This window comes from Jaculus jaculus, chromosome 21, assembly GCF_020740685.1.
Source record: "Jaculus jaculus isolate mJacJac1 chromosome 21, mJacJac1.mat.Y.cur, whole genome shotgun sequence".
NCBI classification, from domain to species: domain Eukaryota; kingdom Metazoa; phylum Chordata; class Mammalia; order Rodentia; family Dipodidae; genus Jaculus; species Jaculus jaculus.
The window spans coordinates 5,363,855-5,502,508 of NC_059122.1; the positions used below are offsets into that span (position 1 = coordinate 5,363,855).

A 138,654-nucleotide genomic window follows, 5' to 3' on the forward strand; every position below is an offset into this window, starting at 1 on the left:
GACCAGTGGTTTTCCAGGCCACGTGTCGCACTGGGCAGAGCACATCTCACTAGTCTTGGTGTTTCTAACCCTTGGCACGATGTGCGATGGTGTTAGGTTGTGGTAAACGATTGTTGGATTAAACTACATTTTTTCCAAAGCATATTTATGCCTCACGTGGCTCTTCATGGTCCCAAGTTGGCAAGGCGTCCTCCTGCCCTTCAGTTGTACGATGCGGGACGGACAGACCTGCGGGCTGAGCTTTCTGCCACCTGATATTCGGAGCTTTCCATTAGCAGGAAAGATACTCAAGCCGCGTGTGATGGCACACCCCTTTAATCCAAGCTCTTGGGAGGCAGAGGTAGGAGGATCACCGTGAGTTCAAGGCCACCCCGAGACTACAGAGTGAATTCCAGGTCAGCCTGGGCTAGAGTGAGACCCTACTTGGAGGAAAAAAAACAGATGCTCAAGAATTTTCCCTACATTGTAACTTAACCTCTTGTTATTGACTCAGCCTCTTTTGGTTTTGGGTCTTGTTCCCTGATACTGTTATTCACTATCCTCCAAAACTAATTCCCACTTGTATTCCTTTTTACATATATAGTAATAATATATATAATATATATTATATAAATATAACATATATATAGAATATATACTATGTATAGAACATATAATATATACTTATGTATTTACATATCATATATATTTATTTATATATATATATTTTCAAGGTAGGGTCTCACTCTGGCCCAGGCTGACCTGGAATTCACTATGTAGTCTCAGGGTGGCCTTGAACTCACAGTGATCCTCCTACCTCTGTCTCCGAAGTGCTGGGATTTAAGGTGTGCGCCACCACACCCAGCTTCCTTTTAAGATATTCTTATTTATCTATTCCTTTCACAGAGAAAGAGGGAGAAAGAGAGAGAGAGAGAGAATAGGCACACCAGGGCCTCCAGCCACTGCAAACAAACTCCAGAACTACCTTGTGCACCTGGCTTACGTGGGTCCTGGGGAATCGAACCTGGGTCCTGTGGCCTTGTAGGCAAACGCCTTAACTGCTAAGCCATCCCTCTGAGCCTGCTTCAGTGGTGCCGTGCCTGGGAGATGTGGATCTGAGGTTTTAGTGGAGTCCACACCACAGGCACTGGCATTTTTGCCCACATGGGTCACGCTAGAAACCTGGGGGGAAGCAGAGGCCTTCTGGACAGGAGCACATGGCTTCTACCCCTGGGCAGATGTCACACCCCATACATCCACTGCCCGTGTTCTCCCAGTTTATGTATGTACTGGCTTTAAAGGGGCGTGGAGAGCAAGGAGTGTCTGTCCCTGACCTTCAGCACCTGTCAGCCCCGCAACAGAGGAAGTAAAGATTAACTGTGAGCTAACATTTAGTTGAGGATTTGACTGGAAATCATTGAATGCAGAGGAAATTCTAATTTGAGTGTTTGGCTTCAGTTAAAACAGAGCAATGTGTTCTCCAGAAAAAGCCACATGTAAAGGACACCCAGGGCCAGCTTGCGATGACCTTTGCTCTTTGACTCTCTAGAGGGGGCATGTGTTATTTTCTTTTAACTTAAAGAAGACCGGGTGTGTTGGTGTACACCTTTAATCCCAGCACTTGGGAGGCAGAGATAGGAGGATCGCCATGAGTTGGAGACAGCCTGAGACTACAGAGTGAATTTCAGATCAGCCTGGGCCAGAGTGAGACCCTACCTCCAAAAATTAAAAAAAAAAAAGAAAAAGAGTTATCAAGTTTCAATTGTACTTATCCATATTTTTATTTATTTATTTATGAGAGAGGGGTAAATAGAGAATGGATGTGTCAGTACCTCCAGCCACTGCAAACAAGACTCCAAACACGCGTATCACATTATGTGTGTGGCTTTACCTGGGTACTAGGGAATCGAACCTGGGTCCTCTGGCTTTGCAGGCAAACACTTTTAACCACCAAGCCATCTCTCCAGCCCTGTTTTTTTTTTTTTGTTTGTTTTGTTTTTGTTTTTGTTTTTTGAGGTAGGGTCTCACTCTAGCCCAGGCTGACCTGGAATTCACTCTGTAGTCTCAGGCTGCCCTCGAACTCAGGGCGATCCTCCCACCTCTGCCTCCCAAGTGCTGGGACTAAAGGCGTGCGCCACCACGGGCCTGGCTAAGTTTCCTATTTTGTAGAAAGCTACAGAACCTGGATAGGTGACCTTGGTGCTGGAGGGGTGCCTGAGGAACAGAACCCTCCTCCTAATAATAGCCTTTTCTTTCTTCTCACTCGCAGGCCTTCTTCCAAGGCAAACTGAAAGTCACGGGTAACATGGGCCTGGCCATGAAGCTCCAGAACTTTCAGCCCCAGCCGGGCAAGGCTAAGCTGTGAAGCGCCCCCTCTGGCAACCGTGGCCAACCGAATGAGATATATAGATACCTCACTATCCATATATTTCATCGCCCCAACTTAGAGGGAAGCTACGCGTTGGCGCGTGACATGAGGTGGATTTGTTGTGTAATAGGCGTGACCAGTTGTGATCTCCCTAAGCTCTGCGTGTGCGGGGTCCTGATGATATATACTGCTGTTGCTTTGTGGACTTGCATAGAACTAACTAATTGTGCACGACAGATTAATAGCAATTATGGTGTGGGGTCAGTTGGATACAGTGAAGAGCAGTGAAATCGGAAGACTTGTAAACAAAGCTCTTGTTTTGCCTAGGAGTGTTTCTAAGGGTGATTCTACTGAAGATCTGACCCAAGAGTTTTCTTTAGAACCAGGGGAGAAACAATACGGGCAGCTGACTAGAAGGCCATGTTAAGCACCTAATTACATCCATCACTTTCTTATTAATAGTTCTTAGGATCCTGTACTGAGAGTTAAAAAAAAAATTTCATTAAAATTTTGCATTTCCTGTCGGGCGTGGTGGCGCACGCCTTTAATCCCAGCACTTGGGAGGCAGAGGTAGGAGGATCACCGGGAGTTCGAGGCCACCCTGAGACTACATAGCGAAGTCCAGGTCAGCCTGGGCTAGAGTGAAACCCTACCTTGAAAACAAACAAAGAAACAAAAAAATTTTGCATTTCCTGCCATCAAAAGTGATGTTTTTCTTCCCAAATAAAATAAAAGAATTACAGTCAGAGCTTGGGGTGGGAAATCGGATAGCAGAAGCAGGCCTATTTTTAAAGTGATATATTTTTTAAATGGGTTTCTTTCTTGGAAAATCAGGGTACTAGAGTCGTAAGCTACTGTTGCTAACAATAATTGAATAAAGTTTGCTTTCATATTATAATATTAGTAAGTCTATACACTCAATACACTTATTATAATTTTCCTTTTTCATATGCTTAACTATCTGCATTTATCTTTTGAGTTTTTTTTCTAATTCTATTTCTTATAACTTAGATACAGTTTAGAAATGATACTTTTGGAAGAACATTAATAGAAAATTAAAATAGCCCTTGCTGGACTCCTTTGTTTTTATTGTGTGTGTGTGTTCTTTATTTTATTTACTTATTGTTTTTACAGTATCTAATCTTGGAGAGTCTCTTAATTAATTTTTGTTTTATTTTTATTTATTTATTTGAGAGCAACAAGCAGACAGAGAAAGAGGCAGAGAGAGAATGGGCACGCCAGGGCCTCCAGCCACTGCAAACAAACTCCAGACACGTGCGCCCCCTTGTGCATCTGGCTAACGTGGGTCCTGGGGAATCGAGCCTCGAGCCGAGGGCCTTAGGCTTCACAGGCAAGCGCTTAACCGCTAAGCCATCTCTCCAGCCCGCTGTTTATTTTTGTTGAGGGTTTCCTAGGGAAAGAGAAAACGTTGGGATTTCACAATCTAAAGGTTATGTAGACAGCGTCTACTGCTTGCTCTCGCATAATTGCTAGCTATTCAGTTATGGAGGCTGTGTGTGTAGCAGGAATGAAGTTAGGGGCTGGAGAGACGCCTTAACGGTTAAAGCATTTGCCTGAAAGCCAAAGGACCCAGGTTCGATTCCCCAGCATGTAAGCCAAGATGCACAAGGTGGTGTATGCGTCTGGAGTTTGTTTACAGTGGCTGAAGATTGACAGTTGACCAGGCAACTTGCCCCTCTCGGGCAGGTAAATAATTGCCTGCTTGGCCTGTTTACTAAGCAATTAAAAATGAGGATTGGGGGCTGGAGAGATGGCTTAGAGGTTAAGCGCTTGCCTGTGAAGCCTAAGGACCCCGGTTCAAGGCTCAGTTCCCCAGGTCCCACGTTAGCCAGATGCACAAGGGGGCGCACGCGTCTGGAGTTCGTTTGCAGAGGCTGGAAGCCCTGGCGCGCCCATTCTCTCTCTCTCCCTCTACCTGTCTCTCTCTCTGTGTCTGTCGCTCTCAAATAAATAAATAAAATTTTAAAAAAATAAATAAAATAATAAATAAATAAATTTAAAAAAAATGAAGATTGGGCTGGAGAGATGGCTTAGCGGTTAAGCACTTGCCTGTGAAGGGTAAGGACCCCGGTTCGAGGCTCGATTCCCCAGGACCCACATTATCCAGATGCACAAGGGGGCGCACGCATCTGGAGTTCGTTTGCAGAGGCTGGAAGCCCTGGCGCGCCCATTCTCTCTCTCTCCCTCTATCTGTCTTTCTCTCTGTGTCTGTCGCTCTCAAATAAATAAATAAAAAGTGAACTAAAAATATAAAAAAAAATATGAGGATTTATGGCATTGGGAAGATGGCTCCGTGGTTAAAGGCATCGGATTTCTCAGCCACCTATGTCAAGCTACATGAGCATTTGTAACTGCAAGAGACCATAGCCTGTGCATGCATGTCTCTGCACACATACACACACATGCACAAATGATTTAAGAAAAGAGCATTTAAGTTTTTTTTTTTATTAAAGGCATGCGCCACCACACCCAGCTTATTTTTTTTTCAATTATTTATTTGAGAGAGAGAGATTGAGAGGAAGAAAGATGAGAGAGAGAGAGAGAGAGAGGGAGAGAGAGAGAATTGGCATGCCAGGGCCTTAGCCATGGCAATCGGACTCCAGATGCATGCGCCACCTTGTGTGCCTGTCGTTTTGTGCATCTGGCTTACATGGGTTCTGGGGAGTCGAACCTGCGTCCCTAGCCTTTGCAGGCAAATGCCTTAAATCACTAAGCCATCTCTTCAGCCCTATTTTTTTTTTCAATATTTTAAAATATTTTATTTTTAGGCCAGGCGTGGTGTCGCATGCCTTTAATCCCAGCACTCTGGAGGTAGAGATAGGAGGATCGCCATGAGTTTGAGGCCAGCCTGAGACTACATAGTTTTGTATGTTCTCTTTCTCTTTGTGTGGGTGGATTTTTAAGGTGGGGTCTCACTCTAGTCATCCTGACCTGGAATTCACTATGTAGTCTCAGGGTGGCCTCGAACTCAGGGAGATCTTCCTACCTCTGCCTCCCGAATACTGGGATTAAAGGCGTGCGTCACCACCCCCAGCTTCTAAGCTTGAATTTTCTGCACTCTTTTTTCCCTCTCTGGCCCCAGGTAACAAGAGATATGGAAACGTAGGCAGAGGGGAGCTAGCTGGCAAAACCTGGTAAGTGGATTTAGGAGCAAGATTGACTGCCATAAACTGGTCAATCACAAGGTGGGCCCTAGCTGGACCGAGAATGAGACAAGCAGGATTCAGGTGTCTTTTTTTTTTTTTTTTTCCAGGTAAGGTCTCACTCTAGTCCAGGGTGACCTGGAATTCACTATGTAGTCTCAGGCTGGCCTCGAACTCACGGCAATCCTCTTACCTCTGCCTCCCGAGTGCTGGGATTAAAGGCGTGCGCCACCACGCCCGGCTTCAGGTGTCTTTTGACAGGTGTCTTTTGAACTTGTTAAGGGTGTGGTGCCTGAGAGATCTCCAAGTGGAGATAATAAGGAAGCTGTTGCATTGACCAGATGAGCTCAGAGCGAGGGTCACTTTGGAGGTACACGTTTGAAACTCAAAAATATAAGGGTTGTATTGAAAACTTTCAGTATGAACATCGTTGCCTGGGGTGAGATGATTGAGGTAAGCTTTTAGGAAGAGCCAAAGAGATGGAGGGAAGATCTCTCTCTTTTTTTTTAAATTTATTTTAGAGTGACAGACAGAAAGAGGTAGAGAGAGAGAATGAACTCACCAGGGCCTCCAGCCATTGTAAACAAACTCCAGACGCTTGCTCCACCTTGTGGGTCTGGCTTACGTGGGTCCTGGGGAATCGCGCCTGGGTCCTTTGGCTTTGCAGGCAAGCGCCGTAACCGCCAAGCCGCCCCTCTAGCCCACATCTATGGCTCTAAAGGGCAAGCACACCCCAGGTAGTTAGTACAAAATGCTTCATGTTATTTGAGAAGAAATTGGTACTTAGAAACATTTGGAAACAATCCTTTGAATTCACATAGTCAGCTGGCTTCAGGATTGAGGGCAATTTGCTTTTATTGACCCGTCTGCGTTGTTTTCATTTTCCTCAAGAACTGTTAACATACAATGGTTTTGGTAATAAGTGAGCATACAGGCTGATTTGGTATGAGTTCAGTAGGTTTGGATGTAGGCCAGAGATTTCAGTTCCAGCTGCCCCATGCCATGGTGGGTTTTTCAACACTAAAGAAATCACTCGATGTTCCCGACGAAAGAAGCAGCCATCACAAGAGTGAACCTCCAACCAATTATCCTGCGGGCTGAGCTTACCACAAGAGCACACACTACATGTGGGCCCAAGCAGCCGATGAGGGGCTTGAAAGATTTATTTGCGCTCGGGAACCACAGCCAATTCTGGCCAAGTTTTTTAAGAGTTCCTCTCAATAGAAAAAAATAGGGCTGGAGAGATGGCTTAGCAGTTAAGCGCTTGCCTGTGAAGCCTAAGGATCCCGGTTCGAGGCTCGATTCCCCAGGACCCACATTAGCCAGATGCACAAGGGGGCGCACGCGTCTGGAGTTCGTTTGCAGGGGCTGGAGGCCCTGGCGCGCCCATTCCCTCTCTCTCTGCATCTTTCTCTCTCTTTCACTCTCAAATAAATAAAAAGTAAACAAAAAAAAATTAAAAAAGAAAAAACAAAACAAAAAAAACCTTCTGGAAAGGTCTAGGCCTAGATCTGTCTAGAGATGGCTTCAACAAGCAGCTTTTCAGTTCTTGTAAAAGCAGAGAATATTGGGCTAGATTTCTGGCTGTGATTCCATCTAGCTGGAAGTTTTAATCTGGCATGGATTGTTTTTTTTTTTAAGCATTAATTTTGAAAAATACTGCAGTGGGGTTAGAGAGATGGCTTAATGGTTAAGGCACTTGCCTGCAAAACCTATGGGCCCAGGTTCGATTCCCCAGGACCCACATAAGCCAGATGCACATGGTGGCGCATGCGTCTGGAGTTCGTTTGCAGCGGCTGGAGGCACATCATTCTCCTCTCTCTTTTCTTTTTTTCTTTTTCTCTAATAAAAAAATATATTTCTTTAAAGTACTGCAAAAATGATGTGAACTTGACCATCCTGTTGTCTTTAAAAAATAAAATTAGACATTTTTGTTTGTTTGTTTTTTGAGATAGGGACGCTAGCCCAGGCTGACCTGGGATTCACTATGTAGTTTTAGGGTGGTCTTGAACTTGTGGCTCTCCTCCTACCTCTGCCTCCTGAATGCTGGGATTAAAGGTGTGCACTGCCACACCCAGCTAGACAGATTTTTATATATTTTTTATTTATTTGAGAGAGGGAAAGAGAGAATGGGCGTGCCAGGGCCTCCAGCCACTGCAGACAAACTCCATATGCATGAGCCCCCTTGTGCATCTGGCTTATGTGGGTCCTGGGGAATCGAACCTGGGTCCTTTGGCTTTGCAGACAAGCACTGTAACTGCTAAGCCATCTCTCCAGCCTGGTTCTGCTGTCGAAATTTCAATACTGTTGCTGTCCACACTACGGTATCGGCAGCACAGTAACTTGTCATACTTGACCTTTAGTTGCTGCATTTGTGGCTGTAACTAAGTACCACTGGGGGAAATGATTTTACCGTGCTGTTTCTTTAAATCGCAGACAGAAGGCCTGGGCTGTAGCTCAGTGGTAGAGTGCCTGTCAAGTATGCCTAAGGCCATGGGTTTGACCACAGCACAGCAAAGAGCTGGAGAGGTTACTTCAGCGGTTAAGGCACTCGCCTGAGAAACCTAAGGACCCATGTTTGACTCTCCAGATCCCACGTAAGCCAGATGTACAAAGACGAGGCAAGCGCATGGTCGCATGTGCCCACTAGGTGGCGCAAGCGTCTGGAGTTCGATTGCAGTGTCTGAGGCCCTGGCTTGCCAATCCTCTCTCAAAATAAATAAAAACTGAATTGCGGGTAGAGAGGCAGTAACTACTAGTTTTCTAACCAACTACCCAGTAATAGTAGGGTTTGTTTTTTTCTTCTGAGTTAATAATTTGCTTTTTGGGGCATGGTATCTCCTGCAGTATGTTTCTGTTTCCAATGAGGTACTTTAGAACAACAAAAAGAAATCATGGAGAGTTTTTTTTTTTAATTTTTTTTTTACTGTTTATTTATTTGAAAGCAACAGACAGAGAGAAAGAGGCAAACAGACAGACAGAGAGGGAGAGAATGGGTGCGCCAGGGCCTCCAGCCACTGCAAACGAACTCCAGATGCGTGCGCCCCCTTGTGCATCTGGCTTACGTGGGTCCTGGAGAATTGAGCCTCGAACCGGGGTCCTTAGGCTTCATAGGCAAGCACTTAACCGCTAAGCCGTCTCTCCAGCCCGGAGTGTTTTTTTTTTTTTTTTAACTTTATTTTTATTTATTTGAGAGAGAGAGAGAATGGGCACGCCAGGGCCTCCATCCGCTGCAAACGAACTCTAGATGCATGTGCCCCCTTGTGCAGCCAGTTTATGTGGGTCCTGGAGAGTCGAACTGGCATCCTTTGGCTTTGCAGGCAAATGCTTTAACTGCTAAGCCATCTCTCCAGTCCCCACATGGAGAGTTTTGAACGCGAAGACGTAGTACCACCAGGTAACCGTTGACTTAGGCAGGCTGAAAGACACTTGAAGTTTGGCAAAATGCTATCCAAGAGGACGATGTAATACCAGTTCACAAATGGTTGAGAGCTGGAAAGGTCAAGAGGGGCACGTTATTTGCTTAGTTATTAGAAGTAAAGGAAGAAACACAGGAAGTAATTTCTGGTTGAAAACCAATTGAATTTCCCGACAATAGAAACTGGACATGAGGTCTGGAGAGTTGGCTTAGTGGTTTAAGGAGCTTGCTTGCGCAGCCTAAGGACCAAGGTTCGAATCTCCAGGTCCCACGTAAGCCAGATGCACAAGGGGGCACGTGTGTCTGGAGTTTGTCTGCAGTGGCTGGAGGCCCTGGACCACGCATTTCCCCCCCCCCAATAAATAGATAATAAAAAATAAATCTTAAACAAAAATAAAACTGAACCTGAGGGCTAGAGGGATGGCTTAGTGATTTAAGGTACTAATCTGCAAAGCCAAAGGACCCAAGTTCAACTGCCCAGGTCATATGGAAGCCAGATGCACATGATATTAACATTATTCTAGAGTTGGTTTGCAGCAGCTGAAGGCCCTGGCATGCTCATTCTTTCTCTAATCATCTCTCTCTCTCTCTCAAATAAATAAGATAAATTTTTAAAAGTAAAAAAAAAAAAACAATATAAGGTACTAAAAAAAAACAAAACAAAACTGGATATGAGCCATGGATGGTGGTGCACACCTTTAATCCCAACACTCAGGAGGCAGAAGTAGGAGGAGTGTCATGAGTTCAAAGCCACCTGAGACTCCATAGTCAATTCCAGGTCAGCCTGGGCTAGAGTGAGACCCTACCTCGAAAAACCAAAGAGAAATAAATAGGGCTGGAGGGATGGCTTAGAGGTTAAGTCATTTGCCTGCACAGCCTAAGGACCCAGGTTAGAATCTCCAGGTCCCACATAAGCCAGATGCACAAGGGGGCACATGCGTCTGTAGTCCATTTGCAGTGGCTAAAGGCCCTAGCACGCCCATTCTCTCTCTCCCTCTTTCTCTCTGTTATATTAAAAACAAAACAAAACAAAAACACTACAGGAGGGCTGGAGAGATGGCTTAGCGGTTAAGGCACTTGCCTGTGATGCCTAAGGACCCAAGTCCCACTCTCCAGGCCCCACATAAGCCAGATGCACAGTGATGCAAGTGTACAATGTCACACATGCACACAAGAAGGCACATGTGTCTGGAGTTCGTTTTCAGTGGCTGGAGGCCCTGGTGCATCTATTCTCTTTCTCTTGTTTTTCTCTCTCTCTTACTCAAAAACTAAAATAAAATACAAAGTGCTGGAGTCTCCACATGCCAAAGCTTTCTGAACTCCTGTTTCATTTCTCCTGCCTCCTGCCTCTCAGATGAGCTCACATGAATAGATTAAGTAAATCTGGAAAACCCCTGAAATTAAAAACTTCCTGTTTTAGCTGGGTGTGGTGGCACATGCCTTTAATCCCAGCACTCGGGGAGGCAGAGGTGGGAGGATCGCCGTGAGTTCCAGTCCACCCTGAGACTCCATAGTGAATTCCAGGTCAGCCTGGGCTAGAGTGAGACCCTACCTCGAAAAACAAAAACAAAACAAAACAAATCTCCCTGTTTTAAACATCCGTAAGTTTGTCGTGGAGATGTAACTCAGCAATAGAGTTCTAGAGGCCCTGGGTTTGATCCCAGCCGCCACCACCCCACCCCAACCCCCAAGAAAGAGAAGAAAAACCCAGACTCCATAACCTTTATTATATCTGCAAGGTCCTTTGTGTGTTGTACAGTCACAGGGTCTAGGGACGAAGGGGTGTGGACCACCTGGACCATGGAAGATTGGCATTCTACCTATCACAGTGATGGTTTTTAATATTAGAAAGGGAGAGGGCTGGAGGGACGGCTTAGCGGTTAAGGTATTTGCAATGCCAAAGGACCCAGGTTCGATTCCCCAGGACCCACGTTAGCCCGATGCACAAGGGGGCGCACGCGTCTGGAGTTCGTTTGCAGCGGCAGGCCCATTTTCTCTCTCCCCTTCTCTCTCTCTTCCTCTTTCTCTGTCAAATAAATAGAAAGGGGGTGCATACCATCAATCCCAGTATTTAGAGGCTGTGAGATAGGAAGGTTGCTGTGAGTTGGAGACCAGCCTGGGGCTTCATATTCCAGTAATATGGGCTAGAGTGAGCTCCTGCCTTCTTGGCCTGGCCTCAATAGAGTGGAGTGGTCAAAGCCCTGGGTTCAATCCCCAAGTAGCAGATGGAATCCATAGACGTCAAACAGCTGTGATTTGATCATGCTGCTGTCATAGGTCAGTATTTGGGACTTTTAATTTATTTATTATTTTTGATACACAAAGAAGTAGAGAGAGAGAGAATGGGTGTGCCAGGGCATCCAGCCACTGCAAACTAGCTTCCAGAAGCATGTGCCACCTTGTGCATCTGGCCTACATGGGTCCTGGGAAATCGAACCTGGGTCCTTTGGCTTTGCAGGCAAACGCCTTAACCGCTAAGCCATCCCTCCAGCCCTGGGACTTTTTTATTTTTTATATTAGTTATGTACATAGTGTGTATACAGCCAGGTTGGTACCATCGTTAGCCTCCTCCCTGTCCTCCCCCCTCCGCAGAGACCCTCTATGTTGGGGAATGCGGGTTGTGCATTGTGGGATTAAGCATCAGTTATGGGGGAGAGGCAATGTCTCTGTGCATCATGTCCCAACTTGAGGCTCTGACATTCTTTCCGTCCCCTCTTCCACGAACTTCCCTGAGCCATGCTGGGTTTGTTTTAGGTCTACTTCAGTGATGAGGTCTAGGAAGCCTCTGTGTCTCTGGATTTTTGGTTTGGTAGGAGTTGAGTGTTCTCTGTGTTGATCTCCTTCACCCTTGTGCTGGTACCAGGTTCACCAAGAAAGCAGCGTTGTTGCTTATTTCCCCAGTTACTCTATGGTTTCAGCTGGGGCCCTGGTGAGGTGCGATGGGCTGATTCTCTCCTCAGGTTCTGCGTCCATCTGAAAAAGAGAAGCAGATTCTCCAGCGGAGAGTGAAGTGAGCACCAGATAAATGGGACAACCATTATGATTTTAGAGGGAATATAATAGGTGTAGGCCCTCTTGTAGCCCGTGATCTGTGGGAGCTTGATACTGGAGAGCCGGCTCATTTTTGGATACGGTTTGGACTTGTTTCCCAGCTCCAGCTATGGGTCCTGTTCCACTGAGCGGATCCCTTAGCCAAATTAAGAGCAGTTGGTTACCCACGATGGCTGTGTGCCACTACTGCACTTGGATGAACGTCACGTCAGGTTGTTTGCTGCTGAGTGGCTTAGACCTCGAGTTGCTTGGACAGATGTTGGTCATTTCCCCCCAGGCGCTTGTAACACCTTCTGGCACCAGACAAGCTAACTGTCTGGGGACTGACTCTCGTCCGGATCCCAGCCAGGTCACTCCACGATCCGTACCAGCAGCATCTGGTGTCTTCGGCAGTAGGGTCACTAACCTTTGATGGGTCATCAAGTACTCTGACAGAAACCTGTCTTGTTTTGGGAAACCCTGTAGGTCTCTCTGATCAACAGCTCATTGTGGATGTTAACTGCATGCTGGTACCAGGAGTTACAGGCCAGTGCCAAGGGAAAAGAAGGAAGAAAAAGATAGGTAATATGAAAAAGAGAAAGAGACAGAGAGAGAGAAAAAAAAAAAAAAAAACCAGACGATTAAGGTTAGTCTTCATCATACCCTCTTGACCCTGGGTGTTTTTATTTTATATGGAAAGGTCTTGGGCCAAGTTCAAGACGAGTTATTTCCTTCTGGGATGACTGGCACCTGTTTTTTTTTTTTTTAATTTTTTATTTATTTATTTGAGAGCGACAGACACAGAGAGAAAGACAGATAGAGGAAGAGAGAGAGAATGGGCGCGCCAGGGCTTCCAGCCTCTGCAAACGAACTCCAGACGCGTGCGCCCCCTTGTGCATCTGGCTAACGTGGGACCTGGGGAACCGAGCCTCGAACCGGGGTCCTTAGGCTTCACAGGCAAGCGCTTAACCGCTAAGCCATCTCTCCAGCCCGACTGGCTCCTTTTATGTCCCTTCTCATAATCAACGCCCCCTCCCCCAGAGCCTTCATGTTTAGCTGTTGCCATTACATCTGTCATTTGCCTTCTTGTGTTTCCTTCCATTTCTAGTTAGAAGACACTGGCAGAACTGACAGTTTTTCCCTTCCTTCCTTCCTTTCTTTCCTTTCTTTTGTTCGTTCATTTTTCAAGGTACGGTTTCACTCTAGCTCCAGGCTGACCTGGAATTCACCCTGTTAGTCTCAGGGTGGCCTCGAACTTAGGGCGATCCTATCCTCCTACCTCTGCCTGTCTCTCCGCCCACTGCAAGCGAGCTCCAGACGCACGCGCCCCCTTGTGCATCTGGCTTACGTGGGTCCTGAGGAATCGAACCTGGGTTCTTTGGCTTTGCAGGCAAGTGCCTTAACCGCTAAGCCATCTCTCCATCCCCCTCCATCTTATTTGTTGGGACAGGGTCTCTCACTGAGCCGGTGGCTTACCAGTTTGACCAGACTAGCTAGTCAGGGAGCCACCTATCTTGGCCTCATGAAGCCTGGATCTCTGTGGGTTCTAGAGATCCAAACTCAGGTCTTCATGCTTTTTATGGCAAACACTTTGCCAACTGCTCCTGACCTCCTCCCCAACCCTGTCCCCCAGGATCTCACTGTGTGGCCCAGCTGGCCTCAAACATGCTATCCTGCCTGGACTACACCTGTCATCTTTTTAAAATTTAATTCACTTATTTATTTGCAAGCAGAGAGAGAAATAGAGAGAGGAGATAGAGGGAGAGAGATTGGGCGCGCCAGGGCCTCCAGTCACTGCAAACGAACTCCAGATGCCTGTGCCCCCTTGTGCATCTGGCTTACATGGGTCCTGGGGACCTGAACCTGGGTCCTTTGGCTTTGCAGGCAAGTGCCTTAATTAATTGCTAAGCCATCCCCTCTTCCGCGAATTACCCTGAGCCATGATGGGTTCGTTTTAGCTCTACTTCAGTGATGAGGTCTTGGGAGCCTCTGTTTCCCTGGATCTCTTGTTTGGTAGGAGTTGAGCGTTCTCTGTCTATCTCCTTCACCCTTGTGCTGGTACCAGATTCACTGAGAAAGCAGCTCTTGCTCATTTCTCCCATTAGTCTATGATTTCAATTGGGGCCTTGGTGATAATGTTTTTATTTTTATTTGAGAGAGGTGGGGGGAGAGAGAAAACAAAATGGGCACGCCATGGCCTCCAGCCACTGCAAATAAGCTCTAGACACATGTGCCACCTTGTGCGTTTGGCTTACATGGGTCCTGGGGAATCAAACCTGGGTCCTTTGGCTTTGCAGGTAAGCGCCTTAACTGCTACGCCATCCCTCCAGCCCTCCACCTGTCTTTTTATTTATTTTTTTATTTTTATTATTATTTTTTTTCTTTTTGGTTTTTCGAGGTAGGGTCTCACTCTGGTCCAGGCTGACCTGGAATTAACTCTGTAGTCTCAGGGTGGCCTTGAACTCATGGCGATCCTCCTACCTCTGCCTCCCAAGTGCTGGGATTAAAGGCGTGCGCCACCACGCCCGGCAACCTGTCTTTTTATTTGTCTGTCTTCTAGATGTTGGGTGACAGCTGCTTTTTGTGGCACACTTAACCACATGCTGCTGCTGTGCACTGTCCCATTAATGCAGGATTGCGTCGGGCAGCTTTATTATTTTCATTTGGATCCAGGTCTGCATCCACAGCTTCCAGTTGACACAAAGCACTGTGCCACTATTAAAAAAAAAAAAAAAGAGGGCTGGAGAGATGACTTAGCGGTTAAGCGCTTGCCTGTGAAGCCTAAGGACCCGGTTTGAGGCTCGGTTCCCCAGGTCCCACGTTAGCCAGATGCACAAGGGGGCGCACGCGTCTGGAGTTCGTTTGCAGAGGCTGGAGGCCCTGGCGCGGCCATTCTCTCTCTCTCCCTCTATCTGTCTTTCTCTCTGTGTCTGTCGCTCTCAAATTAAAATAAATAAATAAATAAATAAATAAATAAAAAGAAAAAAAAAAAAAGAAAAGAAAGAGCTGAGCCGGGCTTGGTGGCGCACGCCTTTAATCCCAGAGGCAGAGGCCGGAGGATCGCCGTGAGTTTGAGGCTGCCCTGAAACTCCATAGTGAATTCCAGGTCAGCCTGAGCCACAGTGAGATCTGCCTTGCAAAACAAAACAGTACAAAACAAAACAAAACAAAAATGCTGTTCTTTTAGCGCCACTTGAATCTAGATTTAGTGTCCAGAGGCATGAGATACATCTCTCTTGGGCTCTGTCCAGTCCTGCGTGAATCATAACCAGCTCTCAAGTTTGAGCTCAGACGGGACTGGAATTTGAGGCCAAAGAAGGCAAAATATTTCCCTTTCCCGTCCTTACTAAGTTCTTGAGTTATGCATGTCATGGAAACAGGCCAGTTGTGGGTTCAAATCCAGGCCCTACCTTGCCTGTTCCCATGACATGCTTGTCTCATCCTGGAGAGGGCCGTGGCCGCAGAATGCCGGCTCTGCCGGCTAACGGCTGCTCCCCTTAGTCATTCACCCTGGCAGAGGCTGACGCCTTGGGAAGATTGGCAACGATCGCATGGGTAGGTATGTAAAAGCGGGGTTCCCCGGGCAGTCAAGGAGGACTGGAGCAACTTAACAAGAGCCTTCCTTCCTCCCTCCCTCCCTCCCTCCCTCCCTCCCTTTCTTCTTTCTTTCTTTGATTTCTTTTCTTTCTTTTTTTTTGGTTTTCAAGGTAGGGTTTTGTTCCAGCCCAGGCTGACCTGGAACCCACTATGTCATCTCATGGTGGCCTCAAACTCACAGCGATCCTCCTATCTCTGCCACCCGAGTGCTAGGACTAAAGGCATGCGCCACTACGCCCAGGCATTCTTTAAAAACAAGTTTTTAAACTTTTTTTGAGGGGGTGGGGAGACAGAGGGAGAGAGAGAGGGGCGGGGGAGAGGGCGCGAGCGAGAGAGAAATGGGGCTGGAGGGATGGCCTAGTGGTTAAGGCATTTGTCTGCAAAGCCAAAGGACCCAGGTTTGATTCCCCAGGACCCACGTTAGCCAGATGCACAAGGGGGCGCACGAGTGTTTGCAGTGGCTCCTGGCTCGCCCATTCTCTCTCGCTCGCTCGCTCTCTCTTTCGCTCTGTCAAAAAAAAACAACAATATATATATGTGTGTGTGTGTGTGTATATATGTATATGTATATGTATATGTATATGTATATGTATATGTGTATGTGTATGTGTATGTGTATGTGTATGTGTATGTGTATGTGTATATATATTTAAAAAAGAGAGAGAGAGAGGGCTGGAGAGATGGCTTAACGGTTAAGCGCTTGACCCCGGTTTGAGGCTCGATTCCCCAGGACCCACGTTAGCCAGATGCACAAGGGGGTGCACGCGTCTGGAGTTCGTTTGCAGTGGCTGGAGGCTCTAGCATGCCCATTCTCTCTCTCTCTTAAAAAAACATTTTGTTTATTTTAATTTATTTATTTGAGAGCGACAGAGAGAGAAAAAGGCAGAGAGAGAGCGCGCACGCGCGCATCTGCTTTAAATGGGTCTTGGGGAATTGAACTTGGGTCCTTTCACTTCACAGGCAAACGCTTTAACCTCTAAGCCATCTCTCCAGCCTGAGCATCTCATGCTTTCAGGGTCTTGGCAGTTTCAGTCAGCCAGTGGTTCATTTATCTGACCTTACCCCGTCTCCCAGAGCCAGGTGAGGTGCCTACTGCCCACTGGCCAGAGCAGGGACGAAAGACCAGCACCACCTGAAACCGCCTTGCACCACCCGTGAAAAGGCCCTGGCGCCAAATAATGTTGTTTCAGCTGCTCTTGGTTACAGCGCCTTTGCTTGGGAACGTTTTCAGCTCCCGGGTGCTGCCAGGGCGGCCTGTTCACGCCCCGATCTGCGCACACTCAGGGCTCCCCGGGCCCAGTTTACCATCCTTTAAGACTCTCCAGGTCTTGGGGCCCAGGGCCAGCAAGGGGCGGTGGGCAGAGGCTGTGGAAGTTTCTCCTTTACTCCACCCCACTTCTCCGGAAGGGGCCCACAGCAGCAAAGGTCCCACGACCCCAGGGTGGGCGAGGGAAGCAAAAGGGACTGTGTGCATGCATGGAACTTTGGCAATAATAAATAATAATAAATTTTTGCAGCATGAGGCCCGGACTGGAAGGAGTCATTCATCTCCTGTGGTTGGGGTGGGGAGGGTCCTCGGTTCAGGTGCGGAAGGGAGGACCCTTGGAGTGGTGCAGTGTTCCCTTCCAGCCCCCAACCCCCCCCAACATCTGGGGGTGGGGACATAGTGCGCGCGGGTGCACGGTGGGGTGGGGGGGGGATGGTGGTTGGTGGTCGCGGTGGCCTGCGCGTCCCGGGATCGCGGCTCTCCCTCCCGGTGGGGACCTGGGCTGTCCAGCGGAGGCCCAGCGTCCAGCGGGGAGACGGGGCGGGGCGAGTAAGCCCCAAGACAAAACTTGGCGTCGCCGAGCGCGCTGCACCAGTCGAATGGCAGGAGAGGGCGCCGGAGGAGCGCAGCCGAGACCCCGGTGTGGAGCGCGGTTGGGCCGGCTGCAGGTACTCTGGGGATGGGTGGGTTGGGGGACGTTGTGGGGATGCGAGGGACACCCCCTTCTTCCCTCCAAGGGGCGCTCCTTCCCCGCTGGCTGGTCCCCGGGCCCCTTCTCTCCCCCCCACACCAGCCAGCTGCGCACATCTGGAAAGCATCAGAGCGCACGGGGAAGGGGACGTGTGCATGCGCCCACCCGGGAGAATCCACGGGGGAGTGCGCTGTGGAAGGTGGTACCAGGGAGGGGCCTGGACACTTCCTCCCCACCACACACTCCGTATCGAGAGCTCCCCTTACCCACCCCACCCATGGGTGTTTCCACTTCCGTGCACCCAGTCCATGGTCAGACCACTTTACGCGCAGAGAAAAAGCAAGGGTATGCGTACAGTGTCAGGCCCAACCGTGGGAGCGCTCTCCTTCGACCCAGCCAGGTTGAGGGCGGGGCTCTCTCTGCTCCTGGGCTGGCCCAGGCTCTCAGCGGGTGGCCTGGAGTCCATCTGTCCGTCCGTCCTGTCTGTCTGTCTGTCTGAGCAGCTGCCTTGCAGCCAGGCCATGTGGACCTAGGAAAAGACAGGGATGGTGCAAAGATTGAGCGAGGAGAAAGAAGGTCAGCTCCTTCCTGCTTCAATGTTGTGTGGGTTGTGGGACCAAACAGCCTGCCCTGGGGCTAAGATGGTTGGGTCGGAATACCTGACGTGTCTTCAGGTAGAAAAAAGGGGGTTGGGTCCTGAGCGTGCGCGCGCGCTGGCCCCCCACCCCCCGGGGTTGGGGCTGGGGCGGGGGCAGTGGCGGCTGAACTGCTGGATGAAAATTGTGGGGTTGGACAACCAGGGTGAGTGCGTGCTAAGGGAAGATGCCAGGTAGGGGAGGCACCCCTGATGCGTGCTGGCAGGGGCCCCCTGGGTGGAGCCATACCCCCCACCTCACCCTCCCACACTGGAAAGGCAAAAGTAAGCCAAGAGAGGTGTGGGCCTGGGGTTGCCCTGGGAAACTCACCGGTGGCTGGTCTTGGGGGGGGTTCCGCCTCCTCCTGGTCCGTCTCAGGGCCCAGGGTCTGCTCCGCTGCCGCCCACTTTACTAAGTTGGTAAGTGTCAGGTTCACTTGACTGTTTTCACGGGGTGGAAGCTCGTCAGAATCCTCCCGTGCTAATCTCCCTTCCCATGCCTCCCTCTTTCCTGTCCGGCTCTCTCCACGTTGCTAATAATGCCTTTACATCGGAATGGGCATGCCAGGGCCTCCAGCCACTGCAAAAGAACTCCAGACGCGCGCGCTCCACTTTGTGCATCTGACTTAAGTGGGATCTGGAGAATCGAACCTGGGTTCTTAGACGTTGCAGGCAAGCACCTTAACTACTAAGCCATCTCTCCAGCCCTGGGTTTGTTTGTTTGTTCGTTTGTTTTTGAGGTAGGGTCTCACTCTAGCACAGGTTGACCTGGAATTCACTATGGAGTCTCAGGATGGCCTCGAACTCATGGCCGATCCTCCTACCTCTGCCTCCCGAGTGCTGGGAATAAAGACATGCGTCACCACACACATCTGGCTTGTCCTATTTTTTTTTTTAATTTTTGTTGTTGTTGCTGTTTATTTATTTGAAAGCGACAGACAGAGAGAGAAAGAGAGAGGGAGAAAAAGAATGGGCGCGCCAGGGCCTCCAACTACTGCAAACGAACTCCAGATGCATGCAGCCCCTTGCGCATCTGGCTAACGTGGGTCCTGGGGAATCGAGCCTCAAACCCGGGTCCTTAGGCTTCACAGGCAAGTGCATAACTGCTAAACCATCTCTCTCCAGCTTGTCCTGTTTTTTTTTTCTAATTTTTCGAGGTATGGTCTCACTCTAGTCCAGGCTGACCTGGAATTCACTCTTGTAGTCTCAGGGTGGCCTTGAACTCACGGCGATCCTCCTACCTCTGCCTCCCAAGTGCTGGGATTAAAGGTGTGCGCCACCATGCCCAGCTTGTCCTGTTTTTTTTTTTTTTTTTTTTTTTTTTTAAACATATTTAGCTATAAGGTAAAGGCATCAGATATCAGATCTGATAACATTTCCAGGTCTGGTCCAACTCCATCTTCCACCAGTTCACTCAGCAACCATTTTCCCGAGCAGCCAGTCCACGCATGGAGAGCCAGGCGAGGTTCAGCGAAACTTTGAAGAAGATCAAGCCGGGACCCAGGAGTGGGGTGTGGAGTACCCTAACCCAGCTAAAAAAAAAAAAAAAAAAAAGAAGGGGTTTCTCAGGGCCACAGGGAGCTGAGATTTCTCCCTTCCGCAGCAGTGGGAGTATTGTGTGTTTGAGTTCCCAGCCCCATGAACCAGGAACACAGCTGTTGGTGAACTTTCTATACCAGCAAGCCCAGTACAGAGCAGCTCCGTGTCTCTTCTCTGAACTGGAGTGCAGGAAAAAGATGGTGCTGGGGTTGAGGAACTGACCCTTGATTTGATTTTTTTTTGTTGTTGTTTGGTTTTTCGAGGTAGGGTCTCACTCTGGTCCAGGCTGACCTGGAATTAACTCTGTCATCTCAGGGTGGCCTTGAACTCATGGCAATTCTCCTACCTCTGCCTCCCGAGTGCTGAGATTAAAGGCGTGCGCCACCACGCCCGGCTAACCGACCCTTGATTTGAATCTCCCTTCTTTCTCTCCTTCCTTAGTGCTGCCTTATTCCCTTTATTCCCGCCTCCCCCCACACACTTAATCAGCCTTTGAGGTTTGGGGGGGACGGGATTTCCACCTACTCCATCCCCTCAACTAGCGCTTGGCACCTGCTTGCCACTGAACCATGAAGCATTTCCCTTAGGCTCACCAGGCAGTAGAGCTGGAAATGGTGTCCCTTTGTCTCTGAAGCTCTCTGCTCCAGGAGGAGCTGACATTAAGCTGTCCCTGAGCGGACAGTTGTCCCTCACCAGGTAGACTTGAAACTCTTGGAGACCAGGGGTGTGATTCTCACAGAAGGCACTGTGGATAAACATTCTCTCAATTCTTTTTTTCTTTTTTTTTCGGGTAGGGTCTCCTTCTGGTCCAGGCTGACCTGGAATTCACTATGTAGTCTCAGGGTGGCCTCGAACTCCTGGCGATCCTCCTACCTCTGCCTCCCGAGTGCTGGGATTAAAGGTGTGCACTGCCACGCCAGGCTCTATCTTCTCAATTCTTAGGTGAGCCAACAGAAGTCTGTGACTCTGAGGGAGGTCAAGGTCACAGCCACCCAGGTTCCTGATGGCGGCTGGGAAGTTGGGAGTGTAGTTGCCCCTGGGACCACTACTCTCTAAGTCATATTTATTCTTTTTTTTTTTTTTTAATAAAAGGCTTATTTTTGCCGGGTGTGGTGGCGCACGCCTTTCATCCCAGCACTCGGGAGGCAGAGGTAGGAGGATTGCCGTGAGTTCGAGGCCACCCTGAGACTCCATAGCGAATTCCAGGTCAGCTTGGGCCAGAGTGAGACCCTACCTGGAAAAAAGGAAAAAAAAAAAAAAGATTTATTTTCATTTATTTATTAGAGACTGAGAGAGGGAAAGAAAGAGAGAGAGAATGGGTGCACCAGGGCCTCCAGCCACTGCAAACAAACTCAAGAGGCATGCACCACCTTGTGCATCTGGCTTACATGGGACCTGGAGAATCGAACCCTGGCCCTTAGGCTTCACAGGCAAGCACCTTAACTGCTAAGTCATCTCTCCAGCCCAATTTAATTTTTTTTTGTTTTGTTTTTTTTCAAGGTAGGGTCTTGGTCTAACCCAGGCTGACCTGGAACTCACTCTGTAGCCCTAGGCTGGCCTTGAACTCACAATGATCCTCTTACCTCTGCCTCTCGAGTACTGGGATTAAAGGCATGTGCCAACATGCCTGATCCATTTTTTAAAAATTTTCACTGGCACGTCAGGGCCTCCAGCCACTGCAGTCGAACTCCAGACTCACGTGCCACCTTTGTGCATCTGGCTTACATGGGATCTGGGGAGTTGAACATGGGTCCTTAGGCTTTGCAGGTAAATGTCTTAACCACTAAGTCATCTCTCCAGCCCCCTCCCCGCCCCATATCCATTCTTCTCTCTGGCCCTGGATCCCAGCCCTTATTCTTCATCCACAAGCTAGCATCTCTGCCCACAGCCACCTCTTTCACCTGGCTGTCACACAGTGTCACCCATGGCCACCACCCCCACAGCCTGCCTGTTACATTCAACAGCTCCTCACTGTCCAGAATCAAGACTCAACAGTCCCTGGCCCAGCCTGGCCTGGACTTGTGGCCACTGTGCCTGCTGGGGTCACACACCCAGTCCCAACCTGTCACCAGACATTCTAGTGAGCTTCATGGAGTGGGCCACACCCTTGGTATACATACACCAACCCCCCTTTTTATTTTAATTTATTTCTCAATTTTTATTAGCATTTTCCATGATTAGAAAAAATATCCCATGATAATACCCTCCCTCACCCCCACCACTTACCCCTTTGAAACTCCACTCTCCTCATATCATATCCCCTCCCCATCTCAATCAGTCTCTCTTTTATTTTGATGTCATCATCTTTTCCTCCTGTTATGAGGGTCTTGTGTAGGGAGTGTCAGGCACTGTGAGGTCATGGATATCCAGGCCATTTTGTGTCTGGAGGAGCACGTTGTAAGGAGTCCTACCCTTCCTTTGGCTCTTACATTCTTTCCGCCACCTCTTCCGCAATAGACCCTGAGCCTTGGAAGGTGGGATCGAGATGTTACTCAGTACTCCAGTCACTTATTTCCAGTGCTGTGACACCTTCTGAGTCATCCCAAGGTCACCGCCATCTGAAAAGATTCTCTACCCAAAGTGAGAGTAGCATTAATATAAGTGTAGGAATATTAAGAGAAGTGCTTATTCGGTGGTTTGGTGAGCATAGTATATACATTTTTCCAGACATCAGCAGATGTTACACCCCTAGGGCTCATGACTAGCCCTGTTTTAAGTTTTCAGTATCAGGGATGTATTCCCTCCCATGGAGCGGGCCTCCAGTCCAATTGGAGGGCGGTTGGTTTCCACCATGACAGACGTGCCACTATTGCACCCATTGGCTCATTTGGCCTGGCTGGCTAATTATAAAGCTTTCAGTGTCCACTGTTGAGTATCTTCACTGGTCATTTCTCTTTCTCCCATTGAACTACATGTAGAATGGCTTCTACCAGCTTTCTGTCAGCTGGTCTACATGGAGAAGGTTATCAGCTCAGTTCCAGCAGGATTTCTCAGTGGCCTTGCAGCCCAAGTATGTGGAGTCTTCAGCAATAGGGTCTTACCATCTATTCCTGGTGGGAAACCAAGGTCCCCCCACTTTTTTTTTGAGGTAGGGTCTCACTCTAGCCCAGGCTGACCTGGAATTCACCATGGAGTCTCAGGCTGGCCTCGAACTCACGGTGATCCTCCCACCTCTGCCTCCCGAGTGCTGGGATGAAAGGTGTGCGCCACCACGCCTGGCCCCCTTTTGTTTTTGCATGAAACTTGTCCTTCCACATGGCTAGCCCGGGCCTCACTTCCTCTGGGAAGCCTTCTGTGGCAAAGCTAGGCCCTCCTCTGGGCCCCTGTGGACTCTCAAGCTTCTCTCCCTCATATTTTGGGTGACTCACCTTACTACACGTAAGGCCCGAGAGAAGAATTATCTAATAGAAACAATGTGAGTCCCCAGAACCCTATGTGCTTGGTGCAAGGGCAGTGGAGACAGTGGCCCCGGGGTTGGTTTGGGTCCCTCAGCAGCCATTAACAGTAGCTGGTCCTAGAGGGCCTCAGCTCCCCAATCTCTTAAGTGATGAAAATATTTTCAATATGGTTTAGAATGTATACATACATTAAACATTTTTACAGATACAGCTTGCAGATTTTTTTAAAACTTTTTTTTAGAGAGAACCAGAGAGAGACAGAGAATTGGCATGTCAGGGCCTCAGCCACTGCAAGTGAACTCCAGACACCTGCGCCACCTAGTGGGCGTGTGCGACCCTGTGCTTGCCTCACCTTTGTGCGTCTGGCTTACGTGGGTCCTGGGGAATCGAACCTTGGTCCTTAGGCTTTGCAGGCAAGTGCCTTAACCACTAAGCCATCTCTCCATCCCAGCTTGCAGATTTAAAAAAATATTTTTTGTTCTTTTCATTTAAATTTTAATTTTTTTAAATTTTTATTTATTTATTAGAGAAAGAGAGAGAGAGAGAGAATGGACATGCTATGCCAGGGCCTCTAGCCGTTGTAAACAAACTCCAGCTGCATGTATCACCCTGTGCATCTGGCTTACGTGGGACGTGGAGCATCGAACCTGGGTCCCTAGGCTTCACACTTACTTACTTACTTGAAAGAGGCAGACAAAGAAAGATGCAGAATGGGTGCACCAAATCTCCCAGCCGCTGGAAACGAGCTCCAGATGCGTGCGCCAACCCGTGCATCTGGTTTACGTGGGTCCTATGGAATCAAATCTGGGGCCTTTGGCTTTGCAGGCAAGCGCCTTAACCACTAAGCCATCTCTCCAAGCCCCAGCTTGCAGACTTGCTGTGAGTGAAATCTCGGGGTTGGGGGAGTTGCTGGGCCCATACCCCCTTCCCGAGCTCTTGTCTTCAGGGGTCAGATGGACAAGGAGCGAGGCGGCTTGCTGGGGGATTGTGCTGACTGCCCACGCTGGGAAGAGACTGCGGAGCCAGCTTGAAGGGATGACTGGTGATCTGTAGACTGGCACGTAGTGAGGTGTGGCAGAGCGAGCAGAGGTCCAGGCTCTGCTATGGGTGCTGCTGCCCGCCGATCTCTGGAGCCCAGGAGCAGCGTGTGACACTGCTGAGTCCCCTGGTTCTCTGCTAGGCCGGGGGACTGTGGCTCAAGTGTGCTTAGGCCGCGTGGACTGCGTGAGCAGGAAAGCCTGGCTGTTGCCTTTCTAATTTCCTACCTTCTTCCTGGGGGTGGGGTCTTGTCTTTCTAGAAACTTCTTCCTTTTTGGTTTTTCGAGGTAAGGTCTCACTCTAGTCCAGGCTGACCTGGAACTCACTATGTAGTCTCAGGGTGGCCTCGAACTCACGGTGATCCTCCTCCCTCTGCTTCCTCCTGAGTGCTGGGATGAAAGGCGTGCGCCACCACGCCTGGCAACAACTAGAAACCTCTCTACACAGCCTCCCCAGTCTGAGTGGGTGGGGTTTGAGGGTCTAGGGCCGGCCACTCCATGCAGATGCCGGATGGGGACAGGGTCCATTTTACCTGTGTCCCCAGGGCCCGGGAGAGGGACGGCTGCAAGACTGGGCAGTAGAGGCAATGGGGGCCCAGGTGTGGTGGCGCACGCCTTTCATGCCAGCACTCGGGAGGCCTAGGTAGGAGGATCTCCGTGAGTTCGAGGCCACCCTGAGACTCCATAGTGAATTCCAGGTGAGCCTAGGCTAGATAGACCCTACCTCAAAAAAATTAAGACAAGATATAGGGGCTGTAGAGATGGCTTAGCAGTTAAGGTGTTTGCCTGCAAAGCCAAAGGACCCAGGTTCAATTCCCCAGGACCCACATAAATCAGATGCACAAGGTGGTGCATGCATCTGGAGTTCATATGTAGTGGCTGAAGGCCCTGGTGCGTCCATTTTCTCTCTCTCCCTCTTTCTCATCTATCTATGTATTGGCCTCTCTCTCTCAAACAAATAAAACCAAAGAAGATTCTTTAAAAGAAAGAAAGAAAGAAAGAAAGAAAGGAAGGAAGGAAGGAAGGAAGGAAGGAAGGAAGGAAGGAAGGAAGGAAGGAAGGAAGGAAGAAAGAAAGAGGCTGGCGAGATGGCTTAGCAGTTAAGGCACTTGCCTGCAAAGCCAAAGGACCTTGGTTCAATTCCCCAGGACCCACATAAGCCAGATGTATAAGGTGGCACATGTGTCTGCAGTTCGTGTGCAGAGGCTAGAGGCCCTGGCGGACCCATTTTCTCACTCTCTCTCTCTTTCCCGCTCTCTGTCTGCCTCTTTCTCTTTCATCTTCTCACATAAATAATAAATAAGTAAATAATTTTTTTTTTTAAATAAAGAAGACACTTTTTTTTTTCCCCTTTTTCGAGGTAGGGTTTCACTCTAGCCCAGGCTGACCTGGAATTCACTATGGAGTCTCAGGGTGTGGCCTCGAACTCATGGCGATCCTCCCACCTCTGCCTCCCGAGTGCTGGGATGAAAGGCGTGCGCCACCACACCCGGCTAGAAGAAGACACTTCTGCGTATTCACAGCTACACTCAGCCAGGGCTCAACCCTGGATAATCTAAGAATCTCCCACAACATCAAACACTAGACTGGTTTCTTGGAAAAGAAGCTGCTGGTTGCCCAAGAGTGGGGAAGGATTCTGGGGCAGATGGAATAACATGCAAAGGTCTGGAGGGGGAGCTGCTCTGCCCTCTGGTGTAGCTGGGCCTGTGACAAAAGACGGAGTTGGAAGCGTGGCAGAGCTGTCTTTGAGGAGCCGACTGTGGAGGCCCAGGGACACACCCGCTGGGGGAGGACCCCAGGGCTGCCCACAGTGCCCGGGCAACAGGGCTTCAACCCAGTCCAACCAAGCAAGCCTCAGCTTTCCCTTCTGTGAAATGGGAGCATACAGTTCTTGAAGTGGCCTGGTTGAGGACTGTAGAAGGGTTTAACAGACCTGGCTAAGGAAAAGGGCTTCATAGGACCCGCCCTTCACACACACAGGACAGCCCTGATTGGGGGTGAGGGGTGGCGGCTGAGGGGCAAAGGGCAGGGCCCAGATCAGGCTTTATCTTGTTGACTTCTGGGGCTGGAGAGATGGCTTAGCGGTTAAGGCGCTTGCCTGCAAAGCCGAAGGACCCGGGTTCGATTTCCCAGGACCCAGGACCCACGAAAGCCAGATGCACGAGGCGGTGCACGCGTCTGGAGTTCGTTTGCAGTGGCCGGAGGTCCTGACCTGCCCATTCTCTCTCTCTACCTGCCTCTTCCTCTCTTTCTGTCTCAAATTGAATAAATTAAAACATATCTTGGCTGGGCGCACTGGTGCACGCCTTTAATCCCAGCACTCAGGAGGCAGAGGTAGGAGGATCACTGTGAGTTCAGGGGCCAGCCTGAGACTCCATAGTGAATTCCAGGTCAGCCTGGGCTAGAGTGAGACCCTACCTCAGAAAACAAACAAACAAAAATATATAAATATATATACATATATATGTATAAGATTATATATATTATATATGTATAAGATTATACATATAAATATAATTATATATGTATATTATATATGTATAAGATTATACATATAAATATATATGTATATTATATATATTATGTATATGTATAAGATTTTATAAATATATAGTATTTATGTATAAGATTATACATATAAATATAATTATATATGTATATTATATATGTATAAGATTATACATATAAATATATATGTATATTATATATATTATGTATATGTATAAGATTTTATAAATATATAGTATTTATGTATAAGATTATACATATAAATATAATTATCTGTGTATATTATCTATATTGTGTATATGTCTAAGATTTTATAAATATATAGTATTTATGTATAAGATTATACATATACATATAAATATAATTATCTGTGTATATTATCTATATTGTGTATATGTATAAGATTTTATAAATATATAGTATCTATGTATAAGATTATACATATAAATATAATTATCTGTGTATATTATCTATATTGTGTATATGTATAAGGTTTTATAAATATATAGTATCTATGTATAAGATTATACATATAAATATAATTATCTGTGTATATTATATATATTGTGTATATGTATAAGGTTTTATAAATATATAGTATCTATGTATAAGATTATACATATAAATATAATTATCTGTGTATATTATATATATTATGTATATGTATAAGATTTTATAAATATATAGTATTTATGTATAAGATTATATATATAATCCATATATATATATGTATATATATATATATAAATCTTGTGGATTTCTGAGGGCCCCCGGCCATACATGCAATATATATACGCTGGTGACTCCCCTGGCACCGAGGTGAATCTGAGCTGCTCCTCTCCCAGGCACCATGGCCCAGGACACGGTTCCACTGCTGCTGTTGTCACTGCAGCTGCTACTCGGCCCCGTCCTTGCGGTGAAGGCCCCGGCATCCGGCCGGAGCGGCACCCACAGCCTGGGCCCCGAGGAGAGTGAATTTGCGGAGGAGGAGCCCGTGCTGGTCCTGAGCCCCGAGGAGCCAGCCCCCCCTGGCCCGGTCACCATTGACTGCCCCCGAGAGTGCGCCTGCTCCCAGGAGGGCGTCGTGGACTGTGGTGGCATTGACCTGCGTGAGTTCCCTGGTGACCTGCCGCAGCACACCAACCACCTCTCCCTGCAGGTGAGGTCGATGTTGCGCCAACCGTGCCCAGTGGCTGCCATCCCCGGACTCCCCACAACCCCGGCAACCCTGCTCACCTCTGACATTCATAGCTCCCCACTGCCACCCCCAGATTCACGGTGTCATAGGCAGTCAGCTTTGTGGAATTCTGGTCCCGCCTTTAGGGCGCCTCTCTTGTGTCCCAGCTACAGTGCCCTGAGATGTTATTATAAGTTTGATATTCATGGTTAGGAATCTGAGCTAAGGTCCAGCCCATGAGAATCAGTGCTGTCCACTCTCTGGACATACAGGGTGCTTCAGGCACTGTTTCATTATAGAGCAAGAAAATGGGGCTGGACAGATGGCTTAGCGGTTAAGCGCTTGCCTGTGAAGCCTAAGGACCCCGGTTCGAGGCTCGGTTCCCCAGGTCCCACGTTAGCCAGATGCACAAGGGGGCGCACGCGTCTGGAGTTCGTTTGCAGAGGCTGGAGGCCCTGGCGCGCCCATTCTCTCTCTCTCCCTCTATCTGTCTTTCTTTCTGTGTCTGCCGCTCTCAAATAAATAACAAAAAAAATTAAAAAAAAAAAGAAAATGAAGCTGGGTGTGGCAGTGCCCACCTTTAATCCCAGAGCTAGGCAGAGGTAGGAGGATCGCCGTGAGTTCGAGGCTACCCTGAGACTACATAGTGCATTCCGGGTCAGCCTGGGCTAGAGTGAGACCCTACCTTGAAAAACCATAAAAGAAAGAAAATGAGTTGCTGGGTGTGGTGGCGCACGCCTTTAATCCCAGCACTTGGGAGGCAGAGGTGGGAGGATCACCATGAGTTCGAGGCCACCCTGAGACTCCATAGTGAATTCCAGGTCAGCCTGGGCTAGAGTGAAACCCTACCTCAAAAAACCAATGGGGGGGGGGGCGGTGGAAGAAGGAAAGAAAAGACAATGAGAACCAAACTCTAGTACGCAGGAGGCTCTGAGCCCAGAGTGTTGATGCATGCTGAGGCCTTCCCATCTAGGTGGACACTGGTCCCGCCCAGGACAGTCCTGGAGGGAGAAAGGGACCATCACACTCTTTTTTATTTTCTCAAAATTTTTATTAACAACTTCCATGACTGTAAACAATATCCCATGGTAATGCCCTCCCTCCCTCCCCCCAGTTTCCCTTTGAAACTCCACTCTCCATCATATCCCCGCCCCATCTCAATCAGTCTCTCTTTTATTTTGATGTCATGATCTTTTCCTCCTATTATGAGGGTCTTGTGTAGGTAGTGTCAGGCACTGTGAGGTCATGGATATCCAGGCCATTTTGTGTCTGGAGGGAGCACGTTGTAAGGAGTCCTACCCTTCCTTTGGCTCTTACGTTCTTTCCGCCAGACTATCACACCCTTTCCAGAGATCTGGTGACCTGCCTGGGCCCACATCCAACGGAGGAACTTGGGTCCCACTCTGCCCCTCAGGTTAATTGCAGTATGGGAGCGAGACAGTGACTTCAATGGAGAAGTCAAATAGAAAGAACTGGAAGGGCTTGTGCTATGGGGCCCAGAGCAGGCTCCTAATCCAGTCCAGGACGGCCTCCTGAGCAGGTGGAACCTGGCGTTCCAAGGGGAGCGTGGGGACTGTAAGGCAAAGAAGGGAACAGCTGTAAAAAGATGCTGTCACCAAGCAGATACCCCTGGGGACAAGTCTGAAGGGCTGTGGCTAACCCTGTGTAGGCTCTTTCAAGTTCTTCTTTTTCTTCCTTCCTTCCTTTTTTTTTTTTTTTCAAGGTAGGGTCTCACTGTAGCTCAGGCTGACCTGGAATTCACTCTGTAGTCTCAGGGTGGCCTCGAACTCACGGGGCGATCCTCCTACCTCTGCCTCCCGAGTGCTGGGATTAAAGGCGTGCGCCACCCACGCCTAGCTTTTTACAATTTTTCAAAATTTAATTTATTTTACTTATTTGAGAGAGAGTGAAGCTGAAAGAGTAGAGAGAGAACAGGCATGCCAGGGGCCTTCAGCTGCTGTAAACAAACTCCAGATGTGGGGCTGGGGAAATGGCTTAGCAGTTAAGGTGTTTGCCTGTGAAGCCGAAGGACCCTGGTTTGATTGCCCAGGACCCACTTAAGCACAAGGTGGCACGTGTGTCTGGAGTTCGTTTGCAGTGGCTGGGGGCCCTGGCGCACGCCTATTCTCTTTCTCTCTGCCTCTTCCTCTCTCTCTCAAATAAATAAATATTAAAAAACAACTGCAGATGCCACCGTGCACGTCTGGCTTATATGGGCCCTGGGGATTCGAACCTGGGTCCTTTGGCTTTGCAGGCAATACCTTAACCACTGAGCCATCCCTCCAGGCTCTTTAAAAAGAGAAAGATCCACACATTTGTAATCACTGCTACAGGCCCAGGGTCTGTCTTCCACATGGGAGAATCCCAAGGCAGATGCCCCAGAGAGAGATGCTCCCGGGGCCAAGCAAGATAGGCTCCGGAGCCCGTGCCCTCCATCCTGATGTCCCGCTGTCTCCCGTCAGAACAACCAGCTGGAGAAGATCTACCCAGAAGAGCTGTCCCGGCTGCAGCGCCTGGAGACTCTCAACCTTCAGAACAACCGCCTGACTTCCCGAGGTAAGTGAGGGGCTCCAGAGCCTGGGGGAACCACGGGGACAGCTTGGCCCTGTGGGCTCTGGCGTGCGGGAAGGCTTGGGTCTGGCCTGGCTGGCAGTGTGGCTCTTTGATGTTGGCCCGAGAGGCCCAGCCTTTAGAGCAGCCAAGCTCCCTGGGACTCTGCAATTCACAGAGGCCTTTAGAACCAAAGAGCAAACATTTTCAATCTTTTCTTTTTTTTTTTTTTTCTTTCTGAAGGCAACCATTGTGTAGAATTAGCATAGAACAATTTTACATTATTGTTATTAATTTCATTTTTTGGCTTTTTAAATTTTTAATTTAATTTTATTATTATTATTATTATTTTTGTGTGTGGTTTTTCAATGTAGGGTCTCACTCTGGCCCAGGCTGACCTGGAATTCACTATGGAGTCTCAGGGTGGCCTCGAACTCACGGCGATCCTCCTACCTCTGCCTCCCGAGTACTGGGGTTAAAGGTGTGCGCCACCACGTCTGACTGCTTTTTACTTTTTTTTTTTTTTTTTTTTCTCAAGGTAGGGTCTCACTCTGGCCCAGGCTGACCTGGAACTCACTATGTAGTCTCAGGGTGGCCTCAAACTCATGGTGATCCTCCTACCTCTGCCTCCTGAGTGCTGGGATTAAAGGTGTGCACCACCACATCTGGCTCAACGTTTTACATTATTTCTATTATTTTAAAAATATTTTTATTTATTTGTGAGGAGAGAGAGAGAGAGAAAGAAGGAGGGAGAGAGAGAAGGGGGCAGCTCTAAGGCCTCTTGCTGTTGCAAACAAACTCCAGATGTATGCACCACCTTGTGCATCTGGCTTTATGCGGATACTGGGAAATTGAACCCCAGACTGTCAGGCTTTGTAAAGCAAGTGCCTTTAACTGCCGAGCCATCACCTCAGCCCAGGATAAAACATTTGAAAAATAAAATAGAAAGCAAAATACCATTCATAATTCTGCCACTCTGAATTAATCATTACTTGACATTTTGGCATACTTTTACTTTTTTTTAAATTTTTTATTTATTTATTTGAGAGCGACAGACACAGAGAGAAAGACAGATAAAGGGAGAAAGAGAGAGAATGGGCGCGCCAGGGCTTCCAGCCTCTGCAAACGAACTCCAGACGCGTGCGCCCCCTTGTGCATCTGGCTAACGTGGGACCTGGGGAACCGAGCCTCGAACCGGGGTCCTTAGGCTTCACAGGCAAGCACTTAACCGCTAAGCCATCTCTCCAGCCCTACTTTTACTTTTTTAAAAATTATTTTTATTTGTTTATTCGAAAGTGACAGAGAGATAAAGAGGCCCGATAGAGACAGAGAGAATGGGCATGCCAGGGCCTTCAGCCACTGCAAACGAACTCCAGACGTGTGTGTCCCCTTGTGCATCTGGCTAACGTGGGTCTTGGGGAATCGAGCCTCGAACCGGGGTCCTCAAGCTTCACAGGCAAGCGCTTAACCGCTAAGCCATCTCTCCAGCCCATACTTTTACTTTTAAGAAAAACAGCTTTATTGAGATGCAATTTTTCAATTTTTTATTTTTATTTATGAAAGAGAGAGACAGAGAAGAGGCAGATATATAGTGAGAATGGGTGTGCCTCCGGCCACTGCAGACAAACTCCAGATGCATGCGCCACCTTGTGCATCTCTGGCTTATGTGGGTCCTGGGGAATTGAACCTGAGTCCTTTGGCTTTGCGGGCAAGTCGCCTTAACCTCTAAGCCCTCTCTTCGGCCCCAAGATGTAATTTTTGTGTATCATAAAATGATAGATAGCTCAGTGGGTAAACTACCTCACAAGGATGAGGACCCCAAGTTCAATTCCCAGTATCCCCTGTAAATTGCTGGGCATGGCAATGCATGCCCATAATTCCCGCTCTGGAGAGGCGGAGACAAACAGATCCCAGGATCCCTGGCCAGCTAGTCTAGCCTAATTGACAAGTGCCAGGCCTGTGTGATACCTGACCTCAGAGGGTCACAGCGTTCCTGAGGTTAATACCCAAGGGAGTCCTCTGGCCTCCTCATGCATGCATGCACCCGCACACGCATGGGCATCTACACACGTATGAATACACATATGTGCACAGAAGAAAGTCACCTAATTTAAAGTTGCAATCCTCATGCCTGGCGCGGTGGCGCACGCCTTTCATCCCAGCACTCGGGAGGCAGAGGTGGGAGGATCGCCGTGAGTTCGAGGCCACCCTGAGACTACAGAGTGAATTCCAGGTCAGTCTGGGCTAGAGTGAGACCCTACCTCAACGCCCCTTCCTCCAAAAAAAATAAAAATAAAAAAATAAAGAAAAGAAAATAAAGTTACAATCCTTAAGTATATATATATATGTATTTTGTTTGTTTTTTTGTTTTTGTTTTTGGAGGTAGGGTCTCACTCTAGTCCAGGCTGTCCTGGAATTCACTATGGAGTATCAGGGTGGCCTTGAAGTCATGGCGATCCTCCCACCTCTGCCTCCCGAGTGCTGGGATTAAAGGCATGCGCCACCACACCCGGCTCTTAAAAAAATATTTTTAAATATTTTATTTATTTATGTGAGAGAGAGGATGGGCACGTCAGGGCCTCCAGCCACTGCAAACGAACTCCAGACGCGTGCACCCTATTGCGCATCTGGCTTAAGTGGGACCTGGGGAATCGAACCTGGGTCCTTTAGGCTTTGCAGGCGAACGCCTTAAGCACTACGCCACCTCTGCAGCCCTCAAAGTACAAGTCGATGTGTACTATCGCCACCGGGACCTGACCTAGTCATTTCTTCTGAGAGTCTTAAAGTCACGGCTCAGCTCAGTCTGTGGCTGGGGTGACTTGCTTTGTTCTCTCAATCCTCAGCCTGCCGCTGGCATTGCCGACATTCTATCTGGCCGTCGCTTTGCATCCGGCAGCACGGTATTCCGTGGAGGGATACTCCACGGTTTATGTAATTGTTCCCTTTCATGAGACTTGGGCCAGTCCCAGCATCTGGGGGTCCTGGAGCCGGAACCGAGCATCAGGGCTGGAGAGGGGCCAGCCTGGCTGGGTTCCTGGAAGCATCACATCTGTCTGAGGGGTGGATGGGGGGGAGGGTTACGGGAATGTGTATGGGGGTGCAGGGGAAGCCAGGTGGACGGGAGGCCCCCCCCCCAAGTCCTGCCTGCTGAAGTCTGCCCAGCCGGGGAGCTGGGACCAGCTCAGTTGCAAGAGAAGAGGGCCGCTGACCCCTGTGGCCACACCCCATGGGAGAGCTTCTCCCTGACTCAATGGGTCAGGCTGGGTCACTCGGTCCCTCGGCAGACACTTAGGCTGTTTGCTCCCATGTTTGAGCCACGTGAGAAGACTGGGAGCAAAGTAGGGCTGCAACAGGCCCAGAGGGAAGCTGGCTGGGAACGGAGGGAACAAGCGCTCCATCCCCGTCCCAGCAAGTGGGGTGGCTTGCCTGCTCCCTCCCAGCATCTCCTTCATCCAGGGCTCTGACCTGTCCTTTGAAGGGCTCCCGGAGGAAGCTTTTGAGCACCTGACCAACCTGAATTACTTGTACCTGGCCAACAACAAGGTGAGGGCTGTGGAGGAGGGGGGCAGCCCTGCCTCACTGCCATCCTTCCTAACTCTGTGACTTACACCTCAGGACCTCTTTAGGGCTGGCCTCTGGGTCGCTGTTGCCATATATATGCAGTGTGTGTGTGTGTGTGTGTGTGTGTGTGTGTGTGTGTGTGTGTAATATATATATCTCGGGGGTGGGCAGGTAACACAGACCAGCCCCCATGAATCAGAGCATTGGTGTGTATCAATCAGATAATAAAGAGGTCAAGGCCACTGGCATGTAGGAGAGAGAACGTCATCTATTGTGGAGGGGCACTTGGAGGACTTCTTTAACAGAAAGTATTTCAGCAAGGCAACAAAGAGCAGCCAGGGGCTGGAGGGGATGGCTTAGCGGTTAAGGCATTTGCCTGCCAAAGCCAGAGGACCCAGGTTCGATTCCCCAGGACCCACGTTAGCCAGATGCACAAGGGGGGGATGCACGCATCTGGAGTTCGTTTACAGTGTCTGGAGGCCCTGGCGTGCACATTCTCTGTCTCTCTCTCTGTCAAATAAATAAATAAAAATATATGTACAAAAACCAACAACAGGGAAAGATGGCTTAGAGGCTAAGCACTTGCCTGTGAAGCCTAAGGACCCCGGTTCGAGGCTCGATTCCCCAGGACCCACGTTAGCCAGATGCGCAAGGGGGCGCACGCGTCTGGCGTTCGTTTGCAGAGGCTGGAAGCCCTGGCGCGCCCATTCTTTCTCTCCCTCTTTCTCTCTCTTTCTGTCGTGTATGGATGAGTCACAGAGGCACCACACCTGGAACTATGTGGTGTCCTCAGGACTTGGCCTCAGCCCCTTCTCTCTGAACTCTGCAAAGGTGCACCTCCCTTCCCAGCCCGGACTGCCACCTGCCAGGTTTAATGACAGTTTCTGCCCTTTTCATTCCTTGGGTTAAGATTCAGAGGTCATCCGGGCGTGGTGGCGCAAGCCTTTAATCCCAGCACTCGGGAGGCAGAGGTAGGAGGATCGCAGTGAGTTCGAGGCCACCCTGAGACTCCAGAGTGAATTCCAGGTCAGCTTGGCCTAGAGTGAGACCCTGCCTCGAAAAACCACCACCACCAACAACAAAAACGATTCAAAGGTCTACTCTTAGCCTTGGCATCCCTGGCCTGGAGGCTGCAGTTCCTAACAACTGTCTTTTGCCTTCTGTCTTGGCGAAGGGGTCTCTCCCCCACCCACATATGCCCCTGTGAGCCACAAGCTTGTGAACCAAAAACTTTGCATCGGTGCCCAGCTCCCGCAAACCAGGTCCTTGACCCTGCTACCTGACACCCCCTTACCCCCATCTTTATGCCCTCCACCTTCCTTTTATCACCAGGGCAACAAGTACCTTGTTTCTACCTTCCACTGCTGGGGGCAAGCCTAGGTAGACAGGTTAGGGACATGCAACAGGCCTTGACTGTCCACTAAGAGTTTATTTTTTAATTTTTATTTTTTAAAAATACATTTATTTATTTTTTTATTATTTTTTATTAACAAGTTCCATGATTATAAACAATATCCCATGTTAATGCCCTCCTCCCCCCCTTTCCCCTTTGAAACTCCACTCTCCATCATATCCCCTCCCCCTCTCCATCAGTCTCTCTTTTATTTTGATGTCATCATCTTTTCCTCCTATCATGATGGTCTTGTGTAGGTAGTGTCAGGCACTGTGAGGTCATGGATGTCCAGGCCATTTTGTGTCTGGAGGAGCACGTTGTAAGGAGTCCTGCCCTTCCTTTGGCTCTTGCATTCTTTCCGCCACCTCTTCTGCAGTGGACCCTGAGCCTTGGAAGGTGTGATAGAGATATTGCAGTGCTGAGCACTCCTCTGTCACTTCTCAGCATCATGGTGCCTTCTGCATCATCCCAAGGTCACTGCCATCTGAAAAGAGAAGGTTCTCTACCAAAAATGAGAGTAGCATTAATATATGGGTATGAACATTAAGAGAAGTGCTTACTGGGCAGTTTGTATTTATTTATTTGAGACAGAGAGGGAGAGAGAGAGTGAGAATGGGCACACCAGGGTCTCTAGCCACTGCAAATGAACTCTGGATGCATGCGCTACCATGTGCATCTGGCTTACGTGGGACCCGGAGAATCGAACCGGGGTCCTTAGGCTTTGCAGGCATGCACCTTAATTGCTAAGCCATCTCTCCCGCCCTTTAATTTTTTTTTAACCTTTATTTCTATTTATTTATTTGAGAGAGTGAGAAAGAATGAGAGAGAGTGAGAGAATGGGTACACACCAGGCCTCCAGCTGCTGCAAACGAATTCCAGACGCATGCACCACCTTGTGCATCTGGCTTATGTGGATCCTAGAGAATCGAATTTTGTCCCTGTGGCTTTGCAGGCAAGCGCCTTAACCACTAAGCCATCTCTCCAGGCTGGTTGTTTTAGTTCTGCGTTAGTACAGTGGCCCTGGTTGTAGGGAAGAGACAGGGAAAGGGTCCCAGATAAACAGCAGTGGCTTCTGCCTCCCCCAACTACCCCAGCGGTCTTTCTGCCCGGCTCTTCTCTTTTCCAGCTGACCCTGGCACCCCGATTCCTGCCGAGTACCCTGATCAGCGTGGACTTTGCTGCCAATTACCTCACCAAGATCTACGGGCTCACCTTTGGTCAGAAGCCAAATTTGAGGTCAGGGATCAATCAGAGGGATGCTACTGGGGAATGGATGTGTTGGAAATGGGTTGGATGGGGGTCCGGGAGAGGGGGAAGGGCGGAGGTGGAGCAGTTCCTCCCTCCTGCAAAAGACACACAAGCAAGGCCCCTGGGAGGGGCTTTCTGTGGGGTGGGCCTCGGGCCCTGCTCAGAGCTATAATGGAAGGACAACCCCAGGACTGGAGGAACTCAGTAGCTGGAAGGCTGAGCCCTGAAGAAGGAGGAGGATTTCTTCTAGAAGGCGAGGACGGAGAATGCTGGGTGTGAGAACGGTGGGGACCTAGGGAGACTCGAACACCCCACCACCACACACACACACACGCATCCCACATTCCTTGCGCCAGGTGCAGTATGGAGGAACCTGGACTCGAGGCAGGAAATCCTGTTTTTCTTTTTATTTATTTATTTATTTTTTTCGAGGTAGGGTCTCACTCTAGTTCAGGCTGACCCGGAATTCACGATGGAGTGTCAGGGTAGCCTCGAACTCACGGCGATCCTCCCACCTCTGCCTCCCAAGTGCTGGGATGAAAGGCGCGCGCCCACCACGTCCGCCCGGCTGGAAATCCTGTTTCTGCCATCCACTTACGTAGTGAATGGGTCTGGCTGACACTTTGGTTTCTGGTCCCTGGGCCCTTGTTGATAAGGTCTGAAGCGCTTTAACTCTGTGCACCCCTGGGTCAGGAGAGGAGGAGAATGACCTGAGCCTCACTCAGGCCCAGCCTGAGCAAAGATTTGAAGCCTCACAGGGGAGCTGGCCCAAGCAGGCCAGGGAAACCTCAGGTAGGGTGAGGACCACGCCTTCACCCCCCCCTTCCCAGGTCTGTATATCTGCATAATAACAAGCTGGCCGATGCGGGGCTGCCAGACCACATGTTCAACGGCTCCAGCAACGTGGAGATCCTCATCCTGTCTAGCAACTTCCTGCGTCACGTGCCCAAACACCTGCCACGCGCCCTATACAAGCTGCATCTCAAGGTGAGTTGGAGAGACAGTGTAAGCAGGAGAAAAGACTGACCAACCTCCCCCCCCCAAAAAAAAAACTGTCGTGACCAAGACCATCATAATAGGAGGAAGAGATCATGACATCAAAATTAAAAGAGAGACTGATTGAGAAGGGGACGAGGTATGCTGGAGAGTGGAGGTTCAAAGGGGAAAGTCAGGGGAGGGAGGGTATTACCATGGGGTATATTTTTTCTCAATTTTTATTAATATTTTCCATGATTATAAAAAGTATCCCATGGTAATATGCTCCCTCCCCCCACTTTCCCCTTTGAAACTCCACTCTCCATCATATCCCCTCCCCCTCTCAATCAGTCTCTCTTTTATTTTGATGTCGTCATCTTTTCCTCCTCTTATGAGGGTCTTGTGTAAGGAGTGTCAGGCACTGTGAGGTCATGGATATCCAGGCCATTTTGTGTCTGGAGGGAGCACTTTGTAAGGAGTCCTACCCTTCCTTTGGCTCTTGCATTCTTTCTGCCTCCTCTTCCGCATTAGACCCTGAGCCTTGGAAGGTGTGATCGAGATGTTACTCAGTACTCCAGTCACTTCTTCCCAGCATTATGATACCTTCTGAGTCGTCCCAAGATCACTGCCATCTGAAAAGAGAAGCTTCTCTACCCAAAGTGAGAGTAGCATTAATATAAGGGCATGAATATTAAGAGAAGTGCTTACTAGGCAGTTTAATAAGCATAGTATATACATTTATCCAGACATCAGCACGTTACACCGCATTGGGTATTTTTTTTTTAATAATCATGGAAATTGTTAATAAAAATTTGGAAGAAAAAAAAAAACGTCGTGACCAGGGCACAAGAGCAGGATGCTGCAGGTGGGGGGCAGAGGGGGTCGGGGAGGAGAAGGTATGGGGCTGCCAAGTAAGGCTGGGGGGCCCTGTGAGCGGGAGCAGGCAGAAGCCTGGGCACCCCGACCTTTAGTGCAGTCATGTAGCATAGGTCATCAGCATTCCCGGATGCTCTAGGTCTGAGACCCCTCTTAGTGGATTCCCCCCCAGGACCCCTCTCCACATGTCACCCCAAGGTTCTGTTCCTGACCTTGTCTGGCCTTCCCCTCTCCACCTTCTCCCCCGCCCCTTAGAACAACAAGCTCGAGAAGATTCCACCAGGGGCCTTCAGTGAGCTGAGCAACCTCCGGGAGCTGTACCTGCAGAATAACTACCTAACCGATGAGGGCTTGGACAATGAGACCTTCTGGTGAGTTCCCCCACACACACCCGCCAATCTCACCGCCGTCCTCAGCCTCACCCCGCCCCTCCGCCCCCCTCCCTCCCCAGCCAGCCGGTCTGTCCCAGCCAGACACAGTCCTGGATCATTCTGCCTACACTTCCCCTTGGCCACTCTGGGGAGAAGGCTCTTTGAGGATTATGTCTGTTGATGTTTCTGTCCCAGAGAACAAGCGATGTGTATAGGCGAGGGTTGCCAAAGTGGCAGGGAGCCAAGCAGGTGGTGGTGGTGGAGGCTGGCTGCTTGATACAAAACACGAACTTGAACATTCCTCCCAAGGGCTGATAGTTATTTTCATTTTGGAGTGGAAGGAGGGACTCAGTGTATTCCCAGACAGCTAACCGCTGGCTCAGCGGTGCTTTCCAAAACAACTTCCACGTGTCAAAACCATGTTACAGGCTGGAGAGATAGATGGCTTAGCGGTAAAGGCGTTTGCCTGCAAAGCCAAAGGACCCAGGCTCGATTCCCCAGGACCCACGTGAGCCAGGTGCACGAGATGACGCACGCGTCTGGAGTTTGTCTGCAGTGGCTGGAGGCCCTGGCATGCTCATTCTCTCTCTCTCTTCCTCAAATTAATTAATTAACTAACCAAATAAAAAGTTAGGGCCGGAGAGATGGCTTAGCAGTTAAGGCACTTACCTGCAAAGTCAAAGGAGCCAGGTTCAATTCCCCAGGACCCACGTAAGCCAGATGCACAAGGTGGCACGTGCATCTGGAGCTCATTTGCAGCAGCCCTGGATGCCCTGGATTACCCAGCCTCTCTCTCTCTCCCTCTTTCTCTCTCTCAAATAAATAAATAAATAAAGCCAGGCGTGGTGGGGCACGCCTTTAATCCCAGCACTCAGGAGGCAGAGGTAGGAGGATCGCCATGAGTTCGAGGCCACCCTGAGACTCCATAGTGAATTTCAGGTCAGCCTGGGCTAGAGTGAGACCCTACCTCAAAAAAAAAAAAAAAAAATTAGGGCTGGAGAGATGGCTTAGCCGTTAAGGCGCTTCCCTGCAAAGCCTAATGACCCAGGTTTGATTCTTCAGGTCCCATATTAGCCAGATGCACTTGGTGCCGCATGCGTCTGGAGTTCGTTTGCAGTGGCTAGAGGCCCTGGCATGCCCATTCTCTCTCTCTCCCCTCTGTATCTAATAAATAAAACGATAAAAATAAAATACTTTTTAAAAAATTTTATTTTTCCCAGCACTCGGGAGGCAGAGGTAGGAGGATCGCTGTGAGTTCAAGGCCACCCTGAGACTACAGAGTTAATTCCAGGTCAGCCTAGACCAGAGTGAGACCCTACCTCAAAAAAAAATTATTTTTATTTATTTGAGAGCAATAGACAAGAGAAGGAGAGAGAGAGAATGGGCGCGCCAGGGCCTCCAGCCACACTGCAAACGAACCCCAGACGCGTGCGCCCCGTTGTGCATCTGGCTAACGTGGGTCCTGGGTAATCAAGCCTCCAACCGGGGTCCTTAAGCTTCACAGGCAAGCGCTTAACGGCTAAGCCATCTCTCCAGCCCCAAAATAAAATATTTAAAAAACACATTAAAAAAAAAAAACCACTATGTTAGCTCTTTCCTCCACTAATACGTCATTTTGTCAGCCCAGATGGATTCCAGCAGTGCCCTGGAGCTCCAAGCAAGGAGGGGCAGAGCTGGGTGACTTGCGGCCACTTCCCAGGGGGAACTAGTGATAAGACCAAGCCTAGTATCCCGATTCCAACCTCCTTTCCCACCCCCACCCCCGCGCAGGAAGCTCTCCAGCCTCGAGTACCTGGATCTGTCCAGCAACAACCTGTCCAAGGTGCCGGCCGGCCTCCCCCGCAGCCTGGTCCTGCTGCACCTGGAGAAGAATGCCATCTGGAGCGTGGGTGCCGACGTGCTCACCCCCATCCGCAACCTCGAGTACCTGCTGCTGCACAGCAACCAGCTGCGGGCCGAGGGCATCCACCCGCTGGCCTTCCAGGGCCTCAAGCGGCTGCACACCGTGCACCTGTACAACAACGCGCTGGAGCGCGTGCCCAGCGGCCTGCCCCGCCGCGTGCGCACGCTCATGATCCTGCACAACCAGATCGCCGGCATCGGCCGCGACGACTTCGCCACCACCTACTTCCTGGAGGAGCTCAACCTGAGCTACAACCGCATCGCCAGCCCGCACGTGCACCGCGACGCCTTCCGCAAGCTGCGCCTGCTGCGCTCGCTCGATCTGTCCGGCAACCGCCTGCAAACGCTGCCGCCGGGCCTGCCCAGGAACGTGCGCGTGCTCAAGGTCAAGCGCAACGAGCTGAGCGCCCTGGCGCGGGGGGCTCTGGCGGGCATGGCCCAGCTGCGGGAGCTCTACCTCACCGGCAACCGGCTGCGCAGCCGGGCCCTGGGGCCTCGAGCCTGGGTGGACCTGGCTGGGCTGCAGGTATGGGGGTGGGGGCCTGGTGGGGTGGAGAGGGGCCCTGTCCAGAACCCACTCGTCTTTTTTAATTCTGAGCTTGAGAGAGAGAGAGAGAGAGAGAGAGAGAGAGAGAGAGAGAGAGAATGGGCGCGCCAGGGCCTCCAGCCACTGCAAACGAACTCCAGATGCGTGCGCCCTCTTGTGCATCTGGCTAACGTGGGTTCCTGGGGAATTGAACCTGGGATCCTTTGGCTTTGTAGGCAAATGCCTTCTCTCCTACCCCTTGGTTGTTTTTTTTTTTTTTTTTTAATAATTAATTAATTAATTTGAGAGAGAGGAAGAGGGAGGGAGGGAGAGAGAGAGAATGGGCGCACCAGGGCCTCCAGCCACTGCAAATGAACTCCAGACGCGTGCACCCGCTTGTGCATCTGGCTAAGGTGGGTTCCTGGGGAATTGAACCTGAGATCCTATGGCTTTGCAGGCAAATGCCTTAACCGCTAAGCCTTCTCTCCAGCCTCTTGTTTTTTTTTTTTTTTAATATTTAATGAATTAATTAATTTGAGAGCGAGGAAGAGGCAGAGAGAGAGATGGAGAGAGAGAAAGACAGAGAGAGAATGGGCGCGCCAGGGCCTCCAGCCACTGCAAATGAACTCCAGACGCCTGCGCCCCCTTGTGCATCTGGCATATGGGCGTCCTCGGGAATAGAACCGGGGTCCTTAGGCTTCACAGGCAAACGCCTTATCCGCTAAGCCATTTCCCCAGCCCGCACTCATCTTTCTGGATTGGGTGAAGATGGGACCGAGAGGGAAGCCCTTCTAGGATACACTGACTGGTTGGGTACTTGCTGGGGAGGCCAGCCTTTGCTCCCCTAGCTACAGGAGTGAAGGGTAGAATGAACCCAGGAACCTCTGTCTGAGGGGGCGAGGCAAGCTCACCGCAGGCAGAGCCAGACTTGGGAAGGGTTGTGAAGGTGAGCGGTACTCATGGCTGCAGACTGGGGTCCTCGGTTCACAACTGGGGGAGTCGGTTCCGGCAGCAGCTGCTTGCTTGTGGAAGGTCAGACTGGGAGAATGTGCCCAAGGCGTTCTGAGGCTGGCCAGTGGTCAGGGCTACTGTGGCCAGGTGGGGATGTGTGGCACATGAATTGGATGCCTTTGGGGAACAGAGCAAACCTTCCAGTCATTGAGCAGGTGATCTAGGATATCAAGGAAGGGTGTTTGCTTTGGCCTGTCATAGCCTCTCTGCTCCCAGAACCACTTTTTTTCCCCATTTTTATTTTTATTTATTTATTTGAGAGAGAGAAATAGTGTGTGTGGGGGGGGGGGAGAGAGAGAAGGAGGGAGGGAGGGAATGGGTGCACCAGGGCCTCCAGCTGCTGCAAATGAACTCCAGCTGTGTGTAGCCCCTTGAGCATCTGGCTTATGCGGGTCCTGGGGAATTGAACCTGGGTCCTTTGGCTTTGTAGGCAAACACCTTAACTGCTATTCTTTTCCTTTGTAAGCTTCATTCTCCAGGCTGCCCATTGCTGTGGCATGTCTGTAGGCCACCCCCTGGGTAGAATGGGGTGAGACGGGGTGTTTAGTCTGCTTGCTCTCTCACTGTAGGCCGTGGTGGCCAGAATTACCATCAGAATGGAGGTAGATGTCTGCACAGAGTGCCTGGGAAAGTCTGCGAGGCTCCCAGAGCTTAGCTAAGGGGGAGAGGGATAAGGTGGCCGGTCCTGCAGAGAATGGGGTCCCTCCTCACCCAGACCACCACGCTGAGTGCCACGTGCCGGGACCCAGCTGCTGTGACATCCACAGGGCTGCTCCCAGGAGCTTGTTCTAGAAAGTGCAGAACCTCCGTACCTTTCCCTCCCACAATCACACCTGCTGAAGGGAAAGGACTTCATCTACCCAGGGGAACCTGGAAGCTTCCCTTGGTCCCTCTTGTCATCTCCAGCAGCCCAACAGCACTTGACCTGACTGCCATATCTCTCCATTCATTCATTCATTCATTCATTCATGACACAACACTAGATAAGTGCCTACCATCTAACAGACATCCAGAGCTGGGGACACTGTGGGGAACCAGAGAAGCAGGGCCATTAACTCTTGTATGCCCACCTATGACACAGCTTGAGTGTCCCCCTGTTTAGGAAGCCCCCTTCTCCTCTTCCAGTAATAGATGGGCTAGACACTTCTCTGGGCCTCGGGGAGTCGGCCTCAGGGTGAGCCACTGGTAGGATTGTGTGTGTGTGTGTGTGTGTGTGTGTGTGTGTATTTTGGGGGGATGGTCTTTCTCACGCATTGGATCTCACAACAAGCAGCTGCTTGTGTTGCCTCAGATCCACCTGGGCTAGTTGCCCCACCGAAACATTCCCTGGCCCAAGGCAGGATGGAAGTGCCTTTCCTCATTCTCTCATCACAGCCAAGCCCACAGTTTTCTGTGAGTGTGTGTGAGTGTGTGTGTGTATGTGTGTTTGGGAGGAGTCAGGTTTTGGATCTATCAACACAGCCCATCTGGCTTCCTGAGGGTGGACACGATGTCACATGTCCTTTGTCCCCGTGAGCATCAGTGGAGTTTGGCATCTAGGGAGTCATGAGGCTAAGGGAGGGGACAGCGTTGAAAGCTCGGGTTCCCATGGAGCCCTGATGGCAGCTCACTGTGCTGTCTAGCTTCAGGGTCTTCAGCTTACTGACCTTGAACCTCAGCCTCTAGGGGCGTAAGGAAGGAGCTTGGAGATCATGGACTTTAGAGACCCTGGGGCTGCATGGGCATGGGGGTAGAGATGGCACGTTGACAATCCCGACTGGCAGCGAGGGTGGCCCCAGAGCCCGTGTATGCCAGGCTCCCTGCCCACTGCCCCCTGAGACCCCCCGCCCATTTCCCCAGCTGTGGCTCCTGGACTCATGAGCAGTCTGGGACCGGTGGTGTGTCAGGATTGCTGCAAGTGTCACACCCTTGCTTCTGACCCCTCCCTGTCCACATGGTCCCTGAGTTCCATCGATGGGCAGTCCACTGTTGTCTTCTCCTCTCCCGCCCCATCCAGGGCTAACGGAGCGCATCCAAAGGCTGCAGGAGGGCTGGAGAGATGGCTTAGCAGCTAAGGCGCTTGTCTGCAAAGCCAAAGGACCCAGGTTCGATTCCCCAGTACCCACGTAAGTCAGACGCACAAGGGGGCGTAAGCGTCTAGAGTTCATTCGCAGCGGCTAGAGGCCCTGGCACGCCCATTCTCTCTCTCTCAACTTAAAACAAAACAACAACAACAACAACAACAACAACAACAAAAAAGGCTGGAGGAGCTGAATTTCCAGGCTTAGTAGTTTTAACTATTTTGTATTTATTTATTTGTAATAGGGCCTCCAGCCGCTTCAGGTGAATTCCAGACGCATGTACCTTGCGTATCTGGCTTACGTGGGTCTCAGGGAATCGAATCTTGGTCTTTTGGCTTTGCAGGCAAATGCCTTAACCATTCAGCCATCTCTCCAGCCCACAGCCACAGGTTTAGTATTTTTGTTTCATTCAGTGGTAGGAAAGTGCTCTGAGCTATATCCTGACCTTTTTTTTTTTTTTAAAAAAAAAAAAACAACTTTATTTTATTTTTTATATTTTTTCACTTATTTATGAGAAAGAAGCAGAGAGAAAGAGTGAGAATGGGCGTACCAGGGCCTCTAGCCACTGCAAATGAACTCCAGATGCATGCGCCACCTTGTGCATCTGGCTTTTTGAGCGTACTGGGGACCCAAATGTGGATCCTTAGGCTTTGCAGGCAAGCATGTTGACCGCTGAGCAATCTCCGGCGCCCTCCCTCCCCCCCTTTTTTTTTTTTTACTTTTTAACAGTTTCGCAAGTTGCTCAGCGGGCAGTAGGCATTGAACAACTCAATCTGATTCTACTATCCCAGCCTCCCAAGTAGCTGGCATTACAGGCATGGGCCACTAGACCTGGCTTATTTTAGGCCTTGAGTCTGAGTCTAATGGGAGTGACAAGTTATGTGTTAAGGAGGAGCGACCCAGATCTCTTGGCTAGGAGGACCTCATGTGCAAAGGCAGAGAGGAGGGAAGAGTTTACATCAACTCGAACAAGCGTTTGGAGCTGGGCACAACAGGTTCCAGTTTTATTACAAGTGTGTGGACACATCGCTTAATTTCTGAGTTTTACAGACATGTCTCCCTACCAGGATTATTGATTGATAGGTTTGGATAGGCTGTGGCTCTGTGGAAGTTTTGTAAGCTGTTAAGTGCTTTTTTATATTTATTTATTTATTTTGGTTTTGTTTTGTTTCACTCCAGCCCAGGCTGACCTGGAATTCACTATGTAGTCTCAGGGTGGCCTCGAACTCACGGGCGATCCTCCTACCTCTGCCTCCCGAGGAGTGCTGGGATGAAAGGCGCCCGCCAGGCTCTCTGTTAAGCGCTCTGTAACTCACCTCTGCAGCTGCTGGACATTGCGGGGAATCAGCTCACAGAGATCCCCCAGGGGCTCCCCCAGTCGCTGGAGTACCTTTACCTTCAGAACAATAAGATCAGCACAGTTCCCGTCAACGCCTTCGACTCCACCCCCAACCTCAAAGGGATCTTTCTCAGGTAAGCTATCCCTCTGGGGGCCCACCCACGGCCAGGGGTGTGGGCGGGGGTTTTGGTTGAGCCACATACAGACAGCTTGTAGGCAGATTGGTGTGTGTGTGTGTGTGTGTTTGTGTAGGGCGGGCTTTAATGCTGACAGGTTTTGTGGGGACCCTGGGCACACACCCAAAACACTGACCGTCATGCACGGCCACCAGGTTTAACAAGCTGGCCGTGGGCTCCGTAGTGGAAAGCGCCTTCCGGAGGCTAAGGCACCTGCAGGTCTTGGACATTGAAGGCAACTTTGAGTTTGGTGACATTTCCAAGGACCGTGGTCACTTAGAGGAGGAAGAGGAAGAAGAGGAGGAAGAGGAGGACGAAGATGATGAAGAGGAGGAGCAGCCAACAAGATAGTGTCAAAGTAACCCAGATCTGAACTAGGTGGGTGGTCCGCGTAAGGGTGGCGCCCACCTTTTCTCAACGGCGCTTTCCTGCCTCTGACCCGGGGTCTAGGGTCTCTGTGTCCATCCCTCATCTGCCCTCTGCTCGATCCCTTCACAAAACTTTGCACGTGGAATGTATATATACCGGGCCTGGCGGAGCTGTTTAGGGACAGAGTGACATCAAGTCTATGGAGGCTGGCCCATGCCAGGGGCTTCTGATCTGTGGGGACAAATTCTCAGAGCAGCCACATTGGGGTGGCGTGGAGGGCTGGGAGAGTTTGCCTAAGGCACTGAAGTAGGGTTGCCCAGAGAGCCAAGACACTTGTATGTAACACAAACACACACACACACACACACACACACACACACACACGTTACTCTAGAATATATTGGCAAGCATGGTCCACGTACAAACTTGCATGCACCTACGTGCGCACACGTGGATACGTACAGGGGCGTGCCCCTCTCTGTGTGTCCACGCGCACAGACTCTTGAGTGCAGACACACATGTGTGCACACACCTGGCACACACATAGACTTCTCCTGAAGTAGAGGGCTGCCTGGGTCTCTGTTGTTGAGAAGCCAAGGGAGTTGGGGGTACCGCCAGGGCCCCCTGGATGTGTCCCACACAAGAGTCCTCCTTTGGCTTCAGTTAGTGACTGACGATGAGGTAAGAGTAAAGGCCCCCCCCCCACATCCGCCCTGGGGGAGCAGTGCCAATGGCTCATTCCACGGGCATCTCCATTCAGAGTCAAGCTGGCATGAGCGGTGCTATGGCGGCAAGCTGCCAGGTAGTTAAAAGAGTGGGTATGAGGCGGGCTGTGCTGGGCCAGGGCGCTGGGAAGCTGCGGTCACATGCGGGCTGGTGGCTTGCTGTGAATTTAGGTCAGCCTGTTGGATCCTGGGGTGCAACGGAGCCCATGGTGGGGCGGGGGGGGGGAGGTTTGCTGTTGATGGATGATGATAGATAGCCTTCTGGATGGAAGATGATGGTGGAATTGGGGTGGCCGCTGTTGACAGAGAGCAGCCTGCAGAGCAAGAGTGTGAACATGGAGGGACAGGTGACCCCTGCTCACGCAGGCTCACTTCGCTGAGGTTTTGTCCTTGCAGAGCTAAGATCAATAGCAGCAGTGACTGACGGCCCTCACGGGTTGGACTGTGTATGGAGTCCTGGGGGTGGGGGTTCGGGGAGGAGACTGTCCCCATCTGGAGGTGTTTGCCATGGTCAGGGCAACTGAGTGAGAGCCTCGGGTGAGCCCCAGGGCCCGCCGGGACCTAAGGTTCTCATCCACATGACACGGTCACCTCCCTGTGCCTCTGACTCCCGACAGCGCCTCCTCTTTGTCACCGCTTGGAGCGGCTTGCAGTCTTGGCTTCCTGGAGCCCCTCTGATGTGAATCCACTTCCCCGGGGCTGGCTGTGGCTAGCCCCCGAGTCACCCGCACATCCCATAGACCCGATGGACTGCTGGACACCTTCCCGCGACCCAGGGCGGTGCCCCGTGAGCCCCCTCCCGGCGTGCCCAGCCTTGAGCCTGTGGGGTATCCTGCCCTCCACAAGCAGCCTTGAAGTCTTGTGTCCCACCGTCCTGTTTCAGACACCACGGAATCCCTCCACACTCAGCTTGGCCACACGCATAGCCAGCTACACATCACCCTCCAAATGGGCAAGCTCTGCCCAGACCCTAATGCCATACTCCTGATCTCTGGGTCACACAGACACTTCTTCCCCCACTCTGGCCTACATGGGCAGCCATTCCCTTCCCTGTCCATACACACACACACACGCACACGCATGCACACACACACACACAGTCCTGCGCAAATAAGTCTCTGTGGTCTTTGCCACCCATAGCTCTTGTTCCTGGCCAGAATAACTCGCCACGTGCCTCGTCCTCTCCTATCCGGAGAAGACACAGGGCCATCTTCCTACCGGGTGACCAGGTGTTTTCTAAACCTCCGGGGACTCACAAAAGCTGGCTGTGTTCCTTGCCCTTGTCCCTCCCTTTGGGGAACCAAAACCTTTGGACTTGTACCTTCGCCTTTTTCCCCTACCCCTGTCACTAGGGTGGTCCACCTGCTGAGAGTCTCCTCCTTGCCATTCTCTGCCAAACCCCAGGCAGCATCGGGGGCCTCCTGTGCTGCTTGGGGGTGCGCGCGGTTGGGGGGGTGTGTAGAGAGTCTTGGGCAGGAGGCAGGCAGTGTGGCAGAGCCCAGGAACACAGTTTTCTTTGGGTCTGCAGGGCAGTTCTGGGTACCTCTGGTTTGGTTTGGTCTGGTTTTGATTTTTAAGGAGTGGGGGTAAAAAAAAAGAAAAGAAAGAAAGAAAGAAAGAGAAATCACAAAGCCGATTTTCCTGTTACAGAAAAGCTAATATAAAACATTATCCCTGCCCTGGCAGCTGAGTCGTGTCTGTGTGTCCTTCCGGCCAGGTGCTAGGTTGCCGTCTGTCTGCCCTGGATCCAACAGGCAGCACTGGCAGGAAAGAGGCCAGAGCTGGTTTATATTTTTTTTTGGGGGGGGGAGCCCCCACTGGAGTCTCACAGGCAGCGGGCCAAGGGATCCGTGCCTAGCACAAAGTCAGGGGAGGTCTGGTGCCTGGAGCCCCTCCCTCAGTGGTAGGACCAGCCTGGCACACAAACCACACACCCCTCCCATGCCCATAAGCTGAGCCTCTGGGCAGGGGACCGGCCGTGCTTTGGGCTGCTCAGTTAGAAGGTTACCTTTGTGCTGACGGGTTGTCCCTGATGAGGGTCTGTCCCCATTAATGTGGTAAGGGACCGGGCATGGTGGCACACACCTTTAACCCCAGCACTCCCAGGGAGGCAGAGGTAGGACGATCGCCGTGAGTTCGAGGCCACCCTGAGACTACGTAGTGAATTCCAGGTCAGCCTGAGCCAGAGTGAGACCCTACCTCAAAAAACAAACAAACCAACCAAAGTGGTAAGGGGCAGGGATGAGGCCTGAGGGCTGGGGCAAAGCTGACTTGGCGGACAAGGTCTCTGCATGCTGTCCCAGAAAAGACGTAACAGACACGCCCAGAATGCTACTCACCCCCGTCGGGAGTAGAGCTGGGTCTGGGGTTGGAAAGGGTACAGGGAGGTGGTACCCAGCTGGCTGCCCTGGGCACAGCCGCTCGCCCCATGGTGGTTCGAGATGCCCATGGCCTAGGGACTCTCCTGTTGCTGGAAGTGTGTGGATATATTTTTGTCGGGTCTGGCCAAGAAAGCAGACTCCCACTCATGGGAAGAAGAGGTTGGGGTTCTGGGTTCCCCGGAATCTGAAGAGTTGTGTCTCAGCGCAGCGGCACCAAGCTCTTCCATATGGAACATCTGATCTCTCTCTCTCTCTCTCTAAGGAGGTCACGCCTCAACAGAGGAAGGGCAGCTCAGAGTGACCCTGTAGTAGGTGGGCTTATTTGGGGCTGGGGTCCTTCCTGGACTCCTGGGAGAAGAGTGGAGTTTGAAGGTGGGTCATGTGCCTTCTAGACTCTCCAGTGACCTTGGAGAGGCCTGTCCCCTCCCTGGGCCTCAGCGTCCTCATGGACGGCACAGTGTGAGTCCTTTCTAACCCCCAGAGCTCTATCTTGGGGACAAGGCGTGGCTCAAGCAGGTAGTGTGGCCAGGGTCGTTCTGCATGCCACCAGCATGAATGAGGGGGTGCTAGAATGTCACTGTGAGCCTGGACTCTCTCTAAGGTAGAGTAGCTGGCTAAGATTTCCTTGCCCCCCCTTTGTGTGTGTGTGTGTGTGTGTGTGTGTGTGTGTGTGTGTGTGTGTGTGTGGTTTTTCAAGGTAGGGTCTCGCTCTAGCCCAGGCTGACCTGGAATTCACTACGTAGTCTCAAGGTGGCCTTGAACTCTCGGCGATCCTCCTACCTCTGCCTCCCCGAGTGCTGGGATTAAAGGTGTGCATGATGGGCTCGAGAGATGGCTTGGCGGTTAAGGCACTTGGCACTTACCTGCAAAGCCAAAGGACCCAGGTTTGATTCCCCAGGACCCATGTAAGCCAGATGCACAAGGTGGACGTGTCTGGAGTTAATTTGCAGTGGCTGGAGGCCCTGGTGCACCCATTCTCTCTCTCAAATAAATAAGTAAAATATATATATATATAAACCGGGCGTGGTGGTACACGCCTTTAATCCCAGCACTCGGGGAGGCAGAGGTAGGAGGATCGCTGTGAGTTCAAGGCCACCGTGAGACTACATAGTGAATTCCAGGTCAGCCTGGACCAAAGTGAGACTCTACCTCAAAAAAAAAAAAAAAAAAAAAAATATATATATATATATATAGACCTGAGTGATAGGGACTGTGCTCAGACCTCAGCTGTTCTGATCCCTGCACAAGGCCCAGCCTCAGACAGGCCTGTTGAGCAGGTTGATTGCTCTGACAGACACATCCTTACAGCCCCCGGGAGGCTTCTCTGGACTCTTGTGCTGCCCTGAGTTTGATCTCAGCCCAGTATAGTTGAGACAGGAGGACTGCCAAGAGTTCAAAGCCAGAGCTGGAGAGATGTCTTAGCGGGTAAGACATATGCCTGCGAAGCCTAAGGACCCCGGTTTGATCTTCCAGGTCCCATGTAAACCAGACAGATGTACATGGTGGCACATGCGTCTGGAGTTCGTTTGCAGTGGCTAGAGGCCCTGGCGTGCCCATTCTCACTCCTTCTCTCTCACTCCCCTTCTCTCTGTCTCTAATAAATAAAAATAAAATCTTTAAGTTCAAAAAGAGTTCAAAGCCAGTCTGAGGTGCATCATGAGTACTTGGGTCAACCAGGATTTACTTAGCAAGATCCTGTCTTCAAAAAGAAAAGTAAGAAAAGACACCAGTGCACAGTAAAAACAAAAAACAAAAACCAGAAAAACCAAAGACCTTGGGCTGGAGAGATGATGGCTTAGTGGTTTTGGCTCTTGCCTGCAAAGCCAAAGGACCCAGGTTCCATTCCCCAGGACCCACATAAGCCAGAAGCACAATGGGGCGCGTGCGTCTGGAGTTTGATTGCAACGGTGAAGGCCCTGGCACACCCATTCTCTCTCTCCCTCAAATAAAATTCTAATTTAAAAGAAATAACAAAAACCGAAGACCTTTATTTAGTTATCATGAAATCTGAAAACACAGGTTGGAGTGGGAACTCTGATCGTACCAAAGCTACACAGACTCTGGGGAGTTCTGACCCCAGACCACCTCAGGCTGGATTTCTCTTCCTGAGGCCCAGCTGCCCACCTGTCCCATGGGATATTGGCCTTGTGCCCTTGGGAGTCTCCCAGCTCTAGGAAAGATGTCTGTCTGCGCATCAGACACGTCGTTGCGCACGGAAACGGGCAGGCTGCTGCATGGGGAACACGGTGGGTCTCGGTCCTCTAGGAATGGGCTGACCCTGGGAAGGCGGCTGTTGGGCCGAGAGACCGATATGCTATGGGAACAAGGCTGGCCAGGACACGGAGGGATAGAAATGCTCTTATATCTTCCTAAGTTGGAAGCAGTGGCAGCTGTGTGTCCCTCTGTCTACAGTTGGCCCTGCCTACCAGCCTACCTTCTAGAAGGGTCCGGGGCTCCAAACCTTAGCCTGATACTTGTGGGAGACTTGGAAAAGTTTTTTTCTTTTTTGCTGTGGCTCTCAGGGACCCAAAATTTCCTCTATAAAGCGGGGGACAGTGGCCCCTACCTGGCTCAAGCCATGGAAATGGTCACAGCCTGGGCTTGCTTGGGCTAGGTAGCGTGATCACTGGCTGGGGGTCCTGAACGTACCTGTCATCTGAGACCCCCCCCCCCATTGCTCATCAGTGGCTGATTCCAGCCAGCTAGAAGTGGGAGAGACGTGTGGATGGGGGGTGGCCAGACCCTACCAGCTGCTCGGGAGGCATTGTGAGTTCAATTCCTGCCCCTGCCCTCAGGTCCTGGCACGGCCCTGCAGACCTATACCTCACACATTGGTCTCTAGCTCGCTGATCTCAATAGTGCAGTGGTCCGGGCTGGCAGCGACGGGCTCCTCGTCCTCCTCCACCTGTATTGGGATGTGGTGGGGGCAGGTGGGGCCGAGGGTCAGCTCCGAGGCCTCAGCCACGCTCTTTACGCAGCCGTTCTGCTGGGTGGCCACGATCTCCTGAAGTGGCACGGGCTTGGTCTCACAGGGAGACAGTTTCTGGAAGAGAAGTAAGCATTGGTGGGAGCGAGAAAGAATGAGGGGACGGGGGAGGGGGGTGGTGTCTGGAGGGATGGCTTAGAGGCTAAGGCGCTCGCCTGCAAAGCCAAAGGACCCAGGTTCGATTTTGCCAGGACCCACCTAAATAAAGCCAGACACACAAGGTGGCGCATAGATCTGGAGTTTGTTTGCAGTGGCTGGAGGTCCTGGCATGCCAATTCTCTCTGTCTCTTTCTCACTCTCATAAATAAATAAGTAGATAGATAGATAAATAAAATTTTGGTGGGGGGCTGGAGAGATGGCTTAGCGGTTAAGCGCTTGCCTGTGAAGCCTAAGGACCCCGGTTCGAGGCTTGGTTCCCCAGGTCCCACGTTAGCCAGATGCACAAGGGGGCGCACGCGTCTGGAGTTCGTTTGCAGAGGCTGGAAGCCCTGGCGCACCTCTCTCTCCCTCTATCTGTCTTTCTCTCTGTGTCTGTCGCTCTCAAATAAATAAATTTAAAAAAAATTTAAAATTTTGGTGGGGAGTTGAGGCAGGATCTTATTGTAGTACAGGCTGACCTGGAATTCACGATGTAGTCTCAGGGTGGCCTTGAACTCACAGTGATCCTCTTACCTCTGCCTCCCGAGTGCTGGGATTAATATATAAATAATAATATATTAATATTTAATTAGTAGTTAATATATTAATATATTTATTTTTCATCTATTTATTTGAGAGAGAGAGAGGCAAAGAGAGAGAGAGAGAGAGAGAGAATGGGCATGTCCAGCCACTGCAAACTAACTCCAGACACGTGCGCCTCCTTGTGCATCTGGCTTACGTGGGTCCTGGGGAATCGAACCAAGGTTCTTTGGCTTTGCAGGCAAATACCTTAACAGCTAAGCCATCTCTCCAGCCCTTAATATCTATCTATCTATATATTTTTTTAAAGACCACGGGTAGGTGCAGCCAGGCAACCTTAGGGCTGGGAGCCACTGAAATAGGTTTTCTTGCCAGCATGCTGGGTGGCATTGGCAGGTGGCAGGTCTTTGTGGGCACCAGTTCCCAATGTGTCTGGTGTCCTGCTATCGTTGTCTTGGTAGCAGAGGGGCCAGGGAAGGAGTTGGTGACTCCCTGCCTGAGCCCCAGCTTGCTCCCCATGGAGGAGCATGGCTTAGTATACACATGGCTACAAAGACCAGACACAAACCCCCGACTCAGAGGAAGGCATGGGTCTCTCAGGGCGAGGCTGTTGCATCTTGTTCTTGCTGCTTCTCTGGCCTCACTACCCTGGCAGGTTCTCAGGGAGGCGTCTGTCACCTGCTACGGACAACAAGCTCCCACCCAGACCTGTGGAAGATGTGACAAGGTGCCCCAGCCGGTGGATGGGGCAACCGGTGCCCTGTCCGCCCGCCGAACTCCACCCCCTGGTGGCCTCTAGCAAGGGTACCACTCTCACCTCGGTGCCCACGTCCCGAGCAAAATCCTTTCGGCAGATGTGGGCCATGATCCCCGCGGCGAGCGCATCCCCCAGCACGTTAATCATGGTACGGAAGCGGTCCCTGGGCAAAGCAAGGTGGGCAGTTGAGCTGGGTAGAAGGTCATACTCAGCCCTGAAACAGCTGATGTGGGGCCCGGCCCTTAGAAAGGCCCTGCCAGGGGCCTGGAGAGATGGCTTAGCGGTTAAGGCGCTTGCCTACAAAGCCAGAGGAGCCAGGTTCGATTTCCCAGGACCCACGTAAGCCAGATGCACAAGGGGGTGCATGTGTCTGGAGTTCATTTGCAGTGGCTGGAAGCCCTGGTGCCCCCATTCTCTCTATATATCTTCCTTTCCCTCTTTCTCAAATAATAAATCAAATATTTTTTTTTTTTTTTGAAAAAGGGTTGGTGTGTGCGTGTTTGAAAGAAAGGCTCTTTGTGGTTAAGGCTCTGTGGTTACTATCCAGAAATAGTTGCAGAGGGGCTAGGGAGATGGCCCAGCAGTTAAAGTCACTTGCCTATAGAACTTGCCACCCCAGGTTCAATACCCCAGCCACCCACATAAGCAAGAGACTGCCCCCTACAACACACACAAATACATTTTTAAAAAAGTTTGTTTTTTTTTTTTTAAAAAAAGAAATACTGTGCTGGAGAATTGTTTTAGCGGTTAAGGCACATGCCAGCGAAGCCTAAGGACCCAGGTCCAATTCTCCAGGTCCCACATAAGCCAGATGCACAAGGTGGCACATGCATCTGGAGTTCGTTTGCAGTGGCTGGAAGCCCTGGTGCGCCCATTCTCTCTGTCTTTCTCTCCCTCCATTCCTCTGTATCTAATAAATAAATAAATAAAAGCAATAAAAGTATTTTAAATAAAAAGAAATATTGCTGGGCATGGTGCTTAGGAGGCAGAGGTAAGAGGATGGCTGTGAGTTTGAGGCCACCCTGAGCCTCCATAGTGAGTTCCAGGTCAGCCTGGGCTGGAGTGAGACCCTACCTCGAAAAACCAGAAACAAAGAAAAAGAAGAGGAGGAGGAGGAGGAAGAAGAAGAAAAAGAAATAGAAAAGCCTTATAGAATTCAAAAGGCCTCCTACGTTCTCTCTTGGCCTCTGGGATCCCAAAAATCGCACGGTCAGTCTCCTTTGTACCACACAGGACAGCTGCCCGGTCTTCTGCCTGGGGGAAGGGACTCAGGTGCCCACAGTGAGGGTGGGGCTGGGCGGGGTGGGGGAGACCGTGACAAAGCTCACTCACAGAGCCCAGTCCACCGCAATGATGAGGTTGATGTCATCGGTGGGCAGCCCCACAGAGGTCAGCACGATCACCATGGTGACAAGTCCAGCCTGCGGGATGCCAGCTGCCCCGATGCTGGCCGCCGTGGCTGTGATGCTGTGTGGGGGTTGTGGGGGGGGGGGAGAAGAAAGGGGGTGAGGTGGGTTGCTGGGAAGCCAGGACTTGGGGACAGCCAGTGGATCGGGAGTATCCTATCGGGACTTCTCGGGGCAAATGCATTGCCATCCTTCTTTGCAGACAAGGAACCCAGGCCCTATTTCTGGCCTCCGCGGGAGGAAACTGGGGTACCCTACATATGGAACGGTCCCTCTGCAGGTTCGGAGCCACCCAGAGATTCTGGTTGCTTGCCAACCAAAACTCTGCCCTAGCCTGACTCTGGGTCTGGGCTCTCAGGTCAGGGGCGCTCTCAGATCGGCTCACAGGGTACCCCCCTCAGGCTCTGCCACACCCTACTGGCACATCCCCAGTTCCAGGAGCACTAATCCGCGGGCGGGCATGCCCTGGTACTCGGTTGCCACGGGGCCCAGCTGGCCACGAGACCCTGCGGGGTGTGCGTCGTCGGGGACGAACCTTATGGTGATGATCTGACCAAAGTCGAGCTCGTAGTTGTTGACCTGGGCGATGAAAATGGCAGCCACGGCCTCGTAGAGCGCGGTGCCGTCCATGTTGATGGTGGCACCCACGGGCAGCACGAAGCGGGCGATGCGCCGGTCGATGTGGTTGTTCTCCAGCAGGCACTTGAAGGTGATGGGCAGTGTGGCTGAGCTATGGGCAGAGGGGCCAGTGTCTGCCCACCACCCTCCTCCTCCTGAATGGCCGGGGGTAACCGCTGCAAGGGAGCTGGGACACATACGTGAGTCTGCCTTAGCCAAGAGCGTGCATGGGGAGGGGATAGGGGCGGCTGGAGAGATGGCTTAGCGGTTAAGCGCTTGCCTGTGAAGCCTAAGGACCCCGGTTCGAGGCTCAACTCCCCAGGACCCATGTTAGCCAGATGCACAAGGGGGCGCATGCGTCTGGAGTTCGTTTACAGTGGCTGGAGGCCCTGGCACGCCCGTTCTCTCTCTCTCTCTGCCTCTTTCTCTCTCTGTCGCTCTCAAATAAATTAAAAATAATAATATAATAATAACAAAAACAACAAGAGTGTACATGGGCAGACCACGCACCGTGCACTAGGACACTAAGCTGTCCACTTCTTGGATGTGTCCTGTAGCTGGGGAAAGGCTGGCCAAGAGCCACGCTACTGGGCCAGGAGTATTGAAAGTAATGAACTATTGGGACCTCACTGGACTGTCTGGGCCTAGATTTCGGCCTACCACCCAGCACACCCCCCTTTAAAAAAAATTATATTATTATTATTTTGGTTTATTTGAGGTAAGATCACACTCTGGCCCAGGCTGACCTGGAATTCACTATGGAGTCTCAGGGTGGCCTCGAACTCACGGCGATCCTCCTACCTCTGCCTCCCGAGTGCTGGGATTAAAGGCGTGTACGCCACCACGCCTGGCCCAGCACACCTTTTAACCTCGGGTGCCTTAATGTGTCCGCCCCCCACCAAAACCCAGATGACAAGATGAATAGAGAGGGACCAAGCCATCTGATGCTCCGAACAGCACTTGGAGTCCCTCGGGAAATGCTTCTGTGGTGGTAGGAGTGATGTAGGGAGGTCGCGTCAGGACGTGGGAGTGTGGCCGAGGGCCAGGCAAGAGAAGTGGCCACTGCCTCTGGACCAAAAAGGTAGGTTTGCCGGGCGTGGTGGCGCACGCCTTTAATCCCAGCATTCGGGAGGCGGAGGTAGGAGGATCGCCGTGAGTTCGAGGCCACCCTGAGACTACATAGTGAATTCCAGGTCAGCCTGGACTACAGTGAGACCCTACCTTGAAAAACCAAAAAAAAAAAAAAAAAAAAAAGGTAGGCTTGGATCCCCACGACTTCCTCCACATGGGGTCTACACATTCGCTCTGGGGTATTTGGGGGGGCACCCTTTCCTCACAATGCTTGTAAATCACTACTGCCTCCTCTTCCTCCCTGCTGACTGACAAACTTGTTTCTGGTCCTTCCGACTCCCTAAGGTCCTTTCCACTCATTTGTGGTGTGTATGTGGGGGGGGGGGTGTCCCTGAAACCGGCCATGGGTCCCACCAGTCACAGGGGGCTTTCTCACTCCACGGGGATCACCCCAGCCTCCAACAGCGACCCTGTATGGCAGGGGTGCAAATTATCCCAGTCTGAGTGTGGGGACCCTGAGCCCGCACCCCTCTCCCCTGGGGAAGTTAAGTGACCACTCGCCGTCATGGTGACGGTGCTAGACAGAATTGTGACTCAAACCGTTGGCTAACTAGTGATATGGCCGAGGGTGAAACAGGACGTGTGGTCTGGACGTGCAATCTTCACCACACTCCATGTTTCATATTCTGAGCTGAGGGTGCTGAACTCCATGCTCAGTGAGGGACCTTTGGGACCATGGGCCGAGGAAGGCCTCAAGAATGACGTGGTGGGGGGGGCGTTGCTGGAGAGATGGCCTAGCGGTTAAGGAGCTTGCCTGTGAAGCCTAAGGACCCAGGTTCGATTCTCCAGGTCCCACCTAAGCCAGACGCACATGGTGGCACATGCGTCTGGAGTTTGTTGGCACTGGCTAGTGGCCCAGGAGCACCCATTCTCACTCTCTCCCTCTCTCTAATAAATAAAAATAAATCAGAAAAAAAAAAGAATTAAAAAGAGAATGACTTGGGGGCTGGAGAAATGGCTTAGTGGTTAAGGTGCTTGCCTGAGAAGCCTAAGGACCCATGTTCAACTCTCCAGATCCCTCATAAGCCAGGCCCACAAAGGTGAGGCAAGCGCAAGGTTGCACACGCCCACTAGGTGGCACAAGCATCTGGAATTTGATTTCAGTGGCTGAGGCCCTGACACGCCAATTCTCTCTCTCTCTTCCTCTCTCTCTCTCTACAGAAATAAAAATTTTAAAAGGGGGGCTGGAAGAATGGCTTAGTGGTTAAGGAGCTTGCCTGCGAAGCCTAGGGATCCCAGTTCAATCCTCCAGATCCCACATAAGCCAGATGCACATGACATGCATGCATCTGGAGTTTGTTTGCAGTGTCCAGAGGCCCTGGCGTGCCCATTCTCTCTCTTTCTCTCTCCTTCTCTCTCTAATAAGTAAATAAAAATAAAATAAAAATAAGCCAGGCGTGGTGGCGCACACCATTAATCCCAGCACTCGGGAGGCAGAGGTACGAGGATCGCCGTGAGTTCGAGGCCACCCTGAGACTTCATAGTGAATTCCAGGTCAGCCTGGGCTAGAGTGAGACCCTACCTTGAACCCCCCCCCCAAAAAAAAATATATATATATATGTAAAAATAAGAAAAGAAATGTTTTGAAAGGCCAGTCTGTTGGGCTTGCCTCAAAAAAAAGAAAGATAAAGAAAAGAAAAAAAAGGAGAATGATTTGGACAGGCAGGGCTTCTACTTCTACTTGTGATATGACCACAGCATCATTGCCACCACACAGGAAAGGCCAGGCTAGCATTCTCTATGGTTCTGTGGCTGGGGCTGGCTGCTGGCTAGACAGATGGACAGAGTTCTATCCAGCCACACCCCTTACCCAGCCCACCCCACTGTTCGCCCAGGGCTACCTGGAGGAGGTGGCCAGGGCTATGAGCAGGGCCTGGAGGACGCCGCGGATGAACACGATGGGGTTCTTCTTGGTGATGAGGAAGTACAGGAGAGGCAGCATGAGGAGACCGTGGACCACCAGCCCGCCCACCACGGTCACGGCGTAGAAGCCCAGCTTCTTCCCCACGGCCTTGGGGTCATCCATCTCCAGGATCTTGCCGGCGATGAGGAACACGATGCCAAAGGGGAAATACCTGGGGTGGCAGGGTGCCTGGCATCAACAATAGATGGGCGAGGGTCCACCCCGCTGGGTGGCGCTGTCAATGGTGTGATCGGTGTCCCTTCCCATCTACCTGGGGCTCACACGAAGGACCGCGTGAGGCGTGTGTGATGACCTCGTGCTTTTGCCTCGCCTTTGTGCATCTGGCTTACCTGGGATCTGGAGAGTCGAACGTGGGTTCTTAGGCTTTGCGGGCAAGCGCCTTAACCGCTTAAGCCGTCTCTCCAGCCCCTGGCCTTTTCTTATGCGGAGAAGGGGGGGGGGCCAGGTCCTCAGCCACCCCCCAACTTCACCTCCCTTTGCCCTCCCCATCTGAGCCTCTGAGGGCAACTCCTGCCTTTGCGAGGCCCCGTTTCAACCACACACCTTTGGGTGGGTGGGTGGGGGACCCAGGTATGACCCTCTGACTAGAGGGTTCCCACGATCACAACTTTGAACCATGAGATGCCGCTGGTTCTCACTTCTAGTGTGTGCTTTCTCGAATGTGTATTTTTCTCTCCCCCTCAAAAAAAAAAAAAAAAAACCCGAAGCTGAGCAGCCCCTACGTGGGGGAAACTGAGGCCAAGCAAGCAGCAGAGCAAGATGAACTCTGAGCTCTGGTGGTTCGGGGCCCTGGCTAAGCCTCCAGTGCAACTTCCTGCTGCACTCCTGGACAAGTGGACATCACCACTTCTCAGGACATGAGGGGGTGGGGGAAGAAGAGGAACTTTCTAGAGGAAGCTTACCACACGGCCACTGCTACGATCTTCATGACGGACTCATTGAGGCACTGGCAGAAGCTGACCAGGGGGACCCCGCTGTCCCCCATACGGCCCAGCATGATGCCTGTGAAGACATACAACCCACGTCACGTCTCTGCCGGTAGTATGAACTTCTGTTTATTTTTATTTATTTATTTATTTATTTGAGAGCGACAGACAAAAAGGCAGAGAGAGAGAGAATGGGCGCGCCAGGGCCTCCAGCCACTGCAAACGAACTCCAGACGCGTGCGCCCCCTTGTGCATCTGGCTAACGTGGGACCTAGAGAATTAAACCTGGGTCCTTAGGTTTTGCAGGCAAATTGACATTCCAAAAAAGCTGAGAAATCTTTAAGAAAAAAAAATGGACACATTTCTAAATGCACAAACCTCCCCAAAATAGAAGCAGATGACCTCAGTAATCATTCTCATTACAAGTAAACATTCTCATTACAAGCAATGAGATTAAAGCTATAATTAAAAGGATACAAATCATTGATCATAGGGCTGCTTACAATGCAGTCTTCCAGACACAGAATGGCCTGGTTATCCGTAACCTCGCAGTGCCTGGTATTACCAACACAAGACCTTCATAACAGTAGGAAAAAATGATGACATCAAAATAAGGGACTAGGGCTGGAGAGATGGCTTAGTGGTTAAGCGCTTGCCTGTGAAGCCTAAGGACCCCGGTTTGAGGCTCGCTTCCCCAGGTCCCACGTTAGCCAGATGCACAAGGGGGCGCACGCGTCTGGAGTTCGTTTGCAGAGGCTGGAGGCCCTGGCGCGCCCATTCTCTTTCTCTCTCTTTCTCTCTCTCTCTCTCTCTCTCTCTCTCTCTCTGCCTCTTTCTCTCTGTTGCTCTCAAATAAATAAACAAAAATAAAATAAGGGACTAATTGAGAGGGGGAAGGAATATAATGGAGAGTGGATCTGTGAAGTGGAAAGTGGAGTAGAGCAGGGAATTATTATGGTTTACTGTCTAGAATTAGGGAAGTTGCCAGGCGTGGTGGCGCCCGCCTTTAATCCCAGCACTCGGGAGGCCTGGGCTAGAATGAGTCCCTACATCGAACCCCCCCTCAAAAAAAAGTTATAAAAGTTGTTAAAAGGGCTGGAGATGGTGTGGTGGTTTGATTCAGGTGTCCCCCATAAACTTTGGTGTTCTGAATGCTAGGCTCCCAGCTGATGGATATTTGGGAATTAATGCCTCCTGGAGGGAGTGTCTTGTTGGGGGCGGGTTTATGGGCTTTATAGCCAGCTTCTCCTTGCCAGTGCTTGGCACACCCTCCTGTTGCTGCGGTCCACCTTATGTTGGCCAAGGGGTGATGTCCACCCTCTGCTCATGTCATCGTTTTCCCCTGCCATCGTGGAGCTTCCCCTCACGCCTGTAAGCCAAAATAAACCTCTTTTCCCCAGAAGCTGCTCTTAGTTGGGTGACTTCCACCAGCAATGCAAACCGGACTGTGACAGATGGCTTAGCAGTCAAGGTGCTTGCCTGGGAAACCTTAAGGACCCAGGTTCGATTCCCCTGGAATTCACTATGTAGTCTCAGGGTGGCCTCGAACTCTCGGAGATCCTTCTACCTCTGCCTCGCGAGTGCTGGGATCAAAGGCGTGCGCCACCACATCCAGCTTAAAAATATTCTTAAAAAAAAAAAAAAAGTCACATGCTTTTGAAGGGTCCTGAGAGTCCTGAGCCACACCCTTGATGGCTTCATGATAAATCAGTAAGGTTGTGGGGGGGGGTCTTGAGGTCTTAGAGAAAAATAACAAGGGAAGAGTCATGGTGAGGGAGGTCACATGGGACTCAGGAAATAGCCTAGATGGCTTTGGACAGAGAGGCAGCCAGTGAGATGCTATGGGGTAGACAGGCCACATGGGCTTTCATGAGTAGTACCAACCCTCCACACCAACTCCAGACCTTCATTCAAGGTCCCTCTGGCTGAGGGCAGAGGTTAGAGGCTGGGAAGAAGGAAGGCAGACTAGGCCAGATCCAGATCCAAGAATCCCCTCCCCCCAAAAAAGGGACAGGAGAGCCGGGCGTGGTGGCGCACGCCTTTAATCCCAGCACTCGGGAGGCAGAGGTAGGAGGATCGCCGTGAGTTCGAGGCCACCCTGAGACTACAGAGTGAATTCCAGGTCCGCCTGGACTAGAGTGAGACCCTACCTTGAAAAACCAAATAAATTAAAAAAAAAGGAGGGGGGCAGGATTTCAGCTGGGGGAGAAGGAATGGACGGACGGGAAGCACTCTGTTAGGACAAGAAGGAAGGACCTAGGAGACCGGAAGGCTCAGAACACTGGTAGGGGTGGGTCCCAGCACATACCCATGGTGGCGGAGAAGATGACAATCCCCAGCACGTTCATGCCATCGCTGGTGCCAGGCTCTGACTTGTAGACGATTTCGGGTGGTGGCGTCAGGTCCAACGCAAAGTTCTGCACGCGAGAACCATTGTCTTCCTTGACCCCATAGACCAGGACCCGCGGAGGAGGGGCCTCCTCTACCGAGCCCTTGGGGGACTTGACAACAGGGGTGGTCTTGGTGCGGTACTGTGGGTGACAGACCAACGGCGAGCAGTCAGCACCCAAGTTATCGCTGTCCACAAAGCTTTTTTTAAAAAAAAAAATTAGGGCTGGAGAGATGGCTTAGCGGTTAAGCGCTTGCCGGTGAAGCCTAAGGACCCCGGTTCGAGGCTCGGTTCCCCAGGTCCCACGTTAGCCAGATGCATAAGGGGGCGCACGCGTCTGGAGTTCGTTGGCAGAGGCTGGAAGCCCTGGCGCGCCCATTCTCTCTCTCTCCCTCTATCTGTCTTTCTCTCTGTATCTGTCGCTCTCAAATAAATAAATAAATAAATAAATAAATAATTTAAAAAAATTATTTCCCCAGCACTTGGGAGGCAGAGAGGAGGATCACCATGAGTTCGAGGCCTGAGACTACATGGTTAATTCCAGGTCAGCCTGGACCAGAGTGAGACCCTACCTCAAAAAAAAAAAAACAACAATTATTTGTTTATTTATTTATTTGACAGACAAAGAGGGAGAGAATGGGCACATGTCAGGGCCTGCAGCCACTGCAAATGAACTCCAGATGCATGGACCCCCTTGTGCATCTGGCTAACGTAGGTCCTGGGGAATCGAACCTGGGTCCATTGGCTTTGCAGACAAGCACCTTAACAGCTAAGCAATCCCTCCAGCCCAAAGCTTCCTTTAAAAAAAAAAAAAGAAAGAAAGAAAGAAAAAGAAGCCGGGCGTGGTGGCGCACGCCTTTCATCCCAGCACTCGGGAGGCGGAGGTAGGAGGATCGCCGTGAGTTCGAGGCTACCCTGAGACTCCATAGTGAATTGCAGGTCAGCCTGGGCTACAGTGAGACCCTATCTTGGAAGAAAAATAAAAAAGAAAAGGAATTTTATTTTTATTTATTTGAGAGACAGAGAATGGGCACGCCACTGCTAACAAACTCCAGATGCATGCACCATCATGTGAGTCTGGCTTACATGGGTTCTGGAGAATCGAGCCTGGGTCCTTAGGCTTCTCAGGCAAGCACCTTAACCAACCGCTAAGTCATCTCTTCAGCTCTCCACAAAACTTTTTTTTTTTTTTTAATTTGAGAGCGACAGACACAGAGAGAAAGACAGATAGAGAGAGAGAGAATGGGCGCGCCAGGGCTTCCAGCCTCTGCAAACGAACTCCAGACGCGTGCGCCCCCTTGTGCATCTGGCTAACGTGGGACCTGGGGAACCGAGCCTCAAACCGGGGTCCTAAGGCTTCACAGGCAAGCGCTTAACCGCTAAGCCATCACTCCAGCCCAAAACTTGTTTTTTAAATGTAGGCTTGATGTGGTGGCACATGCCTTTAAATTTTTTATTTATTTATCTATTTATTTGAAAGAGAGAGAAAGATGCAGAGAGAGGGAGAGAGAGAATGGGCGCGCCAGGGCCTCCAGCCACCGCAAACGAACTCCAGACGCATGTGGCTCGTGTGGATCCTGGACAGTTGAACAGGGATCCTTTGGCTTTGCAGGAAAACGCTGTAACTGCTAAGCCGTCTCTCCAGCCCCTCCACAAAACTTCTTGAATACCAGCATAGCAGGCATGGAAGAGGCTGATTATCACAACCTGGGCCATCAGACGTTGCAAGTAAGTGTCTTTAACTGCTGAGCCATCTCTCCAGCCCCAAGATTTGATTTTAGAGAAGAAAACAGGCTTAGTAGCCAGCCCCCCCCTGGGCTTACCCAACTTATTTATTCATTCATTTATTTATTTTGATTTTTTGAGGTAGGGTCTCACTCTAGCCCTGGCTGACCTGGCATTCACTATGTCGTCTCAGGGTGGCCTCGAACTCACGGCGATCCTCCTACCTCTGCCTCGCGAGTGCTGGGATGAAAGGTGTGCGCCACCGTGCCTGGCTCCCACTTGGTTTTTCTTGAAAGTAGTGTAACCTTGGGCAACTGTCTACTCTTTCAGAGCCCCACTTCTCACCTAGGAAATGAGCTAGCCCCACCAGTGTGGGCCACCGTGAAGACAGCAACAAACTCCAGACGCATGCGCCCCCTTGTGCACCTCGCTTACGTGGGTCCCGGGGATTCGAACCAGGGTCCTTCGGCTTTGCAGGCAAGCGCCTTAACCGCTAAGCCCTCTCTCCAGCCCCTACAGCGGGTTTCTTCGTGAGAGACCGGCACCCAGGACAGGGGTGTGGCCGTGGGAGGCTCCCCAAGGATCCAGGTTGCCCAAGATCCCCTCCCCCTGGCATGTGCCTCCAGGAGACAAGTTGGCTGGATGCGACGACCTGCCTCCCTGCCCTTCTTGCCCCACTTGTGCCAGTGCCCGGTGCCCACTCACCTGCTTAAACGTGGCTTCCACCAGGTTGGCAGGGAACATGTTCCTGGGAAGAAAGCAATTGAGAAATTCCAGAGCCAGGTGAGAAGGCCCTTTGCACCATCACAACACAACTTCAGCGGGGAGCCCTTCTGCATCCCTCTCCCCTCCATGCCACTGCGCACCCCCTCATGACAATGCCTTGTGCAATGTCCCCCCTCCCCCGTCCCCCCCGCCAACCCCCCCCCCCCCGCTCCTGTGCGTCCTGCCCGCTGTCCTGGCTGGATAACTGCTAATCAGATCAGTCACAGGCCAGCACACTTCCTTTTTGTCCAAGCTTGTCTGCTGGGCACTGCCAGGCACAGGCTGGAGCCTGCGGGAGATGGGCGTGAGCTGCCAACCACGGCTAAGGACCCCCGGGGCTATAGGAGGCCACCTCCTTCCCAAGCCTGGCACACCTGACCTGTGACCTCTGGCCAGTTGCCTAGGAAACTCCTTATATGGTATCAGCCAGCAGCCTTCACACAGTCTAGCCCCCTGTGACTATGATCCTCTCTCTGCCACTATGTAGTCACCTGACTCTCTCTCTACTGGAATGAACGATCCCTAGGCATTGGCTGGCAACCTTTTGTTTTGGTTAGGTTTTTCGAGGTAGGGTCTCCCTCTAGCTCAGGCTGACCTGGAATGCACTATGGAGTCTCAGGGTGGCCTCGAACCCATGGCGATCCTCCTACCTCTGCCTCCTGAGTGCTGGGATTAAAGGCGTGCGTCACTACACCCAACTCTGTGTTCTTTTAAAAATATTTTTATTTAGCCAGGCGTGGTGGCGTATGCTTTGAATTCTAGGGGTAGGAGGATCGCCGTGAGTTCGAGGCCACCCTGAGACACCATAGTCGAAAAAGAAATTTTATTTATTTATGTATTTTGGGGGTGGGTGGTTTTGAGGTAGAGTCTCTCTCTGGCTAAGGCTGCCTGGAATTCACTATGGAGTCTCAGGGTGACCTCGAACACCTGATGATCCTCCTACCTCCACCTCCTGAGTGCTGGGATGATAGGCGTGCACCACCACACCTGGCAGAAACTTTTATTTTATTTTTTTTAATTTTTATTTATTTATTAGAGAGAGAGAGAGAATGGGCACACCAGGGCCTCTAGCCGCTGCTAATGAACTCGAGATAGATGCATGCGCCACCTTGTACATCTGGCTTCACATGGATACTGGGGAACCAAACACGGGTCCTTAGTTCAGAGGCGTGGGGCACGCAGGGACATTCCTTCTAAGGTGAAGGATAACTTGTTGCATTTGGCCCCTCCTTCCACTAAGAAAGAAGCACAGCATCTAGTGGGCCTAGATGGATTTTGGAGACAGCACATTGCTCACTTGGATATGATACTCCGTCCCATATACCAAGTGACCCGGAAAGCTACTAGTTTTTGTTGGTTCCCAAAACAAGAGAAGGCTCTCCAATAGGTCCAGGCTGCTCTGCAGGCTTTTCTGCCCCTTGGGCCGTATGATCCAGCAGATCCGATGGTACTTGAGGTGCTGGTGGCAGATAGGGATGCTGTTTGGAGCCTGTGGCAGACCCCCATGGGTGAATCACAGTGGAGGCCCTTGGGATGTTGGAGCAAGGCGCCGCCGTCATCTGCAGGCAATTATTCTCCCTTTGAGAGACAGCTCTTGGCCTGCTATTGGGCCTTAGTGGAAACTGAACGTTTGACAATGGGCATCAAGTTACTATGCCACCCGAGCTGCCCATTATGAGCTGGGTGTTATCTGACCCACCAGGCCAATAAAGTTGGGCGTGCATGTAGCAGCAGTCCATCATCAAGGGGAAGTGGTATGTCTGTGATCTGTGATCGGGCTCAAGCAGGCCCTGAAGGCACAAGTAAGTTACATGAGGAAGTTGCCCAAATGCCTATGGTTTCTACTCCTGTAAACAGTAATAAATTGTTCTAAATAAAAAGAAAAAGGAACAACTGAAGGACATAGTGATTAATATTTTATCACTCCAGTATGGAAAGATTCACAGAATAAGCGAATCAGTAGATTTCATTCATTAGAATTAGAAATTCCCGGGCTGGAGGGATGGCTTAGTAGTTAAGGCATTTGCCTGCAAAGCCAAGGACCCAGGCTTGATTCCCCAGGACCCACGTTAGCCAGATGCACAAGGGGGCACATGCTTCTTGAGTTTGTTTGCAGTGGCTGGAGGCCCTGACCTGCCCATTCTCTTTCTCTCTCAAATACAAAACTGAATAAAATATTTTTTACAAAGGGACTTTGTAGGGCTAGAGGGATGGCTTAGTGGTTAAGGCGTTTGCCTACAGAGCCAAAGGACCCAGGTTCGATTCCCCAAGGCCCATGTAAGCCAGATGCACAAGGGGGCACATGTGCCTGAAGTTCGTTTGCAGTGACTGGAGACCCTGGTATGCCCATTCTCTCTCTCTCTCTTTCTCTGTCAAATAAATAAATAAAAATAAAGAATGTTTGCTTAAAAGAAATTGTTCTAACGTTACAGGTTTTCTTTTCTTTCTTTTTTTTTTTAAGAAAGGGACTTTATAAATAAATCTTTCATTTGTCAATTTCTGAATGCCTTGTCTTGTCAGAATCTCAGCTCCTTGGAAGGCAGAAGCCTCTGTTTTGAGTTCTGCTGATTTCTCAGAATATAGTGGGCACTTAGCAAACATTTGGTCCAACCTGGACCAGGGTGAGACCCTACCTCGAAAAACAAAACAAGTAAACAAACAAACAAACAAAAATTGGGTTTTCTCGATACATGTAAGATATTTCCAGTGACCAAACTACCAACCTGTTTTCTAAAATGACAGTGCATGGGGGACTGGAGAGGTGGCTTAGCGGTTAAGGCATTTGCCTGCAAAGCCAAAGGATCCTGGTTTGATTCTCCAGGGTTCCCGTAAGCCAGATGCACAAGATGGCACATGCATGTGAAATTCATTTGCAGTGGCTGGAGACCATAGTGTGCCCATTACATCCCTTTCTATCTCTCTCCCTCCCTCTCTCTCTCTTTCTCAAACAAACAAACAAATAAATAAAATATATTAAAATGACAATGCAGGGCCAGAGAGATGGCCCAGTGGTTAAGGCGCTTGCTAACGACCAGAGTTCAATTCTCCAGTACCCATGTAAAGCCAGATGCACAAAGTAGGGTGCTATGCATCTGGAGTCCATTTGCAGTCCTGGAGGCCCTGGCATACCAATTCTCTCTCTCTCTCTGTTTACAAATAAATAAATAATAATAATAAAAAGAGGGCTGGAGAGATGGCTTAGTGGTTAAGCGCTTGCCTGTGAAGCCTAAGGACCCCGGTTCGAGGCTCGGTTCCCCAGGTCCCACGTTAGCCAGATGCACAAGGGGGCGCACGCGTCTGGAGTTCGTTTGCAGAGGCTGGAGGCCCTGGCGCGCCCATTCTCTCTCTCTCTCTCTCTGTCTTTCTCTCTGTGTCTGTCGCTCTCAAATAAATAAAAATAAATAGATAAATAAATAAAAAATGACCATGCACATGCTGGTGAAGTCAAGGAGATGGATGCCCTTCTGTGGCCCTGCACTGAGCTCTCCGAAGCAATCTGGCAATTCATGCTAAGAGTCCTGGGAGTGTTTCTAGCCCTGTCCTCATAATGCCCTTTCTAGGAATGGGAGATGCTGACAGTCTCCTATTCAGGAATTCCCACTTCCCAGAACCAGCTGGCAGTGTACCCCGCCTCCCCCGCTGTCTGCCAGGATTTCCCGCCCACTTACTTGTCCTGGCAAACTCCCCCTCTTTGGCGATTCAACTCACACATACATGGAGCTGTGCACGTGGACACATGCATTATTTCTTCACCCTTGTTCCCGGTGGCCGTGGCCAGGGAGCAGAAACTGCAAAGTTTTCTCTGCTGCTGAGGGGCTCCGTGTTCAGTGTGGCGGAAGGAAGAGGGTAGGAGAGAGCTAGCAAGGACCTCTGGCAACAAGGGAACGTGAAGCGTGTGGGTCTGGAAGTTGGTGCCAGGGCACATGACCCAGCCGTTAGATTGCAGTGGCCCACCTGTGTCCTGGGAGCCTGGGTCTGGGGGAGGGGGTTGCCCTGCTACACTGGACTGTTAAATAGTTTTCTGCAGGGCTGGAGGGATGGCTTAGTGATTAAGGCACTTGCCTGTAAAGCCTAAGGACCCAGGTTCAATTGCCCAGGACCCACGTAAGCCAGACGCACAAGGTGGTGCATGTATCGGGAGTTTGATCGCAGTGGCTAGAAGCCCTGGCGTGCCCATTCTCTCTCTGTCTCTAATAAATAAATAAAAATAAAAAACTTGGGCTGGAGAGATGGCTTAGTGGTTAAGCGCTTGCCTGTGAAGCCTAAGGACCCCGGTTCGAGGCTCGGTTCCCCAGGTCCCACGTTAGCCAGATGCACAAGGGGGCGCACGTGTCTGGAGTTTGTTTGCAGAGGCTGGAAGCCCTGGTGCGCCCATTCTCTCTCTCTCTCTCTCTCTCTCTCTCTCTCTCTCTCTCTCTCTCTCTCCTTCTATCTGTCTTTCTCTCTCTGTCTGTCGCTCTCAAATAAATAAATAAAAAATTAAAAAAAAATAAAGGGTCAGAATCTTTGAAAAAAAATAATAAAAATAAAAAAAAATAAAAAACTTTATTGCTGAGGACTCCATATACTTGGGCTGCAAGGCCACTGAGAAATCCTGCTGGAACTGAGCTGATAACCTCCTCCATGTAGACCAGCTGACAGAAAGCTGGAAGAAGCCAATCTGTGTGCAGTTCAATGGGAGAGAGAGAAATCACTAGCGAAGGTACTCAACAGTGGACACTGCAAGCCTTATATTTGGCCAGCCAGGCCAGATGAGCCAACAGTTGTAATAGTGGCACGTCTGTCATGGTGGAAGCCAACTGCTCTCTAATTGGACTGGAGGCCCGCTCCATGGGAGGGAATACATCCCTGATACTGAAAACCTAAAACAGGGGTAGTCATGAGCCGTAGGGGTGTAACGTCTGCTGCTGTCTGGCTAAATGTATATACTATGCTCACCAAACTGCCCAGTAAGCACTTCTCTTAATGTTCATACCCATATATGAATGCTACTCTCACATTTGGTAGAGAATCTTCTCTTTTCAGATGGCAGTGACCTTGGGACAACTCAAAAGGTATCATGGTGATAGAAAGAAATGACCGCAGTACTCAGCACTGCAATATCTCTATCTCACCTTCCAAGGCTCAGGATCGAATGCGGAAGAGGTGGCGGAAAGAATGTAAGAGCCAAAGGAAGGGTAGGACTCCTTACAACATGTTCCCTTGAGACACAAAAATGGCCTGGATATCCATGACCTCACAGTGCCTGACACTCCCTACACAAGACCCTCATAAGAGGAGAAAAAGATCATGACATCAAAATTGAAAGAGAGGGTGATTGAGATGGGGAGGGGGTATGATGGAGTTTCAAAGGGGAAAGTGGGAGAACGGAGGGTATTACCATGGGGTATTTTTTTTATAATCATGGAAGTTAATAAAAGTTTGGAAGAAAAAAAAATAAAAAAACATTTAAAAAAAGTAATTTCTGCCGGGTGTGGTGGCGCACGCCTTTAATCCCAGCACTCGGGAGGCAGAGGTAGGAGGATCGCTGTGAATTTGAGGCCACCCTAAGAATATATAGTGAATTCCCAGTCAGCCTGAGCTAGAGTGAGACTCTGCCTCAAAAACAACAGTCCTCACAGGGTCAGTTCTGGGTGGTTTTCTTGCTGTACCGCTGAGGACAATCTTGGGCTCCCAATCATCCTGTCTCTACTTCCCAAATACTGGGGTGACAGAGGCGGGCCCCCATGCTCTGTTTATGCAGAACTGGGACTCGAACCCAGGGCTTTATGCAAGCTAGGCAAGCCCTTTGCCATCCAGACTACATCCTCAGCCCCTACAAGGTTGTTTTTTAATGAACCTTAAGGGAAGGACTGCTTTAGTCTGAGCAGAAACTGAAAGGCATTTGAAAGATCACAAGTAACCGAGTGGAACTTTTGTCTATTGGGTCCATGCCTTAAGACTTACTTTAAACCGAGTGTGGTGGCGCACGCCTTTCATCCCAGCACGTGTATTGACAGGCAGAGGTGGGAGGATCGTGCTGTGAGTTCGAGGCCAGCCTGAGACTCCGTAGTGAATTCCAGGTCAGCCTGGGCTAGAGTGAGACCTTACCTCGAACTCCCCCGACCCCAAAGAAAAAAAAAAAAGGCTTTAACATGAGGGACAATTTGAAATGCAGATTGTGAGGCTGGAGGGTTGTCTTAGCAGTTGAGGCGTTTGCCTGCAAAGCTACAGGACCCCGGTTCGATTCCCCAGGACCCATGTTAGCCAGATGCGCAAGGGGGCGCGCACATCTGGACTTGGTTTACAGTGGCTGGAGGCCCTGGCACGCCCATTCCCTCTCTCTCTCCCTTTCTCTGTCAGATAAATAAATAAAATATTGAAAAGGCAGACTGTAGCAGGGACCTCTAATTACCATCCAGTGTCCATTCTCCCCTCCTTCCTTGCTGACAGAAGTCTTATAGCGTATAGGATCCTGGGTCCAGCCATCAAACCCTGATTCTGAGCCTCTTGTAGTTTGTTTTTATATATGTTAATCTTATTTATTTATTTATTTGAGAGAGAGCGAGAATGGGTGCGCAAACTCTAGACACATGTGCCACCATGTGTAAATGGCTTACATGAGTCCTGGGGAATTGAACCTTGGTCCTGTGGCTTTGCAAGCAAGCACCTGAACTGCTAAGCCATCTCTCCAGCCCTCTTGTAGTTTTTTTTTAAATATATATTTTTTTAAATATTTTATTTATTTACTTAGTTATTTATTTGAGAGAGAAAGAGGTAGAGGGCTGGAAAGATGGTTTAGCGGTTAAGCGCTTGCCTGTGGAGCCTAAGGACCCTGGTTCGAGGCTCAGTTCCCCAGGTCCCACGTTAGCCAGATGCACAAGGGGGCGCATGCGTCTGGAATTCGTCTGCAGTGGCTGGAGGCCCTGGCGCGCCCATTCTCTCTCTCTCTCTCTCTCTCTGCCTCTTTCTCTGTCTGTCGCTCTCAAATAAATAAATAAATAAAAATAAACCAAAAAAAAATTAGAGAAAGAGGTAGAGAGCAAGAGAGAGGGAATGGACATAGCAGAGCCTTCAGCCTCTGCAAACAAACTCCAGATGCGTGCACCACCTTGTGTATCTGGCTTACGTGGGTCCTGGGGAATTGAACCTGGGTTGTTAGGCTTTGCATGCAAGCGCCTTAACCACTAAGACATCTCTCCAGCCCCTAAAAAAAATTATTTATTTATTTATTTGCGAGAGACAGAGAGACTGAATGAATCTTGCCTTCTGCCACTGCAAATGAACTCCAGCTGCAGGTGCCACGTTGTGCATCTGGCTTTACATGGGTTCTTCTGGGGAATCAAACCCGGCCCGTCAGGCTTTGCGAGCAAGTGCCTTTAACCACCACTGAGCCATCTCTCCAGCCCCTCTTGTAGTCACAATGGGGTGGCCACGGAGATGTGAGAGTATGTCACTAAATCCTATTCCTAAAGAGCTGTTTTTAGCCAGTTCCCTTCTGTCCTGTCCTGACGTTCTTCCTCCTTCCTGGAAGGTGCATGAAGCAGCAAAAGTGTGGACAGCCTTCTCGCACCGTGATCCAATGCACACTGACGGACGGTGGGAGCCAAGCACAGCTGAAGACATGGTGGCCAGAGCGTGAGGTACAGGGGACCAGGAGCTGCCCGTGTCTAAGGAAGAATCTGGCCTCGCTAGCCTGATGGGCCGGGTTCGATTCCCCCGTAGCCACGTAAAACCAGATGCACAGAGTGGCTCATGCAACTGTAATTTATTTGCAGTGGCAGACAGCGCTGGCACCCAATAGTCATTCAGTCTCTCTCTCAAATAAATAATAAATAAATAAAAATATTTTCTAGGGGCTGGAGAGATGGCTTAGTGGTTAAGGCACTTGCCTGCAAAGCCAAAGGACCCCGGTTCGATTCCCCAGGATCCACATAAAGCCAGATGCACGAGGTGACACATGCATCTGGAGTTTGTCTGCAGTGGCTGGAGGCCCTGGCATGCCCATTCTGTCTCTCTTCCTCTGCCTTGTTCTCTCTCTCTCTCAAATAAATAAATGAAAATAAGATATTTAAAAAAAAAAAAAAGGAATCACCGGGAGTGGTGGCGCACGCCTTTAATCCCAGCACTCGGGAGGCAGAAATAGGAGGATCGCTGAGAGTTCGAGGCCACCCTGAGACTCCATAGTGAATTCCAGATCAGCCTGGGCTAGAGTGAGACCCTACCTCGCAAAAACAAAAAGAAACAAAATAGAATCACACTTTGGATTATTAACTGAAAAAATATACAACACTGAACTTTCAAGCCCTGTGTTCCTGGTAGTAGCTTCATAAAATACAGGCAGAAGCCTGGCGTGGTGGCGCACGCCTTTCATCCCAGCACTAGGGAGGTAGAGGTAGGAGCATCGCCGTGAGTTCGAGGCCACCCTGAGACTCCATAGTGAATTCTAGGTCTAGCCTGAGCTAGAGCGAGGCAAACAAAGAACACAGACGGAAGGTGCCTGGAGAGCAGCCATGCCTACCGACAGATGCCTGTGTGCTCGGCCCAGGCTCCTTTGCGATTGTTGATTGTCAGCTGTCAGTGACATGGGCCCGAGTGCATTTCCAGTCTGTGTTTGCCCACCGGGGCAAGGTGGAGATTGTTCCTTTGCAAACACAGCTCCCGAGAGCTTCATCCAGCCCCCGGGATGGTAACGTGGAACTACAAATAGAGCCAAGTCATTACTTAATCTCTCTGGTGTTTTAATAAGGTTGGAAAAAAAGAAACAGGGGGGGAAAAAAAACCCCGAAGGGGCCAGCTGATTAGTGTTCCATCCGGCTTTGCTGTGAGGCTGCACTGGGAGCCAATGTCAATTTTCTCGACCCCCCCCCCCCCACAAACCCCCGCCACCCCGCCACTTGGGAGCCTTGGGAAATGAATTCATGTCTTGGCGGGTCAGCCCGGGACACAGCCTGTTGTGATCTGGAATCATCTATGAGACACGAACACAGATCTCAGCCTTCCTAGAGGTGAGCCACAGACAGAGCCTTCTTTTCCTGTATTTCCCGTGTCTCCCTGGCATTCTGTTTGCCACATTTGCCACCCCCACGCCCCCGGGGTCCCAGTTCTCTGTCCTGGTTCATGTATGCTCTCATTTAGTTATCAACACTTGGCAAGGCACCTGCTCTGGGCCGGGCCGATGGAGAAGGAGGCGCTGGGGCCCCTCTTTTCCCATGACCCCATTTGCTGGACAGCCTCTCAGGGCATCAGAGAAGGGCCATTCCATGCGCCTACCTTCCTCGCCTGTCCGTTGGAAGGTGGCGGACAGCCCTGATATGGGGACCTGCAGCTCTCTCCCTAATGCCCAAGGTATCTCATGCCTCCAGCCATACGCTGTCTACTCTTCCATGCTATCCTTCCAACATGACCAGCCTCTCATTTCTTTCTTCAATATTTTATTTATTTGACAGAGAAAGAGGGGGAGAGAGAGAGAGAGAGAGAGAGAGAATGGGCGCGCCAGGGCCTCCAGCCACTGCAAACAAACTCCAGACCCATGCGTCCCCTTGTGTATCAGGCTCATGTGGGTCCTGGGGAATCGAACCTGGGTCCTTCGGCTTTGCAGGCGAATGCCTTAGCCACTAAGCCATCCCTCCAGCCTGCATTTCTTTCTTTATTTCTCTATGATTATTATTATTATTATTATTATTATTATTTTGATGTCCAGTATCAAACCCAGAGCTTCACTAATAATGGGCGAAAGCTTGACTCTACTGGGATACACTTCCAAGGCTGGGGTTCCATCTCGGAGGGCTCCTAGGCAAAACCTCACCTAGCAGTCACAGTGTTGGGAGCTGGGCTCTGTTCTGCTGACCAAAAACCCACTTCAGGAGCTTCCTGGCTATGGGCCTTTGTGTGTAGAACCACATACAAAGAAGAGATCTTGAAAACCACAGGGGAAGGGCTGTAGAGATGGCCCTTGCCTGCAAAGCCTAATGACCCAGGTTCGGTTCTCCAGGTCCCAGACAAGCCAGAGGCATAAGGTGGCACATGCATCTGGAGTTTCTTTGTAGTGGCGAAAGACCCTGGTGTGCCTATTCTCTCTCTCTCTTTTTGTCTCTCTGTCTCAAATAAAAATAAATTTAGAGCCGGGTGTGGTGGCTCACACCTTTAATCCCAGCACTCGGGAGGCAGAGGGTAGGAGGATCGCCGTGAGTTCGAGGCCACCCTGAGACTCCATAGTGAATTCCAGGTCAGCCTGGGCTAGAGTGAGACCCTACCCCCCCCAAAAAAAAGAAAAGAAAAGAAAAATTTAAGAATTAAAGAAAAAGAAAACCCCAGGGAAGCTAAGTCCTGGAGAGGGGACTCGCCTGCTCAGGGCCACAGTAGCTTCTTGCTGGCAGAGTTTGCAGGGCTGGTTCCCCACGTGACCCCTTTACAAACCTCTGCGGGAAAGATCGATTTCAGCATGTGAGAAGCCACCAAGAGCAGGCAATGCTCTGGGCACATCTGGCTCTGACACGTGAGTGGGGGCCTGCAAGCCTTGAGCGTGGGGGTGCGGGAGAGCTGGGGCGGGGAGGCTGGGCGCCTCACATCAGCCCTTCCTTCCATCCCGAGGAAAGGCTGCCTTGAGCCACGCAGTCTGAGACACAATGAATCACAGCTATCTGATCCTAGGCGTGTGACAGATCTCAGAAACGAGGCCTCTCAAAAATTCCCGCTGCTTCCGCAAGAGGTGGCGCACGCCTTTCATCCCAGCACCCGGGAGGCAGAGGTAGGAGGATCGCCGTGAGTTCGAGGCCAGCCTGAGACTACAGAGTGAGTTCTAGGTCAGCCTGAGCTTAGAGTGACACCCTACCTCGAAAAACCAAAAGAAAAAGAAAAAGAAAAATTCCTCTTGCTTTGGTCTCCTGGACCCGCACTCTCAATGCTTCCCTCCGAGCCTTACCCTTGGCCTGTTAATACCACCTAATCCCTCAGCGTGGCCAGGGACCACGGTTGCTCAGGGTCGCTGTGGCTTCAGATCCTAATTGCCCCACAGGCCTCTCATTCCTGTATCCATCCAGCAAGCATCGAGCTCTCTCCGTACACATGCCGGGCAAGGATTACAACAGAGACAGGCATATGAAGGATATGCCTCAGTGAGGGCAATGGGGAGAAATAAACATGTATGAGGCCCTGGGTTCGACTCCCAGGCACCACAGAAATAAACAAAACTTTGCGGGGCCGTGGTGGCGCACGCCTTTAATCCCAGCACTCGGGAGGCAGAGGGTAGGAGGATCGCCGTGAGTTCGAGGCCACCCTGAGACTGCATAGTGAATTCCAGGTCAGCCTGGGCCACAGTGAAACCCTACCTCGAAAAAAAATAATAATAATAACAAATAGCAAAATAAATAAATAAATCTGGGCATGGTGGTGCACGCCTTTAATCCCAGCACTCGGGAGGAAAAGGTAGGAGGATCGCCATGAGTTCAAGGCCACCCTGAGACTACATAGTGAAATCCAGGTCAGCCTGGGCTAGAGTGAGACCCTACCTGAAAAAACAAACAAATGAAAGAAAGGCAGGCGTGGTGGCGCACACCTTTAATCCCAGCCCTCGGGGAGGCAGAGGTAGGAGGATCCCTGAGAGTTCGAGGCCACCCTGAGACTGCATAGTGAATTCCAGGTCAGCCTGGACTAGAGCGAGACCGTACTTCAAAATGAATAAATAAATAAAACTTGTTTTCCAGAGAAAACATAACTTTTAGAATAGACTAGATACCATGGTCTTGCTCTTCTGGGATAATGAGCCCTTCCCTGGCGCACAGCAGCGTGGAGACTGAGCTTCCCGCAGCAGGTCTTGATACAGTGCGGGCTGAGTCTGTCCTGGGAAGGGAGGGGGCTCAAGCCCGTGGAGTGTGATCATCAGAGCTGCTGTGGTTGAAGCCAGGAGCCCACAGTGGTGGTAAATCCGCTGTCCTGAGAGCCAGAGAACTTGGGGAAAAATTCTCATCTCTGTGCTGGATGTGGTAGGAAAACCACCCCACCTTCTTCTCTATTTTTTTTTAATTTTTTTTTATTTTTATTTATTCATTTGAGAGTGACAGAGAAAGAGGAAGAGAGAGAGGGAGAACTGGGCATGCCAGGGCCTTCAGCCACCGCAATCAAACTCCAGACACGCTGTGCGCATATGCCACCTTACGCTTGTGTCACTGTGCATCTGGCTTACAAGGGACCTGGAGAGTCGAACATGAGTCCTTAGGCTTTGCAGGCAAGGGCCCCCCGACCTCTAAGCCATCTCTCCAGCCCCCACCTCACTTTCCTGAACCTCGCTTCCTAATCTGTGCAAAGTAAACAGAGGCTCTCCTAACTGCTGGCCTTCCTCCTTTTGGACTGGATCCCTATTTACAGTCCTTTGTCAACTCACGGACCCTGTTCTGGCACACTGGGTCGCCAGCGGGTCGCCCAAGGGCTAGGGAACAGGCAGAGACATGTCGCAGTGTGACATCAGGACGTCTCGGCTTCTGCGCCAAGTTCGTTCTGTCCCTTGCTGTCCCGTGGCCCCAGTCCCGCTCCCTACCCTGCCCCTGTGGAGGTCCCATGGGGGGGGCCCCCTGTGCCAGGCCTGGGTCTTCCCCCGGAGGATGTGGGGGAACAGCTACCTGACAAGGTCCAGCAGGGCATCAGCCGAGCTCATGACTGGCTTCCCGCTCTGCTCGGTCGTCTCTTTCTGAGCCGCGCCACCCGGATGGATGATGGAGACCATGATGATGCCCACCACGACGGCCAGGAAGGTGGTCCACAGATAATACGCCACGGTGAGGATGCCCAGGCGGCTGGAGGTCTTGGCGTCCAGGGAGGCGAGGCCCGACATCAAGCTGGAGGACAAGGGGGGGAGGTCAGGTCAGTGGGCAGCAAAAGACCTCGGCCAAGCACTCAGGTGTACCTCACTGTGGCTCCTCCCACGGTGCCCAGTGCCCCCAGGGAGTTCTCCACGCCGTCACCCAGTCACTGACTCTCCTACTATCTCTTACCACTCTGCGGTCTCTCTGACACCCGGGTCACTTTCCCTTTTTTAGGCTGAGGTAGGGTCTTACTCTAGCCCAGGCTGGCCTCGAACTCACGGCGATCCTCCTACCTCTGCCTCCCGAGTGCTGGTATTAAAGGCGTGCGCCACCATGTACCACCTTGTGCGCCTGGCTTACGTGCATCCTGGGGAGTTGAACCCGGGTCCTTAGGCTTGGCAGGCAAACGCCTTAACCACTAAGCCATCTCTCCAACCCTGGCCTTGTGACTTCTGACATGCAAATCACTCTTCCATCTGAAACAACCTCAACAGACCCAAGGGAAGCCACCTTGACGTTCTCTAAGAGGTCTAGCTTTTAGGAGAATCGCTCTTATATTCTCTCCTATAGCTATAGGAGTATAAAGATTAACACTGGGGCTGGAGAGATGGCTTAGCGGTTAAGCGCTTGCCTGTGAAGCCTAAGGACCCCGGTTCGAGGCTCAATTCCTCAGGTCCCACGTTAGCCAGATGCACAAGGGGGCGCACGCGTCTGGAGTTCGTTTGCAAAGGCTGGAAGCCCTGGTGTACCCATTCTCTCTCTCTTCCTCTATCTGTCTTTCTCTCTGTGTCTGTCGCTCTCAAATAAATAAATAAAAATAAATGAAAAAAAATTAAAAAATATTAAAAAAAAAACTGAAGCCTCAAGAGGGATCGCTCCTAGCAAGAGCCTGGGCCTAGACATCCCTCACCAAGGCAGTGTGGAGGGAGGGAATGGCTTTTGCTTTTGGGGCTGGGGTGGGGTGGGGAAAGATTAATTAAGGAAATGCCTAGGCTTTATTTTTTTCTGCCAAAAGGATTCCCCCCCCCCTCTTCATTCCCCTGCAAAGCCCTTTCATTCTTTTAGATAAAGGAAGTATTTGTCTGGTTTTAATCGTGTAAACAACAGAAGATAATCCCTCCGCCTTGCTCTCCTATCATGGCCAGTGCAGGGTCAGCCTGCTGAACGTGTCTACCCCAGGCCTGAGCCTCTCTCAGACTCGGGCCAGTGTCCCTTCCCCTTGGTGACCGCTCCTGACCTCGGGCCTCATCCCCCACAGCCCACTGACCCCCCCACCCCCGTGTTTTCCTTCCGTCCCCACCCCTGATGTTTCCCGAGGCATCTTTAGGCTGAACTGGAATCTGAAGGGTGAATAAGCTAGTCTAGACCATAGGTCCACGGATCCACAGCGGGGGGCAGGGAGGGGGCTGGGTAAAAGAGAGACTGATGGATGGAATGAATGAATGAATAAATGAATGAATGAATGAGTGTTCCCAGGCCCCATCCTCCTCCTGCAGGGGATGCCATATGTTGGTGATGGGCTTAGGGTAGGAGTCAGATGTAAATCCCAAAGGCTCATAATGGGATTGTCAACCCAGGGAAATGGCGCTGAGGGGATCATTCTCCAAAGAGAGGTTACCCTGGTCCTCCCTCCGTGACAGAATCCCACGGACAAGGTCTCCTCTCCGCAGGCCACGGGGAAGCCTGGTCCCCGCAGACCCGGGTCCGTCTCTCCGAACCTGTGTTCTTTGTCACGCAGGCCCCCCCCCCGCCCCCCGCCACACCGCGCCTGAGGCAACGTCGGGCCCTGTCCCAGCTGTGACAGCAATTAGCGAAGTGGACAGGCAAGGACAGAGACACGATGGCATGCAAGTGACCATAGCCAATGGTGGACAAATCAGTGTGACAAAGGAAGGTGTCAAGGAAGGGCCATTTATTTGCTTAATTAGTTTTGCTTTTCGAGGTAGGGTCTCACTCTGGCCCAGGCTGACCTGGAATTCACTATGGAGTCTCAGGGTGGCCTTGAACTCACGGCCATCCTCCTGCCTCTGCCTCCCCAGTGCTGGGATTAAAGGTGTGTGCCACCACACCTGGCTTTTTTTTTTTTTTTTTTTTTTTTTGAGAGTAAGAGAGGGAAAGAGGCAGAGAGAGAGAGAGAGGAGGGAATGGGCGTGCCAGGGCCTTCAGCCACTGCAAATGAACTCCAGACGTGTGCACCACCCCTCTTCTGTGCGTGTACAGCAATGCATGTTTGCATCACTGTGCGTCTGGCTTACGTGGGACCTGGACATTTGAACATGAGTTCTTATTTATTTATTTACTTATTTGAGAGCTACAGAGAGAGAAAGTGGCAGAGACAGAGAGAGAGAGAATGGATGCGCCAGGGCCTCCAGCCACTACAAACGAACTCCAGACGCGTGCGCCCCCTTGTGCATCTGGCTAACGTGGGTCCTGGGGAACCGAGCCTCGAACCGGAGTCCTTAGGACTCACAGGCAAGCGCTTAACCGCTAAGCCGTCTCTCCAGCCCGAACATGAGTTCTTTAGGCTTCACTGGCAAGCGCCTAAACAGCTAGAGCATCTCTCTCCAGCCCAGAAGGGTCATTTCTATCTGGAGCCTGTGAGCCCAATAGTCTAGTCTATTTGGTTAGACTAGCTGAATGGACGAGCTCAGAGTTCAGTAACTAGAGAGTTCTTGAGGAAGCCATGTGGACGCACACACGCGCACACGAGCACCCACACGCACATGAGCATGCTTGCACACCGTGCACACTCATACACATGCAAAAAGAAGAAAAAAAGAAAATAGGGAATTTCACGTTTCCTTCTACTTTTTTTTTAAATTTTTTTTTATTTATTAGAGCAAGAGAGAGAGAGGCTGAGAATGGGCACGCCAGGGCTTCCAGCCCCTGCAAAGAACTCCAGACGCCTGTGCCACCTTGTGCATCTGGCTAACGTGGGTCCTGGGGACTCGAACCTGGGTCCTTTGGCTTTGCAGGCAGGCGCCTCAACCGCTAAGCCATCCCTCCAGCCCTCCTACTTTTTTGTCTGTCTGTAAGCTGGGCCTGATGGCGCAGGGGTGTACTTGGGAGAGGGTTCTATCACTGTTTCTCCTCTGACACTACTAGAAAATGTTACTGACAACTGCAGCTGGCGTAACGATTCAGCGAGGCATCGCCGACGCCCAAAGTTAAGGGTGGAATGACGTTCTTTTCTGAACGTCAGAACACAAAAGTTCCAGGAAAATGGTAATTTCAGATGCTGCCAGGAACACTTGCCCATGGTCATGCTTTCTACCACACAGGACATGCTCACAGGAAAACCAAAAACCACAAATGAGCCGGGCGTGGTGGCGCACGCCCTTAATCCCAGCACTCGGGAGGCAAAGGTAGGAGGATTGGCGTGAGTTCGAGGTCAGCTGGAGACTACATAGTGAATTCCGGGTCAGCCTGGGCTAGACAGAGACGCTACCTTGAAAAACAAGGAAAGAAGCAGGCATGGTTGCACACGCCTTTAATCCCAGCGCTCAAGAGGCAGAGGTAGGAGGATCGCCGTGAGTTCGAGGCCAGCCTGAGACTACATAGTGAATTCCAGGTTAGCCTGGGCTAGAGGGAGACCCTACCTCGAAAAACCAACAAACCAACAAAACAAACAAACAAATGAGGGGAAAACCCACAAGGGTCCCTTCTTCCATCACCCGAAGAAAACTACCAGCAACTTTTCTTTCTAGACTGGGTGTGTATGTATGCACGCACACACATGCGTGTGTTTGTCCATGGGGCTTCCTATTCTTGCAAGCACCATCATGGTGCTGCTTGTAAGATCTCACAAAAGTAACCTTAGGGCTGGAGAGATGGCTTAGCGGTTAAGGCACTTGCCTGCAAAGCCAAAGGATCCAGGTTCGATTCCCCAGAACCTGTGTAAGCCAGATGCATAAGGTGGTGCATGCATCTGGAGTTCATTTGCAGAGGCTGGAGAGCCTGGTGCATCCATTCATTGTCTCGCTCTCTCTCTCTCTCAAATAAATAAATAAAAATAACATATTTTAAAAAGTAACCTTAAACCGGGCGTGGTGGCACACATGCCTCTCATCCCAGCACTTGGGAGGCAGAGGTAGGAGGATCACTGTGAATTTGAGGCCACCCTGAGACTCCATAGTGAATTCCAGGTCAGCCTGGGCTAGAGTGATAGCCTACCTTGAAAAAAAAAAAAAAGTTACAGTGCTGGAGAGATGGCCTAGAGGTTAAGGCAGTTGCCTGGGAAGTCTAAGGACCCAGGTTCAATTCCCCAGGAACCCACATAAAGCTAGATGCACATGGTGGCGCATGTGTCTGGTTTTTTTTTGTATGTTTCTTTGTTTTTGTGTGGCTGGAGGTCCTGGCATGCCCATTCTCTCTTATCTGCCTCTTTCTTTCTCTCTCTCAAATAAAAAAGTAACAATTTTCTTTTTAATTAGAAAAGTCTTTCTGGGTTTTGTGCTTTGTCTGTTTTCATAAACTTCAGGGGTGCTTCGCTTACCCTTACCCCCTCAAATCTCAGGAAAGCTTAGTTCTCCCTCTCATACACGGGGCAAATTCTACAGTGTGCTGAAATTTGGCCCTGCCTGAGCTCCTCTGCACCCGTTTGGCTGCTTCAAAACCGCCTATTCCTGCACTCAAACTGCCTTGTCTTTCTTTTCTTTTCTTTTCTTTTTTACACCCCGGCTTTATCTTATTTATTTATTCATTTTATTTCTTTGAGAGTGACAGACAGAGGGAGAGAGAGAGAGAGAGAGAGAGAATAGGCATGCCAGGGCCTCCAGCCTCTGCAAACGAACTCCAGACGCGTGCGCCCCCTTGTGCATCTGGCTAACGTGGGTCCTGGGGAATCAAGCCTCGAACTGGGGTCCTCAGGCTTCACAGGCAAGCGCTTAACCACTAAGCCATCTCCCCAGCCCTGCCTTTTCTTTTTAAAGTATGTGTGTATGTATGTATTTGTGGTGCATGCATCTTGAGTTTGCTTACAGTGGCAAGAAGCCCTGGTGTGCCTATTCTTTCTCTCTTTCTCTCTCTCTCTCTCTCTCAAATAAATCAATCAATAAGTTTTTGTTATTGTTGTTTTGAGGTAGGGTCTCACTCTAGCCCAGGCTGACCTGGAATTCACTATGAAGTCTCACATGGACTTGAACTCGTGATGATCCTCCTATCTTTGCCTCCTGAGTGCTGGGATTAAAGGCACGTACTACCATGCTCAGCTTCTAAATAAATATTTTCAAAGAAAAGACTGGGACGAGGATTTGACTTAGAACCCCACCAAGGCTTCCACATGGAATGGGAGGTACCCCAAATTTGTCCTCCAATGTTGCTCTGGCTCTGTGATGACTTAAAGTGGGCACAGTAGGCAACCTTGTTGGTCCCACCTCCAGCCTTAGCGTGGTGGCGCACACCTTTAATCCCAGCACTTGGGAGGCAGAGGTAGGAGGACTGCTGTGAGTTCAAGGCCACCCTGAGACTACATAGTGAATTCCGGGTCAGCCTGAGCTAGAGTGAGAGCCTACCTCAGGCAAAGAAAAAAAGACAGAAGGAAAGACAAACCAAAGACCAAAACAAAGGGCTGGAGGGATGGCTTAGCGGTTAAGGCGTTTGCCTGCAAAGCCAAAAGACCCTGCCTGGTTCGATTCCCCAGGACCCACGTAAGCAAGCAAGATGCACAAGGGCGCGCCGTGTCTGGAGTTCGTTTGCAGTGGCTGGAGGCCCTGGCGCGTCCATTCTCTCTCTCTCTCTCTCTCTCTCTCTCTCTCCCCCTTTCTCTGTCAAATAAATAAATAAAAATATAATATTAAAAAAAGGGCCCCAATGAAGATGAGGGCCCAGGGGCCTAAATCTGCTCTGAAGCCATCTGCACCCCCCCCCTCACTGGGTGCCCAGAGATCGGGTATCAAGAGATTACAGTGATTACAGATAAACCAGCAAAGGAGCTGGCCAGACTCCCAGCCCCAGTCTGTCCCAACCTGGCAATTGTTCCACTTGCATGAGTTCAGGAAGGGTGGCCGTGCCTGCCCTAGCTCCGGCTGCAAGCTCCCCCCACATCCAGTCCCCCCACCAACCTCCAGGGGGGGACCTGTGACCTCACCTTAGACCAGGTGGCGACAGCAGTGAGTGGCCTTGGAAGAGACTCACTCAAGGCTTTATTTGTGCGCTGTACCCACACACCTCACTGATCAGATTCTGGCAGCCCTCCCCCAGACTTCAGGGGGGTTCCTCCAGTGACCCCCCCTTCTGCCCTTGAAACTGTGTGAATTCTTTGGGTCACTGCACTTGCCTCCACCCTGGTGGTCCCCAGGGCTCCCGAAACAACCTTAGCAGTGGCTTCGTCAACCAAGCACGGGTCCAAGGTCAGCTTATAGCATCATGAACTGGAGAGGCATCCCCTGGTCACAGCCATCTCGGTCACCTCTCTGGCCCAGGAATTCTGAGCCCTGTGCCACTTTGTTACAGAATGCCCACCTAGGACCCCACCCCCCAAGGACTACACCACGGAGTATGGCACGAGATGGAGGAGTGTGAAGTGGGGAAGACAAGGGATTAATTAGGTCCCCTTGCTCCCCCCATTCCTGCTCTTCCCTCTCTGTGTTCTCCTTGTCAAAGCCTCCATGAGACCCCAGCTAGGTTATGAATAGCTGGGAGCTTTAGGGGCAAGTTATAGAGCATCCGTTTTTCCTTCCTTCCTTTTTTTTGGTTTTTCGAGGTTGGGTCTCGCTCTGGACCAGGCTGACCTGGAATTCACTATGTAGTCTCAGGGTGGCCTCGAACTCACGGTGATCCTCCTACCTCTGCCTCCTGAGTGCCAGGAGTACACCTCCATGCCCAACTGTTTCTTTTAAAAACTATTTTATTTCTATCTATTTGAGAGAGAAATAGGGAGCAAGGCGCACACACACACACACATACACACACACACAGAGAGAGAGAGAGAGAGAGAGAGAGAGAGAGAGAGAATGGGCACACCAGGGCTGCCAGCTGCTGCAAACAAATTCCAGACACGTGTGCCGCCTTGTGCATCTGGCTTACGTGGGTCCTGGGGAATCGAACCTGAGTCCTTTCTTTGGCTTTGCAGGCAAGCTCCTTCACCACAAAGCCATCTCTCCAGCCCACCTTTTTTTTTTTTTTTTGATCATATAAAATTATTTTTATTAAAATAGAAAAGCTTTCTAGTCAGCCCATCTTTTTTTGTTTAATATTTTTATTTATTTGCAAGGGGAGAAAGGGGAGGGACAGAGAGAATATGAACAAGCACTCCAGGGCATCCAGCCACTGCAAACGGACTCCAGATGCATGCACTACTTTGTGCATCTGGCTGTATGTGCGTACTGGGAATCAAATCCAGGTTGTTAGGCATTTCCAGAAAGTGCCTTTACCACTAAGCCATCTCTGCAGCCCTCTTTTTTTTCTTTTTTCTCTCTTTCTTTCTTTCTTTTCTTTTCTTTTCTTTTTTCCTTTCTTTTTTTTTTGAGGTAGTGACTCACTCTAGCCCAGGCTGACCTGGAATTCACTATGGATTCTCAGGGTGGCCTCGAACTCATGGCGATCCTCCTACCTCTGCCTCCCGAGTGCTGGGATTAAAGGCGTGTGTGCCACCACGCCCGGCTTCAGTTCTCTCTCTCTCTCTTTTTTAATTTTAAATATTTTATTTATTCATTTGAGAGAGAAAGAGGTAGTTAGAGAGAAAGAGAGAATGGGCGCTGCAAATGAACTCCAGATGCATCTGACTTACGTGGGTCCTGGGGAATCGAACTGGAGTCCTTTGGCTTTGCAGGCAAACAAACACCTTAACCGCTAAGCCATCTCTGCAGCCCCCGCTAGAGGAGAAGCAGGATGGTGTCAGCTCCTCCTGAGAGCCAACCTTGCCTTAAAATGATGCTTGGTGGACAGGTATGGTGCCGGTGTCTGTAATCCCAACCCTTGGGAGGCCAAGGCAGGAGGATCAAGAATTCAAGGCTGCTTATCTGGCTCAGTTCTAGGTCCCCAGAACCCAGTCCCTGACACCAGCCAGGTGTAGCCTTGCTGATATGAGGGGCGGGCGGAACGTTCTGGACAGACTGGGGGTGACTCCGGAGCTCTGGTGCATCTGAACATCGGTTATCGGTTCCCTGGGAACAAGTCATTTAAGCCAGATTTCGTCCCTTGGCTAGGCTTAGGGATACGTCTAGGCACCGTGTCTGTGACTTTGAGGCAGTTGGCACTAGAACTTCTTGTCACAAATGAAGAGTTGGTAATAGGACAGGCAGTTGGTCTTCTCAAGAAAGAGGCAGATGGCTTAGTGGTTAAGCACTTGCCTCTGAAGCCTAAGGACCCCGGTTCGAGTCTCGATTCCCCGGGACCCATGTTAGCCAGATGCACAAGGAGGCGCACGCATCTGGAGTTCATTGGCAGTGGCTGGAAGTCCTGGCATGCCCATTCTCTCTCTCCTCTCTCTATCTGCCTCTGTTTCTCTGTCTGTCACTCTCAAACAAATAAATAAAAATGAACAAAAAAAAATTAAAAAAAAAACAAAGAGGGCTGGAGAGATGGCTTAGCGGTTAAGCGCCTGCCTGTGAAACCTAAGGACCCCGGTTCGAGGCTCGGTTCCCCAGGTTCCACGTTAGCCAGATGCACAAGGGGGCGCACGCGTCTGGAGTTCGTTTGCAGAGGCTGGAAGCCCTGGCGCGCCCATTCTCTCTCTCCCTCTCTATCTGTCTTTCTCTCTGTGTCTGTCACTCTCAAATAAATAAATAAAAATTAAAAAAAAAAAAAAGAAAGAGGCAGAGAGGGAGAGAGTGAGAGAGAGAGATTGACAGGGAGAGAGACAGAGAATGGGCGCACCGGGGCCTCCAGCCACTGCAAACGACCTCCAGACACACGCACCCCCTTATGAGTCTGGCTATCCTGCGTCCTGAGGAATCGAACCTGGGTCCTTTGGCTTTGCAGGCAAACACTTTAACCACTAAGTCATCTCTCCAGCCCAGGGCTCTGTTTTGAGCCCTCTCCTTTCTGGCTTTTTTTTTTTTTTTTTTTTTTAAACCATGGCTTGGCCAAGGCCCCTGGCAGCATGTGGATCAGATTTGTGCACAGGGAGCCTGGAGGAGCAGCCGATGTGCTGGGTGAGGGACCCATGGCCAAATGTGACACAATGAGCCAGAACACTGACACGTGCTAGGACCACACTTGGCTTGGACAGTCACAGGGCAGGATCACTGGGATGCCTGGGAGGGAAGTTGAACGGTAGCCTAGTGAGTCACCTAGTGAATGGGACCACTGAAGGGCTGGGCGGCAGAAGCCTGATGGTGTGTGTGTGTGGTGGGGGGGGGGGCAGGGGTAAAGACTCAAGGCTGGCACAGACTTGTCCTGAGTTTGAGACCCAGAGGGCACCTGGAGTAGGTAGCAGGTGACCGGGTCAGAGGGAGAGCAGCTGGGAAAAGGGCAGAGGCACGAAGGAGCTTAAGACATAGCCAACTGTGACTCTGGAAGGAACCTCTGCAGTCACACAACGTGAATACACAGGGACCTGGAGTTGGCTAGCCCGATATTCAGCCACAACAACCCCCTGAACCCCCGCACTGGGAGACCCGAGGAACAGAAAGGAACCTGAGATCCTGGGTCAAGTTCTTGGGTTCTAATCGTGACTGACCTCCCAATTTGCCCCCCCCCCTAGGGTCATCTCCCCCATAGGCAACAAACATCTAGGGGGTGTCCGGGGGTGAGAGGGTCCCCTCTTCCAAACATCTTGGCTGACTGCTTTCCCCCAAGCAGACAATGAGCCCGGCAGCTGACAGCAAGTGCCACATCAGCGCCCGCCTAGTTACGAGTCCCAGATGGCTGTGCCCATCCATTCCTGTGCCTTGATGCCAGTTCACGAAATTACAGCTGCCCCCAAATGAGAAACTCCCCTAGCTCTTCTTTTGTTATTGATTTTTTTTTGGGGGGGGCGCTGCCAACAAACTCCAGTCCAGATACATGAGCCACCTTGTACATCTGGTTTACATGGGTCTTGGGGAATCGAACCTGGGTCCTTAGCCTTTGCAGGCAAGCACCTTAACTGCCAAGCCATCTCTCCAGCCTTCCCCTAGCTCTTCTGCGCACATGCCTCAGGGGACAAAGAGCCACGTCCTCCGTGATGGATCCCCTCCATCGCATGGGCTGGTTAACCTTGTCTCAGTGCCAGGAAGAAACCTTTCTCTAGGGAAAAGAATCTTCCAGAACCCTGCTGCCCTCTGAAGCTCCTACCTTTCCAGGCCCTAGACACCTGGAGGAAGACTTGGGCAACTGGTATGCTTGAACCGGATCAAAAGCTGCAGCTGGGGCTGGAGAGACGGCTTAGTGGTTAAGCGCTTGCCTGTGAAGACTAAGGACCCCGGTTCGAGGCTCAGTTCACCAGGACCCATGTTAGCCAGATGCACAAGGGGGTGCACGCGTTTGGAGTTTGTTTGCAGAGGCTGGAAGCCCTGGCGCGCCCATTCTCTCTCTCTCTCTCTCTTTCTCTCTCTCTCTGACTCTTTCTCTCTCTGTCACTCTCAAATAAATAAATAAAAATTTTTTTAAAAAGCTGAAGCTGGGGGCTGGAGAGATGGCTGAGCGGTTAAGGCGCTTGTTTGCGAAGCCAAAGGACCCAGGTTCGATGCCCCAGGACCCACGTAAGCCAGATGCACAAGGGGGCGCATGCGTGTGGAGTTCGTTTGCAGTGGCCAGAGGCCCTGGCGCGCCCATTCTCATTCACTCTCTATCTCCCTTTCTCTGTGTCTCTCTCTCTGCCTCTTTCTCTCTCTTTTAAATAACCAAATAAAAACAAAATATTTTTTAAAAAGCTGAAGCTGGGAGTGGGTTGGGGGGGCACAGTTATAGCTCTCAGAGTTCAAGTCCAACTACCCTCCCTTCTCAGCCATTCACCTGTAGCTATCTTTCCCATGGAGTATAGAATGGAGGTTCTCCACCACGAATGGGAGAGTACATGGGAAGTTTAAATGGGGTCTGGAGAGATGGCTTAGCGACTAAGGCGCTTGCCTGCAAAGCCAAAGGACCCAGGTTCGATTCCCCAGGACCCACGTTAGCCAGATGCACAAGGGGGCGCACACGTCTGGCGTTTGTTTGCAGTGGCCGGAAGCCCTGGTGGGCCCATTCTCTCTCAAATAAGTCTATAAAAAAAAAAAAAAAAAAAAAAAAGGATGTTTAAGTGGAAAACAGCAAGAGCATGTGTATGTGGAATGGGCTAGGGACATTCAGAGTTACCAAACTGAAGGTCTGCCCCACCCCACCGCACCCACAGCCCTTGGCTGGGGTCATGTTCCCCCTTTTGATGAGCAAAGCTCTCAGCTGACTAGGCAAGAGGAGCCAAGAACAGCTCCCTGGCTCCCACTGAAGATCCCACAGAGCTGCGCTCCGAGTGGCAGCCTTGATTGACTTCAGCGCCCAGTCCAGAGATCTCCTGCCAGGTCCGATTTGGCCCCGAGGCCACACACACACACACACACACAGTTCCCGCCTGCATGTCACCCTCTTGCCCATCCTGCGGAGCCCGCCTGGCTGCCCGGCACACTGGCTCCCAGGCCAGACTCAAAGGCAGCTTGGCCCAGGCCCATCTCCAAGAGTGGGAACGTGGGTGTGTTGGAGCTGGCTGCCAAGCTGCAGTTCCTTGGCACAGGGGAGAGGGGGTGGAGAGACGATTTTGGCCAAACATGACTTCCTGAGTCTAAGAAAAAAAAAAAAATCCGTTGAAAAGTCTTACGAGGAAAACAACACACACAGACGTACCCATGCATCCCATGAGTGATGTACAGACGAAGCTTCCCACACCGAGTGCACACGCATGTGCACACACACACGCGCGCGTGTGCACACACACACACACACACACAGACTTGGCTGTGAGGTGGCGCTAACAATCGCTCTGCCATGCTCAGCCTGGTGAATCACAAGCACGTGGCTTCAGTTCTCCTTGAATGGTGCCTGGTAGAAGAAAGAAGGAACGGGGAGAGTAGGGTTTGGGAAGAAAGGAAGGAAAGAAAGAAAAAAAGAAATGAGGGAGGAAGGGAGGAAGGAAAGAATGAAGGGGAAGGAAAGGAAGGAAGGAAGGAAGGAAGGAAGGAAGGGAGGGAGGGAGGGAGGGAGGGAGGGAGGGAGGGAGGAAGGAAGGAAGGAAGGAAGGAAGGAAGGAAGGAAGGAAGGAAGGAAGGAAGGAAGGAGGACAGAAAGGGAGAAAGAAAGAAGGAAAGAAAGAAAAGAAAGAAAAGAAAAGAAAAGAAAAGAAGAGAATTGGAGGCTCGGGCTGGCTCCAGATGTTGTGTTAACCACCCCAAGTTCCTTGCGTAGCTCTTGTCTGGGTATGTGTGAAAAGAAGGAGGGCTGATGACCCAAATTCCAGCCCTGACGGAGTGTGCGTGGTTGGGAACGCTTACACGCACGCACACACCACCCGGGAAGTGTGCCCGTGTCTGTTTTGTGCCGGAGACTGAATGTCGTAGATAACAGAACTCGAGGCACTCCAGAGTCCTGGGTCAGCAGCGCCCCAGGATCTGGTGATGGGCTTCTGCACACTCGTTGCAGCCCCAAGTGAAAGAGTACATAACGGAGCCGGGCGTGGCGGCGCACGCCTTTCAATCCCAGCACTCTGGGAGGCAGAGGTAGGAGGATCGCCGTGAGTTCGAGGCCACCCTGAGACGACATAGTGAATTCCTGGTCAGCCTGGGCTAGAGTGAGACCCTATCTTGAAAAAGGAAAAAAGAAAAGGAAGAAAAAGTATAACGGGAGTCCCCAAGGCGAGGGCACGGGGTGGAAGCCTTTTTGACACTGTATTGAACGCAACCCAAAGCAATCAGGAGGCAGATTTGTTTTTGTGGAAGAAACCAGAAGGTACTCTCTAAGAACTTAAAGGAACAGAGGGTTATCAGTACTTTTTCGGCTGGTCTGTGGGTTACAAGAAAACAAGTGGCCTTATTGGGGAACAATGAGGAATGGACACTCCTTGGCCCTGGGAGGCTGGACTTGTCTTAAGAAGGCATAAGTGACAGAGACCCATGAGAGGAGGAAGGGCAGAGAAAGTGGCAACCCACTTGGTGCCCACCTGGGCACCGCCCCTGGGGCGAGGGCCCCGATTCAGGAACAGAATGGGGGCTGGAGAGATGGCTTGGTGGTTGAGGCGCTTGCCTACAAAGCCTAAGGGCCCAGGTTCGCCTCTCCAGGTCCCGCGCAAGGTCACACATGCCCACAAAGGTGGTGCATGCATCTGGAGTTCAATTGCAGTGGCTGGAGGCCCTGGTACACTAATTCTCTCTCTCTCTCTTTCTCTCTCACTCTCTCATTAAAAAGAAGGAGGAGGAGGAGGAGAAGAAGAAGAACATGGATTGGAGAGATGGCTTAGCAGTTAAGACACTTGTCTGCAAAGCCAAAGGACCCCAGTTCGATTCCCCAGGAACCACCTAAGCCAGATGCACAAGGGGGCGCATGCATTTGCAGTGGCTGGAGGCCCTGGCATGCCCATTCTCTCTCTGATAAATAAATATAAATATAAAATATTTTTTTAAAAGAACGCAATGGTGCAGGACTTTAGGAAGGATCTCTCGTGGGGCGTGGAGGTGCACGCCTGAAACCCCAGCATTCAGGAGGCAGAGGTAGGAGGATAGCTGTGGGTTGAAAGCCAACCTGAGGATAATTCCAGGTCAGCCTGGGCTAGAGTGAGACCCTACCTTGAGAAAACAAAACAAAAACAAAAACTTAACAAGAATCTCTCAAATCTCTTCAAGAAGAGAAGCCCTTTAAGGAGGATCTACGGAGCTGTGGAAAGGGACGCCAATTCGCAAGAGAAGTTAAAGGCCTTCTGCTAAAAGAGACTAAGGCCAGGCCAAATGAGCCGACGGGTGCAATAGTGGCATGTCTGTTATGGCGAAAACCAACCACTCTCTAACTGAACTGGAGGCCCCCCCCATGGGAGGGAATACATGCCTGATAGCAAAAACCTCCAACAGGGTAGTCATGAGCCCTAGGGGTGTAACGTCTGCTGCTGTCTGGCTAAATGGATATACTATGCTCATCAAACTTCCCAGTAAGCACTTCTCTTAATGCTCATACCCGTATAGTAATGCTACTCTCACTTTTGATTAGAGAAGCTTCTGTTTTCAGATGGCAGTGACCTTGGGATGACTCAGAAGGCACCATGGTGCTGAGAAGTGACAGAGGAATGCTCAGCACTGAAATATCTCTATCACACCTTCCAAGGCTCAGGGTCCATTGCGGAAGAGGTGGCGGGAATAATGTAAGAGCCAAAGGAAGGGCAGGACTCCTTACAACGTGCTCCTCCAGACATAAAATGGCCTGGATACCCATGACCTCACAGTGCCTGACACTACCTACACAAGACCATCATAATAGAAGGAAAAGATCATGATGTCAAAATAAAAGAGAGACTAATTGAGAGGGGGAGGGGATATGATGGAGAGCAGAGTTGTGAAGGGGAAAGTTGGCGGGGGAGGAATTACCATGGTTTATTGTCCATGATTATGGAAGTTGTCAATAAAAAACATTAATTTAAAAGAGAGAGAGAGAGAGAGAGAGAGAGACTGAGTCTCCGACTGCTGCTCCTCATCATTTGAAGTTAATTGGGGGGAGGGGCATCAGAGCACCCACAGAGAAGCTGTGTTGGGAAGAAAGGCCCTATGGGGAACCCATGGGAGGGAAAAGGGAGATTGGACTCAATCCCCAGGGTGCTAATTCTGGTGCTTGGTGGAGGCTGTTCTGAGGACCGGCGATGGAGCACTTGAATGTGATGTAGAAGCCTACCTGTTGACCCCGCAATCCACAGAGGTGCTACGTAGAAGGTTCCAGGACTAGCGGAAGGCTACCTACGCTATTTCCCTGAGCTACTGTTCTCTTTTCTTTTAGTTTTCATTTGTTTGTTTTATGAGGCAGAGTCTCACTCTAGCCCAGGCTGACCTGGAATGCACTCTGTAGTCTCAGACGGGCCTCGAACTCACGGCGATCCTCCTACCTCTGCCTCCCGAGTGCTGGGATGCAAGGCGTGCGCAGCCACCCCGGCTTCCCTGAGCTACCCCGAACCTTCCGCTGCGTGAGTGAGGCTGACCTTGGCCCCTGGAGTGGAGGTCTCGAGAGAAACCCATTGGGCTTGCTGCTTGCACTGAGGAGTTAGGCCAATATAGTATATTCAGTCTTCTCGTGTATAAATAAGGCACACGAACCAAGCCTAGTTACACCTGCCCTTGTTGATCCCTCCGGTTACTTGAGGAGGCCCAGCACTGTGTAAGTTCTCTCAAAACACTTCTCCATAGTGCTGGAGAGATGGCTCAGCAACTAAGGCTCTGACCGGCAAAGCCTGAGGACCCGAGTTTGATTCTCAAGCACCCACGTAAAACCAGACGCACAGGGTGGAGCACGCGTCTGGAGTTCATCTGCAGTGGCTAGAGGCCCTGGCGCTTCCATTTTTTCCCCTATCTCTCTTTATCTGCCTCTTTCTCTCACTCTCTATCAAATAAATAAATGAACTGTTTTTATACTTCTCGGGCTGGAAAGATGGCTTAGTGGTTAAGGTGTTTGCCTGCGAAGCCAAAGGATCCCGGTTCAATTCTCCATGACTCACGTAAGCCAGACGCACAAAGGGGCGCACGCGTCTGGAGTTTGGTTGCAGTGGCTGGAGGCCCTGGCATGCCCATTCTCTCTCTCTCTCTCCCTCTTTCTCTCTTCCCAATAAATAAATTATACATACATATATATATATATATATATATATATATATATATATATATATATATTCTTTCTTAGTCTCCCTTTCTAAAAATTTTTTTTTATTAACAACTTCCATGATTATAAAAAAATACCCCATGGTAATACCCTCCCTCCCCCCACTTACCCCTTTGAAACTCCACTCTCCATCATACCCCCTCCCCATCTCAGTCACTCTCTCTTTTAATTTTGATATCTTGATCTTTTCCTCCTCTTATGATGGTCTTATGCAGTTAGTGTCAGGCACTGTGAGGCTATGGATATCCAGGCCATTTAAAATATATTTTTTTTTAAAAAAGAATACTTCTTGGACTGAAAAAACTGCCTTAGCAGTTAAGGCACTTGCTTGCACAGCCAAAGGACCCAGGTTCAATTCCCCAGTACCATGTAAAGCCAGCTGCACAAGGTGGCGCATGTGCCCTGAATGCTTTTGCAGCAGCTAAAAGTCCTGGCACACCCATTCTGTCTATATATATCTTCTCAATCTCTCTCTTAAATGTATACATAAAAATAAAATATTAAGAAAAAACACTTCTTTCAATCTTTAAGGCATTTGAATGCAAAGCCAAACGACCCTGGTTCGATTCCCCAGGACCCACGTTAGCCAGATGCACAAGGGGGCACATGCGTCTGGAGTTCGTTTGCAGTGGCTGGACGCCCTGGTGTTCCCATTCTCTCTTTCTCTCTCTCTCTCCCTCTTTCTCTGTCAAATAAACAAATAAATAAACAAAATCTTTAAAAAAGGAGAACGTCTTACACCACTCCCAAGAAATATAAGCCTTATAAGAAGATGTTTAAGTTGGCTGTCCTGAAACATTATAAGGTGGATGAAAATGGCAGTTAGTGGCCTTCGTTTGACGGCGCCTTTCCAACGAGCGTGGTGCTGAAGTTTTTATGGCCAGCCACTTGGACAAGACATTACCGTGGCAGGCGGTTGTCTGGCTTACTGCTTCAACAGACCAGACGGCAAATAATTGGGTTATGAGTTAATAAAAGCCACAGATTAACAAGAAAGAAAGAAAAAGAGGGAGAGAGGAGGAGGGTTCCGGGCTGAGAGGCTTGAGGGCTTTGTGTTAATTCTGGGCCTGGGATGTGGCTCAGCGGGAAAGTCTTAGCTAAGTGTTTGCATGTTTGGGTGTTCGATCCCAAGCACCGAAAAAGGGGTAAACAGAAAAAGAAACACCTCACCCAGGTTGAATTGTCCCTTGGTGGGAAACCATTCAAGCACTTACATTCATTTCTCAGCGACGTGGTTGCCCTGCGCCCAGCCCAAACTGTCTAAATAAACCGGCGAAATGTATGAATATACTGGCTTTTCTTAAATGAACATCACAAGATCCAGTTCCAGCCAGGAGAAAGGGGTCCTCGTCTGGTAGAGGGACCCAGGACCAGAAGGCACTCCTGTCACTGTAAACGAACCTCCAGACACAGGCGCCACTTTGTGTATCTGGCTTTATGTGGGTCCTGGGGAATCAAATCTGGGCTGTCAGGCTTTGCAAGCAATTGCCTTTAACTGCAGAGCCATCTCTCCCGCCCTTGATTGTCTATTTTATTTTATTTATTTGATTTTGGCACTCTAGCCCAGGCTGCCCTGGAATTCACTATTTAGTCTCAGGGTGGCCTCCAACTCATAGTGAACCTCCTACCTCTGGCTCCCAAGTACTGGGATTAAAGGCATGTGCCACCATGCCGGACTTGATTATATATATATTGTTTTGTCTTATTTTTGTTTTTCGAGGTAGGGTCTCACTCTAGCTCAGACTGACCTGGAATTCACTATGTATTCTCAGGGTGGTCTCAAACTCACAGCGATCCTCCTACCTCTGCCTCCCAAGTGCTGGGACTAAAGGGGTGTTCTGCCATGCTTGGCTTGATTGTCTATTTTATTTTATTTTTTGATTTTTCTGGTTTTTTGAGGTAGGGTTTCACTTTAGCCCAGGCTGACCTAGAATCCACTATGCCATTATGTAGTCTCAGGGTGGCCTCGAACTCATGGCAATCCTCATACCTCTGCCTCCCAAGTGTTGGGATTAAAGGTGTGCTCTGCCATGCCTGGCTTGATTGTCTATTTTATTTTTTTTAACGTTTTTATTTATTTATTTATTTTTGTTCTTCGAGGTAGGGTCTCACTCTAGCCCAGGCTGACCTGGAATTCACTATGTAATCTCAGGGTGGCCTCGAACTCACGGTGATCCTCCTACCTCTGCCTCCCGAGTGCTGGGATTAAAGGCGTGCTCTGCCATGCCCGGCTTGATTATCTGTTTTAAATGCCAGGGAGACACTGGAGGTAAATGAACCGCTTGGCACTATCTGCTTTTCTCTGCTTGGAGAACTAATGATGGGGAGCCAAAACAAATGAGATGGGAAGATGAGTGAGTCCACGTGCAGAGGACGGCCTTGTGGCCGGGGTGCAGCGGTGAGCCGTTCTACTTAGGAGACACAATTAGCTCAAGTTACTAACAGCGGTGTGGAACAAGGAAAGGGGATAGCCATGGGACTGGGCCCACAACAGAAAGGAATGCTGTCCTGGATAAAACCACCAAGCTGGTGACAGTGAACATCAATTGCTGTGAAACACTCCCTGTGGGAGAGAGATCAGAGTTTGTGTGTGGCTCACGGGAGAGATGGGGCGCTCTGTCCTTGAGAGGTACCCTCAGGTGGTTGTGGTTTGGGTCTGAAATGTCTTTTTTTTTTTTTTTAAAGTAAGCTCAATAGACTGGCCTCTTTTTTTTTTTTATGCAAGAGTGAGAGAGAGAGAGAGAGAGAGAGAGAGAGAGAGAGGATGCCAGAGCCTCCAGCCACTGCAAACTCCAGATGCTTCCACCACCTAGTGGCCATGTGTGATATTGCACTTGCCTCACCTTTGTGCACCTGGCTAACGGGGGACCTGGAGAGTCGAACATGGGTCCTTAGGCATTGTAGGCAAGTACTTTAACTACTGAGCCGTCTCTCCAGCTCTGAAACGTCTATCTTTTTTTAAACATTCTTTTAATATGTTTTTTACATATATAAATACATATAATATATAACAAATATGTATAATATATATGGCATATATTATACATATTATTTATTTATTTTTAATTTTTATTAGCATTTTCCATGATTACAAAAAATATCCCATGGTAATTCCCTCCCTCCCCTGTTTTAATATTTTTTAAATCTTTATTGCTGTGCATAGTGGCTCACATCTTTATTTTATTTTTATTATTTATTTGAGAGAGAGAAAAAGGGGGAGGGGAAGAGAATGGGCACGCCAGGTTTTTTTTTTTTTTATTTATTTGACAGAGAAAGAGGGAGACAGAGAGAGAATGGGCATGCCAAGGCCTCTAGCCATTGCAAATGAACTCTAGATGCATGTGCCTCCTTGTGCATCTGACTAACATGGGTCCTGGAGAACTGAACCTGGGTCCTTTGGCCTTGCAGGCAAACGCCTTAACCACTAAGCCATCTCTCCAGCCCCTGAAATGTCTATCTTGAACTTGTGTGTTGAAGGATTGGTCCTCAGTACAACATCATTGGGAGGTGAGTGGGTCATGAAGGCTCTGACCTCACTCACTGTTGGATTCAGGAGGTGGGCGTGCTTGGAGGAAGCAAGTCATCAGTGGCATGGGCCTTTGAAGGGCATTGGGGCCCCAGCTTCTCTCTCTCCCTTCTGCTTCCCTCCCTCCCTCTCTGTCCTTCCCAGGCACTTTGGTCCACCACACACGTCAGGAGAGGATCCCAGGAGGCTGAGTGATTGACAGCTGCCGTGAAGAGGTCACACGGATCCTACGGAACACGTAGCCCTGGAGGGTCTCTTTGGACTTACAGGTGTGGAGGCCTTGACAGGTTCAAGTCTATGAACGACTCAAAAGATGCCTAAAGGGGAGGAAGCGGTGCTGGGGGAATGGCTCTGTGGGTCATACGAGTGTGTCACGTAAGCGGAAGGGGCCTAAGTTCAGATCCCCAGAGCCCGATGCAGGAGCGCAAGTCTGTGATCCTGGCACTCACGCCTATGGGGAATTGAAAGGTAAGAGATTCTCCCAGAGGTAAGAGAATCACCCAGAAGCCTGAGGGGCATCTAGCCCAGTGATGGATGATAAGAGGCCCTGCCTCAAAGATTGACACCTGAGATGGCCCTTTGCTATGGTATACATGCACTCATGGTCAAATACACACAAACACACCAAGATTAAAAAAAAAAAATAGGGGCTGGGATATAAAGAGAAGAGAAAGGAAGGGAGGGGGTACTTAATAGGATGGTATTGTATATATGTAAGTAGAAGAATAGATTAATGGGGGTGCAAAGGCCCAAAGTGAGGTCAGGGGAAGAGACTGAGTAAAGAAAAGGTGGAGGGAGAGCTAATCAAAATCTGAGAGGACATAAATAAATCACATGGAATCCCCCCTTTTTTTTTGGACAATGGAACACTCAGGAGCCATAGATTGTTGCTAGAAAATTTTCAGTGCCAGGCATGGGATACCCTCCAGTGAGTTGTTGGCCAGGGAGGTCCCTGATGCCCCCAAAACATTATAGGCTGTTGCCAAGGCCCTTGGTTTCCCACCAGGAATAGATGGTAAGACCCTATTGCTGAAGACTCCACATACTTGGGCTACAAGGCCACTGAGAAATCCTGCTGGAGCTGAGCTGATAAACTCCTCCATGTAGACCAGCTGACAGAAAGCTGGAAAAAAAAAGCCATGCTGCATGCAGTTCAATGGGAGAAAGAGAAATCACCAGTGAAAATACTCAACGCTGGACACAACAAGCCTTATATTTGGCCAGCCAGGCCAAATGAGTCAACGGGTACTGTGGTGGTTTGATTCAGGTGTCCCCCATAAACTTAGGTGTTCTGAATGCTAGGTTCCCAGCTGATGGATATTTGGGAATTAATGCCTCCTGGAGGGAGTGTATTGTTGGGGGCGGGCTTATGGGCTTTATAGCCAGTTTCCCCATGCCAGTGTTTGGCACATCCTCCTGTTGCTGTGGTCCATCTTATGTTGGCCAGGGGGTGATGTCCACCCTCTGCTCATGCCATTGTTTTCCCCTGCCATCGTGGAGCTTCCCCTCGAGCCTGTAAGCCAAAATAAATCTCTTTTTCCCAGAAGCTGCTCTTGGTTGGGTGATTTCTACCAGCAATGTGAACCGGACTGCAACAGGTATAATAGTGGCATGTCTGTCATGGTGGAAACCAACTGCCCTCTAATTGGACTGGAGGCCCGCTCCATGGGGGGGAAACACATCCCTTATACTGAAAACTTAAAACAGAGTTAGTCATGAGCCCTAGGGGTGTTAACGTCTGCTGCTGTCTGGCTAAATGTATATACTATGCTCATGAAACTGACCAGTAAGCACTTCAGGGCAAACTTCTGGAGGGAGGTGATAATTTAGTACATTATATTAATGCTACTCTCACTTTTGATAGAAAAGCTTCTCTTTTCAGATGGCAGTGACCTTGGGATGACTCACAAGGCATCATGGTGCTGGAAAGAAGTGACAGAGGAGTGCTCAGCACTGAAACATCTCTATCACACCTTCCAAGGCTCAGGGTCTAATGTGGAAGAGGTGGCGGAAAGAATGTAAGAGCCAAAGGAAGGGTAGGACTCCTTACAATGTGCTCCCCCCAGACACAAAATGGCCTGGATATCCATGACCTCACAGTGCCTGACACTACCTACACAAGACCATCATAAGAGGAGGAAAAGATCACGACATCAAAATAAAAGGTAGACTGATTGAGGTGGGGAGGGGATATGATGGAGAATGGAGTTTCAAAGGGGAAAGTGGGGGGGGGAAGGCGGGTATTACCATGGATATTTTTTATAATCATGGAAGTTGTTAATAAAAATTTGAAAAAAAAAAGAGGGGATGGAGAGATGACTCAGCAGTTAAGGCACTCGCCTGCAAAGCCTAAGGACAAAGGTTCGAGTCCCAAGAACCTGTGTAAGCCAGATGCGCAAAGTAGTGTATGCATCTGGAGTTCGTTTTCAGTGGCTGAAGGCTCTGACACACTCGTTCTCTCTCAAATAAATAAATAAATATTTTTTTTAAAAGGCACAGCTGGGGCTGGAGATATGGCTTAGCAGTTAAGCTCTTGCCTGCAAAGCCAAAGGACCCATGTTCAACTCTCCAGATCCCACGTGAGCTGGACACACAAAATGATGCAAGCAGGCAAGGTTGTACATGCACACAGGTGGTGCACACATGTGGAGTTTGATTACAGTGGCTGGAGGCCCTGGAATGCCAAATCTCTCTCACACATGCGCGTGCATAACAAAGGCCAGTCTGTTGGGCTTACCTCAAAAAATAAATAAATAAAAATAAAGAGCTTGGGAGGCAGAGGTAAGAGAATCGTCATGAGTTGGAGGCCAGCCTGAGACTACACAGTGTTTCACATCAGCCTGGGCTAGAGTGAGACCCTACCTTGAAAAACCAAAAAATAAATAAATAAATAAAATAAAAATAGGGGGCTGGGGAAATGGCTTCGCTGTTAAGGTGTTCGCCTGCAAAACCAAAGGACCCTGGTTCGATTCCCCAGGACCCACGTTAGCCAGATGCACAAGGGGATGCACGCGTCTGGAGTTAACGTTTGCAGTGGCTGGAGGCCCTGGCGCATCCATTCTCTCTTTCCCTCTCTCTCAAATGAAAATAAAATTTAAAAGATAGGGCTGGATGGCTTGCTTAGTGGTTAAGGTGTTTGCCTGCAAAGCCAAAGGACCCAGGGTCAACTTCCCAGGACCCACGTTAGCCAGATGCACAAGGGGATGCATGCATCTGGAGTTCGTTTGCAGTTGCTGGAAGCCCTGGTGCGCTCATTCTCTCTGTCTCTGTTTCTCTCTCTCTCTCTCCCTCTTTCTCTGTCAAATAAAGAAAATATTAAAAACATAAAGAGGCAATGACAGCACAGTTGAAGAGTCAAGGCAAACTTCTGGAGGGAGGTGATAATTTAGTACATCCTTCGAGGCTGAGTCCCCCTCCAACACCACCCCCAAACCAGAACGATGCCTTCTAGGGCCTCCGTGGATGTCGGGGAGCATTGTCCCCCACCTCCCAAGTGGAGGGCAGTGCAGCTCACTCCTCCGCAGCGGAGAGCCTGGGAGGCGGAGCCCCCCTTTCCCCGCCCACCCCACCTGCCTCTCTCACCTGGACACCACCAGGGGTAGGATCAGCATCTTCAACATCCTCATCAGTAGCTCGCCGGGGAACTGGAAGTAACTGATTTCCTGGAAACACAGCAAGAGCCGGGGTTATAGCAGATGCGGGCCGACTTCGAACTCATCATTATCTACAGCCCAGAGTGGCGGCGCACGCCTTTCATCCCAGCGCTCGGGAGGCAGAGGTAGGAGGGTCGCCGTGAGTTCGAGGCCACCCTGAAACTACAGAGTGAATTCCAGGTCAGCCTGGGTCAGAGTGAGACCTTATCTCAAAAAAATAAAAAATAAAAAAGACAAAACAGAGCCAGCTGGGTATGGTGGCGTGTACCTTTCATCCCAGCACTCGGGAGGCAGAGGTTGGAAGATCGCCATGAGTTCGAGGCCACCCTGAGACTCCATAGTGAATTCCAGGTCAATGTGGACTAGAGTAAGACCCTACCTCGTCCAGTCTGCACGCTCTGGTCTAGTACCTAGGTGGTAGGGGCCAGGAGAAAAGAACTGGCTTTGGAGCCAAACAGACCTGTTTTTTTTAAATGTTTATTATTATTATTATTATTATTATTAACAAGATGTTTCGTATGGGCACATCATGTATTGGTACCCTCTTTTTCCTTGTCCCTGCCCCCATTCCGCTAGGGGACCCTCCTCAGTGAGGTTGCAGGTATTCCCCATGGGGTTGTGATTTATGCATTATGGGAGCAGTGTTTTTTTTGAGGGGGGGGGGTTCAAGGTAGGGTCTCACTCTAGCCCAGGCTGACTTGGAATTCACTACGGTGTCTCAGGGTGGCCTCGAACTCACGGCGATCCTCCTACCTCTGCCTCCCGAGTGCTGGGATTAAAGGCGTGCGCCACCACGCCCGGCTTGGAGCAGTTTTTTTTTTGGGGGGGGGTGGGGGGTAATGCCTCTGGGCATGATGCCCCAACCTGTGGCTCTTACTATCTTTTTGCCCCCTCTTCCGCAAAATTCCCTGAGGCATGGTGGGTGAGTTTTAAGTTTTAGGTGATGAGCTCTTAGGAGCCTCTGGATCTCTGCCTTGGCAGGTGTTCAGTGTCCTGATGTCTGACCAATCCTGGCAAGCCCGTGGCCCCGTGTCCAGCTCTGTGACCTTTAAGTCCATTATTCAACCCTTGGGTTTTCCTTACCTATGACATGAGGATACTATTTCCTAGAGCCACTGGGAGGCTCCACCGAGAGACTGCACGTGAGCAGCTTCCCCGATCTATACCGCGCACCCACCTATCCACCTAAACTCCTGTCTATCTAGACTCTGCTCCGTCTATCAGACCATGTGTCAAGAGGGCAAGATAGAGATTTGTCCCTACAACCCACACTGGGCCAGGCAATCACACGGGGCACCCCGAGATGGATTAGGCATCATTCCTGGCTCTGATCAAGCTGTTTGTAAACACAATGACATGCCTCCCTCCCTTAGGAGCCAGCTTACAGAGTCTCCTCAATCCCCCCACCCCCTTTTAGCCTGTCCCTGAATGAGGCACAGTTTGAAGATGGAGGCATCACCCAGTGTAAAGGACCTCTGCCCTTTCATAGGCTGCAGATCTTTGCTTAGCCCATTTGCTGCTTATCTGAAAGTCTAGCGTAACAGGGGTCTGTTGTTTCTAAAAGCTTTGATTCATGGCCTTAACTTCTGCCAGAGTTTTCCAGAGTAGGGCCAAGCAAAAACTGGTAAACTACAGTTACCAGTCAAGTTACATTTCGGCACCAGAACCTTTTATTTTATTTTAATTTATTTTTATTTGAGACAGAGAGAAAGAGAAAGAGAGAGAGAGGAGAATGGGTGTGCCAGGGCCTCCAGCCACTGCAAACGAACTCCAGACACATGTGCCACCTTGTGCATCTATCTGGCTTAGGTGGAACCTGGAGAATTGAACCTGGGTCCTTAGGCTTCACAGACAAGCACCTCAACAGCTAAGCCTTCTCTCCAGTTCCCCAAACCTTTTTTTTTTTTTTTGGTTTTTCAAGGTAGGGTCTCTCACTCTAGCTCAGGCTGACCTGGAATTCACTATGGAGTCTCAGGGTGGCCTCGAACTCACAGCGATCCTCTTACCTCTGCCTCCCAAGGGCTGGGAATTAAAGGCCTGCGCCACCACACCCGGCTTTCCCTGAACCTTTTTATTTTGTGCCTAACATAATGGTCTGATGCTTTTAAAAATCCCCAAACCCTAGAATTGTGGTACTGTAAAATTTGTGCAGCCCACTCATTTCATAGACAAGGAAGCTGAGCTCAGATCTTAGTTTCATTCTACTATCATTGCCAATGCAACAGAAAACGATCTGATTTTTTTTTTTGGGGGGGGAAGCAAAATAAGTAACATTTATTGAAGGACTTCACGGCTTTGTCTAGCTCTAGTGGAGGGATAAACTAACAGCCAAATATTCCCTGACTGTGAAAGGCTGTGAAAAGTTGGTCAGCCTTGGGAATCACATATGGACATATGCAAGCGCTTAACCGCTAAGCCATCTCTCCAGCCCCGGTATTAATATTTCTAAATAATATTACAATGCCAGTTCTCATGTGATCTGTTCATGTGTGTATGTGTGTGTGTGAGTGTGAGGTAGGGTCTCACTCTAGCCAAGGCTGACCTGTAATTCACTATGGAGTCTCAGGGTGGCTTTGAACTCTTGGTAATCCTCCTACCTCTGCCTGGGGTTAAAGGCATGAGACACCATGCCCGGCTAGCTCTGTCTCTGCTTTGCTGGAACATTCTCCTTTGGTGTCATCCTGAGAAGACCCAGGTCCTTACACAACTACAATTGCCTCTGTTCTACCCTCCCTTGACTATAATCCAGTCCATGTGTGAAACTCTTACTGGAAAATAATTTTTTTTCTTCCATTGAAGGGTCATTTTTCTTCAGCTTTTTGTGTTGCTGAAGATATTCAAAGCCTTTCTTATATCCTATTTCTTTCTAGAAACCTGTCTTATTCCCTTGGAGCCATTTAAGATTTATCAGTTTATCTCCACTTTTTTCTGTAATTTCATAGTGTTTGATGTGCCGCAGTAGAGGAATGAGCTAAATTCCTCCCTCCCTTCCTTCCCTGTTCTGCACTTACTTTTTACCTTAAAATTTTTTTGTTGTTGTTCATTTTCATTTATTTATTTGAGAGTGACAGAGAGAGAGAGAATGGGCGCGCCAGGGCCTCCAGCCACTGCAAACGAACTCCAGATGCGTGCGCCCCCTTGTGCATCTGGCTAACGTGGGTCCTGGGGAATCGAGCCCTGAACCGGGGTCCTTAGGCTTCACAGGCAAGCACTTAACCGCTAAGCCATCTCTCCAGCCCTATTCAAAGGCCTTTTCTGGGAAGCCCCAGTGAAAGCCTTGCTGGCTTGACCACATCCAGAATGCAAGGCTGCCAGGTTAGCTTGAAGTGCATGCCTCACTGCTATCTCTGTCTCCACCTCCTTCAGGTAAACCCCATGGTCCCGAGCCAACTGGATCCTAGGCCAGCTGAAGCTGGACACTCAGGTGAGGAGGGCGTGGGACGTGACAGGTGAGAACTCCTGTGATAACATGGCCTGCAAGGGTCCTGGGCTCTATTTGGATTACAACATTCCAGACAAGCTCCATTTTGTTCTTGTTGTTTTGAGATAGGGTCTCCCTCTAGCCCAGGCTGACCTTGGAATTCACTATGGAGTCTCAGGATGGCCTCGAACTCACAGCAATCCTCCTACCTCTGCCTCCAGAGTGTTGGGATTAAAGGCATGTGCTCCACCACGCCCGGCTTTGGTCTGTATATATATATTTTTAAATTTAATTTAATTAATGGGGGGGGCGGCTGGAGAGATGGCTTAGCAGTTAAGCGCTTGCCTGTAAAACCTAAGAATGCCGGTTCGAGGCTTGATTCCCCAGAACCCACGTTAGCCAGATGCACAAGGGGGCGCACGCGTCTGGAGTTCATTTGCAGTGGCTGGAAGCCCTGGCACACCCATTCTCTCTCTCTCTCTCTGCCTTTTTCTCTGTTGCTCTTAAGTAAATAAATAAAAATGAACAAAAAAAAATTTTTTAATTAATTTTGGGGGGCTAAAGAGATGGCTTAGCGGTTAAGCGCTTGCCTGTGAAGCCTAAAGACCCTGGTTCGAGGCTCGATTCCCCAGGACCCACGTTAGCCAGATGCACAAGAGGGCGCACGCGTCTGGAGTTCGTTTGCAGCGGCCGGAGGCCCTGGCGCGCCCATTCTGTCTCTCTCTCTATCCGCCTCTTTCTCTCTCACTCTCTCTGTCGCTTTCAAATAAATAAAAATAAACAAAAAAATTTAAAAAAAAATTAATTTGGGGGGGGTGTAGGGTTTTGCTCTCTGGTCTATATTTTTTTTAATGAGCTATTCATATGTAAAGGTAAAAAGAATCATAATTTTATGAGTTTATTTTCGCCAATAGGACATCTTACTATTTTCTAAATTGCTTTTGATTTTTTTGTTTGTTTGTTTGTTGCATAAGCAATTAGATGGGCTTGCCGAAGAGATCAAGCAGAGAAATTGTGGATTTCAGAGTAAGATGCTCAGAAAGTCAATTCCTGCCAAATGACCGTCCTCAGGCTCCTCACCTCCTTCCTCTGGTTCATTTGGCTGCTTAACCCACACCGGAGCAAATCCACACACGCAAACAGACAGGGAGGAGCCAGCTCCGGCCCAGGAAGCTCCTCACGTCAATTTGGCTTTTAGTAACGGGCATTTCATTTTGTTTTCACAAAATAATCTTCCAGTAGGAAATAGGGTTTTTTGCTTGTTTGTTTGTTTGTTTGTTTAGGATAAGCAGAGAGCAGATTGCGGATTATGATTGCGCCATAGCCAATTTTGTTCCCTTCATGTCAGCGTCCCCTTGCCTGACTCTGCACAAGGCTCACACTTGGGTGCTGTTTTTTTTTTTTTTAATAAATAATTTATTTATTTGACAAAGAAAGAGGGAAAGAGAGAGAGAGAGAGAATGGGTGCACTAGGGCCTCCAGCCACTGCAAACGAACCCCAGACGCGTGCGCCCCCAGTGCAACTGGCTAATGTGGGTCCTGGGGAATCAAACCTGGGACTGTTGGCTTTGCGGGCAAATGCCTTAACCACTAGGCAATCCCTCTAGCCCCACACGTGAGCTTAAAAAAATAAAACACCTGGTCTGGAAAGATGGCTTAGCAGTTAAGGCACCTGCCTGCAAAGCCTAAGGACCCATGTTTGACTCTCCAGATCCATGCCCAAAGGTGAGGCAAGCGCAAGGTCGCACAAGCCCACTAGGTGGCGCAAGTGTCTGGAGGTCCATTACAGTGGCTTAGGCCCTGGTGAGCCAATTCTCTTGCTCTCTCTCTAAAATACAAAAAATAAATACCTGAGTTGCTCCCACTCTTGTGAGAGAAGAAGACACTAAAGAGCTCTAGACAGGGGGCTGGAGAGATGGCTTAGTGGTTAAGGCACTTACCTGCAAAGCCACAAGACCCAGGTTCGATTCCCCGGGACCCACATAAGCCAGATGCACAACGGGGCGCATGCATCTGGAGTTCGTTTGCAGTGGCTGGAAGCCCTGTCTCTTTCCCTTTCTCTCTCTCTCAAGCACATAAAATAAATAAATAAATAAAATATTTTTTTAATTAAAAAAAAAAAAAAGACAGGCCAGCCGGCAGCTGGGCTTACTGGGCGAAGGTGCCTGGCAGAGGACTACTCCTTCGGATGGACACTGGCCTGGGGGATTAGAAATAGTGAATGTGAGGGCTGGAGAGATGGCTTAGCGGTTAAGCGCTTGCCTGTGAAGCCTAAGGACCCCGGTTCGAGGCTCGGTTCCCCAGGTCCCACGTTAGCCAGATGCACAAGGGGGCGCACGCGTCTGGAGTGCGTTTGCAGAGGCTGGAAGCCCTGGCGCGCCCGTTCTCAATCTCTCTCTCTCTGTCTCTTTCTCTCTCTCTGTCACTCTCAAATAAATAAAAAAATGAGCAAAAAAAAAAAATTAAAAAAAAAAAAAGAAATAGTGAATGTGAAGCACTTTCCTGATGTAGCTAGGACTTTGGCAGGGAGACAAAGGAGGGGGTGAGGTGACATTCAGTAAGCACTTACTGTATACCAGACACTGGTATACGCACTGTCTACTTTTCACATCAACTCTAGAAGACATATATATATATATCCATATATATATATTGGTTTTGTTGAGGTAGGGTCTCACTCTGGCCCAGGCTGACCTGGAATTCACTATGGAGTCTCAGGGTGGCCTCGAACTCACGGCGATCCTCCTACCTCTGCCTCCTGAGTGCTAGGATTAAAGGCGTGCGCCACCACGCCCAGCTTGAAGACATATATTGCTGCCCAACCCCTTCGTTTAATCAGATTTCCCAGCCCTTGCGAAAGTCCTGTGTCTCCAGAATCCTTGTATCTCCCCTGAACAGCTGCCAGGGGTTAACAAGGTTTAAGATAGTTCATTTAATTAATTAATTTATTTATTTATTTTACAGAGAGAGAGAGAGAGAGAGAGAGACTAGGGGAGACAGAACTGGCATGCCAGCGCATCAGCCACTGCAATCCAACTCCAGATGCTTGCGCCACCTAGTGGGCACGTGCGACCTTGCGCTTGCCTCACCTCTGTGCGTCTGGCTTACGTGGGATCGGGAGAGTCGAACATGGGTCCTCAGGCTTCACAGGCGAGCGCCTTAACCGCTGAGCCGTCTCTCCAGCCCCGAGCCCACTCTTCGACGAGGCCCTGTCCTTGCCTATGCGCACGGCGAGTTCAGCGAGAATCTCATAACCCTCTGATCTCTCTCTCGGGCTCTGATCTAACATCTCATCCCCTCCTTGGTATCCGATCCCCCAGATGCCCTGGGGGAAAGCTCCTACCCTGCTCTTGATCTTTTCCCATTGGCCCTTCCCTCTGCAACTTGGCTGAGAACCCTCCAATGTCGGGGTGGCCTGTGTGCTGTGTTCCATCCTCCCGACTCCAAGGTCTTGAACCACGTCTTCCTTACTGTTGGACCAAGTGTTAGAAGAATTGCTATGAAACATGGCCAGCTCCTCTCCTTTCCACAGGAAGAGACCCTTCCTCAGGCAAGGCATCTCCTTGGTGGTTCCCTAGGCCTCCTGACCCCTCAACCTCACCTCCCAGCAGCCACACCTCCAGAAGGTCCATGTGTGTACACAGAAGGTCCATGTGTATACACACAGTTCTCACTTCTGTCTGTCTCTTTCTTTTCTTTTTTTTTTTTTTTAAATATTTTTTCATTATTTATTTATTTGAGAGTGACAGAGAGAAAGAAGCAGACAGAGAGAGAGAGAGAGAGAATGGGTGTGCCAGGACCTCCAGCCACTGCAAAGGAACTCCAGACGCATGCGCCCCCTCGTGCATCTGGCTAACGTGGGACCTGGGGAACCGAGCCTCGAACCGGGGTCCTTAGGCTTCACAGGCAAGCGCCTAATCACTAAGCCATCTCTCCAGCACCTCCTCCCCATCTGTCTCTTTCATTCTTCCCTGCAGCTGCCTCCCCCACCAGCTCCCCATCCTCCACTCTCTGCCTAAGAATCTAACAGATGTGACCACACTGTGCTTCCTCTCCATGGCTTCTCACGCCAGCCCCACCTCATGTCCAGTACGGGGACCCTTCAGCCTGCTGATCCCCTGCCCTCCAGCAGGTACTGAGGGCTTGGTCCACTCACCCCCAAATACTCCACAGCCCTGGGCCTCTGGTCACCTGAGTGGCCATCCCTGCCGTCCCCCATCATCCCCTCCCATCCCATCCCAGTTCTCAGCCTGGTGCTTTTCCAGTAGGGCATCTTTGCCTCCCCACCCCCACCACCCAACCCCCAAACACTTTGTGATCACTTCTGAGCCATTTTCTTGTCCTCTCAGCCTAGTCCTGCCTCTTCATCACCCCAGGAGCACCCCAGATCTTCCCAGCCTGCTGGCTCTTGCAATGGAGCATACAGATCGGTTTGGGATGAGAACACTGGGGCCCAGGGAGACAAGGTGGCTCACCCACTGGGGCAATACTGGGGATCCCCTAGGACCTCAGGCCTCCAACATCCTCCTGCAGGACACCCTGAGGGACCCCCCACCCACACACACCCCCCAAGGCACTGACCTGTGGTGAGAGGCGACGTGTTCTGAGGATGAAGCCCAGGAGGCACCCCACTATGACGGACAGTACGGACAGGATGAGAAGCCCATTGTGCCTGCACATGGCCCGGCCCCTCGCCAGGACGGCGCCCAGCACCATGCTGACCCCGGGCCGCTGACAGCATTCCATGCACCGTGGGCAGCGGCTGGGATCTGGCGGGTGCTGAGGGCACAGGTCCCTTCTCCGCACACACGAGTGGGCAGGATCCTAAGCACCAGGGCCCAACCCCACAGTCATGGCCTGTGCGGCTGCCCAGAGAGGGAAACCACAAATCCTATTACCAGACTGCATCATTAGGATCTGGGAGCAGATTAGGAGCTGGGAAATTAGAGCGGGCCACGTGGTCTGGGCGTTGGGACCTCCAAGCCCAGTCCTCTGCTTATTAAACAGACCAGGGGACCACAGCCTGGTGGTCCATCTGTTTGAGTGGTTTGACTTCTATCCCAACTTCATTCCAGAAAAAAAAAAAAGAGGCAGGGTGGGGAGGGCTAGAGGGATGGCTTAGTGGTTAAGGCGTCCGCCTGCAAGGCCAAAGGACCCAGGTTGGATTCCCCAGGACCCACGTGAGCCAGACACACAAGGGGGCGCATGCGTCTGGAGTTCTTTTGCAGTGGCTGGAGGCCCTGGAGCGCCCATTCTCTCTCTCTCTCTTTCTCTGTCAAATAAATAAAAAAAGTAAATATTTTTATAAAGGGTGTGATAGCGCACTCCTTTAATCCCAGCACTCGGGAGGCAGAGGTAGGGGGGCATTGCCATGAGTTCGAGGCCACCCTGAGACTACAATTCCAAATCAGCCTGAGCTAGAGTGAGACCCTACCTTAAAAAAACAAGCAAAAAAAGGGGGGGGGGCTGGAGAGATGGCTTAATGGTCAAGGCATTTGCCTGCAAAGCCAAAGGACCCAGGTTCGATTCCCCAGAACCCGTGTAAACCAAATGCACAAGGGGGTGCATGCATCTGGAGTTCATCTGCAATGGCTGGAGGCCCAGGTGCACCCATTGTCTCTGTCTCTCTTTCTCAAATAAATATATAAAATATATTTTTTTTCTCAATTTTTATTAACATTTACCATAATTATGGTAATACCTCCCCCCCCCCCGCACTTTCTCCTTTGAAATTCCATTCTTCATCATATTACCTCCCCATCTCAATCACCACGGGATAATTAAAAAATTAAAATAAAATAAAATAAAAATGAAAAAGGGAAAACAAGGCAGTAAGGTACCAGGCATCACCAACCTTAATTATTATTGTTTTTAAATATATATTTTATTAGTTAATTAATTTATTTAAGAGAGAGAGAGCACACAGGGCCTCCAGCCACTGCAAGCAAACTCCAGATGCATGGGCCTCCTTGTGTATCTGGCTTATGTGGGTCCTGGGGAATCGAACCTGGGTCCTTTGGCTTTGCAGGCAAACGCCTTACCCGCTAAGCCATCCTTTCAGCTCCACCAAGCCCTGAACTAAGGTGGCTTGCGGAAGGAGTGAACACTGTGTGCCAGACCTGCTCTGGGTGCCATGCCTACTGGTGCCAACTACGGACACTCATCCCCAACACCCTGGAGTCCTAACCCCCCATGTCATGAACAGCCAGAGCCTCAGCCACGGTTGCCGGGCTGAGGTAGCAGAGTGGGGTTCAGAGGGCAGGGGGTACTTAGCACTGTGGGGATTGTACACTTGAGTTCAGCAGCCCTGATTCCAGCCTTTTATTTTATTTATTTTTTTATTTTTTTGATTTTTCGAGGTAGGGTCTCACTCTGGTCCAGGCTGACCTGGAATTAACTCCGTAGTCTCAGGGTGGCCTCGAACTCTCGGTGATCCTCCTACCTCTGCCTCCCGAGTGCTGGGATTAAAGGCGTGCGCCACCACGCCTGGCCTGAATGTGATTTTTATTTATTTATTATTATTATTATTACTATTTTTTTTTTTTTTTTTGGTTTTTCGAGGTAAGGTCTCACTCTAGCCCAGGCTTACCTGGAATTCACTATGTAGTCTCAGGGTGGCCTCGAACTCATGGATCCTCCTACCTCTGCCTCCCAAGTGCTGGGATTAAAGGCATGCGCCACCACGCCCGGCCTGAATGTTATTTTTATTTATTATTGCGTGTGTCTGAGCGCATGCATAAGTGCCAGAATGTACGTGTGGCTGTTAGAGAGGAAAACCTTGGATTGCTGATCCTCTAGTTCCACCTTGTTTTGAGCCAAGGTCTCGTTTTGCCCCTGGGAAGAAGGCCAGACCAGCTGGCCTGTGAACTTTGGAATTCCTACGACATTTTGCCTCCTTCTGCATGGAGCACGTTGGGATTGTAGGTGCACGGGTCACTTTATGTCTGCGTGCTGGGGACTTGAACTTTGATCAGCAAGCTCATGGAGCAAACGCCTTTAACCACTGAGCTATCTCCCCAGCGCTTCCCCTTTCCCCCAAGTCTGTCATTTTTAGAGATAGCAAAAGCTCAGGACATCTGCATTGAATCCTCCCGTCCCCACTTGCTGGCCATGGGACCCTGGACAAGCCATTCTGCTAGGTAGGCTCGTAATGGCCTTTGCTAATGCCAACAGACCAATACATTTACGATGTCTGTGGATTCTTCTTTTCTTTTTGTTTGTTTGTGTTTTCGAGGTAGGGTCTCATTCTGGCCCAGGCTGACCTGGAATTCACTATGTCGTCTCAGGGTGGCCTCGAACTCATGGCGATCCTCCTACCTCTGCCTCCTGAGTACTGGGATTAAAGACGTGGGCCACCATGCCCAGCTCAGATTCTTGATTAATGAATTTAAAGAATTAAATCCATAGACCAGAGGGTTATGATTTAGACTATTAGATTAAAGAGAAGAAAAGTACAGAGAACTCAGGCCACGTGGAAGGCAGGAAGGAATGGAGAGCCCATGTTGGAGTAGGGATCCTCCCATCTCAGCCCGGGAGGGACCTGGAAGTTCAGGAAAGGTTAAAAAAAAAGTTGGGGCTGGAGAGATGGCTTAGCGATGAAGCGCTTGCCTGTGAAGCCTAAGGACCCTGGTTTGAGGCTCAATTCCCCAGGACCCACGTTAGCCAGATGCACAAGGGGGTGCACGCATCTGGAGTTCGTTTGCAGTGGCTGGAGGCCCTGGGGCGCCCATTCTCTCTCTCTCTCTCTCTCTCTCTCTCTGTTGCTTTCAAATAAGTAAATAAATAAAAATAAACAAAAATAAATAAATAAAAATTGCTGGGCATATTTTTATTTATTTTCGAGAGAGAGAGAGAGAGAATGGTCATACCAGGGCCTCCTGCCACTGCAAAGGCACTTTATACATCCGGCTTTACATGGGTCCTGGGGAATCGAACTGAGGTTGTTAGGCTTTGCAGGCAAGCGCCTTAGATGCTCAGCCATCTCTCTTCAGCCCTGAGGTTCAGGTGTAACATGCATAGCTAGGCAGTTCTGGTTCAGGTGTGGTCCAGCCCTTCACTGACTGACCATTCACAGTGATAGTCACTGCTCCAGCCTCTCCCAGAAGGTTGTCAGCCCTGTGGTAAATCTCTTCCTGGGAGATATATTCGGACTGGTATCAGGGTTCAGCGTTTTCCTTCTCTATGTGAGATTCTGGGGGAAATTTCCAATTCCTTGGGGACCATTGTTTCAATAGTCTGATAGCTATGGGAAGGGGCACAGAGTATCTGTACAATATCTTTAAAAAAAAAATATTTTTAGGGCTGGGAGGATGGCTCAGCAGTTAAGGTACTTGCCTGCAAAGCCAAAGGACCCAGGTTCGATTCCCCAGGATCCACATTCGTTTGTAGTGGCTGGAGGCTCTGGTGTGCCCATTCCCTCTCTCTTTCTCTCTGTCTCAAATTAATAAATAAAAACAGGAGTGCCAGGAGTGGTGGCGCATGCCATTAATCCCAGCACTTGGGAGGCAGAGGTAGGAGGATCGCCGTGAGTTCGAGGCCACCCTGAGACTCCATAGTGAATTCCGGGTCAGCCTGGGCTAGAGTGAGACCCTACCTCTTAACAGAAAGAAAGAAAGAAAGAAAGAAAGAAAGAAAGAAAGAAAGAAAGAAAGAAAGAAAGAAAGAAAGAAAGAAAGAAAGAGGAGCATCACTTTTCTAGGGCTGATGCAAAATTCCGCCCAGAAGAGAAAATGTATGCCGGCGGTGGTGAACCGTGATGTTCTGAAAGGAACCAGGATCAGCATTTTGGAGGGAGGGGTTCCTTCCTGTTGTTTCTTGCGGCCTAGCCTTTAAAACCAGAGGGAATTAACCATCCTGTGTAGCTGGGAATCCGTAATCCCATTAGGGCCACTCCAGCCGCAGCAGGGAGCAGGCTGGGGCTGAGGTGCATGGAGCTGTGACAGGTCAGGGGGGTACCCAGGGGGGCCTCCTCCAGACAGGGAGGAGGGAGCAGAGGTGGCCGGGAACAGGCTGGGCTCAAGTCCCAAATTTAGTCAGCTTGTCACCGTCTCTGTGTCTCTGTCTTGTTCTTTAGAAAGAGAGAAGAAGCCGGGCGTGGTGGCGCACGCCTTTACTCCCAGCACTCGGGAGGCAGAGGTAGGAGGATCGCCGTGAGTTCGAGGCCAGCCTGAGACTCCAGAGTGAATTCCAGGTCAGCCTGGGCTAGAGTGAGACCTTACCTTGAAAAAAGAGAGGAGGGCGGGGGGAGAGTGGGGCTGGAGAGATGGCGTAGTAGTTAAGGCACTTGCCTGAGAAGCCTGAAGACCCAGGTTTGATTCCCCCAGGACCCACATAAGCCAGATGCACAAGGTGGCACATGCATCTGGAGTTTGTTTGCAGAGGCTGGAGGCCCTGGCATGCCCTTTCTTTTTCCTCTCTCCCTCTCTTTATTGTCTCTAGTAAATAAATAAATAAATGTATATAGGGCTAGAGGGATGGCTTAGAGGTTAAGGTGTTTGCCTGAAAAGCCAAAGGACTCAGTCTCGATTCCCCAGGACCCAAGTTAGCCAGAAGCACAAGGGGGCGCACGCGTCTGGAGTTTCTTGGCAGTGGCTGGAGGCCCTGGTGTGCCCATTCTCTCTCTCTCTCTTTGCCTCTTTCTCACTCTGTCTGTCATTCTCAAATAAATAAATATTTTTTTTAAAAAAAGAAGAGTAGACTTTACCTTTCTCTCAGTTCCCTCAGGCTTCCTGAGATCTCAGAACCCCTATCTACTATTATTTGGCTTTTCTGCACCTGAGTTTTGCGGTGGGACAATATCCTCCCAGCCATCCCCTATTGTTTGGGGTGGGGAGGTCTCAGTTCTCCAGCAGAGTTAGCAAGGAGACCAGCCAGCCTAGCTACAGCAAACCCCTTCCTCACACCCCATTAGGGTACAATGCCCCACCACATCTCTTCCCTTAAAACCCCTCTCCTACACTGTTTTTTATTTTATTTTATTTATTTTATTTTACCTTTTGGTTTTTCGTGGTAGGGTCTCACTCTGGCCCAGGCTGACCTGGAATTAACTCTGTAGTCTCAGGGTGGCCTCGAACTCATGGCAATCCTCCTACCTCTGCCTCCCCAGTGCTGAGATTAAAGAAGTGCGCCACCATGCTTGGCTATTTATTTATTTATTTATTTTATTTTTTGAGGTAGGGTCTCACTCTAGCCCAGGCTGACCTGGAATTCACTATGCAGTCTCAGGGTGGCCTCGAACTCACAGCAATCCTCCTAACTCTGCCCCCACCCCCCAAGTGCTGGGATTAAAGGAGTGCACCACCTCGCCTGGTACTCCCTTTCTTTAAATTTTATATATATATATGTATATATATATGTATATATATATGTATATATATATATATGTATGTATATGTATAATTTATAATTTAAATATATATATGCTATTTATTTTAAAAAATATTTTATTTTTATTTATTTATTTATTTGACAGAGGGAGAGAGAGAGACAAAGAATGGGTGTGCAGGGCGCACCTCGAATCAGGTCCTTAGGCTTCACAGGCAAGTGCTTAACTGCTAAGCCATCTCTCCAGCACCCCCCCATTTTTTTTTTTGTTTTTTTGGGGCAAGCTCAACAGGTTGGCTGTTTTATTTTTTATTGTGTTTATATTTGTATTCATATTTTATTTATTATGTTACTTTGTATTTATTTATTTTATTATATATATATATTTATTTGTTTGTTTGTTTGTTTGTTTGTTTGTTTTGTTTTTCGAGGTAGGGCCTCACTCTAGTCCAGGCTGACCTGGAATTCACTATGTAATCTCAGGGTGGCTTTTAATCACAGAGATCCAGGGCCTGTAGCCACTGCAAACAAACTCCAGACACATGTACCCCTTATGCATCTGGCTTAGATGGGTCCTGGGGAATCGAACCTGGGTCCTTTGGCTTTGCAGGCAAATACTTTAACCATCAAGCCATCTCTCCAGCCCTATTTCCATTTTTTTAAATGAGAGACAGAGACAGAGAATAGGTTTCCTGGGGCCCCTGGCCCCTGGCCACTGCAATCAAACTCCAGATGTGTGTGTACGCATGTACTTGCATCACCTTGTGCATCTGGATTACGTGGGATCCGAAGAGTCAAACATGGGACCTTAGGCTTCACAAGCAAGTGCCTTAATCACTAAGCCATCTCTCCAGCCTCAAGTCCACTCTTTCTGAAATCTCGATTACTGGATCAGGAGGTAGGTCCAGACTGGTCTAGTGAGATCATGGCCTGGTGGGAGAGGGAAGGCCTGAGATTCTCACAGGCTTGGGTTTTCAACTGAGGTTCAGGTTAAGCCCTTATGTGTGCCATGAAATAGGTAACTTCCTTTCAACCTCCCTATGTGTTATTGATTGTGGAAATCCCTGAAGTCCCCAAAACAATACAGCCCCTGCTCTTGATCGCCCACAGGAAAGAACTAGTTGGAATGACGTGCTGCTGAAGCCACCATGTGGCCCTGGGTGCTGGGTATAGAGAAGGAGGCGAGAGCTGAGATGGACGCTTCCGCCCTGTTGGCAATTACACAATACCAGAAGGTGCTATTGGGGCTCAGGGGAGTCTCCCCAGGTCTGTGAATCCCAATCTTTGAGTTCTCACTTTTGTTTTAGGCAAACCCAACAGACTGGCCTTTCTATGAGAGAGAGAATTGGAGCACCAGGGCCTCCAGCTGCTGCAAACAAACTAACTCCAGATGCATGCACCACCCTTTTTAAATATATATACAGCTTCCATAATTATAGACAATAAACTATGCTAATTCCCTCCCTTCCCCACTTCCCACTCTCCATCATATCCCCTCCCCCTCTCAATAAGTCTCTCTTTTTCATTTTGATTAGGCTCTCCGGGCATGGGCAGCAGAACACAGGCAGCCCTTAGGCCAGTTCCAATAAAGTTCTCTGTTGTCTTTCCTTCACATTTGAAAACTCACACGCCAACACAATTCTCTCTGCACTCAGCATTTTCAAACTCTCACCAGAATAGCCCCACAATCCTGGAATTAACACACTGTTTGGCTTCTTGAGTCCCAAGTACCAAATCCATACATATTCCTCCAGCACGTAAGTTCCGAAAGACAGCCGGGCGTGGTGACGTACGCCTTTAATCCCAGCACTTGGGAAGCAGAGGTAGGAGGATCGCCATGAGTTCGAGGCCAGCCTGAGACTCCATAGTGAATTCCAGGTCAGCCTGGGCTAGCGCAAGATCCTACCTCGAAACAAACAAAACAAACAAACAAACAAACAAACAAACAAAAAACAAAGGTCCTAAAGACCAAAATCCACATGGTCAGATTCATCATGCAGCAATACCCCCAACTCTCTGGTACCAAATTTCTTTCTTTTTCTTTTCCTTTTCTTTTTTTCTTTTTAAGATTTATTATTTATTATTTATTTATTTATTAGAGACAGAGAGGGAGAGAAGGAGAATGGGTGCGCCAGGGCCTCTAGCCATTGCACATGAACTCCAGACGCATGCGCCACCATGCGCATCTGGCTTAGATGGGACCTGGAGAATCGAACCTGGGTCCTTAGGCTTCACAGTCATGTGCTTTAACTGCTAAGCCATCTCTCCAGCCCTGGTACTAAATTTCCATCATAGGCAGTTCCATGATGCTGGGATGAATATCCAGTGAAACAGTTTTATGGGATTTCTTTCAAGCTTACAGATTCGGGGAAAGTTTCATCTATGGTACAAGAAACTGGTTGGTTCCAATTCATAAATCCAAGCAGCGAGAGAAACCACCACCAGCCAGGAGACAGCAAAAAAAGTAGTAAGCAGAGATCCCCTCCGCCCCCAGAGCTCAAACTGCTCTCTTACACCTTGAGACTGGAGTTCAGAACTGCCCCCCCAACCCCCCAACCACCCCCCATAACACCGTCAGCTCAAGATCCAAATCACAAGTTTACTTTTAACACCTATGTCAATGGATGGTGTGGGGGAAGAGACACAAGATCAAACTACAAGTGGAAAAGTACTTACTCACTACTACTTGGGAGGCCTGGGTTAAAGGAACACCGTGAGTTCGAGGCCACCCTGAGATGACAGAGTGAATTTCACGTCAACCTGGGCTACAGGAAGACCCTACCTTGAAAAACCAAAAAAAAAAAAAAAAAAGAATTAGAAGAGAGCTAAACTTCCTTTTCTTGATCCCAGCACCACAAAAATTTAAGTTCTAGTTAGTTCTGTTCTTGTTTATGGACTATGTTTTAGTCTCATACTCAATACTCTTTTGCCTAATCAATGACTAAGAATATTGTTTTCTAAAACATCTGTAGTTTTACCTCTGATACATTTTGAGTGTCTTTTTGGAAAAACTGTCTTATTTGTTTATTCAAACATATGTATGTATCACCAGATGCATGTGTGAATTTGCATCTAGCTTTTCCATGGGCGCCGGGGAATTGAACCCCGGGCTGGCAGGCTTTGGAAGCAAGCACCTTTAACTGCTGAACCGTCTCCACAGCTCCTTAAGTCTATTTTTTTTTTAATTATGAATATCGGTTTTGTTGATTTAGGCTAGAGAGTGACAGAGGCAGAGGAATATGGAGAGAGAGAGAGAGGGAAATAGAGAGTGAGAGCGAAAATGGTCTTGCCAGCGTCTGTAGCCACTGCAAGTGGACTCTAGGTGAATGCGCCCACTTCCCCTCTGGCTTACGTTGTTTCGTGAGAATCGATCCTGGATAATCGGCTTGCAGTCCAATGCTTTAAATGTTTTGCCATCTCTCCAACCCCATTATATTTCTTTTTTGTTTGTTTGTTTGTTTGTTGGGTTTTTTTTTTTGAGGTAGGGTCTCACTGTAGCCCAGGCTGACCTGGAATTAACTCTGTAGTCTCAGGGTGGCCTCGAACTCATGGTGATCCTCCTACCTCTGCCTCCCGAGTGCTGGGATTAAAGGCGTGCGCCACCACGCCCGGCTCAATCCCATTTTATTTCTTAAACAGGGCGTCACTGTTGTCCAGGCTGAGTTGGAGTTCACTCTGTCGCCCAGGATGTCCTCAAGATCATTTTGCACTTCTAAATTCTGGCATGAAAGTCCTGTGGGACCATGTCCTTTTCATGGCAAAGTTGAAAGTTTCAACTGGGACCGATTGTTTGCTTTGTTTCTTGAGGTAGGGTCTTACTGTAGCCTAGGCTGACATGGAACTCACAATGGAGTCTCAGGGTGGCCTCGAACTCATGGCAATCCTGCTACCTCTGCCTCCCGAGTGCTGGGATTAGAGGCGTGCACCATCTCATCAGCTCTTGGAGTCATGTGTGTTAAGGATCTTAATAAAATTTTGCATGTAGATATCTAATTATTTTAGTCCTATTTTTTTTAAAGTATTTTTTTGTTCATTTTTTATTTATTTATTTGAGAGCGACAGACACAGAGAGAAAGACAGATAGAGGGAGAGAGAGAGAGAATGGGTGCTCCAGGGCTTCCGGCCTCTGCAAACGAACTCCAGACGCGTGTGCCCCCTTGTGCATCTGGCTAACGTGGGACCTGGGGAAGCGAGCCTCGAACCGGGGTCCTTAGGCTTCACAGGCAAGCACTTAACCGCTACGCCATCTCTCCAGCCCTAGTCCTATTTTTTAAAAAAACTTTATTTTTCCTATATGTGGTGGCTCACGCCTTTAATCCCAACACTCAGGAGGCAGAGGTAGGAGGATCACTCTGACTTCAAGCCTAGCCTGGGACTACAGAGTGAATTCCAGGTCAGCCTGGGCTAGAGTAAGATCCTACCTAAAAAACAAACAAACAAACAAAGGTTTCTTTCTGATAACCCTACTGTGGTCAGAGAATAGAGTATACCATAGTCACCCTTTGAGGTTTGTAGGCACTTGCTTTCAGTGACTGCTATCTAGCTAGTCCTGCTAACCCCTGTTATTTTATTTACTATTGAGTTATTGGTTTTTTGAGGTAGGGTCTCACTGTAGCCCAGGCTGACCTGGAATTCACTACGGAGTCTCAGGCTGGCCTTGAACTCACGGCCATCCTCCTACCTCTGCCTCCCGAGTGCTGGGATTAAAGACGTGCGCCACCACACAGGGCTGTTATGTTATTTTTTATGAGAGGAAAAGAGAGAATTGGCATACCAGGGCCTCTATCCAATAGAAACGAACTCCAGATGCATGTTCCACCCTGTGTGCATGCATCACCTTGTGAGTCTGGCTTACATGTGTTCTGGGGAGTTGAACCTGAGTCCTTAGCCTTTGCTGGCAATTGCCTTAACTACTAAGCCATCTCTCTAACCCTGTTGTTACTTTTTAAATTTTTTTCTTTATTTTTCTTTTTTTTTTTTTGAAATCTACAGATCATACGGAAAGGGAAAGAGGCAGAGAGAGAGAGAGAGAGAGAGAGAGAGAGAGAGAATGGGCACATCAGGGCCTCCAGCCACTGCACATGAACTCCAGACGCATGCACCACCTTGTATATCTGGCTTATGTGGATCCTGGGGAATCGAGCCTCAAACTGGGGTCCTTAGGCTTCGTAGGCAAGCGCTTAACTGCTAAGCCATCTCTCTAGCTCCCTGTTGTTACTTTTTAATATTTTATTTATTTATTTGAGATACAGAAAGAAAGAAAAAGGCAGAAAGAGAGAGAGAAGGGGTACGCCAGAGCCTGCAACGTAACCACTGCATTAACTCATATAAAGCCAGACGCACAAAATGGGACATGCATCTGGAGTTTGCGCATCCATTCTCATTCCTTCCTTCCTTCTCTCCCCCCTTTTCCCCTCTTCTCCCCGTTGTAAATAAGTAAATACATAAACAAGAGACCGTGCATTTGACTATGACCACCTTGGTGACCCCTTGATTCCAGAAGTCATTCCGGTTCTCGGTAGTACTCATGAATACACCGGGTGACCTGACATCCTGGTGCTTGTAGAGCTTTGCATTGAAGAGCAGCAATCCACTTAGGGAGCCTCCACGGAGGATAAAAACGTTACATTCATGCCGGGCGCGGTGGCGCACGCCTTCAATCCCAGCACTCGGGAGGCAGAGGTAGGCGGGTCGTCGTGAGTTCGAGGCCAGCCTGAGACTCCATAGTGAATTCCAAGTCAGCCTGGGCTAGAGTGAGACTCTATCCTGAAAAACAAACAAACCACAAATATTACATTCTGTCCATACATTTGATTCTTGTCTTATTTGTGGGGAAACAAAGAAAACACATTTAATCCATTATGTATGATTATGTGGCGTGACATGTATTTGTATTGGAAAATTGTACATCTCAAAAAAAAAAAAAAAACAAACCCTTTCCTTTGTGCCTGGCACACAGTGGATGGTGCATAATTTTATGTTATTTTATTTTGTATTGACAACTTCCATGATTATAAACAATATCCTGTTGGGCACTGCCAGGCCCGGGCTGGAGCCTTCAGGAGAGGGGCCTGAGCTATCAGGCATGGCTAAGGACCCCGGGATTATAGGGGGCCGGCCACTCCCTCTCCAAGGCCAGGCACACCTGAACTTGAGCTTTGCCCTGTGACCTTTGACCCATTGCCTAGGAAACTCCTTATATGGTATCAGCCAGCAACCTTTGCGCAGCCCATGCCCCCCCACCCATTGCTTATGTGTGGAATGAAGGTTCCCATATGCGGATTAGGCTTGAGCAAGCAATGCCCCAAAAGTGATTCTTTCATGTGCTCACCACGGTTCCCTGGACACCTTCGGGGTAACCATGGCCGGCCCCAGAGCACCCAGGGGCCCACAATATCCCAGGGTAATGCTCTCCCTCCCCCCACTTTCCCCTTTGCAACTCCACTTCCCACCATATCCCCTCCCCCTCTCAATCAGTCTCTCTTTTATTTTTGATGTTATGATCTTTTCCTCCTCTTATGAGGGTCTTGTGTAGGTAGTGTCAGGCACTGTGAGGTCATGGAGATCCAGGCCGTTTTGTGTCTGGAGGAAGCAGATGGATGAAGGAGAGGACAGAATATCTAAGCTAGAAGACCAGATGGCAGATATAATACAGTCCAACAAAGAGAAAGACAAACTTATAGAAAAGTATGAGTGGGAATTTCAAGATATTCGGGACACTATGAAAAGATCAAATATAAAGTTGGAGCCACTCTGCCCGGCTCCCTTCCGGCTCTTATTTATTTTTGTTATATTATATTTTTCTTTATTTATTTGAGAGAGGAAAAGAGGCAGAGAGAGAGAGAGAGAGAGAGAGAGAGAGAGAGAATGGGTGCGCTAGAGCCTCCAGCCACTGCAAACGAACTCCAGATGCGTGCGCCCTCTTGTGCATCTGGCTAACTTGGGTCCTGGGGGATCGAACCTGGGTCCTTTGGCTTGGCAAGCAAGCACCTTAACTGTGCTAAGCCATCTCTCCAGCCCTCCCTTCCAGGTTTTGATCCAGTCAGAGTGCCGTTTGAAGAGCTGCCAGCATTGGATAGAAAGAGATGACTCACTGGTGTAATCCACATTAGGGACAACAGTTTGGACTGTGCACATAAAATGCATCAACCTACAGGCCTCACTGTACTTCTGGGCATTGCTCTGGGGCCTAGTTCTAAGCCGATTTTGTCTGGAGCTTCAAGCACCCCTTCTGCCTTCCTTATACTTTAAAATATTTATTTATTTGCAAGGAGATGGAGAGAGAGAGGGAGGGAGAGAGAGAGAGAGAGAATAGGCGCGCTAGGGCCTCCAGCCACTGCAAAGGAACTCCACCACTTTTCTTCTGACATTTTACTTATTTATTATTTATTTACTTGATAGAAAGACAGGGGGGAGAGAGTGCATGCCAGGGTCTCTTGCCACTTTTGGAGACTGGATATAGGTGGGTGCTGGGGAATCGAACCTGGGCTGCCAAGCTTTGTAAACAAGAGCTTTTGACCACTGAGTCATCTCTCCAGCCCCTGGTATTTTCTTTTTCTTTTTTTCTTCTTCTTCTTTTTTTTTTTACTTCCTTTCCTCCTCCTTCTTTTCGGAGGTAGGGTCTCACTCTAACCCAGGCTGACCTGGAATTCACTATGTAGTCTCACGGTGGCCTCAAACTCACAGCAACCCTCCTACCTCTGCCTCCCGAGCGCTGGGAAAGGTGTGCACCACCATGCCTGGCTTATTTTGTTTTTATTTATTTATTTGAGTGAGAGAGAGAGAGAAAGAGAGAGAATGGACACTCCAGGGCCTCCAGCCACTGCAAACAAACCCCAAATGCATGCGCCCCTTGTGCATCTGGCTTATGTAGGTACTGGGGACTTGAACATGGGTCCTTTGGCTTTGCAGACAAGCACCTCAACCATTAAGCCATCTTTCCAGCCCTATTTTATTTTATTTATTTATTTGGGTTTTTCAAGGTAGGTAGGATGACCTGGAATTCACTATGGAGTCTCGGGGTGGCCTTGAACTCACAGCGATCCTCCCACCTCTGCCTCCCAAGTGCTGGGATTCAAGGAGTGAGCCACCACGCCCAGCTTCTCTTTTATTTTATTTTTATCGTAAAAGAACAAAGTTTCATTTGTAGCCTTTCCTTGTGAGCACACACACTGGTTCCACAAAGCTGATCTTCACTGCACAGGAAGCAAACGATTGCCAACTCATTGGACTATACTGCATTCCTGAGGCTTCCACTAATCCACTGCCCCGTGGCAGGTCACTCCCTGTCCCTTCCTTCAGTTGGATCTCCACCACCTTTGACAACTGGTTTTACATGGGTAATGGAGAATCAAACCTGGGTCATTTTAGGCTATGCAGGCAAAGGCCTTAGCCGCTGAGCCATGTCTCCAGCCTCTGTGTTCCTGCATTTATTATTATTATTATTATTATTATTATTATTATTGGTCTTCTGAGGTAGGGTCTCACTCTAGCTCAGGTTGACCTGGAATTCACTATTTAGTCTCAGGGTGGCCTCGAACTCACAGCGATCCTCCTACCTCCGCCTCCTGAGCGCTGGAATTAAAGGCACGCGCCACCACGCCCGGCCCTTACTCTTCAAGTAGCCTGCAGATCTAGAAGCTGGACCAAAAAGATAACCTCTCTTAGGTAAGGACCAATTCAGATGTGGAATGATAAAATGCAAAAACCTTTAGCACGGGGCTGTAGGGTTGGAAGAGGGCTCACCCAGCACGCAGAAAGCCCTGAATCTGATTCCCAGCACCACATCAAACTGAGCCTTGTGGCCCACGCCTATGATCCCAGCCTTTGAGAGGCAAGAGGATTGTGGGTTCAAGACCCTCCTTAGCTACTGTGGTGGTTTGATTCAGGTGTCCCCCATAAACTTAGGTGTTCTGAATGCTAGGTTCCCAGCTGATGAAGATTTGGGAATTAATGCCTCCTGGAGGCATTGTTGGGGGCCGGCTTATGGGTATTAAAGCCAGTGTCCCCTTGCCAGTGTTTGGCACACCCTCCTGTTGCTGTGGTCCACCTTATGTTGGCCAGGGGGTGATGTCCACCCTCTGCTCATACCATCGTTTTCCCCTGCCATCGTGAGGCTTCCCCTCGAGCCTGTGAGCCAAAACAAATCTCGTTTTCCCAGAAGCTGCTCTTGGTTGGGTGACTTCTAACAGCAATGCAAACCGGACTGCAACAGCTACACAGTGAGTTTGTTGCGGGAATTTCTCTGGAATGATGACTCCAATGCCAGTGAGTATAGGAGAGTTTATTTACCCCAGGGGCAAATAAACTGGGATCACTCTCAAAGAAACTGCGGCCTTGAGCTCAGCCTGCATGTTCATTTTATGCCCTCCACGGCAGCGGGGAGGATTCCATGGCAGGAAGGTTGGGGCAAGCAAGCGGTGGTGGGCATGGAGGCTTTACAAAAGCATACGTGGCACTTCTGGTCAAGATGGTGTCTGCCAAGCTGGGTGTGGTGGCGCGCGCCATTAATCCCAGCACTCGGGAGGCAGAGGTAGGAGGATCGCCGTGAGTTCAAGACCACCCTGGGACTACATAGTGAATTCCTGGACTAGAGTGAGACCCTACCTCATAAAACCAAAAAAAAAAAAAAGATGGTGTCTGCCTAACTGTGCTGCACCTCCCTGGGAAGGAAAGATAGGCACAGATCCTAAGGACAGAACCACCCCATCATACCTCAAAAGGGCCCCAGCTAAAAGCTAAGAATAATTGGTGAAACAAGCAAGGGTGCTCTTTTCTTGGTGAACCTGGTACCAGCACAAGGGTGAAGGAGATCAACACAAGAAAAATCAACTCCTACCAAATCAGAGAGCCAGAGACACAGAGGCTCCCAAGACCCCATCACTGAAGCAGACCCAAAATGGCTCAGGGAAATTTTGCAGAAGAGGGGGCGGAAAGAATGTCAGAGCCACAGGTTGGGTCATGATACACAGAGACATTGCCTCCTACCCATAACTGAGGGCTAACCCCACAATGCACGACCCATATACCCCAAGAAGGAGGAAGGCAGGGGGAGGGGGCAGGGCAGGGAGGAAGCTAACGATGGTACCAACTTGACTGTATTCACTGAGTACAAAACTGATTTAAAAAATTACTGTTTAAGGGCTGGAGAGATGGCTTAGCGGTTAAGCGCTTGCCTGTGAAGCCTAAGGACCCCGGTTCGAGGCTCGGTTCCCCAGGTCCCACGTTAGCCAGATGCACAAGGGGGCGCACGCGTCTGGAGTTCGTTTGCAGAGGCTGGAAGCCCTGGCGCGCCCATTCTCTCTCTCTCTCCCTCTATCTGTCTTTCTCTCTGTGTCTGTCGCTCTCAAATAAATAAATAAATAATGAACAAAAAATATTTTTAAAAATTACTGTTTAATAATCAAATGGTCAAATGAAATAACATTTCCATATAAAAAAATAAAGATAGATAAAAACATATGTGGCAGTTAGCGATACAAAACTGTTCCACGGCAATCAGCTACGTGGTAAGCAGCCATCTCTAAGCCATCCCTTTCAAGGATTCGGTTTAAGTCTTTCAATCAATAATGAGGGAATATGTGCAGGAGCATTACATATGAAAACAGTGGGTGTCCAAGTGTCATAAATCTGGGGACCTGGGAGGAGGCTTGGATCACATTAGGTGCCCCTGAACCCATGTTCTGACTGCTTCCCCAGCAAAAGAAAAATTCCCTTCATGTTCAATTCCACTCAGGCAGGATATTTCCACTTAGCCAGTCTCTACACTCACATTTACCATTCTATCTTTAAAAAATATACTTTTTATCTTTGTTAATTTATTTGAGAGAGAGAATGAGCATACCATAGCCTCCAGCCGCTGCAAACGAACTCCAGACGCGTGCGCCCCCTTGTGCATCTGGCTTACGTGGGCCCTGGGGAATCGAACCTGGGTCCTTTGGCTTTGCAGGCAAGTGCCTTAACTGCTAAGCCAGCTCTCACTTCACCTGCTATCTTTCCCTGTCCTGTCCTGGAACCAGGAGGCTGAGCTAAGTGTTGTAAATACTCCAACGGCTCATCTCCTCTGGCTCCATGTTGATGAGAAGTGATAAGAAGACCATTGCCTGGCGTGTTGTCCCCACAACTAGTGGCTGGACTAATTCGCAAGTCCACAAGGCACTGAGTGGTCTAGTTTAGGCTGGGAACCTGGAAACTCAAGAAAGAGTGGCTGGGCAGGTGTGGGAGTAGTTGAAAAATAGATCTTTCTGGGCTGAAGAGGTGGCTTAGTGGTTAAGGTGTTTGCCTGCAAAGCCAAAGGACCCAGGTTCAATTCCCCAGGACCCACATAAGCCAGATGCACAAGGGGGCACACGCATCTGGAGTTTGTTTGCAGTGACCGGAAGCCCTGGCGCGCCCATTCTCTCTCTCTCTCTCTCTCTCTCTCTCTCTCTCTCACTCTCAAATAAATACATAAAAATGAACAAAAAGAAAAAGAAATTTATCTTTAAAAAAAGAAAAAAGAAAAATAGATCTTTCTGGAACTCCCAGTCCAATCCTCCAATTGTGCCTTCTGTGTGAGGAGTGGCTTTGGCCCCCACGCCACTTGGTAGGCCACACACCTATGTGAGAACTACCTGCTATGAGGAATTTGAACTTGGGGAGCAGAGACTGCAGTTCCTCCATGATGATCCAGAAATTAAGAGTCTGGGTATACTATTCTTAAAATATTTTATTGATTGATTGATTGATTGAAGAGGGAGAGACAGAGAGAAAATGGGCGCACCAGGGCCTCCAGCCACTGCAAATGAACTCCAGACGCATGCACCACCTTGTGCATCTAGCTTTACATGGGTCCTGGGGAATCGAACCTGGGTCCTTTGGCTTTGCAGGCAAAGTGCTTTAACTGCTAAGCCATCTCTCCAGCCCCCCTCCCCCACCACCACCTCTTTTTTTTTTTTTTTTTTTAAATATTTTGAGTGGAAGGAAAGAGTTTATTTACCCAGGAACTGACGCTGGGATCACTCCCAAAGAAACTCTGGCCCCAGGCTCAAACAAGGTGGGTTCCTTAGTAGCAATGTGGGACAAACAGGTTAATGGGAGGGGGGAGAACTTCACAAAAGCATACATGGGGCTGAAGAGATGGTCAGCTTTTAAGGCACTTGTCTGCAAAGCCTAACAGCCCTGGTTCAATTCCCCAGTACCCACGTAAAGCCAGATCTACAGAGGGGCGCATGTATCTGGAGTTTGTTTGCAGCATCTGGAGGCCCTGGCACATTAATGCTCTTTCTCTCTGTCTGTCTCTCTCTGTTTGCAAATAAATAGATAAATAATAATAATAATAATAAAGCATGCATGGCAGTCAGCTATGAGGTAAGGTTGCCAAGGGAAATCTCTATTTTGTCTTCACCATTTCCTCCTCCTGTCTCTAGGTGCTTAGACCACTTAGCAAGTGGTCTTTCCGACCTAGAGAGGTCAAGGTATCAGTAGAGCTGACTCCTCCTAGAAGTGAAAAGAGGAAAGTGATTTTCTTTCCTTTTTGTTTTAACTTGTTTTTCTTCTTCTTTTTTTTTTTTTTTTTTTGTCGAGGTAGGGTCTCACTCTAGCCCAGGCTGACCTGGAATTCACTATGTAGTCTCAGGGTGGCCTTGAACTCATGACGATCCTCCTACCTCTGCCTCCTGAGTGCTGGGATGAAAGGCGTGCACCACCATGCCTGGCTTAACTTGTTTTTTTTTTTTTTAATTGACAATTTCCATAATTACAGACAATAAACCATGATGATCCCCTCCCTTCCTCCACTTTCTCCTCCACAAATCTACTCTTCCTCATATCTCCTCCATCTCTCAACTACTCTCCTTTTTTTTTTTTTCATTTTCTTTTTTTAATTTGAGAGAGAATTGGCACGCCAGGGCCTCAGCCACTGAAATCGAACTCCAGACGCTTGCGCCACCTAGTGGGCATGTGCGACCTTACACTTGTCTCGCCTTTGTGCTTTTGGCTAACGGGGGATCTGGAGCGTTGAACCTGGGTCCTCAGGCTTTGCAGGCGAGAGTCTTCACTGCTAACCCATCTCTCCAATCCTGGGTTTTGTTTTTTAATATTTTATTTATTTATGAGAGAAAGAATGGATGCCCCAGGGCCTCCAGCCACTGCAAACGAACTCAAGGCACATACGCCACCTTGTGCATCTGGCTTACGTGGGTCCTGGGGTATCAAACCTGGGTCCTTAGGTTTTGCAGGCAAGTGCCTTAACAGCTAAACCATCTCTCCAGCCCTTGTTTTAGCTTTTATTTTTATTTATTTTTTTTTTAAATTTTTTAATTTATTTTTATTTATTTATTTGAGAGTGACAGACAGAGAGAGAAAGACAGATAGAGGGAGAGAGAGAGAATGGACGCACCAGGGCTTCCAGCCTCTGCAAATGAACTCCAGACGCGTGCACCCCCTTGTGCATCTGGCTAACGTGGGACCTGGGGAACTGAGCCTCGAACCGGGGTCCTTAGGCTTCACAGGCAAGCGCTTAACCACTAAGCCATCTCTCCAGCCCTATTTTTATTTATTTATTTGAGAAAGAGGAGAGAGAGAGAAAGAAAGAGAGGGAGGGAGAGAATGGGAGCACCAGGGCTTCCAAACACTGCAAATGAACTCCAGACGCATGTGCCATCTTGTGTGTCTGGCTTATGTGGGTCCTGGGGACTTGAACCTGGGTCCTTAGGCTTTGCAGGCAAGTGCCTCAACCACTAAGCCATCCCTCCAGCCCTGTTCATTTTGCGCTTGCTTTGTACTGCAGTACCATCCTTCAGGTAGAACATTTGGAAACAGTCACGATGTTATCTAACAATGGTGGAATGCTTACAATTCCACTCTGTGAAATACAACCGTGGATGTAATGGCGAGTACATATTACCAACGCTGTCAGGGTCAGAGTCCAGGTCCTTGCAGACCTAACAAGCTGGACTTGGCCACCCATACTCCATACTTGGCCTGATAGGTGACAGGTCATAGTAAAAAAAAAAAAAAAAAAATCAAAGATGGGAGATTTATCCAATGTGACCACTTGGGAAAAGGGACAAATAGGGACTGGAGGGATGGTTCAGCAGTTAAGGCGCTCGCCTGCAAAGCCAAAGGACCCAGGTTCAATTCCCCAGGACCCACGTAAGCCAGATGCATAAGGTGGTGCGTGCATCTGCAGTTCGTTTGCACAGACTGGGGGCTCTGGCGCGCCATTCTCTCTCTCTCTCTCTTTCTCTCCCTCTGTCTCTCTCTGTCAAATAAATAAAATTTAATTTTAATTTAAAAAGGTGGGGGGGGCTGGAGAGAGGGTTTAGCAGTTAAGCACTAGCCTGTGAAGCCTAAGGTCCCCAGTTTGGGGCTCGATTCCCCAGGACCCATGTTAGCCAGATGCACAAGTTGGCACACGCATCTGGAGTTGGTTTGCAGTGGCTGGAGGCCCTGGTGCGCCCATTCTCTCTCTCTCAATCTCTTCCCCCTTTTTTTCTCTCTGTCTGTCACTCTCAAATAAATAAATAAAGGGACAAATAGAGAGATCCATGGACGCTACCTCAAGTCCATCTTTGGGGTCCCGACAGGAGGTTTAGGTTTAAACAGCAGTCAAGAGGCACGCCTCCCTAAGCACCCCCATCAAGGTGCGGTCCCTCCCATCGCTGACCCGTCATTTTCTCAGCTCCAGTCTTTCCAGCATGGTGGTCTGACAATGTGAAATCTCTTCTTGGAAGACAAAGGCCTCCTCTAGCTGCCACCAATTCATGCGCCTTTCCCTTCATCCAGCATGGGATTGTCTCATTGTCTCACAGCCTGAGGGAGGGGCGCAGTGTCTCTCTTCCTAAGACAATGCCTGTATTCCCAAGTTGAGCGTTGAGCGGAAAATGGAGCAATGCAAACACTGACAAAAACATGAAATAATAGAAATCGTGGGCGAAGGTCCTGGGTATTTTTCTGTCCCTTGTAATAATATCGGGTGGTTTCAATAGCATTGACATAAACACAGTGTAATTACTTGGCCTTAGCAAAAGTCGTTTCTTCCGAGTCCTTTGCCATTTTGTGGCTTGCTGTCATGGATTACCGCAAGCTTGCTGGCGTCTATTGACATACATTATTCTTTCACAGTTATGGAGGCCAGAGATCTTGAGAGGCAGTACACAGTTAGGGTGACTGGACCCCGAAAAGTTTTAAAAAAAAAGGCAGGATGGTTTGCATTTGCCAGAATTCTTATTTCTTACTTAGACCTGTTTTTTTTTTAATTTTTTTAAATTGTTTATTTTTATTTATTTATTTGAGAGCAACAGACAGAGAGAAAGAGGCAGAGAGAGAGAGAGAGAGAGAGAGAATGGGCGCACCAGGGCCTCCAGCCACTGCAAACGAACTCCAGATGTGTGCGCCCCCTTGCGCATCTGGCTAACGTGGGTCCTGGGGAATCGAGCCTTGAACCGGGGTCCTTAGGCTTCACAGGCAAGCACTTAACCACTAAGCCATCTCTCCAGCCCTAGACCTGGTTTTTTTTTTGCCCTTAGTCCTAAACAACCAGCTGGCCCTCTGGTTCACCTGAGCTGGAAAACAGCTCACTACCCTAAGGTTATAAATACCTTTGCAAGGGGAGAAGGCAGGCTCTCAGAGCTGTTTGACCACTTGGGAACTTGCAGCTGAAGGTGTGAGGTTCCCCTGGCCAGGCTGAGCCCACAGGGAGAGCCCCCACTAGTTCTTACACTCCATATGAGGCCAGCTCCCCACATGGCAGGAACCCCTTTTGAACTTTTTGGTTTGTTGGTTGTTTTTTTTTTTGCCGAGGTAGATTCTCACTGTAGCCCAGGCTGACCTGGAATTCACTATGGAGTCTCAGGCTGGCCTTGAACTCTCAGTGATCCTCCTACCTCTGCCTCCCAAGTGCAGGGATTAAAGGTGTGCGCCACCACGCCCAGCTTCCTTGAAGTTTTCTTTTTCTCTTTTCTTTCCATGGTTTCCCCAGACCCTCCACGTGGGATCTTTAGCCGCGTGGGTGCCTTTCCTTGGCTCTCTACTTCCCTCAATAAACATTATAAATTTAATAATTATCCTCCTCAGCCTTTTTTGTTTATTCAATTCTTTGATTAAAATTAGAAACGAGGGATGGGGAAATGGATTAGCGGTTAAGGTATTTGCCTGTGAAGCCTTCGGACCCTGGTTCGATTCCCCAGGACCCACGTAAGGCAGATGCACAAGGGGAGGGCGCACACGTCTGGAGTTCGTTTGCAGCAGCTGGAGGCCCTGGCGCGCCCATTCTCTCTTTCCCTCTGCCTCTTCTTCTGTCTCTCAAATAAATAAAATATTAAAAAAAAATTAGAAACGAGGGCTGGAGCGATGGCTTAGCGGTTAAGGTGCTTGCCTTTGAATCCTAAGGACCCATGTTCAACTCTCCATGTCCCATGTAAGCCAGACACACAAGGCGACACATGCATCTGGAGATTGATTCCAGTGGCTGGAGGCCCTGGTGTGCCCATTCTGTCCCTCTCTCTGCCTCTTTCTCTGTATCAAATAAATAAATAAAATACATATTTTTAAAATGTATTTATTTATTTGAGAGAGACAGAGAGAGGGAAGAGAGAGAATGGGCGCGCCAGGGCCTCCAGCCCCTGCAAACAAACTCCAGATGCGTGCGCCCCCTTGTGCGTCTGGCTAACGTGGGTCCTGGGGAATCGAGCCTCGAGCTGGGGGCCTTAGGCTTCGCAGGCAAGCGCTTAACCGCTAAGCCATCGCTCCAGCCCCTCACTCCACTTCTTCTTCCATTTTTATCTTGCCTTCTTTCATCTGTATGTTTTCTCTGGCCTCTCTCTTACAAGGATGCATGCCACTGGATCTGAGGCAGGCTAGAAAGAAGGGGGGCGGATTATGGAGTTGTGTAAGCACTCCCCGTGGTCTTTTCTGAGCCAAGCATCTCCAGGTTTTTGGCATCTTATTCAAAGAAATGGAGGGGGGGGGGGAAGGCAGACAGCAACAGTAGCAAGAAGTTTAGTTCAAGAGACTATATAGGAGAGAGAATGGGTGTGTAGGCTCCTTGTGAGAGTTCGGGAGGAAAACTTGGTTGCTAGGAGTGGGATACTGATGGGTATTTTTTTTTGGGGGGGTGGTGGTTCAAATTTGGGTCTTATTCTAGCCCATGCCAACCTGGAACTCCCCAGCAGTCACAGAAAGACACTTGCTTCTGTCCAGCGTCCTGATGCCAAGGCTCCATCAGTAACTCCTTTCTTTCTTTCTTTCTTAAATTTATTTATTTGAGAGCGACAGACAGAGAGAGAAAGACAGATAGAGGGAGAGAGAGAGAATGGGCGCGCCAGGGCTTCCAGCCTCTGCAAACGAACTCCAGACGCGTGCGCCCCCTTGTGCATCTGGCTAACGTGGGACCTGGGGAACCGAGCCTCGAACCGGGGTCCTTAGGCTTCACAGGCAAGCGCTTAACCGCAGTAACCACTTTCTTTCTACGTCAAGGTTTTCCTGTTCTCATTCCTGCCTTTGAGTTTTTGCTAAATGCAAGCAATCTTGACTGACGCCTTTGATCTAGTGAGTTCTTCTTTTTGTTGTTGTCATTTGTTTTTGTTTTTGTTTTTCAAGGCAGGGTTTTCGCTCTAACCTGGAATTCACTATGTAGTCTCAGGGTGGCCTCGAACTCAGGATGGTCCTCCTACTTCTGCATCCCGAGTGCTGGGATTAAAGGCGTGCGTCGCCATGCCCAGTGTCTTTTATTCATTTATTCATTCATTTAGTTATTTATTTAAAAGAGAGAGATAGAAAGAGGAATGGGCGCGCCAGGGCCTTCAGCCACTGTGAATGAACTCCAGACGCATGCTCCACCGTGTGCATCTGGCTTAAAATGGTTCCTGGGGAATCGAACCTGGGTCCTTTGGCTTCACAGGCAAAAGCCTTAAGTGCTACGCCTGGTAGGTTTTATTATTATTTATTAACAACATCATGTGTTGGTATCCTCTTTTCCCTCGTCCCTGCCCCCATTCCACTAGAGACCCTCCTCAGTGGGGTTGCAGGTATTCCCCACGGGGTTGTGGTTCATGCATTGTAGGAGCAGCAGTCAGTTATTTTTTTGGGGGGTGAGGCAATGGCTCTAGACGTGATGTCTCAACCTGTGGCTCTTACAATCTTTCTGCCCCCTCTTTCACAAAATTCCCTGAGCCGTGGTGGGTGAGTTTTCAGTCTCCTTCAGTGATGGGCTCTTAGGAGCCTCTGGATCGCTGCTTTGGTGGGTGTTGAGTGTCCTCAGGGTCTGTCTCCTTCACCCTGACACTGATTTTCAGGCTCACCACAGAAGCAACGCCCTTGTTCGTCTCCCCATTCCGCTGTGGATTCAGCTGCAGCTTGGTTGAAGTGCCAAGGATGGTTTGTCTCCTCTGGTCTCGCTGCCTTTCAGTGCGAGCTCCCTTATCCTCTTTTTGTTTATGCATTTCTTCAGACAAGGTCTCAGGTATCCTAGCCTGGCCTCAAGTTCACTATGTACCCAAGGATGACCTTGAACTTCTTTTTTCGTTTTGTTGTGTTCTGTTTTTTTGAGGTAGGGTCTCACTCTGGCTCAGGCTGACCTGGAAGTCATTATGTAGTCTCAGGGTGGCCTCGAACTCTCGGAGATCCTCCTACCTCTGCCTCCCGAGTGCTGGGGTTAAAGGTGTGCGCCACCACTCCTGGCCAGAATTACTTTTACAAATAACATTTTTTTTTTTTTACTTTCACAAATAATATTTTTACAAATAACATCCGAGCTAATAACATTTTTTTAATGGCGTTCTCTGGTGGACTAGACTTTCTGATTGAGATGGCATGGTGGCGCACGCCTTTAATCCCAGCACTTGGGAGGCAGGTGTAGGAGGATCGCCGTGAGTTCGAGGCCACCCTTAGATTACATGCATTTTCCAGGTCAGCCTGGGCTACAGTGAGACCCTCCCTCAAAAATAAAAAATAAAAATAAAACAAAACTTTCTGATACCGCCAGGAAGTCTGAATGGGCCCTCAAATATGCCCCTCACTGAAGAGACTTTCAAGATTTCTTAAAAGATGCAAATGACATGTTCCAATTTCACAGATGTTGTGGAAAGTCGGGAGCAGTAACCAGATGTGGCGGCCCAGGCCTGTGGACCTACACAGAGGAGGCTCAGACAAGAGGATTCCAAGTTGGAGATCAGCCTGGACTGCACAATAAACAAGACCCCATCGCAAATGAAATTGTGAGCACTTGGGAGCAGCAAACTGTGTGGAAATCCAATGGATCTAGTGAAGATGGAGTGCTTACCTCCATCTGGTGGGGCTGCTGTGGACTAAATGTCCAACAAGAAGCTGGTTTTTGTTTGTTTGTTTGTTTGTTTGTTTGTTTTGCGAGGTAGGGTCTCACTCTAGCCCAGGCTGACCTAGAATTCACACTGTAGTCTCAGGGTGGCCTCGAACTCACGGCGATCCTCTTACCTCTGCCTCCTGAGTGCTGTTAAACGCATGTGCTATGATGCCCACCTTTTTATTTCACATATTTTTTTAAAATTTATTTGCAAGCAGAGAGAGATAGAGAAAAGAGAGACACAGAGAGAATGGGCACGCCAGGGCCTCCAGCCACTGCAAACGAACTCCAGACGCATGTGCCCCTTGTGCATCTGGTTGATGTGGGTCCTGGGGAATTGAACCTGAGTCCTTTGGCTTCGCAGGCAAACACCTTAACCGCTAAGCCATCGCTCCAGCCCTGTTTTTTTTTTTTAAACTATTGTTTATTGCTTATAAAATTGAATGCAAACAGCCCTTGTCCTCCCCACGGGTCCCTAGGTTTTGTGATTGTTTAGACTGTGGGTACACAGTGTGTGGGCGGTTGTCCAGAGAGGCGGACGTCAGCAGGCTCCAGGAAAAAGCCACCCACACTGTCTCTAGGATGCTGCTCTGTCTTGCATGGCTGAGACCCCAGCCCTCTTTTCTGTGAATTCTGCAATGCCCCCCTTCCCTAGCCAGCATTTCCCCAGCATTGCAAGAGGTTCTTTTGGATCTACTAAAAAAACCCCAAAAAAACAAAAAAAAAACAAAAAAAACGAAAAAAACCATAAAACCAAAACATCCTTTTGAAATTCTGTTTACTCTTTTCCTAGCAATGTTTGGACAATCTGCATTTATAACACATACAGTAAAGACAGCACTTGGTGGGCTGCTGCGTGCTCTGTGTTTTGAGTAAAATTTGTACTTGGCCGTCAGCAGGAGTTCTGCCCTGAGGGGCTGGAGAGATGGCTTAGCAGTTAAGGTGCTTGCTTGGGAAGCCTAAGGACCCAGGTTTGATTCCCTAGGACCCACGTAAGCCAGATGCATAAGGTGACACATGCGTCTGGAGTTTGTTTACAGGGGCTGGAGGCTCTGGCTCGTCCATTCTTTCTATCTGCGCCCCCTCTCTCAAATAAATGAACAAAATAGTTAAACAAAAAAAATTATTCAACAGCACTTTGTAGGCTGAGATAGAAGGGATCAAAGTGAGTCTAAGGCCAGACTGGGGCTACAGAGTGAGTTTCTTTTCTTTTAATATTTTATTTTTATTTATTAATTTAAGAGAGAGAGACAGAAATAGGCAGGTAGAGAGAGAGAGAAAAAAAGAGAGAGAGAGAGAGACAGGGAGAGAAATAGGCAGGTAGAGAGAGAATGGTGCCAGGACCTCTAACCACTGCAAAAGAACTCCAGATGCCTGGGCCCCCTTGTGCCTTGGGCTTACCAGGGTTGTGGGGAGTCAAACCTGGATCCTTTGGCTTTGCAGGCAAGCGCCTTAATTTAACCACTAAGCCATCTCTCCAGCCCCAGAGTGAGTTTTAAGTCAACCTGAACTAGAGTGAGACCCTCCCCCAAAACAACAACAAAAATTACTGTGAATATTTCTGTGATGGAGTTTTGGGTTAAGATTAACATTTAGAAGCTGGGCGTGGTGGCGCACGCCTTTAATCCCAGCACTTGGGAGGCAAAGGTTGGAGGAACGTCGTTGAGTTCGAGGCCACCCTGAGACTCCATAGTGAATTCCAGGTCAGCCTGGGCTAGAGTGAGACCCTACCTCGAAAAAACAAAAAAACAAAAAAACAAAAAAAAAAGTTTAACATTTAGGGATGGAATAATGGCTGGAGGGATGGTTTAGCAATTAAGGTACTTGCCTGCAAAACCTAATGACCCAGATTCAATTCCCCAGTAATCACATACAGCCAGATGCATGAAAGTGGCTCATGCGTCTGGAGTTCATTTGCAGAGGCTGGTGTGCCCATTTTCTCTCCCTCCCTCCCTCCCCCGCCTTTCGCTTTTATAAAAATATCTTTTTTTAAATCTTGCTGACACATGCCTTTAATCCCAGCACTTGAGAGGCAAAGGTAGGAGAATTGCCATGAGTTCAAGACCACCCTGAGACTACATAGTGAATTCCAGGTCAGCCTGGGCTACAGCGACCCCCTACCTTGAAAAACAAAAAAAAGAGGGGCTAGAGAGATGGTTAAGGCGCTTGCCTGCAAAAGCAAAGGACCCAGGTTCGATTCCCCAGAACCCACCTAAGCCAGATGCACAAGGGGACGCATGCATCAGGAGTTTGTTTGCAGTGGCTGGAGGCCCTGACACACCCATTCTTTCTATCCTCTCTCTTTAACTCTGCCTCTTTCCCTCTCTCAAATAAATAAATAAATAAATAAATACTTTATAAACAAAAAGAAAAGGAATTCTGATAGGTTTAGCTAACAACAGCCTCAATAGATGTTGCTGGCTGTTCACTTTCACCCATTTCTGCTTATCTGTGAACGTGGCGCCACCGTGTGGCCAGGCTGTGAATACCACTTGCAATGGATTTGGATGGCCAGCTCCAAGCGTCTTGCTTACCAGGTACTTTCTCAGGGCTGGAGCTGGTCTCCTTACTTCCCTTCTTGGCTTCTTGCACAGTACCCAAAGTGATCCTAGTGACGTGCCGCAGCGTGCTCCCTTCTTTTTTTTTTTTTAAAAAGGGCTGGAGACATGGCTTAGCGGTTAAGGCGCTTGCCTGCAAAGCCAGATGGTCCCGGTTCGATTCCCCAGGACCCACGTAAACCAGGTGCATGCATGCATCTGGAGTTCGTTTGCAGTGGCTGGAGGCCATGGTGTGCCCATTATCTCTCTCTCTCTCCATCTGCTTCTTTCTCCCTCTCAACTATATAAATATATATATATATGTGTGTGTGTGTGTATACATATATATAGAGAGATATAGATATATATATAAATAAAATAAAACCCTGCAGTGGGATTGGAGAGATGCCTCAACGGTTAAAGATTTGTTAACAAGGCCTGACGGCCCATGTTCGATTCCCCAATACTCACTTAAAGCTGGATGCAAAAAGTGACTTGTGTGTCTGGAATTTGTTTGTAGTGACAAGAAGCTCTCTCCCTCTCGAATAAATAAATGACAATTTTTTGTTGCTGTTGTCATCGTTGTTTTTCAAGGTCGGGTCTCACTCTAGCTCAGGCTGACCTGGAATTCACTCTGTAGTCTCAGGGTGGCCTCGAACTCATGGCCATCCTCCTACCTCTGCCTCCCGAGTGCTGGGATTAAAGATGTGCGCCACCACGCCTGGCTGTTTACTTACTTACTTACCTACCCACTAAAGAGAAAACAGAACACCAGGGCCTCTAGCCACTTCAAACAAACTCCAGACGCATGCGCCCCATGTGCATTTGGCTTATGTGGGTTCTGGGGAGTCGAACCTGGGTCCTTAGGCTTCACAGGCAAGCACCTTAAGGGCTAAGCCGTCTCTCTAGCTCATATAATTTTTAAACGTTTTAGTGACTACCCATCTCACTCAAAGTAAAACTAAAACATAATGGTCTTCAGTGTCCTACATTGGGGCCAACCATGGCTCTCATGGCCTTTTGCCATTTTTATATATAAAGCGTTGTTTTGCTTTGCTTTTCTTTTTCTTTCTTGTTTGTTTTTCTTCTTTTTTTAAAAAAATATTTTTTGTTCATTATTTATTTATTTATTTGAGAGCGACAGACACAGGGAGAAAAACAGATAGAGGGAGAGAGAGAGAGAATGGGCGCACCAGGGCTTCCAGCCACTGCAAACGAACTCCAGACGCGTGCGCCCCCTTGTGCATCTGGCTAACGTGGGACCTGGGGAACCGAGCCTTGAACCGGGGTCCTTAGCTTCACAGGCAAGCGCTTAACCGCTAAGCCATCTCTCCAGCCCTCTTGTTTGTTTTTCGAAGTAGGGTCTCACTCTAGCTCAGGCTGACGTGAAGTTTACTATGTCGTCTCAGGGTGGCCTGGAACTCTTCCACCTCTGCTTCCTGAGTGCTGGGATTAAAAGGCATGCGCCATCGCACCCGGCCTGTATATGAAGTTTTATTGGCCCACAGCCCTGCTCATTCTTCTACATACAATCTGTGACTGATTTTCATGCTATTGTGCATAGAGCAGCTATTAATATGGATATGCAAATATCTCTGCGGTAGAATATGGAGACGGGATATAGGCTTTATGCCCAGGAGTGGGTCATATGGTAGTGCTTATTTATTTATTTATAAGAGAGAGAGAGAAAACCAAAAACCGGCACACCAGGGCCTCTAGCCACTGCAATCGAGCTCCAGACAAGTGTTCCATCACCTTGTGCGTCTGGTTTACGTGGGTTCTGAGGAGGTGAGCCTGGGTCCTTAGGCTTCGCAGGCAAGCGCCTTAACCGCTAGGCCATCTCCTCAGCTCAGTAGTGCTATCTTTGATCTTTTTTTTTTTTTAAGTATTTTTTTAAATTTTTATTTATTTATTTGAGAGCAACAGACAGAGAGAAAAAGAGCTGTCATCTGTTTTCTGGATGACAACCATTCTGACTGGAGTGAGATGTTATCTCAAAGTAGTTTTAATTTGCATTTTCCCAATGGCTAAGGGTGTTGAACATTTAAAAATATTTTATGGGGGACTTAAGGCGCTTGCCTGTAAAGCCTAAGGACCCAGGTTCGATTCCCCAGTACTCACGTAAGCCACATGCATAAGGTGACCCACGCACCTGGAGTTCGTTTGCAGTGACTAGAGGCCCCGGCGTGCCCAAAACAAAAGTCCGCTTGGACCTCAGTAGTGTGTGCAAGGGTCCCACAATCCCTGATGTGGAACAAACTGAGACCCACCCACCACCGCCATCATCTGGCCCCCTCTAAACTGGCCTTGACGCAGGACAGCTTCGGTCACTAATTCTGAGCAGCCATGGGGTGACCCAAGACAGCCATGGAGGGGGGGGGTGACCCAAGACAGCGCTTACTGCTCATACTGTTGGGCCCTCTGTCACCTGCCCCAGATGAGTCAAGAATCTCAGTGTCAACGTAATGATAGCTTGAAAGTTGGGGGCTTAGGGGAAACCAACCGCTCTCTAATTGGACTGGAGGCCCGCTCCATTGGAGGGAATACATGCCTGATACTGAAAATCTATGACGGGGGAAGTCATAAGCCCTAGGGGTGTAACGTCTGCTGCTGTCTGGATAAATGCATACATATATTATGCTCACCAAACTGCCTGGTAAGCACTTCTCTTAATGTCCATGCCCATATATTAATGCTTCTCTTTTCAGGTGGCGGTGACCACTGGGATGACTCAGAAGGCATCGCGGTGCTCAGAAGTGACAGAGGAGCGCTCAGCACTTACAGCAGATCCCTATTCCTGATATC

At 49.6% G+C, this 138,654-nt stretch overlaps 3 protein-coding genes across 7 annotated transcripts in view; 2 read left to right on the forward strand and 1 right to left on the reverse strand.

Annotated features, from left to right (window-relative positions):
* Scp2 (sterol carrier protein 2) overlaps positions 1-3,245 on the forward strand; it is a 42,182-nt gene extending 38,937 nt beyond the window's left edge. The window contains exon 7 of the mRNA XM_045139398.1: positions 2,249-3,245. Within this exon, the coding sequence (XP_044995333.1) occupies positions 2,249-2,344 (96 nt within the window). The 3' untranslated portion in view covers positions 2,345-3,245. The remainder of the gene's footprint in view (positions 1-2,248) is intronic.
* Positions 3,246-15,487: 12,242 nt separating this feature from the next.
* Positions 15,488-50,763, forward strand: Podn (podocan). 5 transcript variants are annotated; one of them, XM_045139286.1, is made up of 11 exons: positions 17,912-18,090; positions 27,476-27,789; positions 30,270-30,363; positions 33,836-33,900; positions 36,438-36,547; positions 37,390-37,546; positions 38,666-38,781; positions 40,552-41,209; positions 45,605-45,753; positions 45,951-46,173; positions 50,744-50,763. In XM_045139286.1, the coding sequence occupies exons 1-10, from the start codon at positions 18,060-18,062 to the stop codon at positions 46,144-46,146; spliced, it is 1,890 nt and encodes a 629-aa protein (XP_044995221.1). In that variant the 5' UTR covers positions 17,912-18,059; the 3' UTR covers positions 46,147-46,173; positions 50,744-50,763. The 5 variants fall into 5 exon arrangements, with proteins under 5 accessions (XP_044995223.1, XP_044995222.1, XP_044995221.1 ...); XM_045139285.1 differs by lacking the exon at positions 50,744-50,763 and adding an exon at positions 47,507-48,574; XM_045139288.1 differs by lacking the exons at positions 17,912-18,090; positions 50,744-50,763 and adding an exon at positions 15,488-15,518 and having other exon boundaries at positions 45,951-48,574.
* Positions 50,764-51,963: 1,200 nt separating this feature from the next.
* On the reverse strand, positions 51,964-108,435 carry Slc1a7 (solute carrier family 1 member 7). Its single transcript, XM_045139295.1, has 11 exons — positions 108,271-108,435; positions 100,198-100,277; positions 77,172-77,387; positions 64,516-64,558; positions 62,005-62,227; positions 59,673-59,772; positions 58,688-58,921; positions 55,633-55,827; positions 55,024-55,158; positions 53,752-53,854; positions 51,964-52,313 (listed from the first exon to the last, which is right to left on the reverse strand). The coding sequence occupies exons 1-11, from the start codon at positions 108,433-108,435 to the stop codon at positions 52,095-52,097; spliced, it is 1,713 nt and encodes a 570-aa protein (XP_044995230.1). The 3' UTR covers positions 51,964-52,094.
* Positions 108,436-138,654: the final 30,219 nt, after the last annotated feature.

Coding starts and splice junctions, on each gene's coding strand:
- Podn (XM_045139286.1), top strand. CDS start 18,060: ATGGTGCAAAGATTGAGCGAGGAGAAAGAAG. Junction 33,901..36,437: donor TGTACCTGGCCAACAACAAG/GTGAGGGCTGTG, acceptor TCTCTTTTCCAG/CTGACCCTGGCACCCCGATT. Junction 37,547..38,665: donor TATACAAGCTGCATCTCAAG/GTGAGTTGGAGA, acceptor CCCGCCCCTTAG/AACAACAAGCTCGAGAAGAT.
- Slc1a7 (XM_045139295.1), bottom strand. CDS start 108,435: ATGGAATGCTGTCAGCGGCCCGGGGTCAGCATGGTGCTGGGCGCCGTC. Junction 62,228..64,515: donor TGGAAGCCACGTTTAAGCAG/GTGAGTGGGCAC, acceptor TGTCACCCACAG/TACCGCACCAAGACCACCCC. Junction 55,828..58,687: donor GCCCTGGCCACCTCCTCCAG/GTAGCCCTGGGC, acceptor CTCTGCCCATAG/CTCAGCCACACTGCCCATCA.